Source organism: Scatophagus argus, chromosome 3, assembly GCF_020382885.2.
Source record: "Scatophagus argus isolate fScaArg1 chromosome 3, fScaArg1.pri, whole genome shotgun sequence".
NCBI lineage: Eukaryota > Metazoa > Chordata > Actinopteri > Scatophagidae > Scatophagus > Scatophagus argus.
The window spans coordinates 22,673,295-22,785,698 of NC_058495.1; the positions used below are offsets into that span (position 1 = coordinate 22,673,295).

Genomic DNA, 112,404 nt, shown 5'->3' on the forward strand with positions numbered 1-112,404 from the left:
TAATTTTATCCCCATTCAAGTTAGCCAAACCAGAAGCCGGTGCAAGTCTCAACATGTGCCTGTGAGCAGCTTCATTCCTCCATGGCATAGACAAATGTTGGACAAATGATGGTAAAAATGAAAGCAACAGAGGCCAAAATGTCTTGACTTTGAGTGTGCCCTGTGGGTCAAGCTCCGAAAATGCTCAGTCCTTCACTCAACAGAATTCATCTTTCTTTCTTCAGAAATATGCTGTCAGGCAAATGCCCAACCATTTGAATTACGTATCCCAGTTTGTAATGCTGTAATATGTGGTCTCAAAATCCAGACTGAGGTGTGACATCACTATGACGTCATCATTTTTTATTTTTTATTTTTTATTGTTTTGGACTTGACAATGTTCCTCCAGATCCACAAAAATTATAAACCAGTATTTGTAAAGTGAGTAGTACTCTCCATGATTAATGATGCTTTTCATTTGTGAATTAGTGGAATGCCCCTTTAAAGAGAGCATAGTATCTGTAATGGATTTGAATTTTGTTGTAACCAGATTACTGTAATCTGGTTACGTGTTATTGCTGACATACAATGTGCTGTAGTCACTCTTACATAAGTCTTAACAAGCCTTACTCTGTACTTTGAATATACTGTCACAACACAATCATTATGTTCTTCTGCATTAGCATTAGCACCATCTTCAGAGAAATTGCAATGTTTTGTAAAAAATCAGCCATTGCATGTTAAGAATGTTACTTGGTGTTTTTTGATGTCATTAAATTGCTTTACTTTCTTACATCCTGGTAATGGTCTGACTGCCTGTTTGGTTGCAGCCATCACTAACGTTATGTTATTGATGTTCTTGGTATCTGCAGCAGTGTTTGTATTGCCCCCATGGATAAATACGTGTCTGAATAAATCTCTACCTTTACTTCCAGTCAGCAGTAAAATATGACTTGAGAGAAAACAGTTCTCGGTGAAACATACTCATTCCCTGTGAATAAAATAGAAGATGTTTGACAAATTATTCCCATACGCTGTATGACTTTAACAAATGTCATGCCAGGGTCAAGTCTCTGTTTGAGTCGAACATCTTGTTTGATTACCTTGGCTGCAGGAGAGAATCATGCGAAATCAAAGGAGTGGGCTCAGACAGGCACTGGATCATGGAGCAAGAGCTGTAATCATGTCTGATGGTTGATAGTAGGGAGTGGAAAGTGTCAGCGTGAGTGTTCTCACTGCATGGGTCACATCTGCCTCAGATACTTTGTCATCACTCTGCCAGGTTTGCCTTAGCTGCAGCAGTTAGAGGCTTCAGTTTTCGCAAATATGACCTTCAGGTGTTTAGAACTGAGCTTTCAGTACCCTTATTTAAGATCCTCAGCTCTTTGGCAACAATGCAAACAGATGCATTTGTCTCTACGCATGTGGCCAGTGGCTGGGGAAGCTACTTACCGAGCTTAATTACAAACACTCATCCAAAAACATTGGTACACTGTATATAATGAACACAAAGTGATGATTTGCTAATCATTTTGGGCATATACGCATTTGAAAACAGTACAAAGACAAAATATTTATTGTTGTGCCTTATCAACTTAAATAATTGATGCAGGGGCTTAATGAATTTGCTTCACAAATGGACAGAGGAAAAAGGACAAAGGATAAACACTGAAGCTAGAGGGAAATAACAGAAATAAACAGAATGACTGTGCTGAGTCAGAGGCTGAGCTGCACTTGCACGACCACAGGCGGCACATTCAGTACTGTTGGTATCTATCTGTGATGTGCTCAAGAGGGTATACATCCATCAATTTGACAATTGTTGTAATAGCCATGTTGCAAAATTAAATTACAAGCCAGACTACAGGAAGCCTGTTCACATTCTGCTTGAAAACAGTTAAAGGCCATTAGCTAAGCTAATTAAATGAATAACTGGACTTTCTGGTGTATTTAAATAATGCAGACACAAAGCCTTCCTTTATCATTTAGACAAGTACCAAGGCCAAATTTTATAGCTACGCCTCCTGAGGTATGTGCAAACATGGAAGAAGTACATGGAGTAAAGCTGTTCTGAGCTGAGCCACGCAGAGTTGAGCTGCTTCAGCATTAGAAGTTAATAAGCTGTAGTTGTACAGTACATATGAAAAAAAAAATCTCAAATGAAATAGTAATAACCACAGTGCAATAATAAGTCTGTGCTCATAACTTTCCTTGTTATTATTGTCATAGCATTTTGTCACTTGTCTGCACTTTCTAACATGTGAAAGACTGATAGCTAATGGCTAATAGAGCTGCACGTTACATACATTTTCAACCAAATCTTTTTTTTTCTTCTTAATGCATTTCATGACTGAAGAACTGAAACACACAGTGCTAGTGACTTCATGTGTTAGGTCCCAAAAACATCACAAACAACTTATTTCTATATGAGGGAGTGAAATTATTCTCTCTTCAAAAGGAGGGCAGGGGAATATTTTTCACCATCTGCTCCACATCACGTGGTCCTACATAGTTACTGTTTGTACATATTGCTTTTGCTGGCTATGATCTTTGAAGACTGAGCAATGACTACATTTAATGATATACTGGAATCGTATCAGGAAAACAGGTAAGAATAAACAACACCCAGAATAAACAACAGCCTGTACTAAATATTATCGAAGTCTGAGTTTGAATAGTACTCATGCTCATGTCTCCCAAACATTCATCAGCTTTCATCGGTTGTTCGTTTCAGTTCTGTGGGCTGTTGTGCAGTCTGACACCTGTACACATGGTTGCTTTCAGCCTGCTTATTCTGCATTGGATGTGTTGTAAAATTATTGGTGTACTGTAGCGATCTGTTTGTATTGTCTGCTCTTGTATTTGGGAGAAAATGCTTCTTCATTTTGAATTACTATGTTTGAATCGGCCATCACAGTAACCTTAGGTAACTGGGTCTTTTCTTAAAACAAAAAGAGATTAAACTTTAATGTAACAGTCAACATTTAAGCTTTTTAGACTACAAGCTCAATAGGAGTGTGGCAGTTTTGTTTTCTCCACCCTTAAAATATATACTTATCAACTCCACTAAAGGTTTCTAATGAACTCATTGTAACCTTACACACACACACACACACACACACACACACAAGTGTAAGAAAAGCCTGTTTGTGGTTTTAGGTGAAGAGTTGTATCTATTTCTTGACAAACAACTGTGCATCCATCTGTAGAGTCTCTGTAGCATAGCCTACCACACACTGCCATCTGGTTAATGAGCACAGTTTTGGTTTTTGTCTCTGCACAGCCACAATGGGACCAAACCACGAAACCTCACTGTGGCACAAGACTGCAGGAAGCACAGTCGCTGCACATCACTGCTGTTCACCAAGACATCCTTCTAGCAACCAACCATGTTTCTGTTTATTTCACATTCAGAGACATTCATGTGAAAAACACAGCATGTTAATTAGTTGACTTTGAGTCAGTAGCTAATGTTTTCCACTTTGGACAGTCAAGCTAGCTGTTTCTGCCTGCTTCTGGTTTATATGCAAAGCTAGACTAACTGTGCTTTGACTTCAGCTCTGGACATTAGACTGACATCAATCTTATCATCTCACACATGCAAAGAAAGTATATATGTTCATGCTATTTAAAAGTATGAACAACTGTGGACTGTAAATATTTATTCATTAGTTTTGCTGCTGTACGACAGAATTTTGAACTGCAGCAGTGGTGGCTGGTGATAATTAACCAGAGGTGGGCCACAGGCACTCAGGGCTCCTCCTTACACATGTACACATGTATGATGTGATAACGTTTGGACCAGTTTTTGCCAGTTATTGTGGAAAAGTTAAAAACAAACAAAAAAAAAAACAAGTAAGACATGACACACGCACACACAAGCACACAGTCCCATTGTATTTGGTTATGTTGGTCACATAATTAGTTTGATGCTGGGCTAAGCTGTGGCCCAGAGGTTGGAGAAGCAGCTTGTGATCTGAGGGTCACCGGTTCGATTCCCCCAAAGGACGGGCAGGAAAAATCTGGGTGTGGTGGAGTGATTAATGCGACAAATGCCCCCCCCCTCCATTAGCCGGCTGATGTGCCCTTGAGCAAGGCACTTAACCCCTAATTTGCTCCCTGGGCGCTTGATGCTGCCCACTGCTCCTGTGTGTGTTTCACTGCATGTAATTTGCTGGGTGTTGCATGTGTGTGTTCAGCTAAGGATGGGATAAATGCAGAAGAAACAAATTCAGTGTGTGTATGTAAAAATATATATACTGTCAATAAAAAGCTGATTCTGATTCATGTCAACTACAATGTGACACCATTCGTGCAGCATTTGTAGAGGTGAAAGGATTTAACTACAGTGTGATAGCCGTTAAGCACAGTTGTATACATTTAACCAGTATATTATGCATTATAGCCTATATATTATTACAAGACCCAAGTCCATTACAATGGCAATGTCAAAGGCTTAAAAATACTCTATTGTGTGTCCGCACCTCTAATGGAATTCACAGCAGGGAACAGAAGCGAGCCTCTCCACAGGCATCGCCATTTGTTGAGTGATGAATAGAGTAGAGGGAGGGTCAATGACTTAAAGCACAAGGTGGACTTTTAAGAGCCCAGTGATGTAAGGGAACCTTTTTTTTCAAAGTGCTCCAACAGTGTTTTATCGAAATCAGTGTTATAAATAATACAAGAGTCAAATGAACGTCAGAATTGCCTCTAAGGTCTCAGACTAGGAAAAATAGCTGCATTAAGTAAAGAGGGAAAATGGACTCCTTCCCCTGCCGAATAAATTTCTTCTCATGTTGCCAAAAAATTGCCGTAAGGCCGACATCACAAGAGCAAAGGAAACACTGGATCCAATTATCATTTCACAGTGGAGGAGTCTGCATGCTGTTGCTTCATGCCAGATGACTTAATATTCCTTTATAAAGCAAGACACATTACAGTCTGTTCCTTCAATAGACAGAAATGGAAAGTCACTTTCTAGCTCATTGTAGCCTACATCAGAAATTAGAAGTGGATGTTCAACAAGTGGACGTCTGATTCATGGAGTCACGTAATGAGAAATCCTGCATTACAGTGGCAGCAAAGGCTGTGTGCTGTAAAACACCCATTCACTCGGAACATCGCTGAATTTCCAGTGCCAGCACAGGCCCGTGACTCTTACGAAGTGCTCGGATGTCTGGGACATCTGAGAGACTGATCTCAACATATCGCACTGGTGCTGCAAATGAATTGGTCTCCCAGGTCTCCGGAGCTGTCAGCGACTCACATTGTATGAGAGCTTCATTCATCAACACATTTTTCCCTGTGAGCAGCAGCTTTGGAAAAAAGAAAGTCAGAAAGAAGTGTAGAAAACTTTTTTAAAAGACATTTCCCTTTTTGGCACGTGGAATATCCATGTGGCATCGTGGAACGTTTGTGAAGCTAAATCTTGAACTGGTGCCTGTCAGGCTGCTGTTCATGTTCTCACCTTTAGAAACATCCACTTCCCTTTGAAAGAAATGCAGCTCTGCTGTTCCGCATGGCTGAATTTACGCCACATGCAAACATCATTTGTGCAAGCACACATATATAGGAAGAATAAGGAAACTTGCTTCTCTCAAATCACAAAAACTCACTTATAATTTTAGAAATTCACTGAAATCGAAGGAATCAGGCTGAATGTATGAAGGTGTTTGCAGCGAATGGTTTAACTACAGGCACAGACAAGGCATCAAAGGTAAATATTTTTAATGTGGCAGACACAAGCATTTCAGAGTCAGCCGTAGTCATTGTGAAGTGAATTAAAGCAAACTTCATCATACACTGTAGGTCTTTTCTCGATGTTGCCGCCGAGCTGCTTTTATTGCCACAATCTCTCTGAATCTTTAGAGCTCAGCTAAACAGGCACTTAAACATGCACTTCTTCAGACAAGGAGCAGTTTGAAGACTCGGGCATTTACATAGCATTTATTGTATGATACTCGAGCGTTGACTTCTTTGTGACCCTACTTCAAAAGCAGTTGTGAGGGTAATGATGATTACACAGCAGCGTCAACTGTCTGGGCCCAGCACTTGATGCTGTGTTATCCAAACTCTCAGGCAGCGCTGGCGCTTTCTTTCTGGGGAGGTGATAATTTACTGTAGAGGTGTGGGAAACCTGGAGTGCGAGAATATCCTCGGAGTATTTGTGGAGAGGCTGTGATCGGGCCAGCACAGACTGACATATCTAGCACAGACAGTTGTCGAATGTGGGCTCGGCTGCCACTGATTTGGGAATGTAGGCTATGGGGGGAACACATGGCGGGGCAAAGGTAGCAGGGGACTCATGGGAGGCAGGCAGATGGGCCTACATTAGACATCTCAGATAGCTCTGCTCCTCCCTGGACGCAGCCCAACACTGTCAGGTCAGAGAGTGAAGCATCTACCTCTTCAGATCCAGATGGCTTTGTGCTTGACCTCCCTTCTCTATTCATGTGCAGCCACATGTTCCTTCCTTTTTCTGCACTGTACCGATGAGCAAAAAGAAGAGACACCTGCAGGAAAGACAAGTGAAACATTTTGGCTTTGGTTTGAAGTTACAAGACAATATCGAACCAACCATTTGTCAAACAAATGTCAATCTGAGGATGGACATACATGTAATCGATACCTTGTGTACACAGTGGACAGACTCTAAATTTACAGTCACATCTATGAAGAAATGTCTCCTGAATCTCCAAGTCTGGGTGTGTAAACAAGCAACTGTTAGCTAACAATTGATGATGTCAGTGTTCGCAGTTCGTTTTGGCTGCCCATGTGTCCAACAGTTCAGTCGCCGCAGGCTTAGGTTTACTTAAAAAACGAATCCTCCCGGGAAATATGGTAGATACACAAGATATCATAAAAACCGTTCTAACATGTGATGGATAGATTAGTGGATAATTAAATGAAGAAGAAAGTTTAAATGATGCCCCAATGCCATGAAGTTCTTCCACAGAAAGTACTTTGCATCTCTGTGCAATGTGAATTGATACACAGGAAAAGGGCGATCCAGGAAGTGCCCGTGGCTTGTATTCAATAACAATGCAATTTCAGAGCTGCTTGTATTATTTATTGAAGTGCTGTTGAGGGCACTGAACAAATTGTCTTTATTGTCCAAATGGCTCCTTGCAAATCCCACTCCACTGTATTTTGGTTTGACAATTATTACCCTGGATACATTGTCCTCCACAAAAGACAAACAGACTTGTCAGTCTAAGGGTTTGGCAATACATATGTTAATATACTGGCTCTGTTGTCATAAGTTTTTTAGGGCATCAGCAGTTTAATATACGGGCCATCTGCTGAAGTGTAATGCAGATAGCCAGATTAGGATATATGAGGTTTTGATGCATATGTTAGCAACTCTCAGTCAAATAAAGTTTTATTGCAATGCAGTGTGGAAGACTGGGAAAATTCATGATCTGATGACATTTCATCTCTGTTAGACTTCATTTCTGAAATCTGGGCAAGGACAGGAATAAATAGCATTCTTTACTAACTCAAAATACTCCATCGAATGCGGACGCACAGCACGATGAAACACTCGTGTTCGTATAAGTAGAGCTCATCGTCTATTCCGTCCACATCAGTTAAATATAGGTTAAAGAATGGTTCTTTTAATTTTAGTAATGAATGTTATCCTGCAAAAACTGCTGTAGTGTAATCAATTAGAGCAAACCCCTTTCTGACACTGCCTGGTATGAGGCGAGGTGGTTCCCCTGGGTCCCGGTCTTAGCTCAGTGTAAGACTAATGACTCTCTGGCTTGAGTGGCCTGAGACTCACTGTGGCCCTTTCCTCGGGCTCCCAGCAGCTGCAGTGCCGACGAGAAGCCTCCTTCACTCCAATCCAATCAGGTGAGGGCTTGTGTTTTCTTCTGCGTGTAAGCGTCGCCAACCACCTGCACAGGCCGCCTCACCAAGGGCTGCGGCCTCCAGAGGCAAGAACAGGCCTTTCAACCAATCAGTCCACATTTTTCACAGCAGTTACTGCAAGATAAGCTATGAGCTGAGCTCCCAACACGACACTTTGAAATACCCTCCTACTTTGAGTGGATCGGGATCAGTCATAGAAATTTAGGCTCTGTTGCCTCTGACCTTCAGAAAAGAAAGAAAGTGGATAAAACAGTAAGCAAAGAAATAATAAATAACATTTGATTTTTGCTGACACATACTACAAAATGACCCTAATAAATCCTGACAGAGCAGAAAGGAGATTGAGTCTACAAATTTAGCCAAGGAGGCGAGATTTTTAGTTGTCAAAACTTGCTATCTGTCCTTAACTGTCTCTGTTTAAAGAGCAAAGTGTCCTCAGGCAGTGACACCCTTTTCACCTGATATTAACATGCCATTCCGCCTTTACAGTTCATCTCGAGCATACACATTAAAAATCCAATTTCTCTCTCTCAAGAATTTGTCATGCACAGCTTATAATCCACCGATACATTTTCCATTCTGCCGGAGCCAGCGGCTTGTCCTTCGTTACAAATGCATGTTCAGCCTATGAGCATTGTTTGAACTTACAGAACTTTATTTAAAATTCCAGAAAAGATAAAAAGGCTTTATAAAATACCACATGCTGCATGTCATGCTGAACTATGAAGGAATGTGCATCCGATGTGACATTTAAGACATTTCTCATGCAATGAGGAGAGATAGTGTAGGTCCCGTGTTTTATAAATTGTGGGAAGGTGTTACATGAGGACGTGTGTGTGTGTTCATGAGATTTGATCAATAGCATAATCGATAGCATAATCAATGCCCCTGAAATGACTATATGAGGCAATCTGCTCCTTTTCTTGGCAAGTTTTACTCTCAAAAATTTTAAAAGAAGAAATCAATGCAGAGTCCTCAAGATCACAAGGATTTTAAGCATTTCTGTACTGTCTTCTCCTCACCCAAAAACTGTGTGGGAGCTTACAGTGGGACTGTGTTGTGTCCACAGTGATTTTGACTTTACATTGCAGTGGACAGCCAAAAAACATAATAACATTTCAAAAGAGGGCGTAATACACCAGCGAAGCCACGGGAAGGAATATCTTCAGCAATGATGACTTCATTGACATTGATCTTCTCCGAATGAGAGGAGATGAAAGAAGCTAACAGGTGAAGCTTATCTGATGTTGGAGCAGATTATCTGATTTCATTGTCTAACTGACCGGAATCCTGCTGCTACTGCTTTACTTCTGCAGAGCTCACATATCTTAACTTGATCTTGGTCTATAAATCAATTTGAGGCTTTGTGTTTATTTTTGTGTGTTGAGAATGTTCAGGAAAATGTGAAAGGTTAATACGTAAAAGACTGGACTTCGTTGATGACAGAGCAGATATGACTTTATGGCCTAATCAGTACTAGTAGTAATATGTGGCTTATGTGCTTTCTTATTCCAAAAATACTGGGGGTTAATAAATAGGAGTTGTATTTATAACAAGAAAAGCCACAAGAAAAAATATTGCTGTGGCTGCTTTATTGTGAAAATCAAATGAAATACTTTCCTTCAAGAAAGACGAAGTTCCATCTCATTGCTAAGGTAATGATGTATGCCTAGGTCAGGCAGGGAGAGGCGATAATGATGATAGTCATTTAACATACACTGGATTACCATCTGCAATTTTATGGTTGATTTAGAATCACTTTATCTCTCTTTTATGGCGGAGATTTCAAATGTGCATCAGCCATCCTTTTATCATCTCATGTTTGCTGATCCAGCAAAGGCCAGTTTATTGTCTTTTCTTTTTTCTTTTTTTTTTTTTTTAAAAAAGGTATTTCATTGTGTCTCCATTCAATTCTTTCCATTCTTTTCTATCAAAGTCTCCTTTCAAACAGAAGTGTTTATGTTCTGCCACTGGCTTCATGATTAGCACTCATCATCATTCATGATTTGAGGGATGTGGACTGCAAATTCATTTCCTTTATTATTTCCTACATCCTTTGTCTTAAGTGCAAGAATGTGCAAAAATGAATGTGCTTGAGCTTGTGTTAAGAATTTGACATTTACTGCCAGCCTGTGATTGGACCATCAAATGCATACTGTATCAGGGGTGTCCTGTTTTCTCTTTTGGTCCTATTTCCAGTCAGAGTCCTTTAAAAGGTGACTACGCCCTCAGGCCTTATGGCTACACAGTGTGTGATGCTGACTTGCTCTCATTACCAGGGCATCAAATACAGCTGTTTTGTCATGTCCCTTTGCATTTCATCCCCTTAACTTAAGTGCCGTTTCATGTTATGGGATGAGAGCCATGGGATGTTGATCTCTCGGAGGGTGAGGGAACTCGGGGGAAAATGGCAGACCACCACTCAGTGTTGCATGGACTGCGATGCAGAGCAGCTAATCAAAGCGAACCAGCGTCTCTGTGTATGTGCTGTCTGATGGTACTTTGACAGTCATAAGTAGGACTTTATTGACCCTTTAAGAGGGTCACTGTGAGCGCACTTGTGTTGTAGCATCGCTCCTGCTGTGCATATATCTTTGGGGGTGTCAGTTCCTTGCTGTAGTTTTGCTGTTCGGTACATTACGATGTACTTACATGTTCATCAGCCTTGAATAAATGATTAAGCTGGGAATACAGCAGAGGTAACTATGGACCAAAGCTTGTGGTAAAAGCCACAGAAGATGAATAAAGCTCATTCATGTGCAGTATTGTACATCAGTAATAACATACTGCAGGATATCATGCGAAGAAGCAACTGGACCGTTGGCTGTGATGTTGTGGAACACTGCCAACTTCACACCTTTTCCACCTGTCAAGTTATAAGCAGCACGTGCTTAGGTTTGCCTTTGAAATTAACAAAAATAAATTTGAGCAAACATATGGGCAGCAGGAACTTCATTTACCCAGATGGCGTTTGAATTGACAAAAGAGCAAAAGCTTTAAGAAATGACAAATAATATGTTTAAGATAAATCTTTTTTACTTTCATATTTTTTTTTTGTACTATTTTTGCTAAATATTTTTTTTGTCCTGAGGTTCACACAGGAGCCTAAGGCAATCAGAGAAACAAAATAATGAAGATGCCAAGTCCTATTAAAGGCTTACTAACATCCAAAAAGGTGATGTTAACTCAGTAACATGACAGCGATGCAAATTCAACACATCCACAATATCACACGCTCTGCAATGCGGCGTGTGCCTGCTGGGCGAGCACATGGCATTCTCTCTCGCCAGACACCTTAACTGTCATCCTGGCAAATCATTTTTTACTTTGCCAGTTAGTGAAAACTGAGTTTGTGTGTTTGGGGTGTTACTCTGGAATACAAATGCAGATAAGAGTCAAAGTCTTGTTTGTGAAGAATCACTAGACACTATACATGTAACTAATACATGTAACAACCTCAATTAATGTTGTAATGCTTAAGACTGCTGTTCTTGATGACAAATATATATATCTATATCTATCTATATATATATATATATAAATAGATATAGATATAGATATAGATATATATATCTTTTGTGGTCATGCTTCACAATAAAAGCTACCTCGTGTTTTGCCAGCTGAATGCTTTTAATGTGAAGTAGCAGTAGGAAATGTTGCACTTGTATAGCACTAACTTAATATAGTTCTGACAAAATGACATAAAGAGAGGGGTAATAGTAAGGATATTATAGGAATCAAATAAAATATAAACAGTGTGGACACACGCATGCGATTTGCTGCAGTTCAGCGACAGCTTCTGTGGCCTGAGCGTAACACAGCTCAGATGTCAGAAAATGTCATTAGGCCTGTTTTTTGTTACTTTCAGCCTGTGACACTGCTTTGTTTAAATGACAGTTGACTGTTGTGACTGAATGTGAGAGGCAGAAAATGACAAAACAGAGAATACAGGCTACAATATGGTACAGAACTGAATATTTATAGAGAATATCATACTGAGATGAAACTAAGAGAAAGACAGGACTGAGGAAAAGGCGCAGTTACAAATCCACGTGTTACTTCAGCACCATGGATTTATGGGTACACAGCAGAGTTCGGCTGCTGATATTTCAGAGCCATGGATTCAAGCAAACCTCAGTCAGATAAAGGATAAATGAGTCAGGGATACTGGAGTATCATATTCAACTAAACAGCCCCTCTGGCCCTGCACTCTGTCTGCTTTGGGAGGAGGGATGGCAGGTTAACAATGGGGATGCATTTTGGTTATTTTGCTAACAAGAGGGATGGAATCTCCTCGCCCCTCCACTGAAATTGCCTCCTGCGAATAGTATACCATCAAAGAAGGTGAAAGAAGGGGTCCTGCTGATGTAGATCCAGCCTTTCATCTAAGTGGTAGTCCAAGTCTATATGGTCTTTATGTATCTTTGTTCAGACTGTCTTTTGACATCCATGACCAGAATTTCTCAGTGGTGAGCTCCATATGTAGCATTCTGATCAGAATTTTAGCTACAGTATTGAACTCCCAAAATGAGGTTGTCCCACCTTCACCAGAGGAAACATGTGGAGTGTATGATTATGTAGAACTTATGATTAAAAGTCTTAATGGAGGCTGAACAGGCAGGATCCACTGTTAGGAAATCCTCAGTGAGACTTAAAGGATGTCTGCCTGTTAACAGCCACCAAGTCATGAAAGTACCCAGAACCTGAAAATGAGAATCACAATGCAGTGGAGCCAAGCGTCTCTCCCAGACGTACATTTCGGGAAGATCTGAAGCAATGTTTCTCATCTCATTTACATCTGCTTCTGTTTTAGAGCCAGTTTTGTGGCCGGAACTTAATTTAGCACTTTTTTGCAGGTGGATAAGCTTCAATGCATTAAAAGTTAAATATGGTCTTACCATATACTATTGCTCCTTAGGATAATTACAGTCACTGGACCTGTTTTATGCTCCTTTCTTCTTTCATCTCAGCCTTATATTATTTTTATGGACTTTATGTGCATTATTTGTTATTTATTGGTGCCTTGTCCTTATGTACTGCACCCTCCCTGATGTAATACACCAAATACCCTTTATTAAGGTTTCCTTTCCTGTCCTGTCCCATTATGTCCTGGCCTGTCCTGCTTTGTAGTCCTCCTTGGTGATTTGGTGCTGACAGCATGAGTGTAAAATAATACGGCCCAAATTTTGTATTCATCATCCCTAAAAGTACTGTAATTTTTAGTAATGTTTATAGTGCTCGAAAATAAGGCCTTGTTTTCTTAGCACCTTGGTTTGGTTATGTGCTTGTTCAGTTTGATGTCATGTAAGTTGCTCTTTCCTATTTTCCTAGACTTTTTGTTGTAGGCTCTGTAATTTTTTGATCAAATGTGTACCTTGCTGCACAGAAGATTGTGATGTTTGAAAAATCCCAGAAGAAAATTGAAAATTGTTTTTGACTGTACAGCTTGTTGGACCAAAATTTTGCTAAGACCTACTCTTCTGCGTGTCGGTAAGAGATGCAGACACCGAGATATTGCTGACCTTGAGCACTCCTTCCCAACCACAAGGCATCATCGTGGAGGAGGCAGTTACCTTGAGTTTAGCAAAATGAAGGCTGTACAATTTGGAATTGCACTTCCATTTGCTGTCTTGACCCCTACATGACTGTATGCATCACCTATTCTGTTCATCTTCGAGAATGTAAATACATCAGTATCACATTTCTAATTGAAAAAACGAACTCCAGCTACACTTTCATAGTAAATCCGTGTGTTTCCGTAGCCACACATTACCATGCAACACACCACTCAGCCAATATAGAATGTGACACAAGATGCTTGTATATTGAATCCTAAAATGATTCACATTTTATGAAGGTGTGTGCTCAGACCAGCCATTGGGCCCAAGATAAAACCTACCCTGCAATATCTGGCATTTAAAGGTGCATTAATCAATATTTTTGTATGAAGAGTGACTACTGATGTAGCTACAGCTAAATGCTTAAAAATTATTCTCCCAACAGTTTCTATTGACAAGCTGATGAGTGCAGATGTTGACTAATGTGATAGATTTGCTTTTTTCCCCCTTTACATCAGCGTGATTCCTAAAGGTGCACCATCTAGCATTTTGCCAATACTAAAAGGTGGTCTGACAAAGTTGCTGACCAGCTATTGAACATAGTGGAGCATCTAGCAACCCAAATATATTCCAAATATTGGCTTTAAAATTCTCTAGATTTAATGAAAAAACTTGTGGCACACATGATAGCCTTTTATTAGTTAGCACATTAACATTACTTCCTTGTTTATTCACTGAACGTAATAATAGGCTATCTTTGTTTTTATTTGATTTACTTGAAAATGTAAATATAATTTTAAAATGGCTTCAGGTCTCAAAAGCTGCCTTTGAATACATCATTAGCCATATTAATGACGCTCTTTGAATGCAACCCTTGATTTCTTATATGTCACAGAATGACATGTAAACAAAGGTTGCTGACAAAATACTAATAATTCTTCTGACTGCATTGCATTATGGTCTGTTAAGCCCACTACTGTCTGAAATTTCTATTTTTGTCCATTAAATTGGGCAGCACTGCAGTGAACCATTTGCTGGTGTTTTCTGTCAGTTTACCTGCCGAGAGGTGACAACAATTTGTATAATTTACATTTTTGTAAATGAGCCTATGGGCTAAAAGCTTTAACACAGTAGATTGTCTCGTTTGGGAAATTACATCTGGATGAAGCCTCTTAGTATTTTTTTTAGCACAATTACACTTGTACCTACTGTATTTCTGGTAGTCACTGTAATATACAGTATGTAGTAGTAAAATATATGCTGCTTTTGTTCTTCATATTGAAGCATATTTTCTCAAACTACTCACTCGGCTAAAACTGAGGCACATTCGTATCAGTGTCATGCAAATTTGTTGAAATTGCAATTCCAGGGAAAACCATCGTATTACAATTTTATGCCTGGTGTATTTGAAGATAATGATATTGTTACAAATAACATAACTACTTCTCATTTAAATGATAATTTGGTGTCATTGTGAGAGAGCCAGGACAGCAATGTGGGTCATTTGAAATAGTGCATTTAAATGACAAAGCGTACTCACGCTGGAACAATGCAACGGCTCTATTCAGTTTTGTTTAATTTAAGTCAGAACTCTCTCATCAGCTTTCGATTTGATGAATGAAAGAGCAGCTCCGGCTGTGTGCTCTACTGTATGCCAATGCGCCAATAGTGTGACAAATGGCTGTGGGCCTGGTGACTACAAAGCACAGTAAACAGTGCCGGAGCTGCCACCGCTTCACACAGCCGAACTTTCCACTGGGCTTCCCCGCACATCATTCATCTCCTTCATGGCTTGATGAAACTGTAGAGAACACACAGTAAGAATGGCGTAATAGTTCATGCTATATACGCCACAGGGCATTTTTTTTTTTCTTCATCTCTGAAATATGACCCTCATGATCAGCAGTTTCCCTTCTTAGATCAATATTGAGGCATTCATATAGTGTAATGTTGTAGATTTTATGCAAATAAACAATTATAAGGAGATATTTATGAAGAATTATACGCGACATCAGACAAGAGAAAATACATTTAAGCTGCTTCTGAAATGTTAATGTTAATATTATGTCAGTCTTGCTTCACTAATACCTTAGACAGATTTTTTTGTTATCATTTAACTTATTATTTAAAAAAAAAACAACTCAAAACAAAAAGCAAGCGCACAGATCTCAGAACTTCATGGGCTGCACTGGTGTACCACTGCCTTCAACTCCCAGAGGTCTGTCCAGCAGACAGACTATTAAACTAAACTCCATGCTAAAGGCAGGTATTTATGGTAGGGTCATATTTTTTCACAGTAAAAACTTCAGAACACTGACGCTTTTCTAATTCTCTTCAATCTACAGGATCAATCAGCAGACATGTCATTTACTTCGTACCATCATGAATTAACCTGTGATGAAGCGTTTGCCATCGACGTACATGTATCTGCCCTACACTTTGGCATTTTTATTCTTTTCTCCCCTCTCTGCAGAAGGACTGAAGCCACAAATCTTGTCTTTAACTGTCCTTCACTCTTTGGGGCAGTAAAAAAATTGCTGTGCCTCTCTTTTTTTTTTTTTCCAATTTCGAATGACCTGGTGTGGGTTTTAAATCTGGGGTCATGTGAAATTTTCAATAAGGCAACCCCAAAGACACCTGTTGCCTGAGGGAGCCAGTACATGCATTCATGGATTGGGATGACTGACAGATTTGCATGTGCTATCATGTTTGCATTTTTCATTCTGCATTCTGCATCTGCATCATTACTACAGATATGGTTGGTGCTGCCATTAGTGTATTCCCAATGGAGACAAATCAAAGTTATTTGGATGCTGAGGTCAAAAAGAAATGAAACTGCAAAACTGCCAACATCGTTGTCTTCTAAGAGTGTCTCTCTTGTACTGCTTTTTTCATTGTTACTCTGGAAAGTGCTGACAAAATCTGACAAGCACACACTGTAAATAAATTTGACTTGATCCCAGCCATTGTGGCTAAATGACATTTTTCCAGCCCCCCAACCCCCCACCGCTGAACATCTCGCCCAAAGGAGACAAACAGTCAGACACAAGTTTGACTGAAACAAACCATGTAATACGAAAACAAACACGGAAAAGTGTTGTGTTCTCTCCACCCGTAGCTGCTCTCCAAATGAAATGCTTGCCAGGAGGTTTAAGTCAACTCAGCTGGTAGCACAGATGCTGTCCGTTCCCTTCAACACGGTCGCCAGTGCAGGGAGCACCAAACCCTCTGTGAAGCCAATTTCAAATTGGAGAGCTTTGATTCCAGTTCCGGCTTCGCTCGACGGGTGAGAAACCCCAAATGTAGCTCAACACCAACTCGACAGAACTCATGATGGGAACTGGGGTTTTAACCTTTTTTGTTTTGCAACTTGTATTTCAGCCTCTATGTACTTTTAGAGTGGACTCATTGTGTATATCATGCAAAACTCAATTCATCAAATCTAATGACGTGAAATATTTCTGTGCAAATAACACATAATTATAAGTATAATTGCATTGCCTCAAGATGAGGCATAAAATAAAATAATACTTTTATAAAATCCCCATTAAACGGGTGTATTCAGCAGATAATCACTGCCTGCAGGTTGAATGAAATGAGGTTAATTAGAAGGCCACTGGAGAATGAATACATAATAACAGAACTTGTGAAAAGTCATGACGGGTTGTGCAAACTGGGGACAATAGAGAGCCGGCCAAATTTTTAACAAACATTTACTTGTTTGCCTTGACTAATCCACATCTTCAAAAGGAACGAAGGAACAAAAATGTAAGGCATGATTCATGGGTAGCAAAGTCTATGAGCAGCCATTCTTAACTTTTTCAAATGTCCTCGTACCTGAAGGACAAAATTGGCACAAACAGACAAAGCTGCATTTATTTCATCAGAAATTATTTAAAAGGATGATGAAATTTAACTATATATAACTATATATATATATAACTATATATAGAGAATGAGTATATGATGTAATGGTACTCGTACTGTACTCGAACAGCAACAGCGGGGAGGGGGGGGGGTATAGCCCCAGTTGCAAACGAGTATGTTGGCGAGTATGTTAGATTATGTCCCTATTTAATGATTTGGGGTGTACGTCAAGTCACTCATAACGACACCATAAGCATAATGTAACTTTCACCATACTGAAGGTGATATGTGGGATAATGTGCAGGTATGGCAAAAAGTGACCAAATTTTGGCATTTAATGATTTAAAAAAGCAAAAAACAAACAAACAAACAAACAAAAAAAAAACAAAAAGAGAGAATCTTCAACACTGATGTTGGTGACTCTGTGAGTTTGAGGTTAATACAGCTAATTTCAAAATGTAGAACATGTTGCATTACTTTGAACTATCAGATTGAACTAACCTTTACCATAATGGACTTTTCTAGTCTCTGCAAGTTAATCCACTTGATCACAGAAATTCCATCACAATAAAATGATTTTGGTCCAAAACGTAGCTGTTATAAATGCTTCGGATACCACGTATACAGAGTTTAATAAAAAAACAATAAAACACTGTCACTGAATGTAATTCACACATCAAATAAAACAGATTTGGAGAACCATAAGCACCATAAATCTTAAATCTTCAACTTTTTGATATATAAGTTAGCAATACAGGGTAGGACATCCATTCACTGTGGATAGCTTTGCAAGGTATCGTCAAGAAAACAAAGGACACCACTCCTGAGGACCAAAAGTCTAAATAAACAATGCTTGGGAGAGAGCATGTCTGTTTTCCAGAACAAGAGCATTCAGCTTCCCAATGGTGTCATTTTTCATTTTTCTTATCTTCTGCACCTTGAAGGCTGCCACAGAGGAGAAGTCTGCAGCGCTGCGCTCCAGGAAGGCTTCAATGGTCTCCAGAGGAAAAAGTCTTCGTTTAGTATGGAACAGTCCAGTAACCATGTCTTTGAGCTGTGTCTGAGGACATTGCCTCCTCTCTGAGATTTCCAATTGTGAGTTTTCTGTTGTGGGAAAACACTGTAGTATTTTCTCCGAATCTCTGCGGACATCAATGCGTTTTCACGCCAGTGTCTGAGCTTTGAATTGCTTGCCCATAAATGTTATGGAATTGAACTTCTTGTGGATCTGTTGACAGTTGATTTAAAGAAATATTTTTATAAAATGAAGTGAAGAAAGATTTGTCAGGGCTGTTCACTGTTTTTATATAACTGACACTGAGGAAATGGGAAATGCCTTATTTGCTGTGGGGTGGGATTTTGCTTTTGCTCACAATTTCCACAGTTTTGAGTTCTGCACATCTAAGTAAGCCTAAACCACTTGATAAAAGCAGAGAAAGAAATTGCCACTGTCATCTGCAAAATGGGATTTGTGATATATAGGCAGCTATTTCTTATCCACTGCCTCTTAACTTACAGTATGTCTAACAACACAGCCTGTTTAATCACAGTATGAACTCTATATATCCACATGGTTTTATTCAGTAAAAGCGGTTAGTTTTTTTTTAAGATCATCCCTGACAGTTTTTATCAGGACTGCATGTATAATGCAGCTTTTATATTTCAGCTGTGTCTTAGGAAAGCCACTGGGGCTTTTGACATTTTAACTTGTAATCTCTGACCCTCTTTCAGATGGCAGAGGATAAAGGTTGGCAGAAAGAGGATCAAACACATTTATCCTGAATTTTCACTGTCAGTTATTTTCAGCTTATGGAGGGAAATTATTTTTTATTTGCCTTGTTTTTTTTTGTTTTTTGTTTTTTTAAAAAAGACAACACATTGTCAGATCTTTTGAAGAACCAGTTTCTTTAAAAAAAATCGGCAGCTCACTTCTGCTGAAATAGTCATACGTGTTATATGGAAAGCACTGAAAAATAAGCTATTTTGTCGGGTGATGGGATATGGTAGGTGTGGGGACTGCCCAGTTCTGCTTATTCCAAAATTAATCTTTGTTCCTCCCTTTGGAAACTTTACATCCTATGCACTAAATATTTGTTCCTGGAAAGATGCCAGAGACTAAATCTTCAGTGCTCAGTAGCTGTGGCGATGCAGTGAAAAGGAACAAAAACAGCCAGATTACTTGAGAACTCCAAGGCCCCTGGGCACACATGTCAGGCCTTGTATTCAATACACACAAAACCGTAACATCACTGACCTTGACCCTGTTCAACGAAACATCATTCATTGCTCATGAAGTCGCACAGAAATGCTTCTTGTTTCTTCATGGAGTCCCCATTGCTGCTGCGTCACTTACAGACCATCATTCACTCCCTGCAGATTCGCAAATATCCTTAATGTTTTCATTTTAATTTATTTTTAATCACTGATGGACAGTGTGCTCTTTGAATCCTTCTCATTGGATAGTAGCCCATCGATTATAAGAGCTGCATCAATCAATGTTTCATAATGCCAATGGATCAAATAATATAATGTGAAAGGGATTGCTGTTCCCTTCAGCTTTACAAATCATGTTAGCTTCACTTAATTCATTGTTTTGGCTATTATTTTGGGTTTGGTTTGGTTTAAGATGCAAACTGAAGGTTCTCACCTTCTGCCAAATCCAGAATTACTTGCAACAGAAGGGACATGAATATGCCTGATGCAAAACCATGAGTCACCAGTGGAGGAGCAGCAAGTCAAAACACAATGGTTGATCTCTTGTTTTAGAAAAATATTGCAAAATCATTCAGCTTTAATGGTAATTTATTTTGTGCGTATGGCACAAACCTCAAATAATGCGACAACATTCACACACACACACCACATGGGCCGTGTACAAGTACCATTTGTGTCTTTTGAAGGATTTGTGTTACTGAAACTGTCAAATCCACACTTTCACCAGTTGTTTCACCAGTTGTTGCAGCACTGAAGTCACCCGGGACACAGTTTTGGAGCTGCTCGAAAAACTGTTTATAGCTTTCTGAGTGCGCACAGGCACTGGCTGTCAAGACACAATGCTTAGTATCACCTCATGTAGACTGATCTTTTGCATATGGCATGAAAATCTAATTATCATACAGAACAGGCGCTAGAAGAGGTGTATATGGAAATTCTGTGGTAAAAGTTTGAATGTGTTGCCATTGCATCATGAAAGTGCTGGAAAAGATAGCTTGAGCCCTTACTGGCACAAAAGACCCAGTAGTGATTTCATGTCAAAAAATGTGGGTTTTTGAGGTTTTGCTCAGATTAATTGTTTGTTTGTTTTATTCTGTTAGAAAGCTCCAAGTTTGGAACTGTTGGTATACAGTGAAAAATCAGTGCAAAATGATGACATTTTACCTGGACGGAAAGGAAATATGTGGACATATATCCAAATATATGCAGAATATATGCTGCATGTATGGCATATTTAGGGTCATATATGTGCATGTATGTGGATATATAGGAAATATATGTGTCATATATGACTTTTATATATCCACATACATGCCTCAGTCAGGTGCATATATGCCATACATAATGCCTATATCTCACTTTATTTGCAAATGATGCAATGTGCATATATGTTCAAACAAAATGTATTTATGATTGTACTTATTTTAATTCAGTGCAGACAATAGCTTTTGATTGTTTTATTGCCTGCAGCCTCACACTCTGTCATCTATCATCAACTCGATCCATACTGCGGCGACGGGCGAACTACCGACTCACAAAGCCGAACCGGGACAGCCGGCTTAGGAGGCTGCAGGGCTCGCAAGTGTGACGTAGCGGAGAGGGAAAGCCGCAATGCATTGTGGACTTTGCGGGAAACTGAAAAGTTTGTTTACGCCGGCTGCTCTTGTGTTCTGTTGTTTTGCTTAAACAAGTTAAAACGCGGTGCTAACGTGTTGTGTCGTTAACTGACACAATCGTTCACGTGATCGCTTCGGTAAAAACAAACGACGGGCTGAGATTTTTCTCATTTCCGACGTGGAAGCAAAGCCAAGGACCTCAGCTGATCCTGGTGTCTCCATGCAGCTGGCCGCCGTTTACGTTCAGAAAAGTTTTGCTACATCACGACTAACGAAATGAGTTCATGACAGTAAGTGGACTTTAGAACATTTTATGCGACCTAAGATCGTAGTGTTTTCATATATTCATATACCAGTGTGTGATAAAGAACATTTTAAAAAATATCCCCATATGGTCGACAAAACAGAAGTATGTTGTTCAGTGAGGACGTTGAAAACGCTATGCATAACATAACAGATTTAAAGGTACAATTACTACATTTTAGAGCTTTCAACTACATCTCATATCTGTAACAGGAAGTGGAATAAGATAATGGCATAGATAAAAAAACAAAAAACATAAATGTTCATATATTTTCTTTCTGTGTGGGTTACAACAAAGCCCAAAAAACAAAACTGAGTTCTGTTGTTGCTACTTGTCCTTTTTCTGAGATAATCTTAACAGTGATCTTCTAATAATACCAATTTGTTTCTTTAAGTCAAGGAATGATTCAGTTTTTTTCCAACATATTTTGTAGCTTTGGCCATTGTTTCTATTGGTGTGGATAACATTTTACATACCACAAGACCAGGCAAGAAATCAGATGGATTGTTAACAAGCTAACAGCTGATCCAGATTATTTGAACCGTTTCATTTGGATGTTGAACCCAAACGCGAGTGTCAAATTCATTCCACAAGTAGGTGAGCGCCTGAAGAGCTAGAAGTGCCACCCATCAGATGACCATAAGGTTAGATGATTGCACTGGCTCATGTAATAGTTGAAGCCTGGAAATATTTACGACAAATGAATTGGACAGCTAATCACACTGGTCAGAATCTTCAGCAGTCACACTTATGTTTTATTACGTTTCTAGCTACTTTGTTTTGCTCCAGACAAGATCTTATGAGTCTTTGAAAATATGCTTCAGTATTCATCTGGACTGAGGGAGCAAACATTTAACTTTCAGAGATAAAGAATTAATGTTAACCATTTGCACAAGCTGCTATCAACCTACATGCTAACCTCGAGAACCCAGCTGTATTCCAACATTGACTTTCCCTACCAGCCAGGCAGACTCACACTGTACAAGCACTGGAGGGGCTAGAAATTAGTTTTACACTTTTTATCCATTAGCACTTTGAAATCATGCTATAGCATACCATATCATCTGGTAAACCTTTATTTTCTTCATAATTGTTCTTACATAGAAAGCAAACTCATCTTCTCTGTGTGTGTTTGCAAACTCAGCTACAGTCGACTGACTTCACTGGTCGCAGTCACAATGACAAATGCTGTCGTTTAAAGATATTGAAGTTGGTCTTGAAGCTATGAAATAAAAAAGTGAACTATGTACTAAAGAGTGAGCACTCGATAAACGCTTTTAAGCATCATTAGCACCCTCATTACACAACACACAACATAGTCAAGCCACAGTTCCATCTAGTTTAATTAGTATGATTGACCTGGTCACATCAACATCAGCCAGTGCGGTGGGTGGTAACTAGAAATCGACTGAAGGTTCCACTCATTTGTACAAATATGCTCTCATAATATGTGAGCCTGCGGCTATGTAAAACAGTCCTTATCATGGCCGTGCCGCAATTCCCTTCTGTTTTGTTGCAGTCCATCCATCAGAGATGGAGAGAGCACAATAGTCTTCATTTATAGGGCTGCAAAAAGCCAAGCCCAAGGTGAGTCCTCACAGTTTGTGACAGTCTGACCCTCATCAATGATTTGTGGTTGCTTGATTTAGAGGCCTTGGGTTGGCTGGAGGATCTTCCAAGGTGGTGACAGCAGGAGTGATGGGCCACTTGGCCATGAGGGGAATTAATGAGACACGCATGGGCAATGAGATTACAACGCTGCACCAGGAAAAGCCAGAAAGGAGGATTACCAGGTACATGCTGTCACAGCCTCACTTCCACAGAGCACCTGTACGTACAACCCCTGCTAACATTCACAACAGCGCCAGCATGGATGGAGACATGGCAGCTGTGCGATCTCATTTGTGGTGTCTGAGACTCCCACTACTCCCAGTGGCTCAAGGTTCACGGCAAGAAAAGACATCTGCCCAGCTGTCTTCTCTTCTCGTGTGGGGGATTCCTGAGTACAATCTGTAGAAAAATTATTCTAAAGGAAAAAATATGTTTTGTTTTAGATTATCAGTAACCAATAGAAATTTTGATGAGTTAAACTTATTAATTTTTGGCAACATTTACAGCTAAACTGTTGTTGTGAATAATAACATCTGCTAAATATCTAAAATGTAAACTTGATGCCATTCGTCTATATCATTGTACATGGTGACACACTGTATGATAAATGACTGCACATGGAGACAATGGCCATGACCTCTATGCATTGCATCATCAACGCATTAATAATGCATGCTGTAGCACTTTCCTTAGCGCCATTACTATGTTTCATATTGAGTCGAAAAACAACAACAGTTCGTTCTCCTGCTTTGGCTTTCCAGCTTTGTCTGTCAACCAGACCTTAAGGGCCTGTTTAAAAATTAATGAACAGTGCTTACACTGTAAATAACTGCTGGTAATGCACCGTGGGTTATTTGAAATGTAAAACCTACTGTCATGCCTTGATTATCTATGTATCTGCCCTGAGCACGGAGTCGAGCGCGGAAGCAGTGTTCCATGCAGTGTGGTTGCTGGCTGACTTATTAAGACTCGCTGTCACTTGTGAGCATGTTGAACAGATCCCTCGAGTTGAGAAGCAATGAGGTTACTACAGCAGCATTTTGAGGGCACTTCATGTATATACATAATATGATGTAATTCAGGAGAGGTAATTATTTCTCGCACTCCAAGGATTTACTCAAGCAACGATATACTGCAGAAAATCTGTTACAGGCACATTGTTTTTAAGAAGTCTGAACCATGTGGCCTTCACTTTCAGAGGAAAACACCTCTATGGCTACATTCACTCATTCTCCTTATCTTGCTAATACTGGAAAAGCCTTATCTAGACACTTTTTTTAGCACCAAACTACATGCAGAGGACAGACAAATAGCTCCAGGACTCTGCCATCAATCAGTGAGTCAGTGCTCATTAGTTTTGTTCTGGATGTATCCTTAAACAAGCCCAACCTCATGTCTTTGTAATTGTGTGTCTAGCTACTGATACTAGGATCCTGCCCAGTGAATAATTAATTTGGGTAAATTGTGCTGCTATAATTTGGATTCCTTCTGTACTAGTCTCATGGTCACCCTTATTCCATATTGGACTGGAAGTCTATTTTCTGCCCCATATCAATTTTTCATATGAAGCCATTTGTCCTTAGGGGACAAATGTCATCCCAGCATTGGATACTGAGTTTTCATCCGTCCCCAAGGCATTTGACAGCATTTCCTGGACGCTGAGCGACGGAAGGGAAAAGACTTGGTTGTACTTATTCTTATTTAAAAACTTGTCCTACTTCTATCTGACATAGACCTGTTTCTTTGAACAACTGGGCTGCTTTGAGCTCTCGAAAATATTTCCCCCATGCTGGGGTTTTCATAGCACACCAATCCTGCATAACAATCATCTCAGAGCTTTTTTTTCCCCCCATCCCGTTGCTGCATTTCACCAGCAGCCACGATTGACCCTACGCAGAACAACATGAATGTGTTTCAGTGGCACCTGATTATCAACCTGCTTGATGAGCCTGGGATCTGCATTCCACCTGTACGCAGTTTAGAAAAAAATGAGCAAGACCTGCTCCAGATGGTCATGCCCTTTAGAAGTCTCTCTCTTCCCTGTAATGGAGCGAGTTGGCTCTTACTCCCCAGACTGAGGACTGGGATCAGTCCAGGCGGCTGCTGTTAATGAGGTGTTCCCTCCTCTGTCATACTGGGGTTTCTGGCTCCGTGTACACCTTTCTTCTGTTTTATCTGTCCATGTCTCTGAATTGGGAAGCAGTTTGGCCCCATGCAACCAGCAGCTTCAGTGTCTCACATGTATTCTATAGTGATGACTGACATGCTAACCTAACTGCACACAGAGCTTCATCAGAAGAGCACCCAATCCATAACTTGTGTTTAGATTATAAACACAACCATGCTGACAGAATCACTACTGTTGATTACGTCCAAATGAAACTGATAATATATATTTTCCTCTCTACCTATTATACAGCGTGACCATTCATTCATTAATTTTCTATACAGCTTATCCAGTATAGAAAATAAAGCTTATTCCAGGTCGCCAGTCAATTGCAGGGCCGACACACAACCGCACACCCACACCTAGGAGCAATGTAGAGTAGCCAAGGGATTGTGGGAGGAAGCCGGAGTACCTAAAGAAAACCCACACAGGGTACAGGGGGCACGGGGGGAACATGCAAACTCCATCCAGGAATGATGTCCACAACAGCTTCTCTGGCCTTTAGAGCTTATTGGAAAGATTTTGACTTTTGACAGAGGGCCTAAATGTGAGACGTTCTGTATGATTGTGAAAAACTATTTATCCCAATATCACATAAAACTTATTATTATTAGGACCATTACAAAGAAAATGGAAATCAATCTATTATGGGTTCAGAAGTGTAAGTGTGCTTATAGTTCTCAGGAATGATTGCATGGACACCATCAGATGCAAACCAAACGGTCAGTTGATACTGCAGGCTCCAAACAGCCCACACAGTAATATTTAGAATCCATTAAAAAAAAAGAAAAGAAAAGCATAGATGTTATTGCATAGAGAAATGGCGTGGTGTCAATTCAAGGTTACATTACAGTCTTTGTTGTTATATGTTTTTGCTGAGCTAGACATGGTCACAAACACTCACCTGTTGTATTCAATGGAGAGGTCAGTCTGAGGATCTAATGCTGTGTTCCATCCAGAAGGACAAGAACACACTCTCTCTCTCTCCCAGCGTGCTTTCCTTCCTGCCCAGAGACGCCTCACTGACACTCTGGGGGTGGCATGTCAGATAGGATAGCGGAGGCACGTCACAAGGCTTGCTTTTCATGAAAAAATGATGCATTGTCCATCACCTTTGAATGTGGAACAGAACATACTGCACACCCCTACAAAGCTGGTGGCTGCATGCTGTTTCCTACTGCCTCCACTTACTCACATAAAACAAGGCAGGAATATAAATATACAGTGTACACGCAATATACTGTGTAGTGTAAGTGGTACTAAAAATAGGAATAAACTGTATTTCTACCTTATTTTCACAATAACAGTAAACAGATTTTACTTAAAGAATTGTTCCTCACAACTACCGTATGTACTAGAATTAAGCCTTTTGGGATTTTCAGCACAATATGAATAACAGTTTAATCAAAGCATAAGCTATTTTTCCATTTGGCCAAACTTAAGGTAAATTATTTACCCTATTTTTTTTTTTCTCCAATTATGCTTAGAGCGCAGTTTAGCTTAGACATTTCCAAACACTTTGCATTCGCTAAATCACAAACTGTGCAGGTCTGTCTGACCAGATCAAATTTATTTGGCATACTTTAAATTAATAATAAGTTCAGAAATTTTGGTCCTAGAGACCAGAGGTGGCCAATCTTGCAAGAGTTTCTTCTGTTAGTCACCAGGTCTCGCCTTTGGTCAGACAAAAGTGGGTCAGAAAACCCACGTTCACCTCCTTCCTTCACACATGAAGACCTCACTCCCTGAAGAGACAATTAGAGGGAGAAATCTGTGTTGCCTCAGCAAGCAAATAGGATTTTAGAGATATAATAATAACAGAAGCCACAGACATATTACCAAGTAGTTTTCTGATTAAAGCTGCAATGGCTACAGTATAATAACATACTGTGTAATAATATGACAAATGGTGTTGGGTTTTCATTCCATCAGAGTCATTATGTTCCTTTGCTGTTTATAGGAAAAGCATTCAGTGTGATAATCTTTCATGTAGCTTTTATATTTGGTGGGGAGGTGGAGTAAAGGCTGATAACAGCTTCAAGTTAAAGTATCACAAGGTTTTGTCTCTATGGGTTCCATGTGCCAGAAAAGGAAAGGGTCTCCTCTGGTCTCCTCTGGTCCCCTGTGAAGCAATTTGTTGAGGCAGCACATAAATTACACAGCCAGGCTTGGGTGTCACTTATTACAGGGAGGTCAGATCCTGATTGAAAGGTCTAGATATAAAAAGCATCCCTGATTTGTCTCTTTCCTCTGAAATGTTACTCACACCGAGAGGGAGCAAATGCTATGAATCATTATCAACAGTCAGTGTACAGCACGGACGACTTGGGATGTGTGCACCTCATTAGTGACTTCAGAAAAGAAAGAGTCTGGTAATGGTTCACACACACAAAATCATAAATTGGGTTTGCAAAATGTGGAACAGCAAGATGTCTATTGGCTGATCTTAATGCACATCAAACAGTAAAAGTTTGTCACAGCTCAACGGTTACTGAAATACAGTAACAGCTGAACTGTCACTATTCAACTGTTACTGTATTTCAGTATTTCTTTCTGCACAGACTGCTACAGCAGCATGCATACTGCATATGCAGTACATATTAGATGCCCAGATCATATTGTTGCCTGTACCGATCAATCTATCAATTATCTATGAGCCCAAAAAACAAATGGTATTGGTCCATATTGGTTGAAATGCTCCATAGAGCTGAAGGAAAGTGCAGTTTTGCGTGATAATTCTCTGCAGGTTTATCTCTATGAGTGACCATTTTTACCCTCCATATAGTGTGGATGCATGGCTCATAAGAAAATAATGAATAGTGCAGCTTTTCCTCTTTTCTGTATCACAGTGTTTATGTTTTCTAAACTGGACAAAGAAGACGAATGTAGTACACCGCTAACAATACTTTGAGCTGATGTTCAGTGAGAGACCACAAACAGGGCACAAAGCAGCTTTTACCGCACTGAATATTAAAGTGCATGTAGTGAGAGATTCTCACTGCATGGTAATTGAATAAATTACATGTTACACTGTTGTGAGCTTCTCTGTTATGGAAAAACAAAATGGTGCAATACCTTACTGTGGCTCCCACATTGAGAGTGATTGAGAACACAGGTCTTCGCCCTTCGTGTTTCAGTTTAACCCCTGTTGAATTAATGTGATTATGCAAATGACAATAGGACATCAAAAAGCAGCTGTCTCATTTTCTCTTCACACTCCATTGGTGAGATTAGGTCCTAATTCATAAACTGTCCTCTGTATCCTAACAGCAGCCAGCTCAGCGACAAACTAGGTGTTGGGAAAATAATAAGTCTCTGCCATTACTTGCACTGAAGCTGACAATGATTGTTTCTGTGTTGCACTCAGCTGGAACAGCATTAAAACCGCTTCAGTTGCAAAGCAGATGACACCGGAGTTTTGAGTGTGTTTTTCAGTGACAGCAGTCAGCAGCGGTGTGCTGGTGTTTCTTTCTAGATTTCTCTGAACTCATCACTCTGATAAGATGTATGAAAGTGAGTCTCAGTCTTCCTCCATTGACTGTATGCTGCAGTAAATATGCTCATTTGTTTTCCTGACAAAAAATTAGATGATACAGTTGATTCCACTCTTGTATTTGTAAAGGATAATACGAAGGTAACAGCAACAATCGGTTAGTTTAGCTTAGCACTAAGACAGGAATCGGGGTTAGCCTGGCACACAGTGATGCCTATTCTGCCAAGTAGTTACAGGAGACCATGTGGTGTTTTTATACAAGACCTGGTTTGACTTTATTTTTGCCTGATGAAGCTAGCACAATAAAATGTCTTACTATTAATCCACTTTTAAACTCTCACTTGGATGAAAGAAAACCCGCGGCTCCTCTTGGCACCTCTGCCTACGTCAAAGAAGAAAGCTGGGCATGCTTCTATTGATGCTAAACTGACAGGCCATGAAAAGTTAAAAAGTCATTTTCTCACCCAAGTGATTGAAACCATCTAATATTACTGCGCTCTGCAACATTTGCCCAGGTTGTTCAATATCAGGAAGTTCATATTGTAACACTTGGTGTCCCACCGGATTAGCAGTAATTACATGAAATGAATACTTTAATTATGTAGACGCTTCTGATAACTGCATATTTGCCCTTGGTGTAGTTTGTATTCCTGGATCCTGAGCACATTCTCCACAGATCATGAAACTGAGATCTACCCTCACCACTTCCTCTCTATTTTGGGGGCTGGAATTTCACAAGGGAGTTTATTATATTGATAATGATGTGCATACTGCTGGCATACTTTCCTCAGGGATTTGTCCTTACATGAATGGCCCCTGAAGTTATCATCTGTAATGATAATGGCTTCTCTCTCTCTCTCTCTTTTTCTGCTGCTTTACTGGCCAAGGTCCTCAGAATGAGGCCAGAAACCAGACAAAGAGAGAGAGACCCTGCAAAAATATGTCACATCTCAGGTTTTTATCACTATTTTCTTGTTTGACCTGTTAGTACTAAAATTTGACTAATGTGCTGTGGGGTGTAGATTCTGAGAGGACTTCTACATTTTAATTCCCACTGGTAATTTTATGTAGCCTGCAGAAAGGTATTCTGGGTTTACTAACATCCTGGACATGAAACCTTGCAAACCCAGATGAGCTTGGTGACTACAGCCTGAGAGGACCAAACGGATTTTAAGAGAATTATTTCCTTATTGATGTAATTCATCATCTCTCACATAAATAGCTTAATTTTAGCAGCTGTTTTCCAACTCAGAACTTGTATTTTGAATGTTAACAAACAAGGCGTTTCAAGGGCGTCTTATTTTTCACTTCTTGTGTTTTTAATTATCTTGAGTGCTTTTAATTTACTTACATTTATCTTTGTTTCCATGTGATGTTTTTTTCCTTCCTTTTTTAGAAATTGTTTTCTTTCCCTGAACTCAATTAAAAAATAGATGAAGCTCAAAGTCGTTACCTTGGTTGGATAGAGGAGAAGTAAAAATAAATTAAGCAAATTTAAGCTGAGGGCAGGGCTCTCTGAGAGTGGAAGGAGTTTGAGAGAGAGCAATACATTCAATCTATTTCAATTAAATTATGAAAAGTTAAAATAATTATTGACCATTGATATTCTCTAATATCTCATATCTTACATGCGCCCATTCTTTTTTTTTTTCATTTAAGTGACCTGTGTTAAACTTTTAAGGAAATGGAGCTTTTGTGTTGTTAGTGGGTCAACAATGACCTTTATGCATTTCCTTAGGGAATTTATAATGATCTTCACTACTTATCAGACCACATCTCAACTCTTACACAGTTTTTCAATAGAAGTGCATTTATTTTGAGCTCTGATATCACAAACCTGATAGCTGTTTCACATTGTGGGCCTGCATCACAATTACACTTTGATTATAATTATATGAATCAGTGTCTGCAATTATATACCTACACTGAGTCCAGCCCACAACTGCTGCTTTGGTTCACTCTCAGGGCTCTCATATCAAGAGTTTTCAGCTCCTAAATGTAAGACAAAGTGGAATGTTAAACAGCTAAAGAGACGGACGTTTCCATCAGGAGTCAGGTGATAAAAACACAGCTAAGAGAGTGAATAATGGAATTACACTGACCAGGTGGGCCCAAAACAAATGATGCCGAGCAGCTTATTTATGCAAGAGTGTTGCACATTCACAATAAAGGACACAACCCCACCAAATTCTGCAGCCCACATGCTTTAAAAAACTGATCCTTAAAGTTGATGCCATGGTGATGGGGAGGAACGGGGGAGAGGAGGGGGGGGGGGGGGGGGGGGGGGGGGGGGGTGGGGGGGGGGGGGGGGGGGGGGGGGGGTCTCGCTGTCCTTAATTGGTGTGGGGAAAAAAAAAAAAAAGACAGACGCACTTTGGAGTTCACTGCTGTCCTTTCATCCACAGTGCAGGCTGTGCGGCTCGGCGCTCCGCCCGACATCCTCTCTCCTCTGCTTACTGTCGCGTCTGCTCTCCTGGACAGGTAAGACATCCTTCAAAGTTGTTGTGCTGTGGAATAGTGTGCGATCTTCGTACGGCTTGGTGTGTATCCTGCCTGTCTGCACGTCGCGGCGCACGGACAATTCACTGCCACTGCCGCCCCCTGGCACGCGTTCGCGCAGGTTCCGTGTAACCTCTTTGATGCTTCTCATCTCCACGCTTTCCCCATTTCAAAGCATTTTGAAGAAAGTTACGACTCGGCAGCCACAGTCTGTTACGTACACGAGTGAAACATCCTTTTGCGCATTCCGCCAGGCTGCATCGCAGTAAGAGTCACAATGAGAGCGGTTTGGGGTTTTGGTAGCCCGCGTTGTGGAGACAGGATACCGTCTGTTCAAATGGCACGATGTACGTGAGAGGTGTGCACATATTTGCTGAGGACGGTGTTAAATGTGGAATCGGAGTGAGCGTTCTTCTTTTCTGCATTCCATCACTGTTCAGACGATCAGGTTGAAGCTGGAGATACCTGCAGAGAGAGATCCCGGATTGTGAAGCGAGGAAAGTGTGTTTCCCATAGACGACTTCGGTTTTTGTCTCGTGTTCTGTTATGAGAAATGAATATCTCAGTACACACTCACTGATGATCCAGACAGCCTAAGTCTGAAACGTTGTGTCACAAGTGCAAAAGACCTTGATATTAAATTGTGTAAAAGCTTAACTCTGGAGGGTTACAGACACACGATTAACCATTTCATGAAGTGAATATTTTTAGTGTGTTTGTATGTGTGTCCTGGATGTGCTGGCGTTTCTCTCCCTGATGTTTATCTCATATTTGAAGTGATATGGCCAATAAGTCGTTCACCTCCTTCTTCAGCTTTCTCCATCCGGTTTGATTGTGTTTTTGTGCTGGGATACATTCATAATTTAACTGCACACACACACACACACACACACACACACACTCGCACTCCCTCACCTCTTTCCCACCCAGGAAGTACAGCGTGATAAATATGCCATTAGCCATTTTCATTCAAATGCAGTCCCCCCAAATTGTATTCAATGATCACACTCCTCTGTCACTTAGTCCAGTGAAATGATGATTAATATGCCACTTTGTGGCTTAATTTCTAAGCACTGACTTAATAAACCTGCCACGTTCGTGTAGCCCCGTCGATTACTCTCAGGAGGGTCATCCGGAGAATACATATGGGCCCCTTCACATCCTCATCACCACATAATGACAGAGACAGGCAGCCTTTGGCCACCAGGCTCCCTTCAACCACTCAGAGACAATCCATCATAAACAATTCTCATCAGTGTAGTTTTATTGTTGTTGCACCAGAAAAGCAGTGTAGTCTACCTACAGTACAGCTGGCATACCAGCACAAAGTTCAGTCTGTCTGTTATCCTCCATACCTGCAAAATGGGCATGTATGCAGTATTTCCCGATCTAGAGTCGAGAAGAACACGATTCCAGGTGTGCTTCAGGGTACTGTATTTCTGGGGAACCTCAGCAAAATGAGAACTCATTTAATCCACCATTTTTTCCATTCAACAGAGGTGAGCAGAATGATGTGTTTGAAACATTTTAATAATGTCAGTTTAACATGGAATTTGTGTTCATTTTGGAGGATGAAGTAAAGTCATCAAGTACATTCTCTCACGCTTCTGAGTATTTACCATGTTTTATATATATATGAGTTATTATCTCATGTTGCCTGGGTTCTCTGGCTTTTTGCTCAGCAGCAGCAGCCTGAACAGGTAGGTAAGCGTGGGTTGAAGGCTAATCTTCACAGGGGTGATAGAGATAACAGTGATGTATGGAGCGGATGGGGTGGTTTAACACCCAGAACTGAGTGTTGTCTCGCAGGGTCAGGTCTGTGATATGGAGTACTGCTTCAGCTAGCTCCTCTCATGCCTGGGATTTGGCAGTCTTAATAGCTGCAGGTGGATGCAAGCTGAGGCTGCCTCTGTATTCACAGCCTGCAGAAGCCTTGATGAATGCTGTGTTGCCGCTCAGGCATCTGTCAGTCGCTTCTGCTCTCCAAGTAAAATACTTCCTTGGCCACCAGCCAGTGACATGGCTATGCTGCGTTTCACCAGACCTCTACTGTATCTTGCTGCAAAGTAATTACACGACTGTATGTTGGAAATAGGCCTGGATAGAATATTTATGATATTGCATGTGAATTAAAAGCTAAGCCTCGACAGAAAGGTTAAAGTGATGTCACATTATTATTAAGGCTACACTAATCAGTATTTTTATATTAAAACAATTGATTAACTATGTGTGGTGTGAAAGGGGTTGTGGTGGTGAACAGAGAATTATCATTTGTCTCTGCATTCCCGTCAGCACCACAGAGCTTTTCAGCACGTTACCCAACTGTTTAGATTTCGACACTCTAAAATGGGCTCCATTCTCACCGCTCTCATCAATCCAGTGTACAGCAACAGACAGCTGTTTTCAGCAAGAAAAGCACAAACAGCACACAAACGAAGACTGCGAAATTTAATGCATTTGGATTTAACGGCTATGAACCAGAAGTAGGTGAAGACCACAACAAAGCTAAAGAGTTGGTAAATAATGAATGCTAATGTTGCACAGTGTGTGCTGGATGTGTGAACTGTTGTAAACTTCAGCTGTTTGTTAGCATGTTAGCCATGTTATCTTCATATGGTGACATGTAAATTTATGTAAGAGTACTCCAAATCTAAAATAAAAATAAATTAATTCAGCACTAATAATATTCATTCATTTGTATAAAACTAAATAATATAAAATCATTAAACTGATCAGAACAAATTTAATTTCACAAATGTAAAAAAACATTATTCAATAAGTCATTTCGCAAATTATTTTTTTAAAAAATCAGGAGTTTGGACCATATTATGCTTTCTACTACACGTCACACCGATGCCAGTGTTAAATGTTATTATGAGATCAGATTGTTTCTGCGACACACAGCAGCCAGGAGGAAGGACTGGACAGGGAGATATTGATCAGTGTGACCAGATCACACATGAGAGGCACCGCAGGCTCGAGATTAAAAGTCATTTTTCTTTATTATAAATAACCTTTTCATCAAGGAGGCTTCAGATGCTTAATGAAAGAATGCACACCAGAGATAGCATATATTATTGGATGTTGTCATTTCATTTTTATCGTTGTCGATTTAAGATGAATCCAGAGAAGAAGTGTGATTATTACAGAGGGATTATTGATTGTCTGCTGTCCATCAGCATGCGTTAGAAAGTGTCTTTTGAAAGGAATCTGTCTTTTCAATAACTTGCATTAGAAATGTTACCAGAAAAACACATGAAGGGTTAGTCTGACAATAATTAATAGCTGATACAGTTTAAATTTCAATGTCTTTGGTGCTCAATAGTGATATATAGTTTATATTTTTACTGCTTGGGGCCAACTTTGCCAATGCTTTGATCAGAGATGTCACAATTCCAGAAATGGTGTAGTAATACTAATGCCAGTGAAAGTCTGTGATTCATTCACTCTTGTTAATGATATTTTGATGACAGATGGCTGCTGTGGTTACATTAAGTTAGCCTAAAAAGGCCTTTAACTGCTATGTGACATCCATAGCTTTAAGATGGCAGCATTACAGTATTAACTCAAGGACTGAGCTGAGCTGTCTTCCACAGTTTTGTTTTCACATTATCTACTGAGCTCATATCTGCATTGTAAACTTTTAAAGATTATTTCTACGCTACAGCTAATCACTACTTTCATTGGTTAATTGATCATTTTATCTTTAATAAAGACAGAACCCATCATACTTTCTCAGATTGAAAAAGGATGTGTGGAGATGTCTTGTTTTTTTCTAATTCAACAGTCAAAGCCTAATGATATTCAATTTACAGCGAGACAAAGCAAAGAAAATCAGCAAACATTTAAGAAGCTTTCTGATTAATCAATTAATTGTTTGCTATTGTAATTAATCAGATTGGATTCATTTTGGACCATAATTATCTCCAGCGGTCAGTTCAAATAAAAAATGTAATGCTAATTTTTACAGCAAAAAAGTTTTATTTAGTGAGTTGCTGATCTTTAAAATACAATGATTAGTCTGTGACCCAGTGAAAAGGTTTTAATTCTGCAGAAACACCAAATACTGATTGTACAGACTGTAAGGCAAACAATCCCACAAGATGTTAGGTAGGTGATATTAAACAACCTACCTACCATTCATTAGCTCAGGTCAGTGCTGTAGTTAGTGATTTATTTTGTTAATGGAGATAAATGCAATATTTTTCGTTCTCCAGCCACAGCAGTTAGGTGAGTTTCAGTGCAGTGTGAGGACGTGTGGTGGGGCTGCAGGAGGCCAGGTAAACAGGACAGACTAGTGACCTTCACTCTCTGATAGAGACTGACAGAGGCAAGATGGAGGCTGTGCAGCCAGAATCATGTTGAATTATTTCTGACACGGAGCTGCGAGAGATCTCAAAGTTCAGGGAGGATCATTTTACACCCTAGTAGTGGAATTAATGAAAGAGCCTGACCAGAAGCCATCTCAAACGCAGTATGGAAACAAAACCATTAGCGCAGCTGCTTGATACCGAAGTTCTGCTTGTCAGCTGTTGAGTCCAGCAGCTCTGTTAAGTCAGCCCGCGTGCTGCAACATGTAAACTGTTCACACCTTAGTTTGATTTGTAATTTGCTTTTCTCAGCAGAATTGTTACCTTTCAGTGATCTGCCTTTGTCTAATGCTCTCTGGCAGAAGAAGCACAGCTTATGAATAAATCAGAGCCCTCACTTTCTCTGCTTTGAAGGATAGCGAATGGAATTACCATGTGCTGTACCATACCGAACTGGGAGCTACTTTCATCTTTTTTGCCCTCTCTTATGCTAAAAATAGTCCAACTGCAGCAAAGTGCTGTCTATACATTGCATCAGTAAACATATACACAATTTCATAAATAATTCCTGTTTATCGTGTTTTTTTTCCCACAACAACAGTTTTTACAATCAATAATTCATATAAACCTGGCTGTGAACCCATCGGTTATTGTACCAAGATTTTGCCAAATATGAACTTTATTGCTTATGTGTTGGGTAAGATGGCTACCTTCACTCAGTGCTCACCCCTGGTTTGAGCTTAATCTTCTTAGCCATACAACATATTTGTTTTTGGAAAGCAACAGATAATTTTTCTGTCAGATATTTACCAAGAAATATGTTATCTGTCAACAGGGTGATTTTGCTTTTTTTTTTTTTTTGTTGAATGTTTGTCAAGAAGCAGTTTGGAACTGTAACAGTCTTTGTGTTTATTTGGATATTTTTGCATCTCTGTACGAGTGCCAGTATTCTAGATTTAGATTTTTATAGTCACGTTTAAGTCTACAGCTGCAGTCCAGCACGAAATTACTGAACCACAATTCAAAGTAAACAACTGCAGACTCACAAAATAATTTCAGGAAAAGAAGTTTTGTCTGCAGCCTGAATAAAGTACAGATACTTGGTATCGACGCAAACCACCAGTATGTGATGGTGAAGTTTGGAAAATTTACAAACAGGCTTTTCAGTCACACTCTGAGGTGTTCAGGAAAGATGGCTGAGGATAATACCTCAGAGAGGAGAAAGAGCCGGGCTCATTTCCTCTAACAAATCCTCTGTTGCCCCGGCATCGCTAACACATTACAGGTGGTGCACGTTTTCAAAAACAGCCTCCGCTTCAACACCTGCACCACACTGATAGAAAGACTGCAAGCTTGTATGAACCTGTCACACTTGCAAACACTTTGGAAACACTCAAACAGATGATATTTCTAACAGGTGGAATCTCAGCTCATTGTTAGAATGGAAATCCTAAAAATGTGTTTGAGGAGGAATCATGTATGTCCTCGTGAATCTTTCAAAAGCACTTTGAGAAATGGACTGGAGAGTAACAGGCTAAAATAAGATTGTCAGTTGGTGATAATACTCTGACTTGCATTAAGTCTTTATCCCAGCTGAGGACATATTGGACTTGGTGCAGAATTCTGTGCAGTCTTCATAGCAGCTTTGTGCCTTTGAGTATTGATTTTTATTATCTGGAATAGGAAGCTTCCAACTTCTGTGATGGGAGTGTATATTTTATCTTTGCCTTCACATCATTTTCCTGCCAATGCATGCAGCTAATAGTCACCCAGGCAGAATGTAATTCTAACTACATTTACAGGAGCCATTTGACTTCAGAGTAGCAGCTATGAGCCATTGTGGGAAGTATGTATTTCATACAAACAGAGTTCCATGATTGTCACATGAAAAGAATGACTCATCTATTGTCATATATATATAGGCACATTCTCATTCACAGAGATCCCAGTTTGCAGTAATTCCTCTTCTTTATGGATCACATGTTATTGCGATTCAAAGCTGAGATGAGATCTGTGCCAGCCAGGAGTGCCTTGTGATGGAGAGGTCTTTGTCGAAATGACACGTTCTGTCTTTCTCCAGGAACCACCTGTGTTGCTTCATCGCTTGACATCATGACGTCCCACGAACACGGAATGATTCACACGCTGTCCTCTGTTCACAGATTTAATATTGAAAGTCTGAGTAACTTCTGAAACAGTGGGTTGTTGATTTCAGAGGTAGAACTTTTTCTGCGATTCCGTCCAGTGTTAGTGTTGCCTGTGTTGTTGTGAATCCTTTGAAGTAAATGGTGAGATGAAGATGTATATATCTATCACAGTCTTTGTTTTTGTGAATGTTCTGAAGAGACACACAGAGAGAGAGAAATGAGACTTTTCAGTTTGCTCTCGGCTGTGAACGTTTTGGCTGTCATCCAGTGCAGCACGGTGGACAGTGCCAAGCCACAGCCCCTCCGTGTGTTATCCCAGCAACTGTGCTGAACACAAGCCATCCTACCTGATTACATTTGACAAATGAACTTGAATTTATTCAAGTTTACTTGAAGTGTATTCCTCAACTTTGGTTCTGCTTTTTTTTTTTTTTTATAAAAGTATAGTCAGAAAAATAATTTTTATTGTCATAAACCAGATTTGTTGAAATCAGAGTAAAATCTCACTTTTCCATTTGGCTCCATATCTGATTGCTTGGTTTATGGTTTATGTAGAATTTGCCCCATGTTGAATGCAGCATGTTAACAGAGTAACTGCTAACCGCTGCTAACTGTCGCTAACTATAACTACCATTAACTAGGTAGCTCAGTTAGCCATGCAGCAAGAAGCCATTTGTCAGCTGACTGTGTGTCTGGACTGGGAGCTAAAAGCACAAGGGAAACCCTGATGTTTGCACCTCAAGCCTAGGAGCTTTGGACTGTTTTGTCCATGACTGTAGGTATAGGCTGGTAGCCAGACAGCATTACACTTTTAATTTCCTTTTTTTGCCCTTGTACTATATGTACTCTATATATACTACAGTACGTATTATTACTCTAGCAGTGGTGTAGCACCCTGTTCAGCTTTCCTTCGCCTCTTCTTATTCACAGCAGTGAGAATAAGTTAGTGGAAATTACTTTCCCTCTGGCACCTTCATCCATCAAATCCCGTTTTAGGTCCTATCAGATGCTGATGAACAATGTGAGTGTGTGATTTTTTTTTGAATCCGTGTGCTGGATGCATACAGCATAGTTATTTTTAATATACATGCACTCTGTGTTCAGCCTCTGCTGTGATGGATAAGGTTGGTTCTGATCAAGAATGACACTTGAAATGATAGTCATAGCTTCTAACAATTAGTTGATGTGATGCTCGCAATGGAAAACTATTTATTTAATAAATAAGTGCACACGAGTGTACAAATGCATGCGTGAGCATGTGTGATATTTTTACATCTAGGTTAATTCACGTAACCTTTTTTTTTTTTAATGCAGTCTAATGCAGAAACGTCACCTTAGCACTGAATATAATGTCAGGACCCCACTCAGTGCAGCTCTGCCACAAGAATATAATTGAGAGAGAGCCCTTGGGAGTTTGATGGGGAGATTGAGAATCCCATAATGGTATCTATATCTATTATACAGCAAGCTATTTTCACAAATGGCCCAGCAGTACACCGTTAAACTTTGGGAATGCAAGGCTTTGCTTGCAGGGAAGGCTGAATCTCATATACAAGTCAGATTCTCTGCTGAGTCTGTGCACATACGGGATCAGTCAGCTGGTTTTTCCATCAGACCTCTTTGAGCATGTATGTAACAAGACACGCAAACATTGGAAAAGTGAATGAATGCAGGGAGCATAATGAGAACTTCCTGGCTATTAAGCAGAATTTCCAACACCCCTCTCTTGTAATCTACAGAGTAGCATAAATGGTGAACCTTGGCAGCCTGCAGCATGATTAATGCACTGCACACTAAATGGATTTGCAATGAACCAATCGTGTGATGAGCTGCTTACACTCGCAATAAACTTGTATCTCGACAGTAGTGTGACTCCTAGTGCTCTTTTATGTCAGAATTTGCATGGCAAATAGCCAGGGTAGGCTCATTCATGTGGATACGTGTGACCAGAGTGAGTCATCCATCATAAACACGGGCCTTGGCTTTCTCACAGCCATTTTTAGTCTGTGTGGTGAACTCTCTGGAGCAGGTCAGCTGGTCAAAGGATGTGTTTGTTCACTGTTGGGTGCCTGTCCCCTGTCTGTGTTGATTTTGTCTCCTGTGGCACTGTCAGTCATTGTGCATGTGACCTGCCCCGTGCCCCCTTCACTTACTGAGACAATAGTCCCAGCCCAAGCCCATCTGTCAGCAGAGCTTCTCAACACATCATATTTCCAAAACATCTCATATCCTTTGCGCTGTAAAATAGCTCCTGACATCTGTGATTACTCTAAACCTTTAAACTGTCTTTTCTTATTACCCATACTGAGCGTGTGATAGATTAAGCTTTATCTTCACGGCCACATTGCACCTCCTTTTTTCTTTGGGCTGGATTGTTTATGTTTGTGTCTGTTCAGAAAAAAAGCTTCTCCTAGCAGGAATTCATCGATGAGCTTTGTCCTAATATCAGGGTAGCATAAAAACAGGCTGCAAGGTCTAACAGATTAAGACTGCTGCCATCCTTCAACTCCACAACTGATTGTGCATTGCGATTTCATTACCCACAGGAATGTTCCTACACTTTTGTCTCAGAGCAATACTGAGTTAAACTGAAATAGCCATTTCCTCTAAATAGTAAACATGTCCTGAAGATACAAGGGTATTATTGTGTATCTACTGTGCCGATATACCTTTATCAACAAATATAGATCGTTACGTGGTCAAACAATAACTGGACCTGGGTTGTAGCAATTTGTGGTTGAATTTTGACCTCAAGTAAACGAACGCCGCAAATGAAAAAAAGAAAAGGAAAAAAAAAATCACAATATTTCTAAGAGAAATGCTGTTGCTTGAGACGACTTGTTAGATTGGATTTTTGGATTAGATGGGGGCTTCCTGTCAGGTGCTTTTGTTGTTGGTGGTGGTGGGGGGCGACTGGGCTGTGCCTATGATGAGTGAAGCCACTGCTCTGCACTGTGGTGGAGGATGGATGGCCTCGGAGTACAAGGTCCAGGAGAAATGTGCCCATTGTGCCGTTTGGGGATAGGGAGGAGAAGATTCATTTTCAGCATCACTTCACCCAGGATGATCTCATTACTTTGTGCTAGTGGACAGTCTCAGCGGTGAGAACTCAGCAGGTCTACAGAGGCTCCACCCCGAGAGGCGTGTCATATGAGGCATTACACGCTTCGCCACTGTTTGTGTATTGATTATATAATATAATGGAGAAATAGGACTAGCACAAATTTATTCATGGTGTTCTTTCAGAAGATTTGGTGCATTAAGGATTAAAATACCAAAAACTGAAAATAATAGCTCCTTCCTCTGAAAAATACTATATACTAATAAAAACACTATTTTTCTTGCCTTATTTAAAAGCCTATTTTTTTTCTCTCTCGAGATTATTAATATTCCAAATTCATAAACATTGAGCAAATGTTACTTACAGTCTGCTTTTGTTACAGACACACAAAACGTTCATGTGTATGCAGAGGAGTCTCAATTACAAATCACATGGTTGGAATTGACAACAGTGAAAGTTGACTACCTCTTAGTCAGATTTCTACATTATTATGTTATCATTATTATTGTTGTTAATGTTGTTTTTATTATTTGAGTACTCTGTTATTATTGCTGCTGTTATGCATCTCTGTGTGCCCCCTCTCATCCTCTCTCTCACTCACAACCCAACCGGTCAAGGCAGGCGGGTTCTGCTGCGAGGTTTCTGCCTTCTAAAAGGAAATGTTTCCTCGCCACTGTTGCCAAGTGCTTGCTCATGTGGGGTCTCTCCTAAAAACATAAATTAAAGAGTATGGTCTAGACCTGCTGTAATTGGAAAGTGTCACGAGATAACTTTTGTCGTGATTTTTCGCTACATAAATAAATTGAATTGAATTAGAAGTCACTGTGGGTGTAATGGTCAGTTGTTCCAATACCTTTGCCTTATTATTTATTGCCTCTGTTTACATACGCTGTATTGTATGTGCAAAATATGTTACCTTCCTAACAAATGCATAGCCAGAGTCTAAGAGGTGGTCCTCTTAGAGGTCTTCTTGTTTGCTGTCTCCTCCTCCTCCTCCTCCTTTTTTTTTTTTTTTTTAATTTTCTTCATTCATGATTATTCCAATGTGTAATAACGTATGTTCTAATTATAGTATAAATAGAAGATTAAATAATAATCACAAAATCTGGAAACGTCTGTGAGCTCTTGAGGCTTTGAGCACAAAGGACGAAGCTTATCTCACCTCTTTGTGTACTAATTAAAATGAGGTACGACTTCATATCTGAGTTCCACAGTGGAGCGTCTCATGTTTTAACAGTGTGCAGTGGGGCACAGAGCAGAGAACAGAATCTCACTGTGCCTTGTTAAATGAAAACAGAAATATTAAGCACACTCACGTTACATGGTATGGAGCATTTTAATGATTTCCACTGTCACCGTAGCCCGTAGGAAAATCAGAGTCAGGAGGAAGAGGTTGTTTGCCTTCACATATTTAATTATGTTGTTGGTTGAACGTGAATTCACTGTTTGAATTATGACCCGTGGTGATGGAAGATTTTATTTATAAGGTCATTATCTGCAAAGATGTCAAATATATGTAGTGATGCAAATTTTTCCAAAGTAAGTACAAGTGAGTTCTGACCATAATCAGTCCTAAACCATTCATTAGCAAGCTCTGAAATTAACAGCCAGCAAGCACTAAATGGAGAAAGATTTTCTCTTTGGCGAGTAAATCTTGCGATCCTGTCTACCACACTGGCAAGTAAATGTTCCTACCAAAATAATCACGTAAGAAAACTTCATAGGGTATGTGGTGCGTTCAGATGCACCTCATACACCCAGAAATGAATCAAATGGCCAAGAGGGTTGTGTAAAACAGGAAAGTTTTGATTTTTTTTTTCCTTATTTTCAGAGGCCCCATCATTATGTTCTTGTCCGTTCAATGCAGTGTTTCTGAGAATGAGCTTTTCAAATCAAAACAATATCTCATTTCTACAAAAGCAGATTTTAAAAATTCTAAGAAAATCAAGTCATTGAACAAAAACAATATTCTTGTACAACAGCAGCCCATGTACCCACGCACAAACATTTCGGCAAAATCTAGCCTACATTTGTAATAATACAATTCAACGGTGGGCTTGACTTGAATTTCTAGAGTAAGCTTGTTATCACTGGGAAGCACTGACAAGATCCTTATTAGTTTTGGTTTTACAGTAAAATCCCAACGTATTGATGGCAGTCTGCCAAGTGATGAACCTCACAGAGTAAAACATGACCGCTGTGGTTTGTTTAATCTGCATCAGGGAAGAAAATGTGTTTTGTCAGTCTGCGTTTGTATGTTTGTGGCCTTCATTAGTGTAGAGGCTTTATATATTTTTATTTCTGAACAGTCGATTTCTTCAGCTTTGATCGTGAAACGTGCCTGCAGTACATCACATTGTTAGGTTGTTAGGTCATGTAGAATGATCCGTTGTTCTGGCTGAAAGATGACCTGGTACATCTGTTGTTTTTAGTGCATTTAGCAAACTAATGTCTCATTTCTTCTTTACATGCATTGTTGTGGCATTTGCTAATTGGTCCAGTAATGATTATCTCTTATATTAAAAATACATTTACAGAAAAGATAAGAACTATTTGCTGAGTGTAAGTCACCAGAGTTTAATTTGTGGAAATGCTAGTTTATATTCCTTTGTGACACACTTTTAATACTAGAAGCAGACACAGTTATTACAATTAGAGAGCAGGCTAAGAGTGCATTTGGAAGAAAAGTGACCTTACATCCTACAACAGCCAGATGGTTAAGTGAAATAAACGTAAAGGGTCAGAACTTTTTTAGACCCTGACCACATGGTATTCCAGCACAGGAATACTGTATAGAAAGAAGACTGTGTTTTATTTAATGAAATAATGAAAACATGACATTACTTGTTTATTTGGGATGTCATGGTGTAAAAGCATTGTATATTTGCATACACTGGCAATGACAACCACTCATTGTTTGATATGTTGACGTCAGATTGTTTACTGTTTACTACATTTTCATAAATTGATCGGGGTAATTATGTACTTTAATTTGTTTGCATCGCGCTTTGCATAGTTCACATGGAATAATACGAGCAGAGCCAGAAAGTCACCGTCAGCTCTTGGTTGGAGGTTGGATCAGCTCAGTGGTTGAATGATGCTGACTTTGTTGAGGTTGACCTTAATGCATGTATGGCTTGATAGGGATGACATGCTCTCTGCTGACATCACCTTTGATGCCTTTAAAGTGACATGAACGAAAAAGCAAGACTCAGCTGCCACCATTCTGTTTAGGTAAGGTTGTCCTCCTTTAAGGGGACATGTCACCATTTGCCAACCTCCATGTATTGGTTGTAAAAGTATTTCAGTCAATATGAGGCTGGCTGTGGTTTACTTCAGGTTTATCAGTTCATCTTTGGCACTGTGGACATCTTGACATCACAGCTGGAAAAGCACAGATGTACAATACATAATAACAGTAATGATGGCACGACCCAGTGGAACATTTAAATGAAACTGAGCCATGATTAATGCTATTAGTGCTCGGGTCAGGGTCAGAGCGCTGTGAGCACATTTCACTGGCAAGATAATTCAGTGTATTCGTAAGTCATAATGAGCTGTTAAAACAAGATATAAACAAAATAGTTAAATCAAATATATGAATCCTTTATAAGACTTCAGACTATGTGGTTCCTGTAGCATGACAGAGAACAAAATTCCAACACAGCACTTTTGTGAATATTTTCAGTTTATATTCTGTTTATACCTTAGTGCTGTCATTTTTAATTTTTTTTTTACCTATAGCTACTCTGCAGATAATTATCTTCCACAAGATCATCTTGATGTTTATGACGTTTATTCAGATTATCTGTCTGACACTATGAACTATTCTGAAGTGCATCTCAACTAAATACATTATGTATTTGTATCCGTTAATTACATTCAGTACGCGTGTTCCCACATCCAGAGTAGTACTCAAAGAAAAAGTTAAATTCATCATAATGTGTTTTAAGGACCAGAAAGCATTTGCCTTTGCACTTTAAATTTATAGCTGTAGATCAAGTGAGTCCTGAAGAAGTTAATAATTATAAGAATTTTCCTGATTGACTTCGGTCCATGCTATGAACCTGCAGAGACAGAGACTGCTTTTATACCAACAGTTGTGTCAATCAGGGGTGTATTTTCAGTTGTATTTTCAATTTCATACTTACAGACTCAGCACAACATATCTAGTTTCAGCTGACTGCATTTGGATTGGCAGATATTATAATGTTTAAAGTTTCCTACAAGTTGTTTTGATTTGTCCAGTGGAATAAAATCATCTCGACACTGGACAAAGATTCGTTATATCAGGTTCTCATTAATTCATATGGCTCATATCGACTGTAGGTCATCCTGTTCACAAATCTATCGGTCAAACCAGCTGGACCACAGAAATGCACCCTCACTGAGCATTTGAGTGAAAAATGGTGAGAAAGTAAAGTGTATTACAGAAAGCCAGCGTTGTGATTGCAGATGTCCAAAGGCGGGTTAATATTTGAATATGCACATATTGGACTGCGTGAGCCAGATGGGATGAGGTGGGATAACATCAAATGAGAAAGTGGTGAACTGGCTTAGTTTTCCAACAACGTGGCTGTGTTTCTGTGAGCTGCTGTCAGCTCAGCACACTGAGATTAAAATAAATCTACCAAAGGGCTAAGGAAGGCTGACCGCCACATTTGATCATCTCACAATGTTTGCAACATTGCCTCACCTTCATTTGAAAAGATGTACCCCCCCCCCCCCCCCGGAACAGCCCAGTCTCTTAGAAACTACGTTTATGTAATCATTGCCTAGATTATGTTCAAATGTAATGTTTATTTGAGTAAATAAAAGCCCACGTTTCTGCCCCTCGCTGAATTCACAGGGAGGCGGACGGGTGTGAGACTCCACTCTGTGGTTAGCTTTAAAGCAACAAAGGCACTTTGGTTAAGCTTAAGGAAACATCAGTTTCTTTGGCTAAGTGTTCCAGAATACAAATGAAATACGCTGTCAGTGAATGTTTTACAGATATGCTCTCTGTAAACATTTTTACAGGCTGCCATGTACATTAATTAATTGCATTTCCCTATTATGCTGACAGGAAACATAGCTGGTGGGCAATACATTTCCCTTATAAATGTATTTGCCGTTGCCAATTAGCTGTATGTTAAAGTTATTTCTGGGAGACAGGGCTGCCTGAAAAGACCAACGTGGGCTCATACATAGCCTGGCTTAATTTTTTAAAGTGTGGCAGTCTTCTGTTCACTTCCATGTCCCCTTTGCTTTCAGTATGCCAGATCACTCCCTTTTGTGTTGTTTCCAGATGATGATGCTTTCTCGTCCATGCTACAAGAGATAATGTAGCATCTTCAATCTTTCTCCTGTCTGTGGTCAGTGCTGTGTTAATACTTCACTTATGTTCTGGTTGGCTACTTAGTATGCTGACTAAACAGGAAGTGGCACAATGAAATGCTTGCTTGTTGAAAAGGTAGTGTTGGAGGCTTGGTGTTGTGGCTACTTGTGGAAGGGAGCTGATGAGAAAAGTTCTATTGCTAGAAAAAGAGAAAGTAAGATGATGTTGAGTCATTCCCACTTTGACAAATACAAAGGTTTTGGGTTGGTGACTGACCCCTTCCTTAAGCTCAATAAACCCAGATAAGATTTGGTCACCTATTTCTCCCTTTTGTTCAGGACACTGAAATCTTCAATGACATTTGGAGCAGCTCTCATTTTTTTGGAAACACAAACCCTACAGCTGTGTAATAGTTAGTCATTACATTTTTCAGTTTTCTTCTGTTTTATCTACAATATTTGAATACTGGGCATCTAGTGTATATCTTACACAACGGTGCATGACATGTTGTTATGCATGTGTGGTGCACTGATAGTCAAATAATTTGATTTATTGCCAACAGTCACAATAAAGGCATCATTTCCTGTCCCCAGCAGTTTTCCCTGTGAAACAGCTATCAGATTTCAGCAAAGTGTTTAGAACCTCAAATGTGGAAGTTTTTCAGATATCACTGAACAGAAGTTAACAAAACAACAAAACCTTCATGCCCTCTCTGTCTTTATTGGCTGAGATGTTGTCATGCTGAACTCCGGTCCAGCTGGACAGACCATCTCTGGCCCCTCACATTGTGATCTAAGCTTAGACGGCACCCAGGCGTCTCCCCTCCTGAGCTCTGGGCAGAAACAGACAGCGAGTGTGAGCCATGATAGCAGAAGCAACTTTGAGCGGTAGCCTATCAGAGGCAAACTGGCTGTGGAAGCTGGAGGGGATTTGAAGACCTGGCCCTCTGTTAATCATATTCAAATCAGCATCTCACTGCCTTCCTGAAGCTCACCTGACTTTTCTCTAATGCTTATCTTAATAAGGACAGATGAAGCCACAGTCTTGTTTGTCAGTTCTATAGTCATTGCAGTCACGCTTCCATCGGTCATTATTGACGATGTCAGGATTCTTAATGACTTAAAGATGTGCAGCTAGTTTGTTTACCAACAGTTCATCAAGTGTAACCAACAGCAATCAACTCAAGATTTACACTGATTTACGTAATGCATGGTTTTTAAATGAGTATTTATGATAGTCATTTTGATATGAGTATTGTGTGTCATTTCTACTCGCACATTATCCAGATTAATAAAAAAGAGATGAGAGGTTATAATTTACTAACAACTCTGACTGAGTCTTTGTTGTCTTATTTTTGTGACATGCCATTCAGGATGCAGAGCTGTTTCAACCTTATTTACTTCAGCATTTGTTAAAAATGACAAACAGCTCCGATAGATCTATCTCACATATACAGCCGGTCAGAGAACTCTTAATTCTACTGAGAGCTTACTAAGATCTATGCATGTTTAGAAAGATAAGAATTTCATTATACTCTCAAGGACTATAAATGTCGAATGGGAATTTGTCTCAGACGGTTTGTCTCCGTCTGCATCTCAATGATATTCGGCACAACACAAACCTTAAAAAAAGAAAAGCATTTGCGTCTTTTTCCTGTTTTAACAGTTACTCTAAGTGAAAAATAATATTCAAAACACCATTGTGGCGTACATTCAAGTCTGACCTTCAGTACTTTGTTATACATATCCTGTCCTGGACACTCTGTCATATCAAAGCAAGCTTGTTTGAACGTGTATAATATACTGTAGTGTTAATGGAGCATGATGAAGTCCAAACTCATTACCAGCTGTAATCCGGTGCTGTCTGCTGATAAATCTGTTTGTTGTTATTGTGGTGAAACATATGCATTTGTTTCTAATGATGTTCATAATGATCCATCACGTATCCTTTAGTGTTGCATGAATATGAATACAAACCTGCTGATATGATTTTGCTTGATATACCCATTTCATTAATTGTATATTTATATGCAAACAATTGCTGTTTTTGCTCTGAGTGCAAATATAATTTGATTAAACTGTTTACGTTTGTTGCTGAACAAGCTAATTGCTATAATATTCCCATTTTCATTCAATACATCATGCACTAATTATCGACTGAATAGATGAATCGTGTTCTCACAGGTTAAAGGCAACATCTGTAAATTCTCTGTCGTGTTATTGCTCTTGTTGAAATGTTATAAGTCAAACAGGTTGTAAAAAAGATAAATACTGGCAATACATGAGTAAGAACTAAGTTATATTCTGCACCTGTCCAACAAAACATAACCATTTCACAACTTTTACACCCTAAGCCACACCATCCAACCTCCCATTGTTAGCAACTCCAGGTGGTCGCAGAGGGAAACAAAATGCACTTTTGAGAAAGCTGAAATCCCCTAAGGTGTTGTCACAAGACTGCAGCATACGGGACGCTTAATTTTTCAGACTGCTGTGTGATGCTTCACAGCAAAGAGAAGCAAAAGATGTTAATGAGTCCAGCTTCCTCTTGACTCTGCTGCTGTTTACAGCTCTTGTTAGTTTTGGATTTTGCTTTTGTGTCAGGTTTTCATTTGTTGTTCCCTGTGGGTGAAGAACTGAACACACACCAGACTTCAGAATCTGATTTACCTCGACACAGTAAAGTTGTGCGATCTCTCTGTGGGTGTAGGACACTGCGTTGCAGTTTTAATTTAAGATGTTCCATTGTGTGAGTTTTTGCTTAAAAATCTTGTGAAGAAACACAGAAGAGCAGTAATGAATAGTAACCTATCAACCTACCAATAAATGAATGAAATAAAATAAAAATAACAAAATAAGATTATATAAATTGAAATTAAAAATAGTTACTCAATGTAAGTGTAATTATCATATGATAAGCAGTGCAAAATAAATAATAAAATATTAAAATAATCCTAATAATACCCAGTATTATATAGACTGTTGAGCTGTATTTCTGGATTTCAGTCATAATTCAAAGATGATAGCCGCTTTTGTGCTTAAATCCAGTCCTGAGGAAACCTGCGGGAGTAAATAATGAAGCTGGTTTTGCTGCCAGACACGCAGAGCAGACCAGCGGCATAACTTCAGGACCTCGACTGGGTGGCTCTAACACTGCTGGGCAGATAGCCTTTTGAAAAGGCTATAGGGTACTTAACCTTTGGAAATATTTAAACATTCATGTGGTGGCCATTAAGTGCGATGCATGTTAAGTTCTCTTGAGCTGTGAGAAGTTTCTTGCTAGTATTCGCAGCCACTGCTGGACAGCTAGCTTGAGACAGTTCGAGTAATCCAAATCCATATATCCATAATACATATTCAAAATTTACAGACAAACCTCTGAGGATAAATCTGATTGACTCTGATATCCAATTTTGTGTAATGAAATCAGTTTTGATTAGAAAATATCTATTTTTGCCTTGATTAGCATTACATTTTTTTATAGTTAGTTTATTTTCCTAGGTTTTTTAGGCATTTTGTCAGCTGTCATTCCCAAGGTGATTGGTTTCCAAATGACTGCAGTAACCTCTCAGATGAGCTGTCGTTGTACCTGTCATCAGACTGTCAGAGGACTTAAAGGTGTCAGGGGTTACAAGTTCTCCACTTTAAAGAAGCTGGCTCGCAGCAAAGGTCACGGACACCTCAGTGCTACCAAATCCAATTACAGGACTGGACTAGCAGGTATTCAAAACAACCTGCGCCTGCTTTCAACATCAGCACTCGCAAGCAAACAATATTGCTTGGAAAGCAAAGGATAATTGCGGTACGTTCACTGAATTGCTTAGCAGGGGAGGTTCTTTCCTCTAAATTGCCTTCCATCTGTTTGTACATGATGTCTACATTTAGATCATGGATTGAAGTGTAGCTTGTACTGAGGAACGCTTTCTTTCAGCTTCCAAGTGAATATCAGTCTGTTTTAGGAGGTATTGCTTAAAAGACTTCAAAAGTTATCTCAGGTGGCCAGCTTGGCAATAACTCCCGTAGTGTAAAATAGAATGTGAACCCGACTGGCACAGCACTGCATGCTGGGATAGACTCCGGCTGCCTGAGACGCTGATCAGGGTAAGGGTATTGAGGTCCTGCAATGACATTTCCACTCAACACTTAACATGTCGGAAGGTAGAAACAATGAACCCTGGACAGAAATGTCTGTTTCACTGTTGTTTTTATGGATCAGTTCTGGTGCCTGTTGCCACCGTCTGACTCTTTTCTCAGTGTCACTGTGAGCTCAATATGAGATCTTAATTAGCTAATGCTAAGTGTTGCATCCTGAATGCAATATGGCTAAGTGACAAATGTGCTCCTGCAGCTCCCTAGTCATGGTATTATATACCAAAAAAGAGCTTTTAAGAGTATGAAAGTCATTATTTGTAACGTGAGCCTTCAGTTTTAAGTGAAACAGAAGCCAGAGCATCTTTAGCTTCACTAATGTGACATGTTTACATCGAATCCTTAGATGTTACTGGCATATTCAGTGACCCAATACAGCAGCTACGGAGCAGCAGGTGAAATGACCAAATTAGACCTCAAGCACATTATGTTGTCACACAATTACCAGCTGAGAACACGTCCCTCCTCTAGCTAACTGTCAAGTTGGTATGATGAGCAGCGTCAGTTAGTCACTCCAATTCACATTTGCTGTAATCAGCCCAAAATGTTTTTATGTTTTAAAAGACATACTATATGTCAATACAAAGTATTTAGAAGATAACACACACAATCATTACGTCGGTGCACAAGATCCGTTTTCCATCCGTGAGCATGGTGGCTGCTGTGACATCATTTCAATAGAGACTGGATGGATGAATGGTGGGTGGGTGGATGGATGATATAAAGGCAGTATTAAAATATCATTCCCTTGAGCCCACTAACCACACCGGCTGTTGGTAACGCTGCACTGTCTTTAATGTTTGTGATTGCATCATATGAGGCCGATTCAGAATAGCCGTAGTGTTGCTAATAAATGGCATCGCTTGGATTCCTTCACCTTAAATAACCAGCAGATTCTCATTGCAAGAGCATTACTCCACACGACCAGCGGACTGCAAAGGGGGAGACCGTTTAGCAATAAAGTGTTCAGAGTAAGACCATAGTGAGGCAGTGGTGTGAATCAAGCTTGTCTCATTTCTTCCTTGACACTGTGTGACATGTGTTTGATTGACATTCCTCTTTACCAATAAACGCTTTGGTTCTTGTTCTGCATCGTGGCAGTTCGATTCCAATAAATTCTGCCACCAAACTAATTGGGCTTGGTGTGAAACCTCAGACTGTTCAACAGGCGCTGTCAGGCAAGAGAAGACAGTGATCGGTACAGTTGCATGTGTTTTAATAAACGCATGTGTAAGTGAGAGTTTAGCACCACAGACTGTCACAGGCACTGGGAAAAAAGAAAAAAAAATCTATTTTACTGTTCTTTTTTTTTGACAGCTCGTAAAGGCACTGACAAGTTGTGGCCATTTATTTTCTCATATTTAGTCTGGTTCCAATGCACATTTAATACATTATTTTAAGAAACAAACAATTTTCCTTGATCAGCCTTGACAGTGTCACTGACAGAAATGTACTGTTAATCAAAAAAACAACAACAAAAGTAAAAAAAACCCCATAATGTTACATATTTACAGGGTCATGTTTGGAGGATTTGTGCAGGTGTGTCACACTCTAAAAGATATATTAGAATCATTAAACTTATTTATTTTTTATCTTTTATCTTTTTCATCTTTTTCCGAGCTGGAATCACTGCACTCAGGGTTAATAGAAATGACAACATCCAGCCTGTTCCCTGTGTCCTAGCACCAAAGACCTTCATATGCTGGATCATATCTCGTTTTCTCCATTGTGCAATTGATCTTAGACTGTGAAAAGGAAACCTGCTAGCTTTACATAATTGGATTGCAAAAGATTGCTTCTCTCTTTGAGGCACACATCAATCTCTGTACCTATTAGAAGGAATGAAGTAAATCTTATTGTCATTTCAATTGTCTTTTATTGAAGGTATGCATCGGAGATGTGCATCCTATATGTCATGCTCCCTGGTATTACAGTGTCTTCCTAAAAAGTGCAACCAAATTGTGACTGATTGTTTCAAGGTGCCTGCAGCTCAGAGGCAGCATATGGTCTCTGATCCTCAAACACAGTATATTATTTAAAAGCCTATTTGGAGTATACCTGGTGCAGCTGAAAAAGTGTAGTTTGATGAATAAAATGCTTTAACTGCCGCAATAAACTGGGAAAAGACTGACAGGTGGAGACTGTGTGCACATATGTGACTGTTCAGATTACACAAAGAAAACCTGACAAAAGCGATGCCTTCCCTGCTCGAAGCTGCTTTCCCCTTTGCAATAATTTCTCTCCACAGCAGACTGTTGGGCGAGCTGTGATCATTCCCAGTTTCTGTGTGGTTGATAAAGCCCTGCTCAGTTTATTACGGTTTGTCACAGGCTGCAAACACAATGTTCACTGGACAACAGCTTTGCATACTAATTTCAGCCTCACTGCATTTTACCAGCAGCAGCAACCAGGTGTGGTCATGTCCTGAAGAGTGTTTTACCAAACTATCCTTTAGACACTCCTCCACTTGCTGCTGTTTCCCATTATCAAATGCTAAATGTTTGTCCACACACAGAGGTGAAGAGCCGCGTTTAATTGGCTGGTAAGATCGACCGACAGAGCGCATATCAAAGCACCTGAGTGGGAGGAGGGCAGAGTGCTTGTGATCTGCTCCTGCCAAGATCAAACCAAAGAGGTAGTTGCGAAACTGACATCCCTAAACTAACTTAACAGCTTTTATAGATTAATGGAAAATTCCACTTTACTACACCTTGGGACTTACAGGCCATTGATTCTCTTAGTTGTGATGTTGTGAAGTATTTTTTTTTTTTTTTTTACAGTGTTGTGACACTGCAGCCCAGTATGCTGTGGAATTATGTCCATGTTCAGGAAGTAGTGTGAGGAAATCAAAGTTCTGCCACAAAATATTGTTTTTTACGTATTCAAGAACTTTCAGTTTTTAAGTGGGTGTTTGGAAATCTTAGGGCTTTCTGAGTGGGTATATGCACAACCCTTCAACGGAAGCCTGTCCACTTTTTATTAACGCCATTGTATCGAAATTGGCGGCAATTCACTTAGAGGGCACTCATGAGGTGGTCCTCAGTGAAGGTGAGTGAATGGAGCTAAATGACTAGAATAATTACTTACACCTACCTCTAGACAAAAAGAAAAAAAATTGTTTTTGCAAATATGGGATTGATCATATATCATAACTGAAGGCAAGACAGTTTTGCCAATAAAATACTAGCATTCTGCCAATGTATGCTGATTGGACAGTTAAGGATTTACAACTAAATGTGTCGTTACAGTAGGCTTACTTCAATTATCATTACTTGTACATGACCACAGTAATATGGTTTAGATTTTTGTGTATATCATAGTCCTTATGTATTTTCCAAAAAATGCTTGATTCGTGCATGTGTGAAATCAAAATGGCGAATGTAGTATTTCACCACAAAAAAGCTGCGAAAATGTAATCCAGTGGACATATGCACATATTGTTTCTACCGCTAATACAGAAAACTTAAAATTTAAATTTATTTATTTTACATAACAGTTACATTTTGGGGCTACGGCTCTTTAGGCCCCCATTCATTCTGACTACCTTGTGCATAATTGGAATTTCAGGGAGTGGGAGTTCTCCTCCTATTACAAATTCTCTGGTATGTGATGCGTAGCTGTTTATCACACTACACCAATGAAGATAACCCGATTATCTTAACTGCTTTAGGACCAGTTTGATTTTGTACAAAAAAAGGTAAAACTATGACAGTTTTCAACATACAGTTTGGGTAGTTAATAAAGTATACTCATAGATATGGTGTTGCACTCTGAGATCTCAGTTATTTACGTGTTATTAAAAAAATGATAGCAGGATATTTAGGCCCTGTACACACTACATATACAACATGTTGGGAGCTACAGTGCTGATGTGTTTGCTGAGTGCCATTTTAATCTAAATGCTACTAAATCTCAGACGTCATCCTGAAGGTGATCTGCTGTGAGGTTCAATGACAAAAAAGACATAATCAGGCCAGCTATGGCAAATGACCTAAAAGAAAATGTCGTCTGTCTGCAGGGAGGCTGGAGTTGCACTCATATTTAGTTTAACAGACATTTTGACATCAAGTACATCATATTAAGTGAGAACTTTTAATTTTGAAATTTGTTTTTGACTCCCTATTACTAAAAGCTCTTCCTTAATACATTACAAAAAAAAATTGGAGAATTTTATCAAGGTACTTCTCCGTTTTTTTGTTTTTTGATTTTTGCTTTGAATCCCTGGTTCTTTTCTTACTGGGCATTTGGAAAGTAAGCAAATACAAAACTGGAACAATGCAAACTGTGTAAGTAGGATTACACCAAAACAAGAAAACAAGTATGGCATTGGCCCATTCATCTGAGCAGAGAGAAATAATGTTCTGGCTTATACTGAAATGTACTAAAATATATCTGCTCAAAATAGATTTAACTGCTTTGCACAATTGACTTTGCTCTCATTCAGGTTATGCCTACTCAAGTCTGCCTGTCTTCTTGCAAGCTGAAATTTTGTTTCCACAGCTGGAGTTCCTGCTGTGTTGTTGGAAACCCTGTAAGCTTTGACTTGTGAGCTCAGCAGCCCTCTGCCTCTTACAACATTTGCCTCTGAAATGCAAAATAGCCTTTCAGGTATTTTGGAGAAGTTTGTAGTGCACTTTGAGCTACCTTTTTGGGTTGTTTGTCAAGACTTTTTGGTATTTTTGCGTTACTTTGTGAATACTTTGGACTACTTTGAGTTGTTGGAAATCGCAGAGCACAGCATCGAGCAAAATACATTGTGCTTACATTAGCCGATTGCCATCAGCTGTTCACCAGCTGTTTGGTTAGTGACATCCAATCATATTCATACAGGTGTGTAACGTGACATCAATAATTATTACTCTGCTCATGCCAACGTTGTTTGCTACTGTTGTTTGTTCCCCCAACCTTCTCCTTATGTGAAAGATTATATCTTCATTTACATATTAATAATTGGCACACTCTGTATTATTGTCACACCTTTATCATCGCCTTTATCTATAAGCATACAGCATTAATTAATTTTTTTTGGTGTATGATCGCTTTAAACAGGCTATTGGAAGGCAATATGAAATTATGCCTGGCTGCTATGTCGTGCATAATGGTGCATCAACAAACCTCATATGCCCCCCATTTGCACAGTACAGTATAATATTTATTCTCTGTGAAGAGTGGGAAGTTGGAACAAATAAAGCCTACTGCTGTGAGGAAGCAGAGATGATGGTTATGCACTAAGAGTCCAACAACAAGCAGAGTAGTGGAAAAGGCAGGCTTTCCATATGAGGAAGAGTGCATAGCCAAATCACCGGATATCAATCACTCTGTCAAAACACTCAGAGCTGAATCAGTCATACAGAAAAACTGGAGATCCTGCAGATAAAAGTGAATGAAAGAGCAGGAAGAAGACAAAGAAACCACAGCAAACGCTCAATGTGAAACTGTGGCCAGCAAGCTCTCATCTTATCAAAAATATTCTCCAGGACCCGGCTCACAAGGGAGAACTATCCTGCTGATAGTCGGCCGGGTGAAGGGAGAGGAGACGAGGTAGACAGGACAGAGAGGATGAAAGAGAGAGAGAGAGAGGGAGAAACATACATGCAATAAGCATCATTCATCACAAAGGACAAACATGACAGGTTGCTTTAATAACAAAGCTAGTAACACGCTAATTTACATATCTGATACTGAACTAAACATGAAAGAGAGACAGAGCACCCACTCCCTTTTTGACATTTCTATCCCTAAATCCCATCAAAGCCTACACACAGGTGATTATGTCCCAAAACCTTTATTACATACGCTGTGAGTCAATGACACAGTAAAACATGAAAAACAGTATGCAGTAGGAACTTATTTCACAGTGAGTTGCCACTGCCACCATAGACCTAAATGGTGTTGGAGCCAAAATCATAAATGCAATTCTGCAAACAGACGTGTAAACATTTCATTCATGTAAAAAACATGTTTGATGCTTTTGCTAACTTTAGGCTTGAGACCTAATTTACCTGTTGGGCCACAGACCAAAGAAAATTTTACCCAGAACTAGCAGTGAATCCAACCGGCAGTGAGATTTTGCTGCTTGGGAAATGCTATGTAAATATTACGGTTAGAACCAAAAATGACAACAGACATAAACAAATTTTCTGAATTCACATACCTCAGCAATAGTCAAGCACCAGGATGAATACTCTTGTTGTTATGACATTGTAAATCTGAGCTGTATATTCTATGAAAAGAAATTGATTTCTTTTCTAACCACTTACTCTTTACTGTGTCAAAGGAACAGGGCCTGCTGATATGCAGCTGGCTCATTCAGTGTTGCTTTGAAACCACTTGAATGCCTTGGACAGACATACTGTCTGTGTGACCTGACGTCACCCTGCGTGTCCACCTGGCTGTAAAAGGTGACAGTCCTGGAACTAACGTGTTTCATTGTGTCTGCCAAAACAGTCTGAACCACCACCCCCTTTAGCCCCTTTTGCGAGAGTCTAACTCCACTCCCTGTCGATCGGGACTGTAGATTTGGGAAAAAACTCTCAAACTTTGACATTGCATATGCATACTTTATTGTAACAGAATTGTAACCAACCACACTAACATGTTTAAGTACGTTCATTTTTAACTTCGATAGCTGCACTGCTCCATGGATGGCAATGTTATATCTACCACTTTGGTCCGGACTTAAATATCACGAAAATATTTGGATGGATTTCCATGAAGATTTGGAAGTTTGGAACGCTTACTCTTGATATGTGGTGAATATTCTAAACCTCCCGTTCAGTGAAGAATGCTGTGGGATAAAGTCGAAGTTTGAAAAAAATAAAGTTAAAAAAGTTGAGTTGAAGGTCCTCAGATATGTCTACACTTGATCTCATCTTTTTAATTTTCATCATTTTTTTATTACTATTGCAGTGCAATGGCCCCTTCATTGGGAGACTGATCTAACAAGTCACATGAGCAGTTTTATTTCGATAAAACAATAATAATACTGTGTTTTCCCCTCCTCCTCTTCTTCCTCTTTTCATCCTCTTATTATGACTGTTTGTATAACTACTGTTATTTTTGCATCATTAACTGACATCAAAATTAATGCCAGTTTCAGAGAAAATCTGGCATTCATTATCATTAATTGAGGTAAGAGGAAAGGCTCGGTGGATGATAAACGAGTTGAAACCTCTCAACACAGAGCCACCTGCAGTCAGAAGTGCTCTAAGTTGTTAATGATCACCACTAGCAATTTTACCATCAATTAATGTGACAAGAGGATGTTAAAGGTGTCTCTGTAGGAAGTCTCTCTTCTAAGGTGTTAAAGCAGCGACAGGGGAAGTGAAAATGAACCTTATGGACTGCTGACTACAGCAACTCATTTCCTCTGTATGTGCCAAATAGTGCAACTGCAATTAGACGCCGAGCTTGTCTAATGGAGCAGCAACATAAAGAATATGTGGAGGCCAGTGGAGTGAAAAGCTCAACAACCTGAGCTATGAATGCTCTGAGCATCAAACAGACTTTGAATAAACCTCGTCTTGAATGATGGCTAGCAGATCAAAGTCTCAGGACTTTAGCGTGGATAAAGAGCACAGCCATTCAGGGGAGTTCAGGGAAGTAATCCTGGACTTTGAGGGAATGTGACTCTTAGACACAGAAACATCTCTTTTCACACTGAAACATAATCCACGTACACAACAGGAGCAGAGGCCCAGGAGCTTCGCCGTTACTTAGCCACAGCCTCATGTATAATGGATGATGAAATGTGTTGCATGACTTCAGCGACCTCTGCTCTCATGATTACTGTATGAAAATCACATTGTATGTTGTTGTGTTTGCCACGGAAGACTGTTCTGGCCTCCACTTTTGAGGTTTTCCTGGTTTCCTTGAGAGCTCGTGCTTGCTTAGGTGCATTGGGACAGTTGGGTGGGACAGTGCATTGATATTAGCATAAATAAACTTTGCTTGGTGTGATATTCTGCATTTAGTGTCCAGCACAGAAAAGACATGATGATTTTCAGGAACACATTTCATTTGATATCGTGAATATCATTTCAATGTAGTGATTGAATTTTTTACTAATATTTATGGGGATGATGCTTATCAATTTTGTATATGTGTATATAATATCTAGAGCTTTGTTCGGACTCCCGGCAAATCAGATTTGTTTCTCAAATCAGATCTTTAAGACGGACCGTCCAAAAGTGATCAGATCAGATTCACCAACCTGTCTCTACAGGTTGCTTGTGGTAACAATGTAGGCATTAGTAACTGTGTCCATTGGTGGCGTGAATCTCAAAAGCATGAAAAATGGAGGTCCATCATCTCTGTTGCCAAACAATCATGACATTAAGTAGCAGAGCAAACCATCTATTTCAATGTCTGTCCATGGACCTTTGTTCTCTGTGCTGTCCCGCATACCGCTCTGCTAGTGGCAGCGTGGATTCTGCTCAGCAGCTTAATGTCTGCTCACTCTCTGAACAATGCCTTGGATACTTGTTAGAAACATGGTTAATTCCAGGTTACAACTGATTAAATTCAGTACGAATGTGCATGTGACAGGATCCTGAGATTTAAGTAGCTGTAAGGAGGCTTGAACACAAGTGTAAATTTGAATCGAAACAATAACAACATTTGAGACAGTGGTGGTGTCCAGTATTTTACACAGTAAATTATTGGAAGTTATAGAATAAATTGGTAACACATTAAATTTTCATTTCATTTTCATTAAACCTTTGTCAGTTCTACTTTTATATTGTTTTCATTTCTGCACTGTTTGCATCCGTGGTATTTCCTTGGAATTCACCTTCATTCTCACAGCTTGACATGTGTTCCTAGTTGAAATGACAAGCCGTTAGCTTGTTAGTGTCTGACTAAGGATCCAGGTGGCTCGCTAACCAAATATAGACGAATCAGCCAGAAGTGCAAGGACAAACTCATGCAGCCAGCACACCTCCATGCTCAGGGTGTACTTGTGCACCTGTGCTAGATAAGCACACCATGCACAAGTTTATTTGACCTGTTTTCTATTGCTGTATTCACTTGCTCCGATTGTTCAGCAAATGCCAAATGCCATTGTTGATGTTCAATAATGAATACAGAAGTCTGTGTATACGACTCTCATTCAAGATGTCTAGAACAGTGTTATTATCCTCCCCAGCCATATAGTATAAATTGAGCTGGAGACCTGGCAGTAACGGGAGTCTTGTCTCCTGGGCAGATGTTCTCAGGCTGAGACTCAGTGAGAGCCAAATTAATTGAAACCACTGAGGCTATGGCATGCGAGTTTGGGGTGCATGAGAGATCAAGGTTAAAGAAGACTGTAGGGAATACTGCTGTTTGGTCTCATAATCTTAAGATGGAACAACCTAACCTTTTTGAATATTGTGGACCTGTTGTCAATCCTTCTTTTAAATGACAGACAAATCAAGACAACATTCCAGTCTTATAAATCCTGGATTATTACTTACCATTTCTGGCCATCATTTGTGTTGTGTTGACATCATACTTGAGCAGTTAGACAGCAGTTATCATACAGCTTGTTTAGCCAGATAATCTAAATCAGGGCTGCTCAGACTTTTTCATGTAAAAAAAACTCTCACAATAGTTGGCCACAAACCCTAAATTTGAGAGGATTGTGTCTAAAGGAAACCCCTCTGAGTATTTTTTTATTATTATTATTAGGTTTGGAGCTTAAACAAAGGAAAAGCCATCATAATCCACCAAAGATCAAACAGATCACTTGAAATTACAATCAGTCGAAACAGCTAAACCTTGTTGTGTGCTGTGAGATAAAAAGTCTAAAAGTCTAAATAATACTTTATCTGATTCTATAAAACTGGAAACAACATACAGTTTTGATCATGTTTGGTACACATCCTCTTTATTACAATACACACAAGTCAAATACAATTAACAGAACTGAACAACCAGAACCATCATTTAAGGAAACATCTCAAGTGTGACTGTAAATCTCACACTAATCTCACGGCTTTACTTTCTCTTTAATAGAAACACCGAGTCTTTTTGAAGTTTTACATTTCTGTTGTTTGGTTGATGCTCAGCTGAGGTTATGATATGGTGCCTTTTGAATCCTCTGTGTTTGAAACTTCATTGTGTGCAGGAATTGTTTTGCTCTTTAGGAGGTGATTCTTGATTCTTGCAGTACATGACCCTTTAGCAGTAGAAATCCCATGCTATTTGCATTCTAAAATTGAAATGTCTCAGCTTTCAAAACAGGTGCCGCAGTGTCCTCTGTGGCTGCTTGCACTCCCATTTTGTGATGAAAAAAATAAAGTGTTGTCCCATTTTCAAAACATGTAGTTCTGTCAAACCGGCTCATGGCCTGAGTAGCTGTCAGGTGAGACTTGACACTCACAGGACTCAGAAGCACTTTGTATCATACTCATTCCAACTTCATGACTCTGAACAATCATAAAGTGGGGTTGACAACCTAAGTAATCAAAACTTCTGATGACCTTTGACAATGAGCTTTCACCATGAAAACAAGCCCTTCGGTTTTAATAGAAGTTAATCTGAAGGTTCTGATGTATTGGGATTGATGAGGAAGCAGAGACAACTGCTCCGCAGGGTTCACGAAACAGAAATCTGTTCTACATTTCAGCACCACAGTGAGGAAAACAGAAAATAATGTACTCCATTACCTAATTGCATTACCTAATTTCCCACAGAGCTAAATATCAGAGTTTGATCTAATCTATCTGAACTTCTCATCAAGTATCTGGGGAAGCAAGTTAACAACTTTTTTTTGGGCCAGTGTTAAATACATTTCATGTAGATGAGATGCTTCTTAAAAGGGAACATCAAGTTGAGTTTGTTTGTCATGAGGAGTGCTATTCAGCCTGTGAATACAGTTAAAATCTCCTCTGTGGCTCTGGAGAAACTCTCCAGGAGGAAATAACCTCAGTGATGTCATTAGGGTTATCTCTGCTTTTGCTTGGAGTTTACAAAGCCTGCATTCCAACTTGGGAATGTACAGTTTGAAACACATAGTTTATCAGGCAGGGAGAGTCTACGCTATCCTTCCACATGGTGAAAATGTAGGATTGAGTGGTTTTGGGCTGTGCTAGGGGCCCCCAACTTCGTGCAGCCACCACTTCTTTTAACCATATCAAAGTGGTGAAAGATAATGGATGGATGGATAATATAAGATCTGAGATATTTTCGAGAATACTCACACACACACTTGCATATGTCGTCCCTCCCCCATCATTTTAAAACAGTGTCAATTTAATGATGCTCTGTTGCTCAGTGCCCACTTCGGCCATGGTATAATTCAAGACCCATTAATTTTTTACAACAACACATCATTTGACAGCTCTTCAAGTAAAATAGGCTCATTTTGTTTAATAAAGTCTTTAATTTAATTTAAATCTCAACTTTGTCATATTAAGATGCTTTCTTAATGTCTCCTCACCTAATATCTTCACACTGTGGTGAAAATGTGTGTGTTTTTCTGTGGGTGGGTGGGGTGTGAGGGTTGGTTGTCGGGGGGGGGGGGGGGGGGTTAATCAGTAAGACTGCTATCAAGTCTCTCGAACCCCCAGATCCATGGGCCTTTGTTGTGTTAAGAGTGTTGTTGAAGGCCTCTTCATCCTTCCAAATTAAATTTAGACCTTGAGTCTTTTGCAGAGGTTGAGGGTTGTGATCTTTCCTTTTGACATTCTCTCTCTCCATCTCAACAAGTTAATAGAAGTGCAAGCATTTGATCTATCCATTGCTGCAAAAGCAAGAAATGCACAAGAAAGAGCCACTGTTAAAGACTCCACCACATCAGGTATAAATATAATCTATATGTTAGCTGGTGTCCTCCCTGCAGACTGTCACTGACATTTAAAATCTCCTGAGAACTGAGAGCAGGCTCCTCTCTTCATCAGCCTTCTTGCAAGCCAAGAAGCTGCAACTGGAACCTCTGAAGAGATTCAAGTGTGGAAGCAACAAAATGACATGAATTTTTTATGTGGTAACTGTATGGTTGGGTTTCTTCTTATGTTCTGCTACATTTCTTATTGAAGTCTCTTGCTGTGAGCCTCCATGCCTGAGCAAACTACTAGTAGGCTCATTTTCACAATGCAAGAGGGATTTGTCAAAAAAAAGCAGTTGCAGTTTATACCCCACCTTTGCTAAAATTAGTCTTTTGCTGGGTGACCTACGGCAAGAAAGATGATAAAATCCCTCTGTCTTATCTGAAATACCACCGCTGTCTCTCACATTATTCAGGAGACTGACAGCTACAATTGCCCAGCCAGCAAGGCAAGCCGACAGTGTCGACAGAAGCCTAAGTAGCTGTGATGATACTGTGTGGTGTGATGAAGCGGGTGTTACAGCATCAGCAATTTATGATTGAGGCAAAATTTGTTTTGGTGTCTTTTATGCCACACACAGAGCTGTCATTGCATCACCCTGAAAACTGTAATTTCAAGTGCACAGGTTTTCTTTCCTGAGCTTTCTTTTTTTTTTTCCATGAATATAATACGCCCGGGCGCTCACCAAAACACTCTTTACATTTCAATTTGAGTGCACTCAACTGAGAACACAAAGATGGGTTGATTGGTTTTGGTGACATTGTTGTTGCATTTTATTTCTTTGATTGCTCGACTTCCAAAATGGTAATGGTGCTCTAATTCAGCCTTACAGAGTAATCCTCCAAGTAATCGCAATATTTGCACTGACACCCTTGGATTTATATGCTGTACATCAGTCAGTCAGAGATGCAATTTTGGATTTTTGTGATTATCGGTTTCATTTTCATTTTCGTCGTTTTTTTCTTTTTACTCGCCATACTGCAATGTGAATTTCCTGTCTGCCTGGTAACAGTAAAGGTCACATAACAAAAATTATTATAGTAGTATAGTATAGTAGTAGTAGCAGTATTCCTGCTTGCAGGGATATGATCTTTGGTCCCAGAAGAGTGTGCCCCCTGACGCCATGTTTCCATTGTTGCATTCACTGTGATAAAGGGCCTGGTTCACTGATGAGTAGATTTGTGGTGAAAATCACTTTCCTTGATGTGTGTTGCTGAAAATGGAAAGATAACGGAGGATTTTTCAGCTTGCTTTATATTGCCCGTTGTTCTGACCATCAAAACAGAACATAACATAAGCAGCCCAAGGTTTGGTCCCCACATGATTCATTTGTACTCTTGCATTGTGGGCAGAATGCGCTGTATAGCTATGAAGCTTACACATACAGTGTAACCACCATATGTAACCATTTAACACAGAAGTAATAATTTGCCTCAAGTACAATATTAACGCTCCTTTTAGCTGTTTTGCTTCAAGGGGAGATAACTGGGATTTTAGCTTCAATTTCTGTACTGACACTGAGCTGACTAATTATGTGTTTACCAAATGGAAAACATCATCAGGTTTTTAGCAACCAAATCAGCAATACAAACATGAAGCCCCATATAAAAAAGGGATGATACTACTCAAAATGCCAAATGCAATAAGCTCACAATTTACTTCTGGGGTTATCAAAAGCTGTTCTGAGAAAAACATGAAAATATCATTCAACATTCATGACAGAGAAGCTACCTGACTTGAGACTCTTATTACTGACACCTCACATAACTGAGAATATTATAAATTTGCCAACTCTGCATTGCCACCCTAAAACTGGTGATTTATTTCTACATAAAATAAATTTGAAACAGGAATACACAAGCCCTTCAGGTGGGTGTTTATGCAGATTATACAAGGAGGGTTCATATGTCACATATCTGCAGGCCAGAGGGTAAATTATGAGCATAACAATGTTACTGTCTCAAGCAGCTCCTGGTGGAAACTATATGACATGATTTCTCGTGGGTGGTGTATCCCTTGAAGCAATCTTCACTTTGAGTGGAACAGTCTTACAAAAAATGTATCATTGTAATATGATTATCACATCTTTAAAATACAGCTTGAGCAAGCAGCAACAAATACTTTACTGGACTGCCTTTCGAACATATGTAGGTCTTTTACTTGTCCTCTCAGTGAATTAGCTACAGATCCCTGATCAGCAAATATGTCACTTGTACTGAAGGCAGTCAGTTGGAGAGGAGAGGCCTGATGTAACACAGTCCAATGGAGGTCTGAAATTTTAAACTATGAATTATTCATTTGTGGCACTTTAATGAATGTGAAAAAAGTTTGCCTATCATTCACATTCTGCTCAGCTTCTGTAACGTGACTTACTTTCTTTGGGCACTTAGTGGGGTTTCCTACAGGTGATGAGAAGGGGTGGAAATAGCTGTGCTATTTATTTATTTTCTGTATGGGAGCATGCATACATGGAGAAAGACCCAGAATTTTTCCAAAAATTACACTGCTGGCAATAAAAACATCCGAGTCAGTTGCCCACAGAGAAACAATATCCAGAGATGTGTGAGAGCGAGGAACAGGAAATCTTACATGATTGTTTGAAGGCAATAATACATCTTCACGTATCATAAAATTATCTTCCGGACACAAGGAAGGACATAGATGAATAATGACAGATTAGGACTTTATGAATCGTGTTCTGAATTTGTGCTAAATCGCAGTGATATTAAAAGATGGTTATCCCTTGCTTTCAGACACAGAAGCTAAAATATTTAATATATTTTTCTTTGAGAGATTGAAAAGGTAATTTGAATTGTCCTTGGTTCATAACTTACATATTTATCGTCTATTTACGCGCTGTTGCTTGTTCCTTGGGTGTGCAGTTGATGAAATCAGTCTCCGTATTTCTTGTCTGGACAGCCATGGTGGTTTGTTGTACATGTTAACTACTCCGGACTTATTTATTCAAAACAACGCCCTGTTGTTGCTGCCAGAGTCATAAAGCGCTTTGCTTCCTCAGTCTATATTCCAAGCATTCCAGACGTACAGAATGCAAAGTATTTTCCCGACACAACACGACACTAGTTTTGATCTCCAAAGGACTGTGTGAGAGAGAGAATATTTAATTGCATTGAGACTTGAAGTGAAAAACTGTTGATATGTCAAAGTAAATGCATGCAGAATGACAGCACTGTGTTTCCAAAATACAGGTTAAACTGAGACTCAGTTTATGTTTTCAGTTGTGTTTTACTCATAGGAATATTAATGCAGTTTAATGAAATGCGGTTTTGCTTAGGCTGCAAAGCGACTTCAGTGCTTTTCAAGCTGAAAATCTGAGCTGCAACAGAAAAACAAGTTTTAAAATTACCTTAAGCCAAATTAAAATTTTACATTTACTGACTACCGTCATGGTATTATTTATGTTCTACATAGGTTTATCCTAATAAGTTGCTTTCCTTGTCATTCAGAAAGTTCTGTTGGTTAGAATCTTTCTGTAGCTCCTTTGAAAGCCCCAAAAAGACCAGACGGGTCCATGCAGTCAAGTGTTTGGACACTTGAAAATGAAAAGTTACTGAAGTCCAGAAATTATTCTTCTTCTGTCATTTTTTTTCACCATGCAGATTTTGGGATCTGGCAAAAGTGTATTAAGCCACATAAGTAAACATCAAATACTTTTTATTCAGGTATAGAACACTTGAAATGACAAGTGGCCCCATGTCTCAGCTTCTGTGAAGAGAAATATTTCATATATGCCTTTTTTCTGTTCAATATGCCTGTTTTGTGGAGATAGAAGGTTAAATCTGAAAATGTGGCAGGGAAATTTGGAGTGACCGTTTTATATAATGTTTTGAAAGATGTTGGAGATAGCCACTGCTGACTTGGTCTTCAATCATTTTCACTTGCAGACAGGCAGAGAGGAAGAAAAGAAACTGTAACTGCAGAGACGAAAAGTGATGAAAGGTACGGGTGGTATACCTTTTCCCCTCACACTGTAGCAGTTAAGTAGCCTCTCCTGCCTATCAGGAATAAATCACAAACTTTACAAAGATGTTGAAGTTGTTGCTTGTTGGCCTTGAGTAATTATATCGAAACAGAAACAGAAGTTAGTATGTTTCATTAGAAAAAGGTTACATTCAGGCCCTCTTTTCATATCTCAAACTGCATTTAAAAATATTTTATTCCTGACGTATATGAAAGAAATTCTTCTTGTACATGTGAAAAGAGGCTCTGCTGTGCCATTTATTTACAGCGCCAAAGGTTTAAATGTCAGACGAACAATTTCAGTTGGTTTGGTTATAATCAATTTTATTTTAAATAAGCCAACTTTCACAAACCCCACTGAGGACCTGACATGTCCAACTTTGAAACTCTGCTGCTACACAAATTCCATTTAGGTGACTGGAACGTTGTTAGCGCTCCTCACAGCGCTGAAAGATTACATTTGAAAGCCCCTACAACAACATATCTTTTCAGAAACAAAGTCTAGTTACTCTCTGACAGTCATAGGCACACAGAGTCATATATCCAGAATCATCTTGTAAAGCAGTAACATGTTTAGCAGTCATAGTCACAAAATTAGATAACCTTTTGGAGTGGAGGTGACCACCTGTCCACCTGACAAATGTAAGTCCAATACTGACTGTTTTTGGCTTCTTTTTAGACACCACTAACTCCTGGAAGTATATGTGGGTCTTTAGCTGCTACATGTTAAACTCTAGTCAGCAGCTAGTTGCCAGTATCGTCTGTTTGTTTGATGGTGTGCCAGAAAACGTAAAGCAGAGCTTGTTTGCTGACAACTACTTTCTGCTTGGAGGTCTATGGGACTAATGATGTTAACACATAAACTAAATTTGCAATAAACCAAAACAGGCTGAGCTGAATCACTGCAGGTTTGTCTGACTTTTTTCAGTCATTCATTGGCATTAATATTAGTCAAGAATTTTCGTATATTTCACATCTTGAAAGGTTTCCACTTTCATGAACAAATTCTCGAAGGACAGTTTTCATAGGAAGGTTCTGCATAATACACAATACAACTCATATATCCACAATATGTCAGTTTTTATCACAATATAAAAAAAAAAAAATAATGATAATCCATGGTGTAAAAATGATTGCGATCTACCCTCTGATGCCTACAGTAAAATATAGTGAAAAAAAAATTTTTTTTTTATTAATATGACCAGTGCAAGCAGGGCTCTATACACCTGCAGAATCAATCAGTCTTTTTGTGATAGCTCTGCAGGAGTCTGTCTTGCTGGAAACCAAATTACCCTGAGTAAATGGCCTCTATGGTGCCAGTGCAGACATTAAGGTCATTATGATTAGTTTTGGTGTCTGGAAATAAGTTTGTGTGTTTGTGATATCTGACTTTTTCCCCCTCCTAATAAATGTAATCTTTTGTGGTGTGGTATGCAGAAAAGTGGGTCAAATATTTGTTCCTGTACAGTACATGTCCTAAATGCTCTTACAGTGAATCATTTGGATTGCCTGCCCCATGTGGGGAGGAGGTGCAGCTGCGCAGTAGCCTACAGCAGTCTTCATTCATATGAAGGCAACACCTTTGTACTCTTTGTGCTTCGAAGGAGGCTGGAAAAGTGCTGATACCTTGAAGCCCAGTGGAAACATAGGATGCTCAATGAGGAGTTCGAAGCCCACAGTGTGCTTTATTGTTTAAAGTAGCCATGACTAGCCCCTAACTTCCTATCCACATGAGTTTCTGGGGTTATGAACCTCACAAGTAAGCCAGAGCACAGTCACTGAATTACCTTAACTAAATTTACCATTAGCTTTTGAGTAACATAGCTTTTTTTCTGTATTATGTTACATTTCCAGGTACAAGGGGGTAAGTGCCATTGTTGTCCCTCGTTAGGGGAGTTGCTGAATTAGTTTAACTATCTTTCCCAGCAGAGCTACTTTGTGAATCACCCCTATTGATGTCCTTTTTACATATTTTTTTGTGTGAGAGTTTGTTAGTCTTGTATGTGCCACCATCGAACTACTGTTGAATTTGAAGATGCCACTCACAGAATGCAAGAAATGTGTGGTAGTTAACAGAAAAAGATACTACTCAAACTAATCAGTTGTATGTATGTGTCAACCAATTTAACTGATATTCTGAAGCCAAAAACAGTTCAGTAAAGCTTTGCATGTTACTTTTTATGTTTGCATGAGCAATATCTTTAAAACACACACACACACACACATTCAGCTCTTCATCATAGCCATTTCTCCACTATCTTGTGTTATTCGGCCTATTTCTGTGTCACATGTCTTTCCTTAGGGCTAATGCATGAGTAACTGAACAATTACAACCCTGTGTAGAGCTATATCTATTGTATGCTGTATAATGTGTATGCAGCATGTATAGAATTTCAGAATTACAGTATAGACATTATACAGAAATATTCTGAATGATCAAGTTAATCTAAATATGATATATTGAAGGTTTTCTGTCATAGTGGTGTGTTCAAACATACAAGAACTGAGTCTGTTTGAGCTCTTAATACTGATGGAATGAGCCAGTAAATACTGCATTTGGATGAAGGGTGAATTGTTGGTTTCCAGCAGTAAAGTCATATTTTCAGTGGAATGTAATCATAAGCCTATGCTACACTAAGCTGAACCCCACACTAAAACCATGTTTACCTTAAGATTATTTTTGCACGTTTAAATATTTGCAACCAAACCTCTGCATTTTCATTAGTGACAGCAATGTTTTTAAAATCCACCCTGCTCCATAATTCTGTGTGTTGAGGGATCAGCCGAAAACCCGTGTGTCCTGTTGTATCCTTCCTGCTATCAACTAATGACTGACTGGTCATTTCAGTCCTCATGTATTTATGTGGCTATACTCTCAATACCTTGGCTCTTTTCCATCTCTCCCTCTCTGATTCTCTCTTTCTCTTGTCTGTCTCTCTCTCCTTTAGTTGGCCAAAGGGCTGATTGCATCTCGGCTGTGGAGGAAAGATCGGGCAGACTCTGCTTACTCTGTGAGTACTCAATCAGTGGGAAGCATGCTCGTCTGTTGGGTTTTGTGATTTATTATGTGCTGTAAAAGGTCGTGATCATAACCATTTCTCCAGGTAGATGAGCTGTGGAAGCACACAGTGGCATCCTCTTTCTTGAAATTGGTAGATATGGTTGTGTTCTCTTCTATTTTTCTTAAATTGTTGGCTGTTGACGTCAGTGAACACACCCAATGTGCTGCGTTGAACATCTTATCATGTGATGTGCGCAACATACTGAAGTTAAAGTTATTATATATCTTAAATACAATCAAAGCTGCAGCCAGGTATGTGTTGCCTTGCCAAGCTAAGTTAATCAAAGGACATGATATTTTCTGTCTTTGTGCAATGCTTATTTCCAGCTGGATATAGTGGGTTAGTTCCGAATCAGTTTGACATTGTAACGTTAGCTGACAGTAGCTAAGAGGCTAAATCTGGTAGCATTTGAGCTCTGTAGCTTTATTGGCAGGGGATGTGACTGGGCAAAAGGCAAGGTCACATCAAATGTGATTAAAGTCTGAAACCATGACTATATACAGATGCATGACCTGTCAGCTCCTCAAAAATGAAATCTTACCTTATTCCTGGGAAAGCATACAGAGTAATTTTCCCCTCTAATGTGAACTTTCTTGAATATCTGGAATAAACTTTATAATTCATTCATGAATTTTATTAATTCATTCATTTATTGTTTTGCTCCAGTCCCTTAGAGAGTCTGTGATTCATGCTCGTAGGAAAAATTCAACAGGACAGATTTTACAAAATTTATGCCCCTTTTCTTTAAAACACTCTATAAGATATGAGAATTCTTGAGTATTTTGTTTTTACATGGAAAACATTTTTATTTGCTCGCTAAAAGGGGCAAAGCATGAGAAGCTCTTTTCCTCGTGACATGGCTGACTTTTATGGTCTTAGGATCTATACATTATACTAAAAAGGGGAAAAAGAAGCTAAAATCCCCTTTTATGTTAAGAGAAGACAAGGAATGTTACAAACAAATCAAATCAACAAGCATATAACAAACTGTCTAATGGTGTTTCAGTGTATCTCTTTTGTTTTGCATGTCTGCTGTCACTTGTTCATTTCCGGCCAGTAAATTAATATCAGCTGAATATCAGCCCTTGCAATCTATTGGTTAATATCTAATGAAAGCATTTTCATTGGGGTGCACTGCAACTAAAAGGCTCTGTGGAGGAAGTGTCCTGTTCAAAGTGCACTGACAGGGTGTATCCATCTCCCTTTGAAAAAAAGAAATGGACAATTAATATTATCTTTGTGTAAGTATGAATACAGAGTACAGTGCTCATTCATAACTTGGCTCCACTCATCACTCTTTCTCAATAAAAGCAAAAGCTGACAAAAGACAGTTCAGGTTCTTTTTGTTTTCTTACTTTGAGCAAACGTAAGTATTCATCTCACATCTTCCCTGCGCTTTCCACACCCAAACTTCATGTACGGTTCTGTTTGCTGAGTCTGTATTGAACTGACAGGGTGTTAGCTTTCAATATTCTCCTCCTCCTCTCAGTCGATGTGTAATATGCACTTGCAGAATAAGTGACAGTTTTCCACCTGAGCTGCAGCACGGCTCACGATCCCTTGTGGATGGCTGGATTTAAGATGTAACCTGAGATCAGGAGATTCTTCTGGTTATCTGCATCCTGGATTGTTCTATGCTGAAACAAAGCTGTAAATCAAAATCCTATACAGACAAGATAAAGTATATGTTTTATGGTGAGCGTTAAATATGATAATACAGTGTCAAGTTGATGTCTTCATGGACCCCGTATGATGCTGAATGTTGCTTTTATCATTGAGTGCCCAAAAAAAGGGTGAGGGACGGGCAAGCCTTAATTACCTCTCACAAGCCTACTGGAGTTAATTTCTATAGTCATGTGTTAAACCAATTACTGTGTGTGTAATGAAGTGGAACATGGCTCAGCAGAGTTCACAGGACACCCTCTTCCTCCCTTTTTTTTCTTCACCTAGTTTGGCTTTTGCAGAGTGGGAAGTTAATCTTCTCTAAAACATCAAACCAGGCAATATTTCACTCTGGATACATACATTTATCCATGTCAATATCCATTCCTCGTTTAATCATTTCTCCACAGCTATCTCAATATCACGGGCTAGTGAGAGAGGCAGGGGAAAGCACATTATCTATGCCGGGGTGTTACAGTATTAGGGATTATCCCTGACTGATAGTTTCCCTTCCAGGCACCATTAGCTTGGCCTCATCCCATTTGGTATTTCCAACACCTGCGACCACCATCCTCTGGGCACAAGAATTATTACCATTGTATTTTTTTTTTTCTAGGGTATATAAATTAATCATGGGAATCACAAGCAACTACTTTAAATTTCTGGACTGTGACCAAGAAGCACATCCTCCCCAAGGATGCCAAGGACCGATGCATCATTAAAACAGAGTTGTGCTATCTGACGGTGCCAGCTCCCTCACTTATATACCTTACGGAATTGTGGCCTCTGCCTTTCCACGCTTTGCATAATAGCTACTGTCTATGGCTACATGCAATCAGGGTCCTTGAGTCCGACTTTGAATGTTAAATGAACGAGGGGGACATGTGTTTGCGAGTAGACGAAATAAAGTTGATCATCTCGAAAGCGAGAGTGGACAGCTGACTGCAGCAAACATAAATTAACATCGATCACTGGGCAGAGCACATATGCTAATGACTTAAGGCTGCAGGGGCTTGTTAGACAACCTTTGCAATGAACTGTAATGGTTCCCATATCCTCACAATCCACTAAATACCAATGGCTGCAATTCCTCATTGACCATCCTCTCATTGGCAAATGATCTGTCTTCAATTCACATGCATGAATGAATTACGTGGGTATTAATGCAGATCTTCGAGTACTACCTAGATGTTATACGTCAAATAGTGCAATTAGATCCGCCTCATTCTGTGGTGAGGAGCAAATGCTTCTCATTACAAGCTTCCAAATCAATTTAAACTCAAATTTGAGCTCAAAGTGGCCAAGACATAATGATTAAATCAGTTTGATCAATACGAAGAGCCTCATACTTTTTAATATCAGCATCAGTTTAGCTGTAACTGTCAGTCAAAATCATGGGACTACTTTCAAAATGCAGGTTTTGTAGTATTTTCATCTCAGTCTAATTTGACTTGTTCTGAGTTCATCTCATGGTGCTTGGCAAGTGCATCTGAATTTTAAATCATATTGATTTGGAATTACTTACAGCTGCTGGCCTATAACAGTATTGATTGCAGATAGTCGTTTTGACAAAATGTCTGGAAAACATTTCACATTGATTTAAAGTTTCTAGATCTCACAACAAAAAGCCTTGCATCTACCTGTACAGTTATTGCCGCACGCAGGCTTTGTGTCATTCATTTAGCTTCTATTCATCTTAATCAACATTAAAGACGTCTGACTCTAAAGCTGACTGGGAACAGCCTCAGTCTGAGAAGTGATTGAGAGAAGAGAGCACTTGATAGCTCCCAGGTTGGTCAAAATAATGCATCTTCTGCTGTTAGATGGATAAAGTTTCTTCATTGGTTTTCTCCAGAACAGGCAAATATATCAACCCAGTGAGTCTCATAAGGAAAGACATCAACAAAATCTCCCTTTATTGATCCATCCCTCCATACTTGATTGAGACTCATGACAAGGCTGTGGGCAGGATGACAAACAAAAAGGCAGAAGGTTAAAATAGTGGAAACCAAATCAATAATAATGACTGACAGGATGAAGCTTGGATGATCAGTATTGTGCCCTCTTAGAATAGATAATGGAGAGCAGAATAAATCTACATCACTCCCTACATGGAATTAATGCCTTTTCTCCTTTCCACCCTTCATTACAAGTGATTCATCCCTTTCTGTTACCTCCCGGTAATTTACTACAGGAGCTGAGGCAGGTAAGGACAAAGAAAAGCAGTAGGAAAAATGTTATGCTTGCAAACACACAGTTTTTATTTCATGTTAAAACTTGCATTTACCAGCCGTATCTTCCATAAAATTCCCAAATGTGATGACTTTTTCTCAACATGGTCAAACTGTGACCCATTGGTACCATCTGCCCTAAAGCATCATGGGAGCTCATAGTTATAAATATAGAGCATAGTTATCAGTTAGACAATAATACAAGTAAAGTAATATAAGTTAGAAACTGCATGAATATCAATTTCATTCGTGTTTCAATCTGGTCTGCTGAGCATATCACAAAGATGACGGGCTTAAACTGATTTTTGAGCTCAGAGGCAAAATCCAAACTGTTTTATGTTACTTGTAATGTGATTTGACAAGGTTGGCCAATGATAAAAGCTTTGTGTTTTAGTTCTTAATCAATGGTAATAGTTCCTGGCATCATGATCCATGCAAGATGTGCTGCCTGTCCACATGTTTTCAAGTGGAATCATTTGCCCACACAAGGATTTGTGTCTGCTTTAATTCAGTTTCTCTGTGGGAATTCATTAGCATTCTCTGTGATGTTTACCATACATTTAATACATCACACGTATTGCAAGAGTAAATATGTTGAACCAACAGTTTTAGAAAGCCTAACATTACCTTTGGCAGGTTGCTCTGCTCATCTGTTGCTGCTGCTGTGAGCGACTTTTTTTTTTTTTTTTTTGGTTGAATTTCTCCTGGGAGTGTAGCAGCAGTGTGTACACTAAATATCAGCTCCCCAGTACGAGCTGCTAGCTGGCCCTTCGGCATGGGATCTTGGCTCTGCTTATTTGGCTGAATGAATTATTAATGGCCTCCCAGTTTACCACAAGTTCCAGTCTTTTTTTTTCTCTCCAGAAGGCTTGATGTAGACTGCACCTCCTCGTCTCCACAATGCTCATTTGCCCTCTTTTTCTTCCACAGCCAAACAGAGAAGCATTTGCCCAAGAAAATTCTTCGCTGTCTGGTAACTGGATGGGAAGAAGGCGAATTTTTGACCTTGGAAAATGAAGATGTTGTTGCCATGGGAACTGTTAATCCTTCTGTCACTCAAAGAGTGCCTGGCTGGTGAGATGCCAAGTCAAGTCGCCTTTCATGACACACCTGATATGCATGCGTCTCTCACTGGGAGGGTTTGCCTTTTTCTCATGTTTAGTTTATCATTTCATTTGAAAGGTGATTATCACAGTCTCGAAAGGGATCGTAGTTGTGGAAGCTTTTATATCTGGGCGAAATCTAAAAACGCTTCATAAGAAACATGGCTAAATCTGGAGCTTTCATTTTAGTTATTAAGGGCACAGCAGAGCATTGCAGGGCGAATAAGATCCACAGAGCCAGACGTTTGAATTTAGTGGTGTGGTTTTTGTTCTTCGACACGAGTGAAGTGAAACTGTCTCAGCACTCTAAAGATTGACTATGTTGAAATTTTCAAGCTTTAACTGCAACCACAATTAACGTTTGCTTTGAAGATCACCTCTGATAAACGTGACGCACTCTAAGATTTACATTTCAAGGGACATTAATGTAGAGAAGGAGGGAATTCACTCTCTCTGGTCTTTTTATGGCTCCCTGTTTTATTATGCAATTTTCTTGCTTTATGTCCAACGGCTGCCACTTACATGAAATGTGGTAAGCACTATAAAAATCCACACTAACTCTTTTCTTAACACTAATTTATTCTGTACTATTTGCTCCTCTCTGCGGAGTAACATTAGTCCTCAGTTCCCAAATACGTGTATGAGCTACAGCTAAGGACTTAAAATCCCTCTACGAGCTTTCACTTTATGTCTGGAAAATGCAACCTGTGAAGCGCAGACAACCTAGTGAGATTTAATGTGAGCAGTCACATGTACACCATGCTGAAATTGAGCCAACCGTTTACAAGTCATCAAACAAATAAATTCAAGTTTGTACACCAGGTGGAGTGGGGTCTGTGCATTGTTTTCTGTGGTTCCATTTCCATTGATTTAGCATCTCATCTCAAGTCAGCAGTTTCACTGGGGTATATCCATGCAGCCTGCAAACACAAGAGAAGAGACTGAGGGGTTACACAAGATGGCAATGTGTACTGTACTGTTCATACATATATACCAGCTGTTGAGTTCACATTTCTATGCATTGTCATGGAAACTAATTTGGTATCAATTTTGTAAATGTGTTTGTGTGTGCAACTGGTTAGCCCAGTGGGCGTGTTTAGTGGGTAAGCTTGTTCTGAACCACGCTCACATACACCGTGTACACTGTATCATTCCCCAGGTGAAATGGCTCGGCTATTAAAGGTTCATTAATTTGTTTAATTTAAAGGACATTGCATCCCTGGTGAAAATGAAGCACTCCCCTCAGTGGTTGAGGAATCAAGGCCCTTACCTGAGGCAAAGACTCCCCCTCTCATTAGGATGATGAAGGTGATGGTGATGATGATGTGGGGGAGCCCTCTTTGTCCTACTCAAGGTTAGGGACACGTAGAAAATAATGCACAAATAATAAGTGCACGAAAAGCAAAATGAAGGGTGTGCAGCTTGTTATATGACACACAGTGCCAGAGGAAAGGGAGAGTGGACACCAATGTTCCAGTACCTATTGAAGAAATGTTAGATTTCACAGGAGTAATTAGTGCTACATCGGTTAATTACTCCTGTGTATTGATCATTTGGCTGGAGCTAACCAAAACAACAAGCTTGACTCAACAGACGCACATGTCCAAGCATGCATATAGACAACAGCTTTGCAGAGTGTGATAATTAGGTCATAACCAGAATAAGGTAATACTCTGATGTACTCTACTCTAACATGAACACCTTAACCAAGTTATCGTTCTTGCATTAAGATCATTATAAAGTAAAGCATAACTCAGGCAGACGAACAGGTCACTTGCCAATCTTTCTAATCACTCATGAAAAAGTGAACCATATTCGATTTGTGAGCTCAGTTGTGGCAGATCTTAAAATATAATACTAAATACCAAAAGTAATAGAACTTGGATTCTCTGAATTGACCATTCACGAAACACCTATCCCACAAAACAATTGTCCAATCAGGAAAAATATGTATTTATGATTTTGAGGTGTACTGTTCCTTTAAGCCATACATTAACACTCTCTAATGTGTGTTTGGCGTGGTTTTTCTGATAAAAAGTGAAATTACCACATTAAAATGACAGCCATTCCTGGAAAATAAAATCAGTGAGTCAATAAACAAAATCAATATGAATCAGTAACCTGCTGCTTTCTTTCCATGGAGCTGATATGAAAAATAATTTGGTTCAGCGAATGTCTGCTTGTCAGTCTGCCTGGTGAAGGCAGATTGGCTGTTGTCCTCTCAGCTCCCCAGGATCTGCTGCCGACTGACAGCTAGGCGTTGAATGCAGGTCACAGCCAGTGTTGATTGAAAACTACTATCTCTAAAACTTCTGCTGTCTCACTACTATCATGACGACGTTAGTAGCACTACTCAATCACACCACGTGACAAACTATGACCAGGGCATAATGACACGACATGACAAAATTCTCCAGGTGTGCAATATGAAAGAAAAGTGTCAAGTAACATTTTTTTTTTCTGTTGAAAAGATGTCATTTCTGTAAAGTGACACTCATCAAAAGCGAGCCAGTGAGCATCCTACCATAAATCAGGCTTTGTACTGTCATACTGTCAGACTCTGCACATGCATCACTCTGCAAGGTGAAGCTTAAACAGGAGGAACATTTTTGACTGGATTTAACTGACTAAATCAATTGCAAGTTTCCATAAATAAAACTAGCTAATCAGCAAGCTGAAACACTGTTAAATTGGTTAGCAAAAGTTTTTTAAAATCCGATGGATATTTATCATAATGATTAGTCATAATAATTAACAATCTGTGCAATAAAAATGACATTTTTTTTCTTTTAAAGAAAACATGTTAATTGTAGTCAAGTCAGGTTAATGTGAACTGTGTGTGCTTTAAGAGAAATATTACCTGGTATTCACACTAAAATAAAATTGCTTGTGTACATTTAAGCATCCTAACAATGAATTAGGTGTTGAAAAGCTGCATAGAATGAGTTAATTGTTCTCTCATTGCAGTACGTTCTCAACCCTGTGACATGTGCACAAGAGGGTTTATTAAATGCAGAATCAACTCAAAGAGCCATGTTGACAGCTAATTATATGGGTGTTGAGTTTATATACAGTTTCTGAGCACTGAGTGATTCTTTTTGCATTAATTTGGTGTCACTTGCTCAGCACCATTGTACAGTGAATGTATTTTTTTTCAACACAGAGAACACACGTCATGGTCCTGTCTTCACCCAGGAGCCGTCTGACAGTATTTTCCCACTGAGCACTGATGATAAGCAAGTGTTTATTAATTGCAAAGCAAAAGGAAACCCACCTCCGCATTATTGGTAAGTGTTCCTTACCCTGACAGTCTATAAGGTGAGACTGCAGTATGTAGCATTAGTGAAAATGTGATGCAAAGCTCTCTGCTGCGTTGTAAATGATACCAGGTGCCGTTACTGTACTGTACACTTTTGCTTTTCAGTGTAAACATTCATTAGAAATACGAGGGCAGTTGCATTTTTAACCATGCGTGCTCTTAAGGGTTGTTTCCTGGTTCAATGGAAAGATGAAAATGAAGGTTCCTTGGAAAATTTGAGTGGTTCCGCTAAAAACCGTAAGTGTTGTTGTACCCTTTATCTACAGGTGGAAAGTGGACAGGAGAGAAATAAACACACGGTCAGATCCAAACTACAGCCTTGTAGAGGGAAACCTACTGATCAATAATCCACATGTCATCAATCATGGAGGAGTGTATCAGTGCATCGCCACCAACACTTTTGGGACTGTCGTCAGCAGGGAGGCAAAAGTCCAGTTTGCATGTGAGTAGATTCTCAGCCTGTTTCTTTCTGTGTGCTGTACATACTGTTTCAATTGTGGAATTTTTTTTTCTTTTGCTTTATTATGGTATTAAGCATGATTATTTATTTTCATTAACTGGTTAATTTGGTCTATATAATAGTGAAAATCAAGTTCCCAGAACCCAGGGAGCTTATTGTTAGTGGCAAACAATTGAAAACCTATTTATTAAACCCAGCAGATTCAGAGAATTTTGACCATTGCTGCTTAAAGGCATAATATGCTGAATATTTTTGATCGCTGTTTGCAAGCGCAAAATTCAAAGTTCCCCAGTCCTTTAATGCTTGATGGTCCTGGAAGAGAGATGATTACAATTAGATCATCAGCATGTCCAAAAAGATGAATTCAGGTTAAAAAGAGACACAATCCGCTCTTGGCTGCTGTGTATTCGTGTTGAAGCTCTGCGTGTTCCAGATAGCAATAGGTTTTGTTTGAGGAAAAACTCGGCGGGATTCCCAAGCTGTCAGTGGATATGACGGGCAGAGCACTGTGTTAGAAGGGGATAAAAGTAATGACTCTGACTGGCCATGATTGTCACAACCTCTGACGCACCTCTCTACAATGTATGATAATTTATTCTTTCTGATCCTACCTGGTATCCAAGTGTGCCCCAGGTGAGCCAAGAGAGCCCCCATTTCTCTGACTGAATGTCACTTGTCTTGTCTGAAATGTTTTACTGCTTCATAGTGGTGTGTAGCACCTGTGAAGCATATGAAAGAAAGAGGATTGTGTGTCTTGATTTGGGGAATTTTTAATCGGTCGAGCTCTGATTTGACCACTGTTGATATTTGCTTGATCTCTCCCAGGACGTGGCTGATATTTCTTTGACTTTTGGATTGATATGTCTTCCCGCTGTTTGTTTGCTCACACAGCATAGCAGCATTTAATTAAAGGTGAAAGTAATCCCTCAAGCTTGATTGGTGAGGGTGCACTTCACTGCACCCTCTACCCCATCTCCTGATGTTATATTAACAGGGGACTTTTGGCTTTGACTTGTATGCAGGGTGAACAGACAGAGAAATGCTCTGCAGAATGAAATGTCCTTCCGTGGGTGTAACCTCTAGGTGAAGTCATTACGGCTGTCAAACCTTGAAAAGTTTTATGTTTTACGCTCAACAGTTCTGCAGAACTTTACCAGGAAGTCAAGGAACACAGTGTCGGTCAGAGAGGGTCAAGCTGTGGTTCTGCTCTGCGGCCCGCCACCCCATTACGGAGGTACAGCACTCTGTCCTAACTCTTCTGCATTGTCTGCTAAAGTCTCACACTCCTGCTTGCCTCAGCAATCTTTATTGTTCCTCACCCTGCTGCTTATTATCTCCCCACTGTGTCTCTTTTGTTTTTATACCTTCCCACCTTCTCTTTCTGTTGCTTTTCTTTTCAAAGTCTGACACACTGTATTCCTCTGACTTCTCCTTATCTTTTGGACAGGGAACTTATATGACGAGTCACTGCTCTACCTGCCCGGACCCGTGCCTTCACATCTATGGTTCATAGCCTCACACTTCTTAACCTTGAGCTCACTTTTTTTCTTGCCCATATGATCTGTGACCGTGCTGTCATCTATAAAGTCTCCAGTGCTTCACTTCCCCAACTGTCATTTTTTTCTTGATGTGGGCAGGTTATCTTTGGGTAATAAAGGCTGCTGGTGGCTGCTGTGGCCGGGGGAGCGTTTATCCTGTGGCACAGCTGTGAGTCGGCTCATATGTCTGTGTGCTGCTGATTAGCAGACCCTCAAAGTGGTCCGCACTCCTGCAGTCATTCGATGCCCACCAGCGCAATTTCACGCCAGCACACCAGCCTTTCTCTGCTCTCTGTTGCCAGCTGAATCCTGCGGCCACGTGGGATTCCACACTTTAGCAATTTGCCCTCCAGCCTTCCCTCCCACCCCCTATAAAAGCCTGCACAGCTTTATTTTTCCTCTTAAACAGAGCATAGTCACACATTTGATGGGATTTGCACTACATGATAATGCTAGCTCAAGGTGTTTTAAATCTGAAAAATGGTGGAAACTGTTTTTTTTTTTCTTCATTGTCCCAAGATTTAAATTATGGGAGCTTTCTTTAATACTTGCTGATGCACGAATTGAGTTGTACAGTGATGCACCTTATTAAAAGAGGACTCATCTGAAGCTTTTTTGAACAATCAATAGTTAACTGGTTTAAAAGGAGCTGTGCTGAGAGTCAAACACTGTCATAGGATGTGAGATTATGTGCCTGCGAGTCCTCTGTTGCTGTGAGACTGCAGCTCTTAAACAGACCCAGTCTCTGATAGTCCCTAATCATGAAAGGTCTGTCGGTTTCTGCCCTGACTTTCCCTGTAATGATTTTAATTCACTGTTTTCCCTCAAGGAAACCAGTGAGACTTTTTACCGTCTGCCCAGTCAAGAGGGCTGGCTGTGGAATGTCATGTGTCTGATACAGGAGGGTTGCACTAATAGCCAGGTTCACTCTGCAGTCCCTGCAGAAATTTCCCTCCCTCGCTTTCTCTCTTGCTGTATACATGTTTTACACTTCTGCTTTGACATTCTTATCATTCCTTTCCATTCTTTATTTTGACATAAATCCTCTGTCTGAGAGATGGAACTAAAAATAGATATTTCAAATTTGTAATGTAGACTACGACAAGTCTACAAATTGGGAACTACTTTTAGTTTAGTAGTACTTTTATGATCTTGCATGCTAACAGATGTTGTCAATTCCAGCTTGATTTTGCTGTGTTTATACTCAAAAGATATGCCAGTTGTTATGTTCTGTTTTTTCCTTATAGTCAACAGATGACATGAAAAGACTAAAACCGATGTGGTCAAATTTGACATTCAGATCATTAGGATGGCAAACAGGGCTAATTGGTGCTGGTGTGTTTTTTCAGGTTCCACTGATTCAAGAGTTCATAGCGATTGTGAACAGCAGACTAGCACTATTCACATTACAAAGTGATCTGCTACGGATGTAAGATGCATTGTGAGGCTGCAGAAGTTGAGCCAGGTTCTTGTGAAGGATGAGCCTGCATTCTTTGTGTTGACAGCCCCACTGTACAACACTGAGGTCCAATTGAAAAGAAGGACTGAGCTACATTAAGTCACACAATGCTGTCTGTCTGAACTTGACCTTGGTCCATCTCTCAGTACTGTCCAACTTCTTTGTTCTGTCTGCAGCACCCACTCTCAAGCCAATTCATTCCTACTGAATACATTAGCCTTTATACTTTATATAATTAAAAAAATGGACTAGCTGTAATTTTTCTCTTAAGCAGTGCATTTTGTGGGAGGACTGTGTGCATTTATTCACCTTTTGTGGTCTCTACAAAACAGGAGGAAGTAACTGACTCAAAAGGAATTGGCAGTGATCAGTGGCAATGATCAGTATTATAAAGAAACGTGTCCCAGTACAACAATGTGGCTATAAGGCAAAGAATGAAGGCAGCAGCAGTATGCAGTTTTTTTATGACTCATCCTGACATCAGGAGTACATTTATAAATGTATCCAGTCAAATGAAATTTCAGGCAACCAGTTAAGCCTGCGCACAATATATTATGTAAACTGTGTTATTTAAAACTTTGTTTAGCCGCAGCATGGTGCCATGGGGCAGGGGTGTGTGTTTGAATGTCAGTTGGAAATAATGTTGATCATATCTCCAAACGAGTGTGGCTTAGGTATACCACTTATCCATGCAGGGTCACAACGGGACAGGAGCCCATCCCAGCTGACTATGGGCGAAAGGCAGGGTTCACCCTGGACAGGTTTCCAGTCAATCGCAGGGCCGACATACAAACACAGACAATCATATGCGCTCACACACTCACGCCTAGGGGCAATGTAGAGCAGCCAGTTAACCTAATCTGCATGGTTTTGGCATTGTGGAAGAGAACTCAAGCAGGCACAGGTAGAACATGCAAATTCCTCACAGAAGGGTCCAGACCTGGACTCGAACCTGAAACGGTCTTGCTGTGAGGTGACAGTGTTACGAACCCCATGGCACCACCGTAATTAAAACCCTACCCGCATATTCTCTTGAATTAAGATTAGGACACTCTAACTTTTTGCTTGACTTTTAAACATAGAGACTTTGTCTGTGTAATACTTTGTAAAATCAATTTATTGATTCTTTTGTCTTGCTAAGAGATTTGTTGACCAATGGGAGAAAATATAAAATATCACCAGCCATATCATTTGAAGTCATCTTATAGCCATATTTTTGGCACAGAAATAGAATACATCACATTTTTTTGCCTTAATATCTCCTCCCATGTATGTAATACAGGTCTTACTGTCCTGGAAATTTTTGGGAATGACACTGAGACGTGTATCTGTTTTGTTTATTTTCTTCCAGAAATCAAATATTCATGGGTTTTCAACGGACAGCAGAGCTTCCTGCAACAAGACGCCCGTCGTTTTATCTCTCAGAGGACGGGCAACTTGTACATAGCCAAAGTTGAAGCCTCAGATGCTGGAAACTACACATGTGTGGTGAGGAACATGATGACCAATACCACAGTGTTCAGCTCTCCAACCCCTGTGGTGGTGCGAAGGGACGGTAAGCATCCTCAGTTCACCTCTGCTGCCTCCTGGTTATCTTGCGCACCGAACTGACACACGCTGTCAGTGGGAGGGTGAGCCTAGGAGATAAATCGCATGTCTTGAGCGTGACACTGTTTTTGCCTTTGCTTAAGAGCGAGGTTTTTTGCACCATCCCAAAGCCCCCGAACCATACAGGGTTATGTATGCAAGAAACCCTCTCTATCTGCATGAAGGCACATATTTACATAACCAGAAATGTAGTCTGCACTGACAAAACTGCACGCAGGCACACAGTACACAGCAAGGAGCTTGTCACACATACGAACCCCCATCAGGACCGTTTATGTGTACCACTTCAGGTTTGAGTTGAGGCAAATATGTAATCCAGACTCATCCGTGCACTAAGCCAAATTCTGCTCTATATGTCATTAACATGCATGCTCGCTCTCTGCCAGTGTCATCTGAGCCACAGCTCATACATCCAATATTAATTACAGGAAACTGCATGTCCATGTTTTGTGTTTTGACTGATGTGATTTGCTTTTGTTCTACATGCAGTGGTGATGGGGGAATACGAGCCAAAGATTGAGGTTCAGTTCCCTGACACCCTTCAGGTCTCTAAAGGATCATCAGTGAAGCTAGAATGCTTTGCCTTAGGAAAGTAAGTGTCAAAATCATTTGACAGCTTTTCTACTCACACTGCATTGTTATATTTATGAATACTCTATTATAACCAGTCCTTCTGGTCAGCATGAGCGTTGAGCATGTGGCCTGTGTGACCTTTTGTGTTTGACCTCTGCAGTCCTGTGCCTTCCATATCATGGAGAAGAGCTGATGGAAATCCACTCCCTGGCAAGATTAAAATCAACCACTCCAGTGGTGTTCTGGAAATTCCATATTTTCGCCCGGAGGACGCCGGTGTGTACGAGTGTGTTGCCGAGAACAGCAAAGGACGAAATGTCGCCAGAGGGCAACTTGTATTCCACAGTAAGAACCACATATATTTTTTTCTTCCTGTTTTATGAAATAGCCTTACAGTGTTTGGATAATCTAGACTTAATTTGTGATAATTATCAGTGCTTTTTTGTGATCATAGTGGTAAATATCACCCCTGGCATGAATAAGTTGTTTTAATCAGTGGCTTTTAAGTGGAAAATGGGATTATTCACATGTCAGGATACGTCTATCACCTCCTTAGAATCGCAAGGAACCAGCTGTCAAACTGCTTTGAAATGAGTCATTTTCAGGACATAGGAAAGCATCGTCTACATAAGTGAATATCCACATTTGTCTCCTATGGGCAATGAGACCAGTGAGGTGCCTGCTGTGCCTGCCCACTGTGCATGTTGATGAGGAGCTGGAAAAGATGGATATCAGTCTGTACATTTGTTTAGGTTAGGTTTTTGGTGCTATGTGTGATTTGCACAGCTGCTGTTTTGATTCCGAGGCATCCAGTATGACTACAGCAATGCTGGCAGCAGACAAGGCAAGATTATTTATGTAGCACATTTCACACACAAGTGCAATTCAGAAGACCATGAAAAAACATTAAACACAAATTCAAAAGATAGAAACTTTTAAAAATGTTAAAAATATGTATTGAAAACAGAAATAAAATGCCAGCTTTTGCTTCAGTCAAGTTCAGTAGTGAGCATCACAGAGCTGGATTTAAAGGCATTGTTTGTCATGGTGCAAAATAAATAAATGCTTCTTCTCCACATTTACTTTGCACACTGTGTGAGAGCTTAGATATTTATTTTTTTCTGAGATATTTATAGGCAAGCAGCAGTGATTCAAACTCTATTTTGTGACGCACTGGGATTCAGTGTGGAGACCTGAGTGCAGTTTCCTTGGTTTTTGTTTCTTTCTGAATCCAAAGTCCTGGACACGAATAGGCACATTCATGAATCCTCCAATTCTTACATTGATAACATGCAGACTTAATTACCAACTTGATGCAGCTATTAAAGTTTGATTCGAAAATTGATTTTTTTTTTTCTTATGGCTACACATTCGCCAATGAAACAACAACCATTACCAATTTCATGTTATTATGTCCAGTGTAAGTAATAGCAAGCCAAATATGTTTAAATATGTACTTACATATCAAAAAGTTAAGCTTGAGCACATATTACCAAGACGGCAGAAAAGAGGCACAAACTTGTCCTCCATCTTCGGTCATGACAGAGCAGCATGCATTCCCTCCACCTCCCTGTCCGAATGAACAGCTCAGGACCCACCGTGCAACTCGATCTGGAACTATCTGGAACTTCACACTGATGAGTCAAAACCGACCACTGATGCTTTGATGCGTTTAGAGGGTAGCATCATGGGTAATAAGACCCAAGGGTTTTGGCCTTTGGTTTCAAAAGACAAGATGTTGAGATGAGCACGAAGTGTCAGCATTTCTTCTTTTGCTCCAAAGATAGTTTTTCTATTTTGCTTGTGTTTAGTTGAAGCAAGTAGCAGGTTCAGGCACGTGTTTAATTTGGTTTCCATCAGCATTTTTTGCTTGCTTTTCACATAATTTGGCCTTATACAAGCAAATAATAAAAGTTAATTTAGCAATATTGCTACTTAACTGACAACTTAAAAAAAAAAAAAAATTGTATTCTCTGGACAACTAGTCCTGTGGCACTTTGTGACAAAAAGACACATGAGCCTGTAAGGACCAGTTTCTTTCTTTCTTTGTCACCATCACGAGTGCACATCTCTCCCTACATGCAGTCAAGGTCAGATCACTAAAAGTGCAGAAGGAGTTCTAGTTGATTGCAAATTCCGGTTTTGCATGGAAAATGCAAACATTTCTGAAGAGTAATAAATTGAAACAAATAACACAGTTGTATTGAGAATGAGGTTATGGTTGGAATGGTTCAAAAAAGGAACTCAGAAAAGCAAACAAAAGTGAGAACATGAAAACATGCAGAAAGCTGCAGTGAATTACCGTAGTTGGCATAAAATAAATAGAAGCTGCTAAAATCAAAAGAAAAACAGGGCAGTGATAAAAAAACGATATCTTAACTATAATTTAGAATATCACATAAGGAGAGAAAACACATTAATCTTGAACTTGACATGTGAAGTGTAAAATCACTGTAGGCTACAACTGTTTTTTTCTTTAGTATCAGCATCCCATCCACCTTCCTTCTGCCTAACTCTTCTCTCTCTCAGGCGTCTCACCTCTGATTACATGTCTTGTGTAAACTGCATTAGTTTTGAATTATGTGTTCTTTTATCATTTGGTTAATTGACCCCTGCTGCTTTAATAATGCAATACAGATCAGGCTATACATGAATTTAATGAGGAACATCATTTTTCTTCTCTGGTTGAGTTGCACTGCATCTTTGTGCTTCAGTTTAATATTTGCAGCAAAGCACATTTTCATTAACGCTCCGAACTCGTTGATCTCCAGTCCATGAACTGCACCTTTTACGGAATGTGCCTACAGGTCAGTCCCAGGCACAGACTGTGTAATGAGCTTCTGCTAATTACGCTCAAGTAGTGTAAATTTGCCATGGCATTTTCATGTATGTTAATCTGACTGCAAGGCCACTCAGCAGAAACAAGACAGTAATTTACCTCAGATTAAGAGCAAACACCCCTGTTCCCACCTGTGCCTTCATGGTCTGCAGGTCTGTGGCTCCTGGAACATGACCAGGGACGTGGCTGAACTGTACCCACAGGCGCAGAACCAGTCACACACCGTGGACAAAGTGTGCACTCTGGCTGAATTCACACAGCATTTATTTCTCTGATTCACTGCTTTGTTTGTGCTAACATTTCTCCCATCCGCTGTTGCTTTCTCGACCGCTGATGTGAATTTTACCAACAGCAACAGATGAATCTTGTAACGAAGTTTTAGTAATAGTCAAAGCACCTTCCATCTCCAAGCTCAAATTGTCCAACACTTGTCAGTCACTCTCCATGTACACTGTTGAACTTCTGTGGGTGTGGGTTTAGAGAGGGGAGGGTGTCAACAATGTCACTGCATTTGCAAGCAGCTGAAGGAGAATTTACATAAACGAAATAAAAAAATAAACGGAAATATCACGGATGGAGTTGCCCTTTAAACTCATCTGGTAATCAGATACTAGCCTAAACATATCTGCAGCAGAATTTTGAGATTTTTTTCTTGAGAGATATTCAAATTCATTTGTATTTTTCACAGACATTGAACATCTGCACTGGGTCCAGACACTGAAAGATGCTCATATGGCAATAGATGCCAATCTGCAGTGGGAATGTAAAGCCATCGGTAAGCCCAGGCCTACATACAAATGGCTGAAGAACGGTCAGCCACTAACAGCAGAGGTAAGATACAGCAGCTAACAATTTGATTTTTTTCTTTTTTTTCAGTGAGCCCACACTCACTATGATTTTATTCACACACACAAAAAGATACACTATTACCTTGAATAATACTGCAGAAGTCTCCTTCAGAAGTAATTTAATAATAATCTGTCTCAGGATTAACCGATCATTTAGGCAAATGATATTCCAAAGTCCTGCATTCATCCTGCAAAACACTGCAATAAATAAGTTAAAGATGTTATCCAACATAAATCAGCTGGCCTTATTTGCAGGGAAGGATCCACGTGGATGGTGGTAAAATGACCATAAACAGGATTAGTCTGCTGGATTCTGGGATGTATCAGTGTGTGGCAGACAATGGACATGGAGCTGTCTATGCCAGCGCTGAGCTCAAGGTTGTGGGTAAGCAGTTCATTGGCTTTGTACTGTATACAATGAATTGAAGTGAAGGCTGTGACAGGCAATGAACTTTGTGCTGTCAGTGGAATAAGGGAGCTTCCTTTCTAAAAGTAAATCAATAAATAAAAAGTGGCTGGAATGGCTCCTCACGAGCCACGGCCTTTGATTTTCATTTCCATAAATGAAAGGTTTCTGAAAAAAAATAATCAAATATAATAAAATAATCCACTCTGGTGGTGAAATACAATTTCGGTAATTGCTGGTGATGTACTTGACATTTCTGCTGATGCATAGCTGTTGCCCCTCCACAAAGCAAGACAAATGGCCTTAACACGGGTCTGTTCCTCAGCCTCCCCGCCTGACTTCACCCGGCGACCCGTGAAGAAGTCCACGGTGATCCAGAGGGGAGGCGAGGTGGTCTTAGAGTGTCGCCCTCACGCTTCCCCGAGGGCCGCAATCTCCTGGTGGAGAGGGGGTGAGCTCCTGAAGGACAGTAAGAGGTAGGGTATTGTATGCATCGCTGCTCATGCTGCTGATAGCATCTGTTAAAGAGTTTTCTCATGTGGTCATTTTCATTTCTAGGACTCATTGTTATTTATGCCTCTGCTCAAGGGGACTTTGGAAATCAGTGTTGCATAACAGCCTTGTTTAGACCGAGAAAGTGTTCTTTTTTATTATTTGTTTCTTTACCTTGGACCTTCGCATAGAAAAATAGATGTTGGTTTTCAGCTGACATATAGTAGTTTTGTCTCCTGCCTTTTTGCTTGAGAGGCCACGATCCCTTCTCTGTCATTTTTTAAGGCACAAGATGAAGAGCACAATGTGATTTAGGTGTTTGAAACTTCAAAGCATTCAGTGAACCGCAGTTTCACAGCTCTTCAAGGCAGTCAGAGTGCTGGATGTAGGACAGAGATCGTGTAGGGATGCTGTCTGTGTGAACAAAAAACAATCTGACTGCCTCCGTCGGTGAAACTCACCCTCAGGCTACTCGACAGGCCACACCATGTCGTGAGTTAAGGTCGGAGGAAACAGCTACAAGCTAAAAGAAACAGAAACTGAGACATGCAATAGGAATCACAAGCGCAAAACAGCAGTTAGGTTGGGTAACTGACAGTAAGGTTGATTGTATAAGGTGCTATATAAATAAACGAATGAATTAAACTGAATTAAAGGTCCAAAAGTTCCAACAGTTATCAGTAGTCAATGAAAATCAGAGGTGACCCTCTTACAGATGCTCCAAACTGAAACATGCTCTGCAATATTGGAGCATTTACATGATTTCTTAAGGAAAAGAAAATCAGCATCCTGGGGTTTTCCACTTAAACCATCAGACACATCACTGAGAGCATTACATTTGAGTTAATCACCTTCAGAAAGCCTTGTCACTCTCAGGCTGTTTAAGTAACTCAAAACTGTCTGAAATCTTTACCTTTTGACCAAATAGCTCTTTCAAATATGAAGTTATGTGTATGAAGTTACCTTTTGTTTCTAATTCTCTTCTTAGTATTGCCGCTCTAAAAAGAGGCTTCAGAAATAACACTAATTCTGACATAACATTAAAATAGCCTCCAATTAAGGGCATCTTGATTTGCATCTGCAAATGAATGTAACAGGACTTGTAGGATGCAAATGGTAAGCTCCAGCTTGTGTGTTGACCTTGGGCAGTTATAACATGGCTGTAAATAGTAGTCCACAGCAGCTCCACTGACACTGTGAGAATCATCAGCCCTAATTGTCAAAAGCTTTACTTCAGACAGCTGTGAATACATAGTGAAAGAGCAGGGACATGGTTCTCTTATGAAAAGCAAAAATAAAAATTTAGATATCAAAAAAGGATTAACTTTTATGCGTGAGCTCTCCAAAGTTTTTTCTCTTGAACCATTAAAATTAAAAGTAAACTGTACGTAAACTATGCAGGCAAACAGGATTACATTTTCATACCAATAATACTTGCACTAACTAGCTTTACATTGCCATGTAAAAAGAACTCCATTTCATGGATCATCAGCTGGTGAGGATGACTTTTGTGTGGACCATGCAGGTTTAATGTCAGACTTAGTACCTCTAGAGGCAATAGTCCGATGAACCCCGATGGTTTCATGTGGGAGATGTACAAAAGCCTCCTCCTGTGCTTCAAGGTCGCAGCTCAGGCACAATGCAGTCAGCTCTAGAGCCAGTAGCTCCATGGATAACTTGGCTAATGAAAGCTATAACAACAGTCAAGATAACTACAGTAATAGTTTACTGAAACTGTTTACTGAAATAGTACAGTAAACAGTGGTTCGCGCTCATTCCGGTTTAATTTTGGAGCAACCTTTTCACAAGTTACCCCTCTGAGTGAAAATGCTTTTGATGAATCTTAAAGGTTTGGTGGGAACTTGTCAGCATCAGTCCCCTATGTGGATACAGCAAGACAAACCCGAGCAGCTCACTTAAATTTACGAGCAGGAGATCTGAACAAAGTGATTAACGCAACATGCCTGCATTTTGCAAGCGCTGTTTGTGCTCTTTAAACAACTGCTATCTGATGAACAGTGCTTCTGAATGTCTTATTTCAGATCTCAGAAACATCATTCTCAACACACAGTGTACAGTTGCTGTCTTGCTGTTCACTTGTTTCGTTTTGGGCCCTGGCTCAGATCAATATATACAGTCATATTTCCAGACCTTCTGCAACTCACTGGGCCTGGCTCAACATGTGACCAGTAGGATTGATTAGTTATCATGTTTTCCATGGGTAGGTCACGAGGAAGGGGAGAAAAATTACCCAGGCATTACCCAGGCAGCATGTTTCGAAAAGAATAGAAATTCACAGTTTGTCTACAAAGCAGATAGTTCTTTACGTTTCTATTTGTTTTGCAGCTCATTGCCCCTCAGGTCATGTTCTCAGTGCGCCTCCATCAGTCAGCGTTTGATATTTTTGTCAATAAATCAGCGCAAAGCACCCTGTGTCAGATATGCTTTCTGCGTCTCAGCTCGGCTCATGTGAATACATATTTATTCTTGGGAGCCGATGTGAAATTGTTTGATTTTTGAACTGGCTGCTCACAGCATTTCTGTTTGATTTACTGAATCCAAAGGTCACAACAGGAGAACATCATCTGCCTCATTTATGCATATTTTTACATGCTTTCCACCTTTTACGGGTAAAACCAAAGCACCTAAATAACCTCTTTAAGGCTAGAATATTAAATAGTAGAAATAAGGGCATAGTTTCTGCTGCGGATGAAGGGAACATGTCCCTCTCACTTCCTTTGTTTGTCCCATCACTTTAATTGTTTTAAGTTGATTTTCTCACAGAAGTCTCTCAATGCAGTGTCTTGTTGTTCTGCTGTCAGATAAGAGACAATGTAAGTTGATAAAAATGTATATACACTTACCTCAGCCGCCTTCAGTTATTACCATGGACTCAAAGGAATGAGCTTAGCAAGCAGCAGCAGCAAGTGATGCGACAAGCACTTTCTGGACTCCTTTGACCTGTGGGTTTTGCTCCTCAGACTTCACACAGGCTGCCCTACCTTATTGGTGGATGTAGAGCACAATATCTGTTCTACATCCAGCACTTTTACTGCCTTTGGGTTGGATCTATGTGGAGCCTGAGGGGAAGGAACTTCTGCATACTATTATTATTATTCGTAATTAATAATTTTCCTAACATGTCCAAATGAACAAACTGAACGTCAGTCAAAGATAAGACAGTAAGGGACAGAGCTCTTTTCATCAGAAAGTGCAAGAAGCAACAAATGACTTTAAGAGGGGGTCAGTGCATTAACAATACAGAGGCTTAGGGCTTCATACTTACCATAAATTACCAAAAAAGCTTCATTATGTGCCCCCCCACTCACCCACAGGCCCAACCCTCACACACTCCTGTAATCAGATGTATTGAAATATTATCACACTTTCAGAAACCTAATTTAATTGTTCACATTTGCACTGGAGAAATCTTATAAAGTAAGTCACAAGCTGTTACTACCACAAACCAGGTCAACATTCCTCTTGTTGTTTTTCTTTCAAGTGCTCTCATCACACTCACACTTTAATTCTCCCATGTCATCAGCCTGACATATTTTTTTTTTTTCTCAAGTGAGATGCTCCTGTATGCACGTGGTCATTTTATGACTTTTTTGGAATGGCTTATAGCATGTTGATACTATCTCCATGTGTTGTAGAGCGATAAGGCTGCAGGTAAAGATGCCACACACATTGCCTGTCTCCAGTGCTACTCTCCTCCCCCTCCTGTTCCTGTCCTGCCTGGTCCTGGAGGCCGATTGTGCATCCAATTAACACGTTCATTTAAGCCTCTGTGCTGTCAATACTGCGATGACCCTATAGAAAATCTGTTCTGCTTCAGCTGACATAATTGTTATTCTCTGGGGTGTGTAGATAGACTTTTGCAATAGATTCTGAAGCCCTCATTCAAAATGAAATAAATGTGAAAAAAGTTCAAATGACTTGAGAGATGAGACCTGACGTATATCAGGTAGGATGTAGATAATTTCACACATATCACTTTCCATTCATTTAACAGCAAAATCATTTATAATTAAATGAGAACTGTGAAGTCACAATGGGCCGTATCAGCTTTGTCACTCTCCTCAGACAGACCATCATGGAGGATGGGACTCTACGCATCACCAACATCTCTAAATCTGATGGAGGCAGATACACATGTGTGGCCAGAAACCATTTTGGAACCTCCAGCAGCACAGGAACGCTGTTGGTGAAAGGTATTGCTTTCTTTTCTATGGGTTTTCACTGCTGTACCTTTTAAGCCCAGGATTTAAACTTTTGTTAAGGGGAAAAAATACTAGCTCAAGCATGAAATTGATAATGAAATATATAGCTGTTTTATGTTCCTGCCGGTTTGACAGACGTATAAGTCATCCGTGGTTTTGTCAGCTGTGAGTTATTGTTCATGTAGCGGAGTGGGGCAAACCACCGCCTTCTATTGCTGTGACTGAGGGAAATTTTGTCACCCACATTTAATTTAAAAGAGAGCTGCTGTAGCGTTTTCAGATTTGGATGATTGTAGAGAGAGAGTTCTTTTTTCTTTCAAGTTGACTTCATGATTGCAGTAAATTTAATTATTCATTACTGAATTATGGGAGGCATTCGCTTCCTAAGTGAAGTTATTTAAGGTCACTTAATTAAACTGATCAGTCTCACTATTCTGGGCAAATTAAGCTTTATTACCTTCTTCATTTGACTGGATTTTATATAAATACAGTACTATACAGCAACTAATAATTCTTTTTTTCCTCCCCTGATGCTGTAGATCCAACCAAGATTATTGTTCCTCCCTTGAGTTTGGACGCCACCGTGGGACAGAGTCTTGTGTTGCCATGCGAGGTGTCCAGCGACTCCTCTCTGAGTCCCATCTTCAAGTGGTTTTTCAATGGGAAACCCATTGATTTCAACAGGCAGGAGAACTTTGAGATGATTGGAGGGGTATGTATAATGTGGGTAAACACTTGAGTATAGTAAAAGAAAATCAGTGCCAAGGATTTCACCTTTGTAGGCCAGGCTAGGCTGATATTGAAGTTTCAGGGAGCTGTGTGTTTCTGCCTCTTTATGTTTATGTTTGATATTCATATAAAAAGTCGACTTTCATTGTGCACTGAATTTTTTTGACGCCAAGGAAACATTACCTACGGCACGATATAGACTGTTCCTGTGGACTTTCTGTAGACAAGTAGAAAAAGCAGCTTTGTTCACTGTCTTAAGAAAATGGTTTGACATTTTTGAGGTTCTTATTTTCTTGCTGAGAGTTTGATGAGGAGATTGATGCCATCCTCATGTCTGTGCAATTAGCATGGGGCTTAGGGCCAGGAGGCACTTAGTCTAGTTTAGCATAGAGCCTGAAAGCAGAGGGAAACATCTAACCTGCAAAGTAATGGCAGTTTGGGTTTTGTGGGGAGTTAGCTCTGTCAAAATATCCCGTCTTGTTGTTTTTTGCTTAAAGCCCACGTTGTTGTGGCATCTCGACATGCGTTATTGTGAGCTTATCCACAGCAGCACGTCAAGATACAATGAAAAAAATCACTGCACCTGAATGTTGTTCATTAGGGAATATTCATAGTATATAATCCCCAATCAATCCACAAATTGTTATTTAATCCATGCAAAAAAACCCAAAGTGTAAAATCAACAATGCAAAGGGTTATGTACCTGACTATTTGTTGGCTTTGAGAGCTTGGCCTGGCAAGCAGCGGAGACACCAGGAGGTTACGAGTGGGTGGCTTTTGTTTTTAGGCTCATGTGTCAGTAAGCATGTACGCCTAATTCAGATGCCGGCAGATGCTACAGTGTGTTGTGTCTGACTGGAAAACCTATAAACAGGGATGACATTTATCCAGCCCAGAGGTGATTTTACTTCACAAGCAAATCAATCAATTTCTCCCTGAACAACAGAGTCTAAATTTTTGTAATCACAAGATGTTTTCTCCCTCTAGTTGAGCACAACAGGCCCACCGAAGTCACTGTAAAGCGCTGACATTTCCACAATGAGCATAATTACAACAGCTGTTTAACTCGCCTTCGCTTTTTATGCAGAGGGACTGATTTTTGAATGACTATATTTTGCTGAGAAAAATTATTGTGTGTGCATGGCAGAAAAGTACAGAAGGCTGCTTTGAAAATTCTTACTAGAGCCATTCATCTGAGCTGAAAGGGCAAAGTAGAGGCTAAATACAAACGCTAATTCAGAGGTAAAAAAAACTGTTTCAAAACAAGTCATTTTGGTGTAGCCTTCCTTACAACAGAAAACTGAATTAATTTGTTTTGCTAGACTGTCATGCCATTTTTCCCAGCTGTACTGTGGTGAATTCTTCTAAGATTCTTTTATGGAGGATTTGCTGCATTTGACTGAGAAAGACATTTAATGTGTTCTGAGGATTTTCCGTACTTCTGTTTTTGACTTTGAATTTTGGTGTTTTTCTTCCTCTCCAAGACTTCTTTGTGAATGTGTCTTTGTCATTAGGGATTTGCAGGTGACCTGATGGTGAGGAACGTTCAGCTAAAGCACTCTGGGAAGTATGTGTGTATGGTACACACTGAAGTTGACACTGTTTCAGCAGCGGCAGACTTAATTGTCAGAGGTATGCCTCTTCCTGCTTTCTTACACTGCTTGTCATTTTGTAGCACTATTTATGGAGGTGGCAGCACGGTGGTGCAGTGGTTAGCACTATCACCTCACAGCAAGAACATTTCAGGTTTGAATCCTGGTCTGGGCCCTTCTGTGAATGTTTTTATGAGTTAGGTAATTATCCTGTTTTTAACCTGTTGTCTCTGTGATCATTACAGGTTCTTTTTAAGAGATACAAATAAGTTACCCGAATGCTTCAGGGCTGTCCAAGAAGATCACAGACCAGCTTCATCTAAGAATAAAAACGCTTTCAGAAGTGTTTGACAAAATTAAAAACCACTTGTTCTGTGTAGGACCTCTTTCATGTTGAAAGCATCAGCAATCGTTTTAATTCAAGCGTGCCTCGTTAAAGATGAGGTATTATCACTTTGACACCTTTTTACTTGTGTACTGGCCTCAGATGTGGGGGGGGATGCTAAATGTATTTTACATAAATTAGCTTTTACATAAAAACCGCATGTTTCTGTAAGCATAATCTGAAACCAAACATTGTTGATATTCAGTGATCTTTTTCCATAAGCAGGTAGTCCCGCTAAGGGCTCAGTGCTACTTTTCCAGGATTTGTGGGTTTAACAGGAAGTCTCATGTCAGTTATCCAAGTCTCAGCCTGTTTGTTTGATCTCACATTACTGCTTTCCCTAAATTCAATGAGATCCCATTTGAAAACCTTGCCTTGTTTTTCCAAATCCCTGGCCATTAATGGTCTCTCAGCTTATTCTTCAATAACATTTTCTCTCTAGTTCAGCCAGGCTCTGAATCTCTCTCCTTGTGGATATTTTGTTCCGAGGCCAAAACAGGCCATATTTCTGAATGTTTCCTCTCACTGCATGATTCACCTGATCCTTTTTCATAGTTTAAACATGAAGAACTTTATTCATGACCAGGAAAGTGATAATTTATTATCACAAGCAAAAAACTCACTGGCTACTCAGTGTATTGATTAGACTGGCACCCCCAGTAGAACCAATTATAGCTCCACTAGCGCTGAACTGAAGTTGTTAGCTGGGTTATGAGTCACTTAACACCTGTGCTGGGATCTGAGCCTGCCAGTGTCTGAAGTGATTTCGTTTGTTTTGGGCTGCTGTTGTGCAGTGAGGCTGATGCATGTGTGTGTCCTTGTTTCTGGGTGTTGCAGGACCTCCTGGTGGCCCGGAGGACTTGGTGGTGACTGACATTACTGACACCACTGTGCAGCTGTCCTGGAGCTCTGGGCCTGATAATCACAGTCCTGTTACCATGTACATGGTGCAGGCCAGGACTCCCTTCTCTATCGGCTGGCAGACAGTAACGACAGGTAACATCTGTACCACCATCAAACTAATGAAAGTCAGTGCTGAAGAATTACACTGTAACACATGAATCTGTGGTCATTTAGGAAACTAAACGCTTGAAAGATTTTCCTTTGAATCAAAGTTTATTAGTGGTCATTCAACAGTCTGACATTAGAAAAACCGGTGAGGATCCTACTGTTTTCTGTTGTCCTGTTAAGGGTCTATTTTTCTCATTCTGAAGTTGACGTACAGAAATGATGCAGCACGGACAGGAAACGGAGCCTTCCAGCATCCAGGACGTTCAAATTAACACATATTAGATTTTTCAGGCCAATTCCGATATTTTCAAAAATCCAGTAATGCAGTGAAACGCCAACCAATATTTCTTCAACACAAACACGTAACATTAGCAGATGTTTGTTGTGATCAGACCAGTATCTTAAAGGGGTATTCCAGTGATTTAGGATTCCGGATTCATTAGGCTAGAAAATTAGACAAGAATAATCTAAGCGGCAGAAGCTTCAGATAAGTTTTACTTTTAGTACCTAGTATGGGTCAAACTCAAAAAAACACATTGATTCTACGTTTCTCAGGCTCTCCTCAGTGCCCCGCTCTATCAAACTCTACATCCCAAGCACACAACAAAGCTTGCTGTTGTGTGTGTTGTGAAATGGTATTCGAAGCCCATTTTATTACACTTTTTTCTGTGAGAGAGTTTTGATTTATTTATTTATTTATTTTTTATTATTATTTTTTAACTCACTTTTAAAAGTCAATATGAGAACATCTCATGATATCAGCCTTATTGATACTCGATCAAAATATTTGGCAGGACCAACAATTGACGGTTAACTGATTAAGTGAAAAGTTTGTTTTTCCTCAGACCTTAAATTTATTCCTCCCCTAACCTCCACCCTGGTTTATTTGAGATTATAGTTTCATCTGAAAGACTCCGCTTTATAACACAGGAAGTTGATTACAGCGAGATGTTTAGCTCAGTGATGTCAAACAGTTGCCTAGAGCAAGCTCGTGTGACAGCTTATTAATTTCATTTATTAACTGTATTTATGCGCCAAATTGCATTGTGATGTGCAGGCGTTGCTGTGCAATAGCCAGACTAATTGTAGGACGTGTAGAGCAGGTGAACTGATTACAACATGAATTTACTGTGATTTGAATGTCACCGTGTCATTCTGATGTACTTGAGTGGTTTTGAGCTGTTGCTATATTTGTTGAAGACAAATTTGTGAAAACAAAGCAAACAGACATAAGAAAAATAAGCAAATCTCAATTCTGAATTCTTTAATCCTAGTTCCTGATTCTGTGCCTGGACAGATGATGCATGCAACAGTGAAAGATTTGAACCCCTGGGTGGATTATGAATTCAGGGTGGTGGCAATCAACAGTGTTGGTGTTGGAGAACCCAGCACGCCATCAAAACAGATCCGAACAAAAGCAGCAGGTATCCTCTCAATTTGTTGTTTCTCTACATAACAAATTAATCAGTCCCACTTGGAAAATGTAATTTAACTGTTTCCTTCAGTGCTCCCTGCTATATTGCCCATTTCAAATCTGTTGTTCACTTTTTATATTTTATGCTTTGATTACTCACTGACATGCAAAATGTGTGAAAATTGAAATACATTTTGAAACATTTAAGTACCAACACTAAGCTTGTGTGTGTCAGCACTCTGGAATTTGTGCCATGATTAATTAATAGTTACATCAACAGAAAATCTGACCTATCCACAAATGCCATGAGGCAAGAAAATGAAGGCGTCTATTTGGTACAGCTTAGCTGAGTAATTTCATCCTGCTGGTTGAATCACAAGGGAACAGGCTTCCCGTTGCGCCTCACACATGGGGCTGACATGCGGGGCTCAGATAATAGCAGCACCATACATGAGTGTTAATGCCACTGACAACAAAAACCAAACTCCTCAGCCATGTGATGAACCCATTTTCTAAATACGAAGCCCTCCAGAGTGACTGTGATCACCTCATTCAAAGCTTTGTGGTTTAATAGAGTCCTCTATACCTTTGTGAGACATAATGGTCCAAATCGAGGGATGATTAAGTTTCCTTTGTGCTTGTTTAGTTCCCAAGGTTGCACCGGTTAATGTGAGTGGTGGTGGAGGAGCTCGAGGAGAACTTGTGATCACATGGGAGGTAAGAGGATCAGAAGCATTTTTAGAATGAGCCTTCATTGTGACAGAGCGTTCTTTGACTCTGTTCATGAGAATGGACTTCTGGCGGAGTTACTGTGACTGCAGTAGCCTGGCTTCAGTGGAATGGCTTTTAATTAAGGGCACAGCTTTTCTGATTTGCTGCCTGCTGACTTCCCTCCTGTTGTGTGAATCAAAATGGAGATTTAAAGCAAGTGCAAATTTAACTTGTGTAAATTTAGAATTCGGTGACAACGTTTTGTTGGATTGGTGCACAGCACAGAAAGCTGCTGCTGCTCAGTAGATTGTTAGAAATAAAACACTGTTTTAAACAAGTTTTCTGTCCCCATCTCAGCCAGTTCCAGAGGAACAGCAGAGTGGAGAGGACTTTGGCTATGTCGTGGCTTTCCGCCCACTTGGCAGCAGCACCTGGATCCAGACAGTTCTGGCATCACCTGATACATCTAGATATATTTACAGAAATGACAGCATTGCACCGCTGTCCCAGTTTGAAGTGAAAGTGGGAGTGTACAACCGCAAGGGGGAGGGGCGATTCAGCCGTGTTGTCAGAGTGTTCTCTGCAGAAGAAGGTAAAAAATAAAATTTATAATGTTAATTCAAGAAAATCTTTGCCTTTGGTCTTAATTGCACACATGCATAATTCATGATCTATCATTCATATTCTTCATGATTTAGAGCCCTCTGAGGCACCATCAAAAGTATGGGCCCGCGCTGTGTCTGCCTCTGAGATCGAGGTGTACTGGGAACCAGTTCCCCCCGGGTCCAGCAGCGGAAAGATTGTTGCATATGAGGTATGAAAAAGAAAAGTTGAAATAATTGTGCTACAAGGAAAATTCAAACAAGGAGTCGACATTAATCCCAAAATGACTGACAGGACAATAAGCTGGCTTTCGTGTGAATATCACAGCCAATGGGGACAATGTGGAAATATTCTGACATTAAAATACTGCATGTGTTGGAACGGCAGATTTTTCACAGGCTAATCTGGAGGATGAAGAGGTCCGCTGGCAGCCATCCCAGTCCCAGACTCAATACCAAGGCTGTCTGAGAGCTGCTATTCAAAAGAAATAAATAAATAAGAGAAAGTATGAACATCATACATCACTATCCTCTACAACAAACACTCCCGTGGGATTTGACTGTGGAAAACCTAGATAAAAATAACATTTGCTACTAAAGCCCAGATATTTTACAAGGCGGAGTAGAACCAGGTGGCCTGACCTCTGCTGAGAAGCTTCATGGTCACTGTGAATGTTTGGCACACACTTTGTTATAAAACTGGTTTCTCCTTTGAGAGCCAAACAGAGCTGAATATTCATGTTAAAGGGAAAATCATTTTACAGATTTTGCCCTGATATAAAACTATATAAATGCATTTTTATAACTTTTTATTGTTAAGTAATATTGAATTTCTCATTACTTGTATATTCCCTACATGCAAAATGCATTAAATTTCCTTCAGCAATATGTGGGAACATATTAAATCAGTTTCTCACAATGAAAATGATTTTTCCTGGACAAGTCTGCTGAGTTTTTTATGACATATTCTAATTTAATTTAAGCTTAAATTTCTTCTCAAATCAAGTGTGGTTGCTGATTTGAACTGCAGAGGCTGAGCAAAATGCAAACAGTTGTGCTGCACAAAGCTGCTCTCAGTTAGTCAGTCACTTATGTCTCACTTTCTTTTCTAATTTGAGTAACATAGCAACTGCAAAATATGTAGTAATTCTCAATATTATATTCTGAATGAACAGACACTACTGAGTCTGCTTTTAGAAATGGACAAAGAGTTTGGCATTAAATCACACATCCACCCATCCATCCATTCATCCACCCAACCATGCCTCCATCCATCCATCCATCCATTTACTTATAAAGGATCACATAGCAGGTCCGTACTCTACAGAGTGATCAGCCAATGATCAGCATGTGCACTTCATATGCAATGACTGAAATTAGCTGTTAATACAGGATTTATATTATGTTTTAAGCTGACATGCCAAACTTGTTAGCAAACAGCTGTTTATTTAGACATCCAGTATTTAAATTATCAGTCCAATGTTAACTGTCTCCTTTTGGTTTATACCACCTCCAGAGGCGAATATCTGGCTGCGAAATGCCCCACTGTGTTCACCAGCTAATCACTAATATCCTCTGTGTGCAGACTGGTGCCAGGTGGTTAACGTTCAGCAAGCTCTTAGAAAAGTTTTGTTGAAAACAGCTGCCTGCTGTGGTTGAAAACATCACTGGTTATCCTACAAGTGCAATAACACAAGTGCAATATTAAGGACTACTTTCTGGACTACCTCATACTCGCACACACTTGCACTTACTTACTTAGGCTGCTATATGCTAAAACCGGCTTCTTTATTTAATTGTCTAGCTTATTTAAATGTCTAGTTTTATATTCTTTTTATATTCTATTTTCTATTTAGCTTATATTTCTATTTTATTCAACTTTTACCTCGTACTTTTATATTTTTATATTTTTATATTCTACTTATTGCTCCAGGGACCTGAGTCCTAATTTCGTACCATAAACATGTGAATGTGAGCTGGTATGACATTAAAGTTCCTTGAATCCTTGAATCCTTGAATCCTTGGTGAGGGTGGTGAGTGTGAACCCAAGCGAAAACTATCCCAAAAATTATAATCTAATAAACAAGACTTTTAGCTTACTGGGGTAAATCAACACTGGACTGGCTACAGTAGCTCCTCACACTTAACATGAAAAACTGGTTTGTGTAGTTCATTCCAAGCAGCCTAGTGGCTTATGGGGTAGCACTAAAGAGAGCCACACTTTCTGTTCCTGAGTCCCAGAAAATAACTGGAATACAAAGTTTTGTGACTGTATTCCTCTGGAAGATGTCCAGAAATAAACTCCTTCTCTAGCTGATCCTGAATGCCTCAGAGGAGAAGAGGAAGCCCACAGCTTCATTTGAGGCTATAATGAGTCCCTCACTCCAGCCAAACAGGGACAGTGAAACTACAGCCCATTTGTAAGGTTCTGTTCATACACTCTGCCAGGACTCAATGCTTTGCCAGAATGAATTTTATCAGAGACCTCATTGATGGGAGTGATCTCTATTTAGAACCAGTTGAAAATTATTGTCTGACTTCACACTTCCGTCCATGGAAGAGAAGACAAAATGTGTGGGTTCATCTTATCAAATGTGTGTGTTGACCTTGTTTAGATTTTGTTTGCCAGTACTTATTTGAAACGATTTATTGAGGAATAAATAAAAAATCAGATCGATACTACGATATGAACTGGTAAAGTACTTCGATCGGCATTGGTGACGTCTCCAAATGTGTCTGCTTCATGTGTTGATGACAATTACACATTCATGTCAGCCTTGAGGGAAAAGTACCTACATTTGGCTACAGATTTAAGGCAAAACTATTTTCTTCTTGAAGCCGCCAACTCTTCTCAGTGGCATTTTTTTCTCATATGCTGTTTTGTTCAAAGCACGATGACTCATCACTACGCCCTCCAATTTTCTTCCCTTTTGCTCAACAATCTGGTTCATATCGCTGCTTCACCTATGATCAAAAATATCTTCTTAAATATATTCTTGGGCTTTCTGCACACAAACATCTGTATTGTTAAATCAGCGGTGGTAAGACTTTGAGAAGCAGCAAGGCAGCTTGACTCCCCTTAGATCCCTCTCTTTGAGCATATGTTTAGATTCTTAGCAGAGGTGCAGTTAAAACTGTAAACTTCTTCTCTTCAGGTATTTTCACTATTTTCCCAAGTGCCAGTTAAACTGCTATAATTAAACTGCTGGTGATAAAAAACATAAATAAAAAAAATGCCCCAGATGCATCTGTTATCAGCAACTCCAGGCCCTGTCGCTAATCTGCCTTTCCCAACCAAGATCCATGACAACCTGTGTGCAGCCATTTGAATAAGTACCTACTCTCAAGCCATCTGTTTGACATTTTCCTGTCTAGTTTCTCTGTCTTGTGTTAGGTTCATAAATTACCTCCCTGTGAAAACAGCTTCTGACAAACTCCTTATCCTTGTACTTCCAACTCTCAGTGCTGCTTTGGGTATTACTGATTGTCAGAAACACCATCGTTATCGACCGTGGTCTTTTAAAAATGTTCCTTGGACTGCCTCAAGATGTACAGTAGCTGATAATATGAAAGTGTTTTCCCCCCCTATAGCATCACTGCTTCAGCATATTAAAGTCTTAAACCTGTGAATCCACATTTCTTACAGCTTCATGAAATGAAAGCAGAAACCCCAAACTGAGGCTTGTTTAAAAGTTAAAAGTTTAAAACTTGATATCTGTATCTCCATATGCCCTTACATTTCACACTCTGTTGTCAAGTGCTGTATGTCATTTGGCTCTGTTTCAACCTATATATATAATATATTATATATATAATATATTATATATATGTGCTTTCAACCTATATGCTCTCTAAAATAATATTGTTTTTCTTTATAAGCGTACTGCAATACTAATAAATTAGGTTTGACTTGACTCAGTTATGTCACCACTTTCCAGACTTGTGTTAAAAAAATGAGAAAAGACAAAGTTAAGGGATATTTTGCTGGGGGTGTGTGCTAACATATGTGCCTTTGGTCCAGGTTCTCTTTTGGGAGAACGGATCCAGACAGAACGAAGCAGAGACAGTGAGGATTATCAACACCACAGCTCTGCTCTCCGGCTTGAAGGGCAGCACAGTCTATCTGATCTCAGTTAGAGCTCAAAACAGCGCTGGACTCGGACCCTGCAGCCCTGCTTTTAACATCACCACCAAGAAACCACGTGAGTGCACACACACACACACACACACACACACACACACACACACACTGGAGTTAAAAATGTGACTTGTTTTATTGTTCATTGCTTAGACTTTTACTTAAATCATCTTCATTTCTTAAGCTGTTAGGTGTCTGTAGGCGCTCTAATGCTTTACTGCCAACACAGCGCAAGAACAACATATAAACATCGTTTTAAGATATACTTTAAATATCTGAATCTATTCTTCACATCTTTTTTGTTGTTATGTTAACACAACCATTTTTTTGTCTTCCCAACTGAGAGGTCAGAAAATTGAGCTGATTGCAGTCATCACTTACAGATCTGACATTTAATACATGTGCCCACACTTCAGCCATCTTGGCAGAGATCTCAGTAAACTTAAATTGAAATTTCAGTTGCTTTTGAAAATTTAGCTAACTTTTTGATGGCTCTATTTTTTTTACTCTTAAATAACATCTTCTTTCACCCTTTACATTTCAGTTGACAGTCAATTACCTTAGTTTCTTATGAACTATTTCAGAGTATTAACTGATAGTTAATTGACATTTTAACCTGTTTAAGATGACAGATTTGAACTGTTTCTACTCACAAAACAGTAAGTATAGGCTTCAAGAAGTGTTGTGTTCTCACACTATTTTCTTTGAGACATTAATATTTGTCTAAAAGAAAATATTGTGAATAAAAATCCATCAATCAACTCATAAGTTCAAAGCTGCAGTCATTGTGGAGAAAGAAAATGGATGTTCTTACATTTTATTAGTGTAAAGTAAATTGCCGCTCTATTGTCATGATCAGATCTGTTTTTCCCACCTTGCCTTCTTACACCTCTACATTACAACTTCTTTTCCGACTGCCTGTTTGCTTCTATTTCTGCAAACCTGATGTTATGTGTGACTGAATATTCAGTCAGAAGTTGTTTTAACACAATGAACGAGTGATGAGAACAGTCTATTTACAGGGAACAATATATTTAAAAAAAAATGTGAGCACAAGACTGTCTGAAATAAGCGCTCAGTGTGTACACTTGTGCTAAATGATTTAAGAAATATGTCCCTAATGTGATAGTTGTTTGAAAACAAGAGAGACCTGTTTGTTAAGAACTATCTGCTGTCAATTCCACTGAGTGTGGTAGTGTATTGGAAGAGGAAGTGGAGAAATCATCACTCCAAGGGGGAAAAATAACTGTTTACTGTTACAAAACGGAGACCAGTTCCTCAATACAATACACAATAAATTTATTTATTATCGGTTCATTCGTTCAGTTTAGTCACTCGTTTATGATCGCTCTCCTAATTAAACTACTCCTCGGCAAACGTACAAATTCCTCCGTCAACTTCTGCCACAATGTCATGTTATATTTTACGCTGTTTTCAGCCGTGCAACCTCAGACACAACCTGCTGTAGCCACTGAAGCTGTTTACTGACATGTGGTGAAGTGGAGACTTTCGCATCGCTTCAGGGTGAACTTTCCATTTCATCCTTAGAAGATGTGTTTTCACACACATAAATGAAAGGGTAATCAAAGAGGGAGCATTTTCTTTTATTTCATCACCTCCATCTTTCTCCAAGTGTCTTTCAGAAGGTTGATGAGTATACAGTGTGAAATGCAGTTTGCTGCATCGCCAGATGGTTCCATCAAGGCAAACTGCACAGTTAGTCTAGAGAATACTATTGATGACACTGATTTATGTATTCATTTGTGAACCTTGTGTCTATATAACTACATATCTTGCAGCTCCAAGTCAGCCTCCAAGGAAAATAGAGTGGAACCTGACCAACTCTAAGATTTTTCTGAATTGGGAACATGTCAAGGCTTTGGAAAATGAGTCTGAGGTGACAGGATACAAGGTGAGTTTGTCAGAGTTAAAGCAGGAACTCCAAAACTGGGGGAAACAAATAGAGTCTCAGCAGCTGTCATCCCAATAAATGGCTTTCTCATTGCAGTGCAAAGATAGACCTCAGCACTCCAGTGTTACGTTATGGATTGGCCCCGTCTGGCCTTTCAAAATTAAAAGATCTGTTCCAAGTGATAAAATGAAAGGCATCATGCCACAGAAGGAATTCAGCTTGATCCAGCCAGTACAGCAATGAATCATGTTTGATCCCCTTTGCATGCCTATGTGGAAAACAATGCTGTTTTTGATCATTCTTTCCACAAACATTTTGTTATTTATTCTCCAGAGATAATGCAGCCCTGCTTATTTAATGATAAGTCTTTTGTGAAGCTTTGTTGTAAGGGAGCATGTAGAGCATATAGACAGAGATGGTTTAATAATTTGGCAAGGGCAAGGCTTTGAATTAAAACTAAAAATGCCTCACATATTTTTTCATGTTTTTAAAACTAACTTGGCAGTTCAGCTCTCTGCTCCACATGAAATAAACCATTATGTTTCATTTTGATGAAATTGCATGACTAAATGTGGCAAAAGGATGTCTGAGGTCTAGTTTGCTCCTCCACATTGAGTTGTCAGGTCAAGCCCGCACCTCACACAGCAATTTGAATTCATTAACTCCTTTATGCGAGAAACCGGATGACAAGAATCTGGCTGTTCACATTTCTGCTTTTTGGGTGGTGATTTATTTTTAACACACTAGTTTAATATATTGGCTGCAGTCATACATCTAACTGTTGTAGGATCTGCGCTGTCCTTTAGGTTGTGTATCGACAGAACTGGCACAGCAGAACTACTGTACTGGAAACCAATAAGACCAGTGTGGAGCTTCAGATCCCCCCTGGAGAGGACTACCTCATTGAGATCAAAGCTCTGAGCAAAGGGGGCGATGGCACCAGCAGTGGCCCCATCCGCATACCAAAGATGTCCAGTAAGTTTCAAACACGCCGCAGCATGCAAATGACTGGAGCTGGAATTAAGCAGAGAGGCAGCAGGACGGGTGCACCCTGTAACTAATCCCCTGTGTGACTGATACTGTTTATCAGGTTTACCGTAGCTTGAACAAGGCCTTCAGAATGCACACAGAATTTGCAATAAGACTGCAGCACATACAAAGCAATCTCCGACCACAACTCTGTGTTTTCAGTCCTCTTTGTCTGTCTCTGTGTGTGTTGGCCTTTGTAGGTATAGCATAACAGCAAATCAAGCCTGACTTTTGCTCAAAGCACCCTTTGCACATTGTAGAGAGACCATATATTCCTAGGATCTAGCTATTCTCAAAATATCCTCATGATAACTCACCCTTATTTGCACTTTGAAGCTTGTTTTGTTTTTCTAAAATGACAAATTTAGGGTTTAATTCCTTTCCTTCCTTTGCAGAGTTATCTGCTGTTTCACCTCTGCTATATTAAAGTTCTTTTAAAAACGACATTATGCTTTCCATGGTTAATATACTTTTTTCCTTTCTCTTCCTAGGTCTTAACTCAAAAGGATGTGTGTGTCCAAATATCTCAGAGAAGATTTGCTTTTTCATGATATTTTTTGCATTTTCTCTGTTCATTTTGTAGCTTCTAATGCCTTTATATTTATCTGTGGACATTAGACTGAGTGAAGTTTATGATTCTCTTCTTACAAGACAGATCTGTGGAATAAGCAGCGAAATAAGAAGCAAACTGCTTCTCAATCACTGGTTTGCAAACCAAAACTGGCTGATAGGAAAGTTCTGACAGGTTCTCAAATGCCCACAAATTCGCGGCTGGACTGTTACTTATAGGAAACAGCATAGTTAGAAAACATTTTCATCTGCCTATTTTCAGGACCACTGCTGTCCTCCAGGATGCATGCGTTTGATAAACATGGAAAGATGAATTTCTTATCAGTCATTTTGAAATGAACCTGAGCACAGGTCCATGTCCCAGTTTCCCCCATTCCGCTGTCTGTTTCCACCTAGTTTGCCTCAACTGCCAAGTTGTAACTTCTATGAATGTTACAGACCAAAAGGTACAAGTTTCACCTCACACATCACAGATAAACCATTTGTTCTCATCATTTGGACTTTGTGTTAACCCTTTATATGAAAACAAATCTAATTGTAGCTATGTGCTATTTTTCATTGTTATTGGAGTCAGAATTATATCCCACAAAATAAAAGAAATAATTAAACGTTTAAAGAATTACATTTATTTAAGTCTTTATGCTAAGGTATTTGACTCCCAGCTCCACTGTTCATGCAAAGATAGGAGAATAGTATTTATAATCTCATCTAAAGATATTTCTCGATATATCATGGGGACATGCAGGATATACAAATATCCACCAGAAACGATGCATGCATGACTTTTGCTGTGCGACTGACAACAAATAATGGTCCTAAGTCGCATTAGCTCCTCCATCCAGTTCCTCAAAACAGTAGGCCTACATCCCAAGCTTTGCACCAGTACTCCCAACACTGTGGGAGTACTGGTGGACAGATTAAAAAAAATCAAACAAACCAAAAGGATCAAAATTGAAGCAGCAGTAGTAGACAATTCAGTTAGGGACTTGTGCATTATGCTAATAGCAGCTAGCGAAGCCCCGAGCCTCTCGTCTCAAGTAGAGATGAGGTGCGCAAATGATAATGACTCAAGTGACATCACTTGAGGACTTGATCTGATTTTTAATAGTTGTCCAAAACTATACAGTACTACACAATACTTGTAACTACCGGTATTTCTAATGTATACATTCGTTTTCCTTTAAACCTGCCAAACATTTTGGATTTTGTAATAAAAACTGATCTTTCAGTACAGCAGCGTTATTCTTCAGAAACTCTTTAATTTTTTTTTAATTTTTTTTTTTGACTTCCTTATTTGCCTTCCAGCCCTGGTGTTGTGGATGCCGGCTCAATGGCATTATACACTTAAATGGAACAGAGCCCTCACCAGTCTTCATAGTGACACCTTTGCTTTTCCTGCTTTTGCCGCTGTGACAAGTCAAAATGTCTGCTGTGAAAATGGCGGCTCATTAAGGAGAAGCTCAGCTTGTCTGTTCCAAATGCGCACAAAATAAACCTTTTTCACGGCAGCCATTTTGACATGAAATAGTAAATAAACACAGGTGTAACTAATGACATTAATGATCTATTTAGGTACAGAGCCTAAATTAATGTGATTAGTAACACCTGTGTTTATTTCTTGTCAAAATAGCTGCTGTGAAATGTGTCTATCGCATCATATCATAATTGCTAATGTAACCCAAGCTGGGCCAGTATTAGTGACATCCGGTTATGATTTTCTGCTCATAGATTATCTAAAAAATACGCTCCTTGTTGGCTCCATGTTAGTTAACAATGTAGTTCATGCTTTGATTTAGTTTATTTAGGGTTATAGCTGTAGAAATTGTTCAGATTAATATCTATCTCTTTCATGTTACATGGAACAATTAATTTACATGTGTAACCGGCCACCAGTCAACACCATCAAAACAGACAACCTTCAGGATTAACACTTTAACACCAGCCTATTCATCAGAGTTAGGCCAGCTGTAAATGTTTTCTGTCATGATTTCATTTAAGTAAACTCAATCTTATATCTTAATCTTATGATGCTTTCAGAAAACATGTACCAAGAGCTCTCGGATTGGCAGCTTCTGTGGGTCGTATACTAGGCCATGCTAAGATGAATTCAGCATGTAACCAAGCTGCTTTGCCTTATTAAGTTTCTATTTTTTTTTAAATCTGTTGTTAAAGTGGACCTGTGGCCTATATTCACATATTTTAGTATGTAAATAATTCATACTTGCAAAAAGTTTTGAAATTGGTCCAGTAAATGGCCTCAGCTGGTAGCACCGACAAGACTGCAAGGCTACAACATAAATTTTTGGAGCGACTCTGATTACAGTTACAGTCACAGTTCCAATTGTTTTCTAGATCTCATCTAGATCGTCAAAAAAGCTAAATATGAAGCAATGTATGTAAGAAATGTGCTGGCAATTCCGGTTCCTTCTCCTTGAGTGATACTCGTGTGTCTGCTTAGGCAAAACTGATTTTCTGTCACTACAATGTGATGGTCGCATCGGAACCATTGCAGCCCTGTCATGGCTGCTGACTTAAACGATCTACTCGACCAGTTCTAAAACCTTTGATGAGTATGCATCATTTACATACAAAAAATATATCAACATGGAGTCCAGGTTTCAAAACAGTGGAATTGCCCTTTAACCTGTCTTAAAAACATGCAGATTGTAATTATGTTGGAAAAGGGCAAGCTTATTAAACATAGAATGTAAAACCCCATTTACTTTATTTGTATAGCTGTATTATATGTCATTTTGTGTGAGGATAAACGAGCATAAACACCTACCTTATAATTGTCATACCCCAAAAATGGTACAGAAAAGTATAAAAGCTATTCTGAATATCTTTTATTCAGTTTTTTTGTCTGTTTGACAATTGTTTTGTGCATTCACTTTTCATTCAACATTAATAATAATATAATCTGCCAAGTAAATACAAGCACAAAACTTCTAAGTCAAACTGCTTCTCGTTCAGTTTTGATTAAATTCCATTCAACATGGCATAACGGCCTTCATATCTCACTATTGAATCTAAACAGGATATCACAATATAGTACTGAATATCTCGCAGATAATTTACAGTCAGCGTTACTGCATTATCATATTTGATTCAATGTATATTTCCTTCATGCAGAGTAGTTGCAGATGAAGTTAATGTGTAAGAGACAATGTTAGTTGTCACATACAATGCACTACTGACTGGTTAAACAGAGAAAGTTCCCAAAAGTCACAATAATGATGCCGTGATGAAATGTAAAGATGTAAAGACTTGCTGTTGTAATATTCTAGATTTCAGATTTGTTTGGTATGCACATATTTTATTTTAGACTATTTTTCTCATGCTGTACATACAAACACATACTGTCATTTTCAGCCCGTCCAGGTGACAGTTTTGGGACAACACACTTTCCTATTAATATTTAATATACAGGATAATATTGATAATGGAAAATGTTAACCCCACATCTGTCACTAATGAATGTGTGTGTGTCTTTGTGGTATATTTTGTACATTTTGTCTTGAAGAGGAGGCACAGGTGTTAAAATGACCTACTCAAGAGTGTAGAATAGTTCATTTGTTAGTATTGTTGTTATTATTATTTATTTTGATGGCTTAAGTGCTAAAAGAAACTCTTTTAGAGTGCCTCACCATTCCATGATGATATAGAATATCAATGTATATATAGCTTTTATTAATACATTTTGTCTTTATAATTAATTTTGCTGGAATATGTCATTATGATGTCCAAATTTGTATTTCAATTTTTTAAGTTCTGATTAATCTGCTTCTTTGACTGAATCTGCAATTTGTTACTACAGAAATGCAATAACATTGTATTAATGTAACAAGATATCTCTGTGAGATGACAAGAAGACTAATAAACTTTTCACATTGAAAGCCTGAAAGCCTTTAATCGGTGGATGTGTCTTACCTTGTGGGATTTGTATTCCTCACTGGGAGGTAGCAGAACGTGGTCTCATGAGATTTCTGCTGTGCTACAAGAGTGTGCAGAGGAGAATCACAGCAAAATGTGGTGAGAAGGTACACTGAGGGATCCTCACTATGTGAGACTATAAGGTGACGTGAAGGAGGCCGAGTTTTCCCTCAGGACCGAGCAGAATTTAGCAAAAGATTACTTTTCAGAAGTTGTTGCAAAGGCAGAGACAAAGACATTTTTGTATTTAACAGTTTCATAATAGACCTCTGACAAGTGAATTACAGTCTCTCTTCACTGGAATGTGACACAGCACATGAATATCAAGTTTATACACCAGACAGGAAATTAAAAGCAATCTTTCTTGTGGTGAAACTGCTGTCTCAGTGTAACTGTCAGATGGGGATCCTGGTCCTTAACACAGACTTTCCTCACCGGTAGTTTGAAAAAAAAAAAAATGAATAGTGATGTGGGTTATTACACTCTCCCACATAAAGTTAGTGATGTGGTTGGTCCATACAGTCTCCATGAAGACTTGCTTTATTGCTCGCTATGGTAAAAATCTGTTAGCTTGCTCTCTGATGCAAACTTATCAGTATGATGCACATTATTAAATCAAAAACATTTTTGACAAACAATCACTACACCAAATGACTTTTACTTTGTTGGTCCTGAAGCTATTTTATCAGCATGAAACAAACACTAAAACGTGTGTTTTCACCAGATAATGTGTATTTTATTAATTACATAATTTGGAGTAGAAAGACTTACACAATTAAAGTCAGTGTCATTATAAGCTGAACTGCGTAATGATAGCAACACATTAAACAGAACAACTGCTGTAAACAAAAAAAAGTTTCTTAATGTCTTCCAGCTTTGGTAATCTTTAATTAAGGTACATTATGAAGGGAAACTGCTCAGATATTTGCTAACAGACAGGCTCAGGGTGATTACAAACAACAAGTATCCTTCTATACAGTATAATCTGTTCCTGTGTCCAGCGCAGTTCCTTGTTGCTGATATTATTGACTATAAATATTGATGTTGTCGATATTATTTATTTAAAAAAAAGAGAGAGAGAAAAAGGCATTAATTTGTGATACCTAAAAGGTGTTGGTCATATGTGGACAACATGTAGATGTTCAGCAGTCAAATTTGGAAACTGCAGAAATAGATTCATTTGTCCAATATTTGGATTATTGATCATTCGGGAAGTTCATAACATCGCATGACCGTCCTCTGGACTGAACCTCAAACAGCAACTGATCTGGTTGAGATTCAGCATGATTCTGAAATGAGTCTAAGGCAGCCACTTCAGGGTTAAATCAAGGTTCATGCATTCAGTCTATGCAGACAAGACAACCAGCCACATAGCTAAGGTACGTCAGTTGAAGGATTTGAGTCTGTAACGAGTCACTCTTTTGCATTACTCATAAAGCCAATGTTGAGTCAGCTCCCAAACCTTTCTTTCCCAAAAGTCACCTTATCATACAAAGTGCAGGTATTTTAAAAGTCTGTCTGTGTGATGTTCAATCTCATAATATCACCTGGGATTTAGAGAAGCAGAATATTTAATCAAAGTCATGTACATACGCTCATAAAGTTAATATCAGTGGCAAAGATCCTGTTTGAGGTAATTAAATGTATGATGGATTAGGCAGTTTATCCTGAGCATTAGTCCTGGAAGATAAAATCAGCAGTGATATGACTTTCCTCAGAGCTCACAGGAAGGTTTCTGATCTGCACTCATAATCTCTGTGTCGTAATGAAACTGATTCACTGTTAATATGTCCAACATGGCAGTAACTTTGCCTTTTTTAAGACATGTACAACTTAACATTCTCTTTTACAAATTTACAATGAGAAAGCCTAAGTTAAACTCTATACAGTACAAAGAACAATTTACCACAGTGGTATGTACAATATATTTAGGTCACCCTGTCTGACACATCATTTAAATTGGAAACCTGATAAGGCATTTATGTTGAGAATTTCAGTAACTCACATCAATGTACTCATCCAAGACTCATTTCCACTTTACAAAAGTGCTGCACAATTTTCTTTGACTTTAAGCCGCCTGTTCTGCTGGTGCAAAATTCGGCCTTAAATATGTAAAGCAACTGCAAGAACCAGAGCTTGACTCACATCTTGTAGCTAATCCTTTATTCATGGAAATCTCCTGAGAATGGCAGCATTCGAGGAAGGGCTTCTCTACCTTGGCTGTGTTGTGCATGTTGTTCTGCTTTGAATCCACTTCCACTCATTATTATCAACATGGGACGCCTCATGTGGGACAACCTGGAGAAACTGCTAGGGTCACCTGATAAGCACTGAGGGATCTGTCATGGACAAACCCCAGAGCCTTTATTTTATTCTACACATGGTTACATCCCCAGCATTCTCACACACACACACACGCACACACACACTGCTATGAAAAGTCAAACATGGAGTGGATTGGTGTGGGGAGGTAGGCAGGACGTTCTGTTCCTACATCTGGTTTGAAAGTATGATTTGTTGTTCATAGCGAAAGTGAGTTGTGGGCGGGGAGAAGCTGACAATATTTTCTGGTGTTGTTGAGGTGGAGGCTGCAAGATATGT

At 39.5% G+C, this 112,404-nt stretch overlaps 1 protein-coding gene across 6 annotated transcripts; it reads left to right on the forward strand.

The window, feature by feature from the left end:
• Nucleotides 1-22,773: 22,773 nt before the first annotated feature.
• Nucleotides 22,774-107,160, forward strand: LOC124056882 (contactin-4). 6 transcript variants are annotated; one of them, XM_046384791.1, is made up of 27 exons: nt 22,774-23,203; nt 31,087-31,162; nt 65,879-65,933; nt 68,903-68,965; nt 73,840-73,983; nt 75,220-75,366; nt 77,176-77,299; nt 77,598-77,773; nt 78,930-79,025; nt 82,140-82,343; nt 82,886-82,988; nt 83,130-83,314; nt 86,497-86,639; nt 86,912-87,041; nt 87,388-87,538; nt 91,641-91,768; nt 92,317-92,489; nt 94,021-94,138; nt 95,321-95,479; nt 96,769-96,918; nt 97,555-97,625; nt 97,977-98,211; nt 98,318-98,433; nt 102,243-102,423; nt 104,159-104,271; nt 105,078-105,246; nt 105,792-107,160. In XM_046384791.1, exons 5-27 carry the CDS (start codon nt 73,923-73,925, stop codon nt 105,881-105,883), a joined length of 3,225 nt encoding a protein of 1,074 aa, XP_046240747.1. In that variant the 5' UTR covers nt 22,774-23,203; nt 31,087-31,162; nt 65,879-65,933; nt 68,903-68,965; nt 73,840-73,922; the 3' UTR covers nt 105,884-107,160. The 6 variants fall into 6 exon arrangements, with proteins under 6 accessions (XP_046240747.1, XP_046240748.1, XP_046240752.1 ...); XM_046384792.1 differs by lacking the exon at nt 65,879-65,933; XM_046384796.1 differs by lacking the exon at nt 75,220-75,366 and having other exon boundaries at nt 22,778-23,203.
• Nucleotides 107,161-112,404: the final 5,244 nt, after the last annotated feature.

Coding starts and splice junctions, on each gene's coding strand:
- LOC124056882 (XM_046384791.1), top strand. CDS start 73,923: ATGAAGATGTTGTTGCCATGGGAACTGTTAATCCTTCTGTCACTCAAA. Junction 77,774..78,929: donor GGCAAAAGTCCAGTTTGCAT/GTGAGTAGATTC, acceptor TACGCTCAACAG/TTCTGCAGAACTTTACCAGG. Junction 97,626..97,976: donor AACTTGTGATCACATGGGAG/GTAAGAGGATCA, acceptor TCCCCATCTCAG/CCAGTTCCAGAGGAACAGCA.